General features: G+C 43.9%; 2 protein-coding genes and 1 pseudogene across 4 annotated transcripts; 2 read left to right on the forward strand and 1 right to left on the reverse strand.

Annotated features, from left to right (window-relative positions):
• Positions 1 to 20,509: 20,509 nt before the first annotated feature.
• Positions 20,510 to 34,916, reverse strand: LOC122551168 (nucleoside hydrolase-like). 3 transcript variants are annotated; one of them, XM_087987808.1, is made up of 6 exons: positions 34,856 to 34,916; positions 33,229 to 33,419; positions 32,173 to 32,352; positions 31,085 to 31,196; positions 26,105 to 26,241; positions 20,510 to 22,042 (listed from the first exon to the last, which is right to left on the reverse strand). In XM_087987808.1, the coding sequence occupies exons 2-6, from the start codon at positions 33,409 to 33,411 to the stop codon at positions 21,695 to 21,697; spliced, it is 960 nt and encodes a 319-aa protein (XP_087843934.1). In that variant the 5' UTR covers positions 33,412 to 33,419; positions 34,856 to 34,916; the 3' UTR covers positions 20,510 to 21,694. The 3 variants fall into 3 exon arrangements, with proteins under 3 accessions (XP_087843934.1, XP_087843933.1, XP_043548727.2); XM_087987807.1 differs by having other exon boundaries at positions 33,229 to 33,422; positions 34,856 to 34,909; XM_043692792.2 differs by lacking the exon at positions 34,856 to 34,916 and adding an exon at positions 34,688 to 34,705.
• Positions 34,917 to 37,154: 2,238 nt separating this feature from the next.
• LOC122551169 (inosine-uridine preferring nucleoside hydrolase-like) lies at positions 37,155 to 70,537 on the forward strand. The gene is made up of 6 exons (XM_043692793.2): positions 37,155 to 37,176; positions 42,245 to 42,435; positions 50,267 to 50,446; positions 51,481 to 51,592; positions 57,393 to 57,529; positions 67,562 to 70,537. Exons 2-6 carry the CDS (start codon positions 42,253 to 42,255, stop codon positions 67,907 to 67,909), a joined length of 960 nt encoding a protein of 319 aa, XP_043548728.2. The 5' UTR covers positions 37,155 to 37,176; positions 42,245 to 42,252; the 3' UTR covers positions 67,910 to 70,537.
• A 19,169-nt stretch (positions 70,538 to 89,706) lies between these two features.
• On the forward strand, positions 89,707 to 99,793 carry LOC122551077 (nucleoside hydrolase-like; annotated as a pseudogene).
• The last annotated feature ends 1,878 nt before the right edge of the window (positions 99,794 to 101,671 follow it).

The raw sequence follows: 101,671 nt of genomic DNA on the forward strand, positions 1-101,671 counted from the left end.
CTCCACTGCTGCTGCCTGGGACTCAATTTTGGGGCTGCCTGGGACTTGCCTCGGGGACTCTCCCCAACAGGTCTGCCGCCACCACTGCGTCCAAGGGCCTGCCCAGGACTTGCCAGAGGCCTGCCTCCACTTCTGCTGTTGTCTGAGGCCCGCCTCCACCACCGCTGCCTGGGACTCACCTTGGACCACTCCCCAGGACCTCCACTGCTGCTGCCTGGGACTCAATTTTGGGGCTGCCTGGGACTTGCCTTGGGGACCCTCCCCAAACAGGTCTGCCCCCCTACTGCTGCGACCAAGGGCCTACCTGGGACTTGCCTGAGGCTTGCCTCCACTGCTGCCGCTGCCTGAGACTTTCCCTGGGCTCCTCCACCACTACTGCCTGGGACTCAATTTTGGGGCTGCCTGGGACTTGCCTTGGGGACTCTCCCCAACAGGTCTGCCCCCACACTGCGGCCGAAGACTCCGTAGACTCGCCTGAGGCCTGCCTCCACCGCTGCTGTTGTCAGAGGTCTGCCTCTACCGTCGCTGCTGCTGCCTGGGGCCTAACATTCGGCAGCAGAGTATGGCAAGCCCGAAGATGGCGGGGCCCAGCCACACCTACGCCGGGGTAGCCGCTCCCTTGGGCTCGGCTGTCCCAACCCCGGCTGCGACGTCAACCCCCTTCAGGCACCTCACCAAACGCCTGGGGGTCAAGGCCTATCCCACTCTAATATGTCCATCGAGGCCTGCAGCAAGGCCATGCCTAGTGTGGTCGGCCCACTGGCCATCGTCGCTGCGGCCCGGATGTATGGGAAGGCCGTCTTCTTCCTGAAGACCGAGCAGACGGTCCACCTGGCCGTGGAGAGGGGGCTCGCTGTGGGCGGGACACATCTGCCCGTCGACCCTCTGGAGGTTACGGCCCAGAGGGTCATGATCTCTAACGTCCCGCCCTTCATTGGCAGCGAGCTCCTTCTCCCCCACCTCAACACCCTGGGGGAAATCCGGTCGGGTGTCCAGTCGCTCCTGCTCGGTCTGAAGGACCCTGCCCTCCGACACATTTACTCCTTCCGGCGCCAGGTGTTCATTTGCCTGGCCTGGGAGGAGGTCACCGAGGGCACTTTCACCGTCCTCCATGAGGGCGTGGCCTACCGCGCCTTCTGGACGGCGGACGGCGTGCGGTGCCACCTGTGCCGCGAGGTGGGGCACATAAGGAAAAAACTGCCCCACCCAGAAGGCTGCTCAGCCTGCGCCGTTGGCTGATGGTGGTGCCGCCGCACCCACACCCACTCCCCCTCCCCCGAAGTCAACACCACAGGCCCCGGCACCGGAGGCTAAGCCAGGGGCTTGCAATGTCCCAACCTCTGGCAGGGAGGGGGTGAGCGTCCGGCCAGAAGGCGCGGAAGAAAACACGACGCGTCAGGCCTGCCCACGGGGAGACCACCCTATCCCCTTCCCTGGAACCTAGGCCACGACCTGCCCCGCCCCGGCACGACAATGCCCCTGCGGCCGTGCCAGCGTCGCCCCGGCGCGGGACCCCTGACCCCCACACTCCCGAACCCTTACCTGATCCTAACCCAGCTGACCCCACATCCACCCCCCACCCCGATAGAGAAACCCCTCGGGCTTTAACGCCCGACCTTGGCGCTGTGACACCTGGCCCGGGGGCCCCTGAGCCCTGCCCAACCCAGCCACGCCCTGGCACTAACCTGGGGGAGGCCACCGCTGGTCCGCCTCCTGCAACGGCCGTGTCTCCAGGCCCCGAAGAGGGAACCGGACCCCTGCCCCGCCCGCCCTCACCTGATAAACCCAGGGTGGGGCAGGAAGTGACACGGCTGGCCCTCCCCACCTTGGCCACGCCCCCTGTCTTCCCCCAGCCATTCGTATTCCTGGAAAGGCTGGGGGGAGGGACCCCGGGCCCCATGACCACCGAGGCGGGCAGGGAGGGGAAGGCCCATAAATCCCCCCCGGTCTCTCTGGGGAAGAGGCACCGGCCCTTGGAGAGGAGGGACTCTCCTGCAGCGCGCCGGCGGTGCTGCCTCTCTCCGGGGGATGAACCAATGGTGCCCCTTGACTGTCCCGCACCGCGGCCCGACTCGCCCAAACTCCCAGGGGCTACAGCATAGCCTCCTGCTGCCTCGACTCCTCCGGCCCCTGGGGAGCACCTCAATAACCACGAGGGCCGTGGTGCGGGCGACGACGGAGGACCCTCTGCTGGGTCGTCGAGCGGTGGAGGGGAGGAGGGTGTTATCCTCGCTCCTCCCTCCCAGACTGTTTTTCTGGGGGCCTTGGCCCTGGGGGATGACCTTTTCCTGGGGGATGATCTTTTCCCCGAGGAGCGGGGCCCCGTGCCTCTGCCGCCCGACGACCCGAACTCGGGGTGTTCCGGGAAGGGGTGCGCCGAGGAAGGTACCGCCGGTGACCCTGGGGGTGGGGTCGCCGGGGGTTTGAGGCCGGTTGGCGGTGCCGGACCAGCCCCCATCCTCTCGGTGGGGGAGGGGTCGGTGACCGAGGGCGACCACCCGGAGGAGGGTTCGGGATCGGTGGCGGACACCGGGGTCGACGCGGACTCTGTCTGCAGTGACTTTTTTGAGTCCCAGGTGCCCCCCACCGATCTCCCCCTCATCCCCCTCGAGGAACTCCGGGAATTTGTCGAGGAAACTGAGTCGCCGGGATAGAGCCCAACTGGCGCTCGACCGCTGGAGCTCTTTTGAGAAAGTTTACTGGTCGGCCCACGCTGCCCGCCAGGCGCCTGGGCTCGACATTAACGAGCGAAAGCGAGTCAGGAACTTCCTGGGGGCACTCCTGGTGAGGGCGAGGGACTTCAGTGCCCCTCCCTCGTCCTCCCTGTAAATATATACACGGGCTTGTTAGTTGTACCGGTGGTGGTTGCACAAAGCTTCCGACATGGAGACGACTATAGCCAGCCTCAACATCAACGGCAGCAGGGAGTCGCAGCGCAGATTCCAGACCCTCTCGGTCCTTCGGGACGGGAGGTATGCGGTGTGCTTCCTGCAAGAAACCCACACTACCCCGGGAGATGAAGCCACCTGGCTCCTGGAGTGGCGAGGGGGGGTCTACATGAGTCACCTCACCCGCAGATCTGGCGGGGTGGCTATCCTGTTGGCCCCGCATTTTCAGCCGGAGATCTTGGGGGTCAGGGAGCCAGTGCCAGGCCGTTTGCTTCACCTGACGGTTCGGCTGGGGGGCGCGGTGCTTCACTTGGTGAACGTCTACGCTCCCCTGGCCGGGCCGAGGCAAGCGAGCTTCTTCGAAGAAGTGTCCGCTCATCTCGCTTCCAACGACGAGAACTAGTGCGTCGTCCTCGGGGGAGATTTTAACTGCGTTCTCGAGGGCAGGGACCACGGCGGTGCCCGCACTGGCTGCGCGTCGGGGAAGAGGTTGGGGGACTTGGTCAAGTCCTTCGACCTGGTGGACGTCTGGCGGAATCTCCATCCCGACTCCATCGCCTTCACCTTCGTGAGGCCTGGGGTCGGAGGGTCCAGAATCGACCGCCTGTACGTTTCGCGGGCGTACGCCTCCTGTTTTCCGAAGGCCTCCACGCAGCAGGTGTCGTGCACGGACCACCACCTGGTGTGGGCGGAACTCCTTCCGTTCGGCGCCAGGCTGGGCTCCGCGTACTGGCACTTTAACAACCTGCTGCTGGAGGACGAGCGGTTCCGGGACTCGTTTCGTCGTTTCTGGGCCGGCAGGAGAAGGAAGCGGGGAAGCTTCCCCTCCCTGAGGCTATGGTGGGACGTGGGCAAGGCTCACGTCCGCGTCTTCTGTCAGGAGTACGCGAGGGGGTCGACGAAGAGGCGGAAATCCAGGATCTGGGAGCTGGAGAGGGAGTTGCTCGACCTGGAGTCACGCCTCGGTCAGCCCGACGCGGACCCGGCCCTGCGCGGGGCGTACGAAGAGAAGAAGGCCGCGCTCCGGGACCTGCAGCTCGTCGGGGCTCGGGGCGCGTACGTGAGGTCGCGGATCCAGCTCCTCCAGGACCTGGACCGCGGCTCCCCCTTCTTCTACTCGCTGGAAAAAAGGCGTGGCACCCATCAGCAGCTCCTTGTGCTGCTGGCCGACGACGGGTCCCTCGTCTCGGATCCGGAGGGCGTCAGGGCCCACGTCCGGAACTATTACACGGCCCTGTTCTCTCCGGATCCGTCCAGCGAGGATGCTCGCAGAGTTCTGTGGGAGGACCTGCCGCAGCTCAGCCCGGAGGACGCCGGAAGGCTCGACGCTCCCGTCAACTTAGAGGAGCTGACCGGCGCCCTCGACCGGCTCTCGAGGGGCAAAACCCCGGGGCTGGACGGGCTGACTGTGGAGTTCTTCAGGGCGTTCTGGGACGTCCTGGGGAGCGACTACGCACAGGTCCTGGGGGAGTGCCTAAATGCCGGACTGCTGCCCCTTTCTTGGCGCAGGGCAGTCATCGTCCTGCTGCCAAAGAAGGGGGACCTTCGTTCTTTGAAGAACTGGCGTCCGGTCTCCCTCCTCAGCACGGATTACAAAATCTTCGCCAGGGTGTTGTCTTCTCGCCTGGCCTCCGTGCTGGCCCACATGATTCACCCGAACCAGTCCTACACGGTCCCGGGCCGGAGGATACACGATAACGTCCACCTGGTCCGGGACCTGATCCATTTCTGTCGACGGGCTGGTCTGCCGAGCGCCTTCCTGTCTCTCGACCAGGAGAAGGCGTTCGACAGGGTCGATCACGAGTACCTGCTCGGGACTCTGCGGGCATTCGGGTTCGGGACGCAGTTCGTCGCCCGGATCCGACTTTTGTACGCCGCCGCAGAGTGTCTGGTTAAAGTTAACGGGTCCCTGACGGCGCCCCTTCGCTTCGGGAGAGGAGTGCGTCAAGGCTGCCCCCTGTCCGGCCAGCTGTATTCCCTGTGCGTGGAGCCTTTCCTGCGCCTCTTGCGGAGGAGGTTGTCGGGGCTGGTTCTGCGCGGCGTGGGCACGGGGGTGGTCCTCTCGGCCTACGCCGATGACGTGCTCCTCACTTTCACCGACCCGGCTGACCTGGGGAGGATGCGCGAGTGCCAGGCCGTGTACTCGGTGGCATCTTCCGCCAGGATCAACTGGGCCAAATGTTCCGGACTACTGGCCGGCCCGTGGCGGGTGGACTCTCTGCCGGAGGAGTTACGGGGGTTCAGCTGGAGTACCACCCATCTCCTCTACCTGGGGGTCTACCTCGGCCCGGCTGAGGAATCCTGGCCGGCCAACTGGCAGGAGCTGGAGGCCAAAGTCTCGGCTCGCCTAGGCCGCTGGACAGGACTGCTCCGAGTGCTATCTTACAGGAGTCGAGTGCTGGTCATAAACCAGCTGGTGGCCACCATGCTGTGGTACCAGCTGGTCACTTTGGTCCCTCCTCCTGGCTTTGTCGCTGACATCCAGAGAACGTTGGTCGATTTCTTCTGGGACAAAAAGATGCACTGGGTCGCCGCGCAGGTTCTGAGTCTCCCTATTGAGGAGGGCGGTCAGTCGCTGGTGTGCGTCCGCACCCAGGTCGCGACCTTCCGCCTTCAGACCTTGCGGCGATACCTTTACGTCGAGCCTCCTCCTAGGTGGTGCGCCCTGGCGACGTATTTTTTCCGCCAGGTGCGTAACCTCAACTACGACACGCAGCTCCTGTTCGTCGACCGTGACGGTTTGGAGGTCACCCTCAAGACGCTGCCTGTCTTTTACCAGGACCTGATCACTGTCTGGAACATGGTCGAATCGCGTCGCGCCTACCCTCCGGCTGGAGTAGCGGCTGTCGTCAGGGAGCCGTTGCTCAGGAATCCGCACCTCCGTACTCGCGGGTTCGAGTGGCTGTCGGAGGGGAGGGCCGCGGCGGCGAGGGTGACCAGGGTCGGGGACGTGCTGGGTGCCGGGGGCCAGGGCTGGACGCTGCCGCAGGACATAGCAGGCAGGGCAGCGGTAGACGTCCAGTACGTGGCCACCGCCATCCGACACCTCAAAACGGCGGTGCTCGGACCCGACGTAGTGCACCAGTTGGAGGACGCTCAGGTGTGCGGTGGGATCCCGTCCGCGCTCACCCCAGCCCGGACGGAATTTCACATTGGCCCCAAGGTCCCGTACTTCCCGTGGGAGCCTGTGCCCCACAACCTGAGCCGCCTCCGAAATTTTAATTTTGTTTTGTTTAGGGAGGTGGAGAGAAAGGCCCTGTATCGACTGCTGCTGCACACCGTCCACCTCTTCTCCCTCATCCACCGTCCGGACACGCCTTGGCGTGCCCATTTGCCACCGGGCGGTGGGGATCCCCAGTGGAGGGCTCTCTACGCGGGAGTCCTCCCCCTTTCTCTCGGGGATCTGGGGTGGAGGGTGCTGCACGCAGCAGTCCCCTGCAACCGCAGATTGCGGTGGTTCACGGACTCCCAGCCCAACTGCTTGTTCTGTGGTGCTGTGGAGTCCGTGGACCACGTATATATTGGGTGTGGGCGTTTGCACTCCCTTTTTGATTTCCTGAAAAACCTTCTCCTCTGTTTTTGGCTGCACTTCAGTCCCACGCTCCTGATCTTTGGGCACCCGGTACGGAGGAAGGAGGGCAGGTCTGAAGACCTCCTCGTGGGTCTGCTCCTGGGCCTGGCCAAACTGGCCATCAACAGGTCCAGGCAGCGGGCCGTGGAGGGGGTCGTTAGGGCCGACTGCCTGCCCTCTCTTCCGCGGTTACGTTAGAGCCCGGGTGTCCTTGGAGAAGGAGCACGCGGTGTCCACCAACACCCTGGAGTTGTTCAGGGAGAGGTGGGCGCCGCAGGGAGTGGAGTGCATCATTTCTCCCTCCAACTCTATTTTGAATTAGTCCCTACCCTCCCCTTCACTGTTTTGATCACACAGCACTGCCCTTTGATGTGAAGTGCAGTGTTTGTCACTGGCCACCCGGGTGTTTTCCTAACTTCGTGGTGGTGGAATTTGAATAAAGATTCGTGCACTTTGTGTCTTTCACTGTGTCTCACACCTGCACACACACACCATGGGTGCTGGGGACAAAAATAAGCACTACCGCACTTAGGTGGTAGTGTGGGGGTTAAAAAAAGGAAAAAAAAAAGAAAAATAAAGAGAGAAAAAAAACAGATGTGCTTCACTGTGTCTCACACCTGCACACACACACCATGGGTGCTGGGGGGAAAAAAAAAAGAAAACAGGTAAAAAAAAAAGGTGTGCTTCACTGTGTCTCACACCTGCACATACACACCATGGGTGCTGGGGAAAAAAATAAGCACTACCACACTTAGGTGGTAGTGTGGGGGTTAAAAAAAGAAAAAAGAGAAAAAAAAGAGAAAAAAAATTAAACAGGGGTTGGCACCAACACCCTGGAGTTGTTCAGGGAGAGGTGGTCGCCGCAGGGAGTGGAGTGCATTATTTCTCCCTCCAACTCTATTTTGATTTAGTCCCTACCCTCCCCTTCACTGTTTTTGATCACACAGCACTGCCCTTTGATGTGAAGGGCAGTGTATGTCACTGGCCAGCCGGGTGTTTTCCTAACTTCGTGGTGGTGGAATTTGAATAAAGATTCGTGCACTTTTTGTCTTTCACTGTGTCTCACATCTGCACCCACACACCATGGGTGCTGGGGAAAAAATAAGCACTACCGCACTTAGGTGGTAGTGTGGAGATTAAAAAAAGAAAGAAGAAAATGTAAATAAATAAACAGGGGTTGGTGTTAAAGAAAAAAAAACAGGAGATGCACCATGGGTGCAGGGGGAAAAAATAACCACTACCACAGTTAGGCGGTGGTGTGGGAGAGAAAAAATAAACAGGAGTAAAAAAAATAAAAAAAATAAAATAACATAAACAGGGGTTGGTGTTAGAGACAAAAAAAGGAGATGCACCATGGGTGCGGGGGGAAAAAATAACCACTACCGCAGTTAGGCGGTAGAGTGGGAGAGAAAAAAATAAACAGGAGTAAAAAAAATGAACAAAAAAGAAAAACAAAATAAACAGGGGCTTTCTGAGTCTCCCGATTGAGGAGGGTGGTCAGTCGCTGGTGTGCATCCGGACCCAGGTCGCGACGTTCCGCCTACAGACCTTGCGGCGATACCTTTGCATCGAGCCTCCTCCTAGGTAGTGCGCCCTGGCGACGTATTTTTTCCGCCAGGTGCGTAACCTCAACTACGACACGCAGCTCCTGTTCGTCGACCGTGATGGTTTGGAGGTCACCCTCAAGACACTGCTGTCTTTTACCAGGACCTGATCACTGTCTGGAACGTGGTCGAATCGCGCTGCGCCTACCCTCCGGCTGGAGTAGCGGCTGTCGTCAGGGAGCCATTGCTCAGGAATCCGCACCTCCGTACTCGCGGGTTCGAGTGGCTGTTGGAGGGGAGGGCCGTGGCGGCGAGGGTGACCAGGGTCGGGGATGTGCTGGGTGCCGGGGGCCTGGGCTGGACGCTACCGCAGGACATAGCGAGCAGGGCAGCGGTAGACGTCCGGTACGTGGCCACCGCCATCCGACGCCTTAAAACTGCGGTGCTCGGACCCGACATGGTGCACCAGTTGGAGGACGCTCAGGTGTGCGGTGGGATCCCGTCCGCGCTCACCCCAACCCGGACGGAATTTCACATTGGCCCCAAGGTCCCGTACTTCCCGCGGGAGCCTGTGCCCCACAACCTGAGCCGCCTCTGGAATTTTAATTTTGTTTCTTTCATAGGTTTAAAAAGGGCCCTGTATAGACTGCTGCTGCACACCGTCCACCTCTTCTCCCTCATCCACTGTCCGGGTACGCCTTGGCGTGCCCATTTTCCACCGGGCAGTGGGGATCCCCAGTGGAAGGCTCTCTACGTGGGAGTCCTCCCCCTTTCTCTCGGAGATCTGGGTGGAGGGTGCTGCCCGCAGCAGTCCCCTGCAACCACAGATTGCGGTTGTACACGGACTCCCAGCCCAACTGCTTGTTCTGTGGCGCTGTGGAGTCCGTGGACCACGTATATATTGGGTGTGGGCGTTTGCACTCCCTTTTTGATTTCCTGAAAAACCTCTTCCTCTGCTTTTGGCTGCACTTCAGTCCCACGCTCCTGATCTTCGGGCACCCGGTACGGAGGAAGGAGGGCAGGTCCGAAGACCTCCTCGTGGGTCTGCTCCTGGGCCTGGCCAAACTGGCATCAACAGGTCGAGGTAGCGGGCCGTGGAGGGGGTCGTTGGGGCCGACTGCCTGCCCCTCTTCCGCGGTTACATTCGGGCCCGGGTGTCCTTGGAGAAGGAGCACGCGGTGTCCACCAACACCCTGGAGTTGTTCAGAGAGGTGGGTGCCACGGGGAGTGGAGTGCATTATTTCCCCCTCCAACTCTATTTTGATTTCGTCCCTACCCTCCCCTTCACTGTTTGATCACACAGCACTGCCCTTTGATGTGAAGGGCAGTGTTTGTCACTGGCCACCCGGGTGTTTTCCTATCTTCCTGGTGGTGGAAATTGACTAAAGATTCGTGCACTTTGTGTCTTTTACTGTGTCTCACACGTATACACACACACCATGGGTGCTGGGGAAAAAATAAGCACTACCGCACTTAGGTGGTAGTGTGGGGGTTTATAAAAAAATAAATAAACAGGGGTTGGTGTTAAAGAAAAAAAAACAGGAGATGCACCATGGGTGGAGGGGGAAAAAATAACTACTACCGCAGTTAGGCGGTGGTGTAGGAGAGAAAATAATAGATAGGACTAAAAAAAAATAAAAAAAAAATTAAAAAAATAATCAGGGGTTGGTGTTAAAGAAAAAAAAACAGAAGATGCACCATGGGTGCAGGGGGAAAAAATAACCACTCCCGCAGTTAGGCGGTAGTGTGGGAGAGAAAAAAAATAAACAGGAGTAATAAAAATAAAAAAAATAAAAGAAAGTAAACAGGGGTTGGTGTTAAAGAAAAAAAACAGGAGATGCACCATGGATGCAGGGGGAAAAAATAACCACTACCGCAGTTAGGCGGTAGAGTGGGAGAGAAAAAAATAAACAGGAGTAAAAAAAATGAAAAAAAAAAGAAAAACAAAATAAACAGGGGCTTTCTGAGTCTCCCGATTGAGGAGGGTGGTCAGTCGCTGGTGTGCATCCGGACCCAGGTCGCGACGTTCCGCCTTCAGACCTTGCAGCGATACCTTTACATCGAGCCTCCTCCTAGGTAGTGCGCCCTGGCGACGTATTTTTTCCGCCAGGTGCGTAACCTCAACTACGACACGCAGCTCCTGTTCGTCGACCGTGATGGTTTGGAGGTCACCCTCAAGACGCTGCCTGTCTTTTACCAGGACCTGATTACTGTTTGGTACATGGTCGAATCGCGCTGCGCCTACCCTCCGGCTGGAGTAGCGGCTGTCGTCAGGGAGCCGTTGCTCAGGAATCCGCACCTCCATACTCGCGGGTTTGAGTGGCTGTCGGAGGGGAACGCCGTGGCGGCGAGGCCGGCCAGGGTCGGGGACATGCTGGGTGCCGGGGGCCTGGGCTGGACGCTACCGCAGGACATAGCGAGCAGGGCAGCGGTAGACGTCCGGTACGTGGCCACCGCCATCCGACACCTTAAAACGGCGGTGCTTGGACCTGCTGTAGTGCACCAGTTGGAGGACGCTCAGGTGTGCGGTGGGATCCCGTCTGCACTCACCCCAACCCGGATGGAATTTCACATTGGCCCCAAGGTCCCGTACTTTCCGCAGGAGCCTGTGCCCCACAACCTGAGACGCCTCCGGAATTTTAATGTTGTTCCCTTCCAGGGGGTAAAAAGGAGGGCCTTATATAGACTGCTGCTGCACACCGTCCACCTCTTTTCCCTCATCCACCGTCCGGACACGCCTTGGCGTGCCCATTTGCCACCGGGCAGTGGGGATCCCCAGTGGAGGGCTCTCTACGCGGGAGTCCTCCCCCTTTCTCTCGGGGATCTGGGGTGGAGGCTGCTGCACGCAGCAGTCCCCTGCAACCGCAGATTGCAGTGGTTCACGCACTCCCAGCCCAACTGCTTGTTCTGTGGCGCTGTGGAGTCCGTGGACCACGTGTATATTGGGTGTGGGCGTTTGCACTCCCTTTTTGATTTTCTTAAAAACCTCTTCCTCTGCTTCTGGATGCACTTCAGTCCCACGCTCCTGATCTTCGGGCACCCGGTACGGAGGAGGGAGGGCAGGTCTGAAGACCTCCTCGTGGGTCTGCTCCTGGGCCTGGCCAAACTGGCCATTAACAGGTCCAGGTAGTGGGCCGTGGAGGGGGTCATTAGGGCCGACTGCCGGCCCTCTTCCGCGGTTACGTTAGAGCCCGGGTGTCCTTGGAGAAGGAGCACGCGGTGTCGACCAACACCCTGGAGTTGTTCAGGGAGAGGTGGGCGCCACAGGGAGTGGAGTGCATTATTTCCCCCTCCAACTCTATTTTGATTTAGTCCCTACCCTCCCCTTCACTGTTTTGATCATGCAGCATTGCCCTTTGAAAAAAAAAGGAAAATAAACAGGAGATTTAAAATAAACAAGGGTCTCTTTGTATATGGCAAAAAAACAAAGATTTGTGCACCTTGTCTCTTTCACTGTGTATCACACCTGCACACACACACCATGGGTGCTGGGGAAAAAATAAGCACTACCCGCAGTTAGGCGGTAGTGTGGGGTTTAATAAAAAAAAAGGAGATAAGGGCACAGAACAAAAAAAAAACAGGGGATTACGTTAGAGCCCGGGTGTCAAAAAAAAAATAGAGGAGCTGACCCGCGCCCTCGACCGGCTCTCAAGGGGCAAGTCCCCGGGGCTGGACGGGCTGACTGTGGAGTTCTTCAGAGCGTTCTGGGACATCCTGGGGCGCGACTACGCACAGGTCCTGGTGGACTGTCTAAATGCCGAAGAGCTGCCCCTTTCTTGGCGCAGGGCGGTCATCGTCCTGCTGCCAAAGAAGGGGTCCTTCGTTTTTTGAAGAACTGGTGTCCGGTCTCCCTCCTCAGCACGGACTACAAAATCTTCGTGAGCGTGTTGTCTTCTCGCCTGGCCTCCGTGCTGGCCCACATGATTCACCTAGACCATTCCTACACGGTCCCGGGCTGGAGGATACACGACAATGTCCACCTGGTCCGGGACCCGATCCATTTCTGTTGACGGGCTGGTCTGCCGAGCGCCTTCCTGTCTCTCGACCAGGAGAAGGCGTTCGACAGGGTCGATCACGAGTAACTGCTCGGGACTCTGCGGCATTCGGGTTCGGGACGCAGTTTGTCGCCCGCATCCGACTTTTGTACGCCGCCGCAGAGTGTCTGGTTAAAGTTAACGGGTCCCTGACGGCGTCCCTTCGCTTCGGGAGAGGAGTGCGTCAAGGCTGCCCCCTGTCCGGCCAGCTCTATTCCCTGTGCGTGGAGCCTTTCCTGCGCCTCTTGCAGAGGAGGTTGTCGGGGCTGGTTCTGCGCGGCGCGGGCACGGCGGTGGTCCTCTCGGCCTACGCCGACGACGTGCTCCTCACTTTCACCGACCCGGCTGTCTTGGGGAGGATGCGCGAGTGCCAGGCCGTGTACTCGGCAGCGTCTTCTGCCAGGATCAACTGGGCCAGTTACGACTACTGGTCGGTCCGTGGCGGGTGGACTCTCTGCCGGAGGAGTTCCGGGGCTTCAGCTGGAGTACCACCCATCTCCTCTACCTGGGGGTCTACCTCGGCCCGGCTGAGGAATCCTGGCCGGTGAACTGACAGGAGCTGGAGGCCAAAGTCTCGGCTTGCCTAGGCCACCTCTTTTCCCTCATCCACGCCTTGGCGTGCCCATTTGCCACCGGGCAGTGGGGATCCCCAGTGGTGGGCTCTCTATGCGGGAGTCCTGCCCCTTTCTCTTGGGGATCTGGGGTGGAGGGTGCTGCACGCAGCAGTCCCCTGCAACCGCAGATTGCGGTGGTTCACGGACTCCCAGCCCAACTGCTTGTTCTGTGGCGCTGTGGAGTCTGTGGACCACGTGTATATTGGTGTGGGTGTTTGCACTCCCTTTTTGATTTTCTTAAAAACCTCCTCCCATGCTTTTGGTTGCACTTCAGTCCCACGCTCCTGATCTTCGGGCACCCGGTACACAGGAAGGAGAGCAAGTCTGAAGACCTCCTCGTGGGTCTGCTCCTGGGCCTGGCCAAACTGGCCATCAACAGGTCCAGGCAGCGGGCCGTGGAGGGGGTCGTTAGGGTCGACTGCCTGCCCTTCTTCCGCGGTTACGTTAGAGTCCAGGTGTCCTTGGAGAAGGAGCACGCGGTCTCCACCAACACCCAGGAGTTGTTCAGGGAGAGGTGGGCGCCGCAGGGAGTGGAGTACATTATTTCCCCCTCCAACTCTATTTTGATTTAATCCCTGTCCTCCCCTTCATTGTTTGATGACACAGCATTGCCCTTTGTGGAGGGCACTGCTTGTAACTGGCCACCTGGGTCTTTCCTTTCTTTCTGGTAGTGGAAATTTGAATAAAGATTCATACACCTTGTGTCTCACACTGTGTCTCTCACCTGCACACGCACAACATTGGTGCTGGGGAAAAATAAGCACCACTGCAGTTAGGCGGTAGTGTGGGGGGTAAAAAAAAAGGAGTGTCCAACATCCTAAAAAAAGAAAATAAACAGGGTTTATCACACAAGCACTACCGCATTTAGGTGGTAGTGTGGGGTGAAAGAAAAAAAAGACACATAGGAGTGTCAGAGGTTCTGTTCACTGAGAGCTGACTCTGAGGGAGCTGGATCAATGTCAAGGACTCTCCACATGTAAATAAAAGGCAAGAAGAAAAAATAAACAGGGGTTTTCTCACACTGCATGCACACAACATGAGTGCTGGGGAAAAAATAAGCACTACTGCAGTTAGACGGTAGTGTGGGGGTAAACAAAAAAAAGAAAAAAGTTAAAAAAGAAAATAAAAAAAAGTAAACAGGGGTTTCAGAGAATCTCCTGACTTCAAAGACTGACTTGGAGCAGGCTGGCCACAGCCAGTGTACTGTGCACATGTAAATAAAGGGTGACCTGGTGATAGGATGTTGGCCTCTGTGCAGTTATTTCAGGTGAGATATGAGCCACGCAGGTGAGACGTTTATTTTGGGATTATGGTCAGCATGGATTGGTTTGACCAAAAGGTCTGTTTCCATGCCATGTGACTCTATGTCCCAGGTAATGTTCTTGGGACCTGGTTTTAAATATGACCACAGCAGATGGTGGAATTTGAATTCAATAAAAGTCTGGAATTAAGAGTCTATTGATGACCATGAATCCACTGTCAATTGTCAGAAAAACCCATCTGGTTCACTGAGGACCTTTTAGAGATGCAGTGAATTAAAAAAAAGTATCAGAAGCAGTTCAGACAAGTTTCAGTAGACATTACCTGAAATGGGCAGGATGACTTGTAGGGAAATGTTAGACAGGCTAGATAAACACCTGTAGATGTTTGAAGTGGTTTAAAATCTGCTGGTAATTGATTGAAAATTGCAACTTGATTGAAATATATAAGATTCTGACGGGACTTGACAGGATGCATGTGGAAAGAACCTTTTTTTTGTGACCAATTATAGAATAAGAGGTAATTGTTTGAAAGTAATTCACATACAAAGTTAAAAATAAAACTTATGGTTCATGGTAGAGATGAAGAGAAATCTTTTCTTGCAGAGGTTGGTGAAATGTTGGGACTCTTCCTTGAAAAACTGATTCTTTGAATATAGTTAAGCCAGACATTCTTGATGAGCACTGGGATGAAAAGTTATTGGGAATAGGTGGGAATGTGGAGTTATCAGTTTAATATTATCTTATTGAATGGGTGGGGGGGGCAGGGAGGCTAATGGCAAAGTCCTGCTCTTATTTTTTGCGTTCACATTATTGCCTGGAAGGCAATGTTCTATAACTGTTGTAATTTTCAATTAGTAATTTGTTGGATTCAATGCGTTACTGGAAAATTTGACCTGTGCTCAGGTATAACATTAATATTGTGAATAGAAACATATAAAATAGGAGCAGGAGGAGGCTTCTTAACCCTTCAAGCCTGCTCTGCCATTCATCATGATCCTGGCTGATAGTCCAACTCAATAGCCTAATCTTGCTTTCTCCCTGTAACCTTTGATCCTATTTGCTCCCAAGTGCTATATCCAATATTTTGGCATCAACTATTTCCAGTGATAATGAATTCCACAGGCTCACCACATTTTGGGTGAAGAAATGTATCCTGATTGCCCTCCTAAATGGTCCATCCCAAATCCTGACATTGTGACCCCTGGTTCTGGACACATCCACCATCAGGAGCATTCTCCCTGCACATACCCTGTCTCGTCCTGTTAAGATTTTATAATTCTCTATGAAATGCCCCTTCATTTGTCTGAACTCCAGCAAAATTATCCTAACCTAGTCAATCCCTCTTCATAAGTCAGTCCTGCCAGCCCCCAGAATCAACCTAGTAAACCTTTGCTGCACTCCCTCGAGAGCAAGAGCATCCTTCCTCAGAAAAGGAGACCAAAACTGCAAAGAGTATTCTAGGTGTGGTTTCACCAAAGCCCTGCATAACTGTAACAACACATCCCTGCTCCTGTACTCGAAAACTCTTGCAATGAAGGCCAACATTCTTTACCGCCTGCTGCACCTGCATGCTCACCTTCAGCAATTGGTGCACAAAGACACCCAAATCTCACTGCACACTCTCCTCTCCCAATGTATAGTCATTCGTGTAGCAATCTGTCTTCTTGGTTTTGCTTCCAAAGCGAATAACCTCACATTTATCCAAATTATAGTGCATCTTTCATTGATTTCCCCACTCATCCAACCTGTCCAGATCATGTTGAAGGATCTCTGCATCCTCGTCACAATTCACACTTCTATTCAACTCTGTATCATCTGCAAACTTTGAGATGTTACATTTTGATCCCTCATCCAAATCATTAAAAAATATATTGTGAATAGCTGGGGTCTCAGCACTGAACCCCATGACACCACACTAGTTACAGAAAGGACACATTAATTCCTATTGTTTCCTCTGCCAACTAGTTTTCTATCCATCTCAAATCACTTCCCCCAAACCAATGCACTTTACTCTTGCACAATAATCTCTTATGTGGGACTTTGTCAAATGCTTCATGAAAGTCTAAATATATCACATTGACTGCCCCTCCCCCCAAATTTACTTGTTACGTCTTCATAGAAGATGGCGGCACAGTGGCTCAATGGTTAGCACTGCTGCCTCACAGCACCAGGGTCTCAGGTTCGATTCCAGCCGCTGGAGACTGTCTGTGTGGAGTTTGCACATTCTCCCCGTGTCTGCGTGGGTTTTCTCTGGGTGCTTCGGTTTCCTCCCACAGTCCAAAAATGTGCAGATCAGGTAAATTGGCCATGCTAAATTGCCCATGGGTTAGGTGCGTTAGTCAGAGGGTAATGCGTCTGGGTGGGTTATTCTTCGGTGGGTCGGTGTGGACTTGGGCCAAAGGGCCTGTTTCCACACTGTAGGGAATCTAAATCAAAATCAGAATTCCAACAGATTTGTCAAGCATGATTTCCCCTTCATAAATCCATGCTGACTCTGCCTGATCCTGCCATTGCTTTCTAAATGCTCCACGATAAAGTCTGGTTCGGTTTTAAGACAGTGGTTAATGAGGCAGGTTGCTTTGGTGGTTAGGAAACTGAGCTTTAATGCATTTTGAACATAGGAACAGGAGTAGGCCTTTTATATCCTTGAGTCTGTCTGGCCATTCAGTGAGTTCTTTGCTGATGTAGGCCTAACTCTATATACTTGTTTTTGGCCCAAATACTTTAATTCCTTAGTTTAACAAAAATGCATGAATCTCAGATTTAAAATTAACAACTGATACAGCATCGATTGCCATTTATGAAAATGAGTTCCAAACCTCTATCTCCATTTGTATGTAGAAGTGCTTCTTCACATCTGTCCTGACCTTAATTCTCAGACAATATCCCCTAATTTTAGAAGGTCCAACCAGTGGAAATAGATCATCTTCATCTATCCTGTCCTTTCTTGATAAAAGATGAATACTTCAATCAGATCATCTCTTAACCATCTGAATTCGAGAAAACAGGCCTGATTTGTATAATAACTCCGCGTTACTTAACCACAGAAGTCCAGGTATCAGTCCTGTAAACCTATGTTGTACTCCAAGGCCAATGCATCCTTCGTAAGGTATGGTGCTCAAATCTGCTCACAGTGCTTCAAGTGGGATCCAAACATGGTTTTGTATAACTGCAGCGCAACTGTAGCATAACATCCTTGTACTCCAGTTTTCTCAATATAAAAGCCATAAGACCATAAGACATAGGAGTGGAAGTAAGGCCATTCGGCCCATCGGGTCCACTCCGCCATTCAATCATGGCTGATGGGCATTTCAACTCCACTTACCCGCATTCTCCCCGTAGCCCTTAATTCCTTGTGACATCAAGAATTTAGCAATTTCTGCCTTGAAGACATTTAGCGTTCCAGCCTCCACTGCACTCTGTGGCAATGAATTCCACAGGCCCACCACTCTCTGGCTGAAGAAATGTCTCCGCATTTCTGTTCTGAATTTACCCCCTCTAATTCTAAGGCTGTGTCCACGGGTCCTAGTCTCCTTGCCTAACAGAAACAATTTCCTAGCGTCCACCCTCTCCAAGCCATGTATTATCTTGTAAGTTTCTATTAGATCTCCCCTTAATCTTCTAAACTCCAATGAATACAATCCCAGGATCCTCAGCCGTTCCTCATATGTTAGACCTACCATTCCAGGGATCGTCCGTGTGAATCTCCGCTGGACACGCTCCAGTGCCAGTATGTCCTTCCTGAGGTGTGGGGACCAAAATTGGACACAGTACTCCAAATGGGGCCTAACCAGAGCTTTATAAAGTCTCAGTAGCACAACAGTGCTTTTATATTCCAACTCTCTTGAGATAATTGACAACATTGCATTCGCTTTCTTAATCACGGACTCAACCTGAATGTTTACCTTTAGAGAATCCTCAACTAGCACTCCCAGATCCCTCTGTATTTTGGCTTTACGAATTTTCTCACGTTTAGAAAGTAGTCCATGCTTGTATTCTTTTTTCCAAAGTGCAAGACCCCGCATTTGCTCACATTGAATTCCATCAGCCATTTCCTGGACCACTCTTCCAAACTGTCTAGATCCTTCTGCAGCCTCCCCACTTCCTCAGTACTACCTGCCTGTCCACCTAATTTTGTATCATTGGCAAACTTCACTAGAATGCCCCAGTCCCTTCATCCAGATCATTAATATATAATGTGAACAGCTGTGGCCCCAACACTGAACCCTACGGGACACCGCTTGTCACCAGCTGCCATTCCGAAAAAGAAACTTTTATCCCAACTCTCTGCCTTCTGTCAGACAGCCAATCCTCAATCCATACCAGTAGCTCACCTTGAACACGATGGGCCCTCACCATGCTCAGCAGCCTCCCGTGTGGCACCTTATCAAAGGCCTTTTGGAAGTCTAGGTAGACCACATCCACTGGGTTTCCCCGGTCTAATCGACTTGTCACCTCTTCAAAGAACTCCAACAGGTTTGTCAGGCACAATCTCCCCTTACTAAATCCATGTTGACTTGTTCTAATCCGACCCTGCTCTTCCAAGAATTTAGAAACCTCATCCTTAATGATGGATTCTAGAATTTTACCAACAACTGACGTTAGGCTAATTGGCCTATAATTTTCCATCTTTTGCCTTGAACAAGGGGGTTACAACAGCGATCTTCCAATCATCCGGGACTTTCCCTGACTCCAGTGACTTTTGAAAGATCTCAACCAACGCCTCCGCTATTTCCTTAGCCACATCCCTCAGAACTCTAGGATGTAGCCCATCAGGGCCAGGAGATTTATCAATTTTAAGACCTTTTAGCTTTTCTAGTACTTTCTCTTTTGCAATGGCAACCATACTCAACTCAGCCCCCTGACTCCCTTTAATTGTTGGGATATTACTCATGTCTTCCACTGTGAATACTGATGCAAAGTACTTATTAAGTTCTCCCGCTATTTCCTTATCTCCCATCACTAGGCTTCCAGCATCAGTTTGAAGTGGCCCAATGTCTACTCTTGCCTGTCATTTGTTTCTTATGTATTGAAAGAAACTTTTACTATCATTTCTAATATTACTGGCTAGCCTACCTTCATATTTGATCCTCTCCATCCTTATTTCTCTCTTTGTTATCCTCTGTTTGTTTTTGTAGCCTTCCCAATCTTCTGATTTCCCAGTGCTCTTGGCCACTTTATAGGATCTCTCTTTTTCTTTGATAGATTTCCTGACTTCCTTTGTCAGTCATGGGTGTCTAATCCCTCCCCGGATAATCTTTCTCTTCTTGGGGATGAACCTCTGTACAGTGTCCTCAATTCTACCCACAAACTCCTGCCATCTTTGCTCTACTGTCTTCCCTACTAGGCTCTGCTTCCAATCTATTTTCGTCAGTTCCTCTCTCATGCCCTCATAATTACCTTTATTTAACTGTAACACCATTACATCCGATTTTGCCTTCTCTCTTTCAAACTGCAGACTGAACTCTACCATATTATTCCAGCCAGCATTCCATCAACTTTCTTGATTATTTTCTGCACCTGTTTATGATATTTTAAAAATCTATGCACCTGGAACCCCACGTCTCTTTCGATATGCAGTGTGTTTAACTTGAAGACAAGGTTTGGTCTTTCCAGTACTTAAGTAAAAGAAATTTCTGCTCAAGTTGAACATCGATTCTGTCCTGGAAATATTTCACTATTCTCTCAACTTTGCTGCTTTAAAATCCTCTACCTAACAGCACTATAGATGTACATGCAACACACAGACTGATGGACTTCCAGAAGATAAATTATCATCATCTTCTCGGGCATGATGGGGTGGGCAATAAATTTTGTTTTTAATACCAACACCATATATTTCCTCCAGTGTGGTAAGTAATTGACAGTGGGGGATTTAATGGAGTTGGGACTGAAGTGGATAGGATCCTGTTTTATGGTTAATAGATTAAGGTTAGGATCCTGATGTTGTGATTTCTAATGACACTGTCAAGGAACAGCATGCACATAATAAATAGGAAAGAGCCTAGGACAGATTTTTGCAGAACACCAGAAGTAACGATTTAGGAGTCAGAAGAGAAGCTATTGCAGATGATTCTCTGAATGAGAATAAGTATATTGTTTTTACTATGTTGAAGCCCAAATCATCTACAGACAACCTGCAAACAAACATAGGAAATGTTGGAGGAACTCAGCAGAGATAATACCCTATCACTCTTTCACCATAACTAACAACTCCTTTATTTTTTGCACTGGGTCTTCACACCATCTGTTCTCCTCTCTCTCTCTGCCACTTTTGTTAGAAGCATAAAAAAACACATTTTCAAGCCCTTTCAGTTCTGAAGAAGAATGATACTGGACTTGAACGATATCTGTATTTCTCTCTCCACAGATGGTGTGAGACTTACTGTGTTTTTCCAGCATTTTCTACTTTTGCATTATTTATCCAAGAACAAAAATGGACACAAATGGATCCCTGGGATAAATCACCTAACATTTTGCTTAACAACTTTCTCCTGGTGGAAACTGACTTGCAGTTCCCCTTAGTCCAACTTTCTCAGTTTTCTTACAAGCCTCTGATGGGAAATTTTAAATCAATAATTATAAACATAGAAATGTATAATCACACATTCTCTTTATTGAATTGGTCATTTATCAAAAGAAAACTTTTAAACGTAACTTGCTTTCATAGTATTTTGTTAACTGTTCCCATTAATCAATCAATTTTCAAATGCTATTTAATTTTATCTAAAATCAGGGATTTTAAGAGTTGACGCATACCTGGCATTAATTTAAATGATCCATAGTTATTTATAATTCTGTGCCTTCTTGAATAGTTATACCATCAAATACAGCTGGAACTATATCACAATGCCATTAATTGAGAGTAAGTGCAGCAATATAAGATCACATTCAAATAAAACATAAAACTGTGGATGCTGGAGAACTGAAACAAAAACAGAAATTGCTAATGAAACTCATCAGATTTGGTGGCATTTAAGGGAGAAGTCAGAGTTCACATTTTGAGTCCAGTGACTCTTTATCAGATGAAGAGTCTGTTTTTTTTAATATAATATCATAATCTGCACCTTCTTAAAGTGTAATTTTCATTTGAAATGCAACACATTAATCCTGGAAATTTAGTGCATTTTGAAGATAAGGTGCTCCTTAAACTTATCTCTTTGGCTAAGCTTTTAGTCACCTTTCTTAATTCATCCTTCTTTCACTAAATGTCAGTTTCTTTTGTCTTATGTTTTTGTGAAAGATTGTGACATTTTTCTGCATCAAAGTGCTTTATAAGTACAAGTTATATTGTTGCTGTTATGCTACCTTTTACCTCTACTCACTGAGTCAGTTAGTAAAGGTAGCATGTCACATTTCTTCCCTAGGCTGAAACAGTTTAAGTTGCAGTAAAATTATGATAATTCTCTTTGAGAAGGAAGAGAAATGTAATGGAATTTTCTGATCCTTGTCAGTATCCAGTCACAAAGCTTGGTGGGGCCTATGTGTACAAATTGTGCACACTTAATTTATTTATGTTGCCACTCTGAGCAATAAACATCTGCATTCATACATGTTGAATAAAAAAACTTGGAAGAGAAGTAAGAGGTATATAGTTCGCCTTTAACCTTGCTGAGTTCCTTCAGAAATATTGAAAGGGGCAGGGAAATGAATAAGTAAAAGAAACACGCTAGCAAATTAGTAACAAATAGGAAGGTAGCTTGCGACCAACATTTTATACTTTCTAGAAAGTCTACTGATATCTGTGTTCAACTTTCCTTTTGCTATCACTATTGAACCCACTATTTCAGGGCAGACATCATCAGCTGCTTAACCTTTTCAACATCACATTTTGTCATAATAAAAGCTTGATTTTCTTTTTGCAGTATGTTAAGTGTATCCACAATCATCATCCCTCTGGTTACTGAACCTTGTAACTCCACGCTCACTCCATATCGTATGTATTCAGTAACAATACTCTCATCAATAGCAGCTGCCACTGCAAAAGAATCACAGGACAGAAAGCCAGGTCCGAAATACATCTCTCTATCACCTTGCTTGCCTTTGGAAAATTTTTCAGTGTGCGCAGTTATCTTCTTCATGAAGCAAGCTTTCTCAGTGCCTTGGTTTACCCACTCCTTAAAAAACTCCTGCAAATGGACAAAATGACACGCCATTCATTTTGCATTACTCCCAAGTCATCTCCCATATATTCCATTTAATCAAAATGAAAAAAAAGCTTTCAAAATATTGCTATTACCATCAATTGCCTCATCAGTTATAATAGTGAACATCTTAATATGTTGCCATCTTTCTTCAGTTACTAGATAAATTGTGCACTAGGTTTATAAGTGACCAGCTGTAAAAAAGCAAAACGTCTAATGATGTGGAAAATACAGGTTTATAATAATCTACTGGTAATTATTGCATTAATTTCTCTCATTATATTCAAAATAGTTAATACAAGCCATAAATTTATAGTCCTCTACATTTGTAAAATAATTCCACAACTTGTGACTACCAGTGTAATAGTGGGACAAATACTTGAAGAGTAAAAACTAGGAAGTAAAGGAGAATGAACAAGGATCCAGGATTAATTTGATTCTCTACCAAAGAGTCATGGAGACATGATAGTTGAACATGATAATTGAATGACCTAAGATGGTGGCCGCGGAATAGGCCCTTCCAATTTTCATTTTTTTTCTTCTTTTATTTTCTCCTTTTTCATGTTTCATTTCTCTTGCTTTTCTTCTTCTTTTGGCTTTTTTTGTGAAAGGCGGTATGAAGGCATCTTCCTCGTGATCTGGAGCATGGTGACAGCTGATGGGCCTGGAATGAAACTTGGAAAACAGCGATGAGACGCTGGTGAGTCAGGAGTTTGACCTGGAGAATGATGGTGAGGCTGCTGGTGAGTCAGGAGTGGGACCTGGAGAATGGTGGCAAGGCAGTTGGTGAGCCTGGAGTAGGATTCTGGAGTTAGCAACGAGGAGGCAGCTGGCAGGGGGTAAACATGGGAACCCGGTATCAGCTGCTACATCGGCGGAGGCTGGTGGCATTGAGGTGGTTCCAGCCCAACATCATTTGGTGGCTTTTACAATGTCTTCTTTCTTGGGATCGGCAATAAAATTGGTTCTTGGGCCGGCTTCTGTATTCCAGCAACCCGATGTGGATAGCCTACTTCAGAGGTGACTTCCAGTCTGGTGTTCCTGCAGCCCAGCATGGCAGTCTTGCAGCAATACTGTCTTTTCCAAACGGACTTGGTCTGGGCAGTTTGCTGCGAACAATCGTCTGTTTAAAGTTTGGCAATTGTTTAAATGTGAGGGTCTTGACATGATATCCACTCTCATTGATAATGTGTTGCAGGTTGCGAAGAACATGGCATAGTTTTTCCACTCCCAGGAAATACTGGGTAACGAAGGGTGCCCTATCGGTTGCAACCCATGTCTGTCTCCTGAGGAGGTCATTACAGTTTCTCGCTGTGGCGCACTGGAACTGGCAATTGATGAGTTGAGTATCTCATGTTCTTTTGAGGGCATCCTTGAGCATGATTGTTCGCAGCAAACTGCCCAGCCTTCAGGGCAACATAGACTACAACATCGTACAGCCCTGTCATGTCAACCACGCAAGATGTGTCAGAGTGTCGGCATGGATACCACCATTACCCATGCGACACCACCCACCGTGTATGTGCAGGCACTTACGTGACTCGGCCAACATTGTCTAACTCATACGCTGCAGGCAAGAATGCCCTGAGGCATGGTACATGCGTGAGACCAAGCAGACACTATGACAATGGACACTGCACAACAATCACCAGTCGGGGAACACTTCAGCAGTCAGGGACATTCAGCCTCGGATCTTCAGGTGACCATCCTCCAAAATGGACTTTGGGATAGGCAACAATACAAAGTGACTGATAGCCAAGTTTGGTACCCATGAAGATGGCATCGAGAGTGTGGTGCTGGAAAAGCACAGCAGATCAGACAGCATCCAAGGAGCAGGAGAATCAACATTTTAGGCAAATGTTCTTCATCAGGAATGAGGCTATGAGCTGAAGGGTTGATGAGATAAATGGGAGGGTGTTGGGCTGTGGGGAAGATAGCTGAGACTGCGATAAGTAGATGGATGTGGGGGTAATGGTGATAGGTCAAACAGGAGGGTGGAATGGATAGGTGGGAAGGAAGCGGGACAGGTCAGACTGGTCATGAGGATGGTGCTGAGTTGGAAAGTTGGAAATGGGATGAGGTGAGGGAAGGGGAAATAAGGAAACTAGTGAAATCCACATTGATGCTGTGGGGTTGAGGGTCCCTAGGCAGAAGATGAGGCTTTCTTCCTCCAGGCACGGGGTGGTTAGCGAGTAGAGATGGAGGAGCCCAGGACCTGCATGTCCTTGGCGGATTGGGAGGGGGAGTTGAAGTGGTCAGTTACAGGGTGGTGGGGTTGGTTGGTGCTGGTGTCCTGGAGATGTTCTCTGAAGCACTCTGCAAGTAGGAGTCCTGTCTCCCCAATGTCGAGGAGACCGCATCAGGAACAACAGATACAGTAAATGACATATATGGAAGTGCAGGTAAAACCCTGATGGATGTGGAAGGCTCCTTTGGGGCCTTGGACAGAGGTGAGGGGTGAAGTTTGTGCGCAGGTTTTGCAATTCCTGCAGTGGCAGGGGGAGGTGGTTTGGTGGGAGTGATGGACCTGACAAGGGAGTCGCAGAGGTAATAGTCTTTACAGAAATCGGATAGGGGTGGGGAGGGAAATATATGTCTGGTGATGGGGTCCTGTTGTTGGTGGCGGAAATGGCAGAGGATGATGCAATGTATACAGAGGTTGGTGGGGTGCAAGGTGCACCGGGGGGCGGGGGTTCTGTCCTTGTTGTAGTTGGAGGAGTGGGGTTCGAGGTGTGGGAAGTGGATGAGATGCGCTGCAGGGTATCATCAACCATGTGGGAGGGAAAATTGCAGTCTTTAAAGAAGGAGACCATCTGGTGTGTTCTGTGGTGGAACTGGTTCTCCTGGGAGCAGATGCGGTGGAGGTGGAGGAATTGGGAATAAGGGATAGCATTTTTACCGGAGGTAGGGTGGGAGGAGGTGTAGTCCAGGTAGCTGTGGGAGTCACTGGGTTTGTGGAAGATGCCAGTGTTGAGTCGGTCACCATTGATGGAGATGGAGAGGTCCAGAAAGGGGAGGGAGGTTTCAAGATGGTCCAGGTGAACCTAAGGTCGGGTTGGAATGTGTTGGTGAAGTTAATGAACTGTTCAACCTCCTCATGGGAGCCCGAGGTGGCGCCGAAACAGTCATCAATGTAGCGGAGGAAAAGGTGGGGAATGGTGCCGGTGTAACTGCGGAAGATGGACTCTTCAACGTAACTGACAAAGAGGCAGGCATAGTTGGGGCCCATGCGGGTGCTCATGGCTACCCTTTTGGTCTGGAGGAAGTGGGAGGATTCTGATCGAGTCTGCTCTGCCATTCAATCATGGCTGATAAGTTTCTCAACCCTATTCTCCTGCTTTCTTCCTGTAATCTTGATCCCCTTGATATTCAAGAATCTATCTAACTCAGTCTTAAATATACTCAACGACCTGGCCTCCACAGCCTTCTGTGGCAATGAATTCCATAGATTCACCACTTTCTGGCTGAAGAAATTTCTCCTTATCTCCATTCTAAAAGGTCTTGTTTTACTCTAAGGCTATGCCCTTGGGTCCTAGTTTCTCCTACCAATGGAAACATGTTCCCCCATCCACTCTGTCCAGGCCATTCAGTATTCTTTATGTTTCAATTAATCCCCCCTCATCCTTCTAAACTCCATCAAATATAAAACCAGAGACCTCAAACGTTCCTCATATGTTAAGTTTTTCCTTTCTGGGACCATTCTTGTGAACCTCCTCTGAACACGCTCCAGGGCCAGGACATCTTTCCTGAGATATGGGGCCCAAAACTGCGCACAATACTCCAAATATGGCCTGACTAGATCCTTATAGAGCCTTAGAAGTACATCCCTGCTTTTATATTCAAGGCCTCTCAAAATATATTCAAGGCCATCATCGCATTTGCCTCCCTAACTACTGACTCAACTTGCAATTTACCTTGAAAGAACTGGACTTGAACTCCCAAGTGTCTTTGTACTTCAGACTTCTGGCAAACCCATACCTATGCAAAAGAAGTGTATATCTATTCACAGTTCTCGATTTTCTGACACAGTGTACTTCAACAGCTTACCCAAGGCAGCGCCTGACGAAGACAATATTCCCAAGTTGCAATGTACATGGGGCATGCAAAATGATTTAGGACGATATAAGCTGCTTCAGGATCTGCTGCAAAGTTGAACTCAGAACACATCGTTACATTGCCCCTGCCTGAAAATAATAAAATCTTGAAATGGAATTAATTCCATCACAACTTTAAAAGCCTCTTACTCTTATCAGTTTTAACAGTGGTAAAAATAAATGCTTTGCTTTTAAATTAAAACATTCATATTGCATGGAATTATCAACTATCCACTATAATGAAATATGTGTTGATTTTAGAATCAAATGCATATTTTACCCTTTTTGAAAATGTTGCCACGCGAGACCTTAGTGCAATATTGGTCAAATATTACAATTAAATTCAACTTAACTTTCAAGGATTAAATTTACAGATCATTAGGCCTGAGCCACATAGATTAGGATTTATATGTAACATATTGATTGTTGCTGCAATAAAGAGGTTCTACCCTAGGCAAAAGGACAGAATTTTCTACTGATGAATGTGTTCCTTATTTTGTGTGCTTACAAATATAGCTTTGGTGATTGGATGGTTCTCAAATAAAGCACATACTGATTTGTAACAAACTCCTTTTCACTAACCATATTCTCACTCTACCTTTGGAGATTGAAGTACACGTGAAAGACATAAAAATCTAGTTGGGGTACATTTGCAATATTGGGATCATACTGTTATACAAACAGCTTCAGGGCAACGGGACTCAACTTGGGAAGCCAGTTTGTTTATTAGAGTGCTATCGGTGGTGGGAAAGGAGGGGTATGCACAATATGTTGACAGACTGCCAGAGGCCTGTCTACAGGCTAGGTTTGGAATTCCTCCTGTCTGGGTACATTGTTCCCTGGTGGGCCTCGCCAGCAGTAGGCCATCCCACATGAAAAAGTCCTTTCTTTTTAAACTTACCCTCATGCTTGACCACTTTAGAGCCTGATTTTCTAATCTCAATGAGGCCAGACTCCCTCCAACCTTTGCCAACCTCTGAATGACTGGGGAGTCCCAAAGGACCTGGGTCCTTGAAGGAAGTTGAGGAAGTAAGAATCATATGTGTGGTCATTCAAATCTGTTTACAGTTTTCTAGAGGTCAATGAGTGCAGAAGTAGTATCCCACACTCAACTATCAATCCCTGGGTATAGGCCTGAATTGCACTTCTTTGACCGTTAAACTTCACAACTGCTCTCATTGTTTCTCTCACTCTAAGAACCTCTTCACAACCTCATCTGAACAGGAACAGGAGGCATAATGATGTTACCAGGCCCCTGGAAAAATGTGATTCACATCCCATCATGACAGATACAACTCAGGAATGAGACTGAATACTCTCTGATGGATGAAGCACCAACAACATTCAAGAAGCTTTCTACAATCCAGGACAAAGCAACCTGCGTGATTGGCACTCCATTCACTACCGTCAGCATTTAGTCCCTTTCCTACCAACACAGCAAGTAGTCCATGACCACCTACAAGGTTCATTGCAGCAACTCACTCAAGACTCCTTCATTGTAGCTGGCACAAAATTCTGGAACTCCCTTCCTCCCGAGTGCACCTACAGCACATGAACTGTGGCAGTTTAAGAAGGCAGCTGACCACCACCTTCTCAAGGGCAATTAAGGTTAGGCAATAAATGCTGCTCTAGATACAAATGCCCATATCCTGTGAACAAATAAAAAAGCTCACCATCATCTTATTGACATCCTCTACCTATCCTTCGCAGTCAGCATCTGTATCCATTGCCATGCCCTCCCCCCTTAATACAACACAGCTTACATAAACAGCCCTTCTCTATATGCATGAGAACAACATGGAACTCTAGGGAGAGGCAGAGATCGGGAAGTTGATTCCAGGCAAAGGATATTTTGATGCCTACTGGAAGGTGCACACTCACCAGATCCACTGTGGAGCAAGCATTGATTCAGGAGAGTATCAATGTTAGTAATGAGCTGCTGCAATAGCCTGAACCTGAGAAAGCACTAATTCTCAGGCACGTCGAGAGATCTGATCCTCTGCCCATATAAATGTTGCTAATGTCACTTTGTTCCAACTGGAACACTATGACTACTCTTTCAATGCTGAAGTGACCTGTGCAAGTGGACATGGCAGCTGCTGTTGCTGCTGCTCCTAAGAGGCCAAAGTTTGAGTTGAATGCTGCTTTCATGCTGCAAAATCAGGCTCTCATAGCAAATAACACATACTATTGACGAAGGAACAGGTAATGCTGAGGAAACAGGGAGAACTTGGACTGGGTCGGAGAGTGGGCAAAGATGTGGCAAATAGAATACAATGTGGGGTGTGTATGACTTTGGTATGAAGAATAGAAGCATAGGCTATTTTCTAAATGGGGAAAGGCTTCGGAATTCTGAAGCACAAAGGAACTTAGTAGTCTTCGTTCAGGATTCTCTTAAGGTTCAGTTGGCTGTTAGGAAGGGAAATGCAATATTAGCATTCACTTCAAGAGGGCGAGAATACAAGAGTAGGGACATATTTCTGAGGCTATATAAGGCTCTAGGTAAAAACAATGACTGCAGATGCTGGAAACCAGATTCAGGATTAGAGTGGTGCTGGAAAAGCACAGCAATTCAGACAGCATCCAAGGAGCAGGAAAATCGACGTTTCGGGCAAAAGCCCTTCATCAGGAATACAGGCAGAGTGCCTGAAGGGTGGAGAGATAAATGAGAGGAGGTGGGGGTGGAGAAAGTAGCATAGAGTACAATAGGTGAATGGGGGTGGGGATGAAGGTGATAGGTCATGGAGGAGGGTGGGGGAAGGTAGCAGAGTACAATGGGTGGATGGGGGTGGGGATGAAGGTGATAGGTCAGAGAGGAGTAGATAGGTGGAAAGGAAGATAGGCAGGTAGGACATGTCATGGGGACAGTGCTGAGCTGGAAGTTTGGAGCTGGGGTGAGGTGGGGGGAGGGGAAATGAGGAAACTAGTGAAGTCTACATTGATGCTCTGGGGTTGAAGTATTCCGAGGCGGAAGATGAGGTGTTCTTCCTCCAGGTGTCGGGTGGTGAGGGAGCAGCGGTGAAGGAGGCCCAGGACCTCCATGTCCTCAGCAGAGTGGGAGGGGGAGTTGAAATGTTGGGCCACAGGGCGATGTGGTTGATTGGTGCGGGTGACCCAGAGATGTTCCCTAAAGCGCTCTGCTAGGAGGCGTCCAGTCTCCCCAATGTAGAGGAGACCGCATCGAGAGCAACGGATACAATAAATGATATTGGTGGATGTGCAGGTAAAACTTTGATGGATGTGGAAGGATCCTTTAGGGCCTTGGATGGAGGTGAGGGGAAGGTGCCAGGACGGGAGGGCGGGTTGTTGGTGGACGTGGACCTGACCAGGTAGTCACGGAGGGAACAGTCTGTTCGGAAGGCAGAAAGGGGTGGGGAGTGAAATATATTCCAGGTGATGGGGTCTGTATAAGGCTCTGGTCAGTCCCCATTCGAAATATCATGAGCAGCTTTGGGGCCCATGTTGGCCTTGGAGGTGGGTCAGAGGAGGTTTACAAGAATGATCTTGGGGATGAAGGGCTTATCAGGATGAGGAGTTGAGGATTCTGGATTTGTATGAGATGGAATTTAGAAGTATGATGAAAGATCTTATAGAAAATTATAGAATACTGACAGGCCTGGATACAATAGACGTGGAGAACAGGTTTCCAACAATAGGACAGACTAGGACCCAAGGGCACAGACTCAGAGTGAAGGGATGATCCTTTTGAACTGAAATGAGGAGGAATTTCTTCAGTCACAGGGAATCTGTAGAACTCATTACCTGTGAATGCCAAGTCACTGAGTGTTTTTAAAACAGAGAAAAATAGGTTCTTGATTCATAAGAGGATCAAAGGTTACAGGGAGAAGGCAGAGAATGGGGTTGAGAACCATATCAGCCATTGAATGGTAGCGAAGACTCGACAATACTGCACCTTTATTTATGGTCTACTGCAAATACTGGAGATCAAAGAAGAGTCATATTGGACTCAACACAGTAATTTGGTTTCTCTGTCTACAGATCTTGGCAGGAAACTGTTGGGTTTCTCAAGCACTTCCTGTATTCTTTTCACACTGCGAGTTCTTGTGGATACAAACTTTTCACATAGGTTGGTCAACTTTCTCTATTTAAAGGATTTTCAGCCAGCCAGTTTCACTTATCAATGGCTTGTTACTGTATTCTCACCTCATTGACCATGGTAAATTGTACACTGCTTGAGAAACTTGTGTGCTGGTTTTAAAAGTCAGAACCTTGGGTAAAATCTGCAAAAGGCTGGCTACTTAAATATTTAAATTACATGATCAGTGGATTTGTGTAGTTCCTACACCTAGCTAACTGCATTCCAGCAAAAGTCAAAAGTAGACAGAATCATGCTGCATCCCCAAATGCCAGTCTTTTCAGGACTTTAACATCCATTTGCACCTATTTCCATCACCATCGGCAACACCTACTTCCACTTTCCCACATTCCGAGTCCATCCTTCCCCACTCTAGTTTTAGGAGTTAAAATTCCACTCATGGAATATGTTGTGTACAGTGAGTTAAATTTCTTCTCTAAGAAACAAGTATTTTCAGAGTTTCTCTAATAACTGTAAGGATGATGGGTTGCTAATCTATAAAGACAAGAAAGTGATCATGTTTGATTGATGTTTACTCCTGTCAGCTTGGGGAATATAGGGGAGAAAAACAGTCCACACTACATTTCTATTGTAAGTATAAGGATTTGAATATCAGATGAGAGTCATGTCGAGTTTAGGTACGAAGCCATATCCTCATGCCTGATGAGGGCTTATGCAAGAAACATCAATTCTCCTGTTCCTCACATGCTGCCTGACCAGCTGTACTTTTCCAGCACCACACTCTCAACTCTGATCCCCAGCATCTGCAGTCCTCACTTTCTCCTAGTATGAAGCCAAATGACCTGGACAGAATGATTCAAAAGCTGTACTACATACTTTCCATATTTCCTCCCATGATGTATAGATGTCTCAACTTTGCTGGAAAGGTGGGATCCATTTTAGATGCCAGGGCAACATTTGTCAGGGGACCAACAGCCACAAGTGATACCTGTTGAACAAAGAATAAATTCTTAGCATAGTGACTGATAGTATCGTTATAATTGGCTTGTACAACTGGGAAGCTTAACAGGTACAACAGTAAGTTCATTCCTTTTTCAGTTTTGTGTAGTCCTTGTTCTAAGATTTAGATTTACAATCTGGTTTGTTTTATCAGTAGTTTGAATTCCAACCTGATGTTCAAAAATTCTTATTGGACTATCCTTGTCACCTCATTAGAATCAACTTTGTGCAAAATCAGACATCATCAGCCATGCCCACAAAAAGATGAAAGAACTAAGGATGCTGGAAATCAGAAGCAAAATCATAAATTGATGGAAACACTCAGCACGTCTGGTAGCATTGGTGGAGGGCAAGCAGAGTTAATGTTCTTCAAATCCTGCAGAAGGATCACCTGAACTGAAATATTAGCCTGACTTTCTCTCCACAGATGTTAAATTTTTCTAGCAATTTCTGCTTTCGCAGAAAATATTGACCATAATGGCAGCCAAACTCTAGACAGCTAGATGTGAGTAGTGTTGTTGGCTATCTACTCTACCTAGCTGGCTGTGAGATATTGTTGTTACTGCAGAATGAAAATGCATTTTAAAGTTTCCATCTGAATGAAGTGATAAGGTACAGAAAGAAACTAGTTCTTCTTGAGAAGGAGTATAGTGTAAGATATTAAAATTAAATCTAAGTCAACATTGGTGTTTTCGGAAAGCACATATTCACATAAATTGTCATAGAAATCTATAGACTTTTTTCCTACAAGGCTGTTGAAAGTAGTTAAATTGAAAACTTCATAACTGAGTTAGTAATTTTTTTAATTAGTTAAGTGTTTAAAGGGTTACAGAATCAAGGCATTAGATGTCATTAATATGCCTAATAGCCATGATTTACTTGAACAATGGAACAGCGCTAACTGAGCTAATCTTGTTGTCTGTTTATCCATTAGAACTTTATTTCCTGATGCACATCCACCTCACCTCACCAGCATGTTCAGTGGCTATTCTTATCATGGCATTCACTGCATGTTCAGCTTGTATGAGTTCCAACCCTGGAGCACTAGGATCTGGAACATCACCCAGACCATCCTTTCCATGGTAATGATCTGCATTTAACTGATGTCCAAGGAGAGAGGTTCCTGCACCTCGGAAGACAGGAATCTGTAATTATAAAACAAACAAATTTACTGACTCTTATGGGAAGAATGCAGTTCACTAGATTAGATTACATTACAGTGTGGAAACAGGCCCTTCGGCCCAACAAGTCCACACCGCCCCGCCAAAGCGCAACCCACCCATATCCCTACATTTACCCCTTACCTAACACTATGGGCAATTTAGCATGGCCAATTCACCTGACCTGCACATCTTTACGACTGTGGGAGGAAACCGGAGCACCCGGAGGAAACCCACGCGGACACGGGGAGAACGTGCAAACTCCACACAGTCGCCTGAGGCGGGAAATTAGTTTTCATAATTTGGTAAGATCAGGATTGGAACAGGAGAGCAAAAGAAACAATTGCCTTATGCATCAGAATTTTGACCATTGGAACCTGGTTTAACGTCAAATTCTGACCTATCCGTCTCCTCCCCTTGATATCCATACATCCAGCCTTCCTAAGGCCAGCTGTTTTGATGCCTTATTTCTTTGATTTAATTTAGATTGTTACACGTAACATGTAGAACAATTATTTTTCCTTTGTATTGAATAATTATTTTTAAGCAGCAGATCACACAAAAATATGCACCCAGTGGACAAATATTGTACAAGTACTGAATCGCAGTACAGACTGAACCTGCGATTCTTTTCTAAAGGGAAATTCATGAAGTTGTCAAACATTTGAAATAAACTAGAAGGCTTGTAAATATTTAGAGATAAAAAAAGTGGATAAATTCCCCCATGTGTGAGATTCATATTGAGCTACATAGAGACATCATGGTTGTTAGGATCACCATAAGGTGTATCTATTTCCCTTAGAAGTACTAATAATCTTTCTTAAAAATATTGTGTTTTTATCCATAATCATCATCACATACCTCTGTCCTCTGGCAAACCTTCAGCACTCGAAGTACATTTTTGCACACATTTTCAATTCTTGTGTTTCCGTGAGTACATGTTATACCCAGGATCTGCACATTTGAAGCTGCAAGTGCCATCATCATTGCTTGGGCATCATCCACCCCACAGTCAAGATCTAACAGCAATAGCTTTTTTGCCATTTTAAATTCTGCTAAAAAAAAGGATTGAGTTTAATGCAATTGTTGTTCTGATCTTCATACTTTGGCAGCACTGAATGTTGGCAAATCATAGAATCCACACAATGTGGAAGTAGGCCATTAGACCCATCAAGTCTACACTGATCCTCCACTGGGCATCTCACCTAATCCTTGTAACCCTGCATCAACCATGGCTAATCAACCTAGTGTGCACATTCCTGGACACTATGGGCAATTTAGCATGGTCAGTCCATCTAACCTGCACATCTTTGGACTGTGGGAAGAAACCAGAGTACCTGGAGGAAACCCATACAGACATGGGGAGAAAGTACAAACTCCACACACACAGTTTCCCGAGTGTGGAATTGAACCTGGTCCCTCGTGCTGTGAGACAGCAGTACTAACTACTGAGCTAACATGCCAGCTTTGTCTGTCGACAGTTGTAAGCTTAATGAATAGCAAGCATTGTTTATTTCCAGACTTCAAAATCCGAGCCATGATATGTAGGCAAAGTTGATGCTATAGTTTTATGTGACTCAACTCTATTGCTCCCGATTAGATAAACAACACTGAGGCAGATTATATTGTCTCTTGCAGTTACTCAAGTCCAGTATTTTGTAAATCTCTACTCCCAGTTTTGAAACCGCCCACTCTTAGGCACCATTTATGTACGGAGATTTGGTGATATTTGCATTTCTCCTCTTTGTAAAATCAACATTTATTGCAAAACTTAGCATTCATAAAGAAAGTGGACATGAAATCCAAAACTAAACATCTTAATATAAACCAGTTCAGTCAGGTTTGGAAATGTCCAATTTCCATCTTTTTCTAAACATGTAGTTCCCAGACTAACAATCACCCTAAATGTAACAGTTGGCATATATATTTGCCTAGAGTGGAATTTGAGAACCAGCAAATGTTAATTTGCAGCCTGTTTAAAGTTCTGACAAATTTTCTCTTCTAAACTAGAAGTGACTAAAGCTGCTTGCTTGTGCACCTGGAATTGTGGAAATGGCAGTCATCTATCTTGCATAAACTATTTTTTTGATGGAATTAACCAAACATTAAACATCTAATTTAAATGAACTGTTCTGGGAAGGAACTCTGAATTTAGCTTTGGGACAAGCAAATGCTCAGATCAAGCATATGCTGTCCCACAGATAAATTATTTTGCTTCGTACTTCTACAAAACCCCCTTCCCCGTTCCTTCCACCTACTCCTCCGGCACACCCCAACCTGTCTCAGATGGAATTAGAGCCAAATTAGAGTCTGATTTTACTCTCTCTGGGTGATGAAGTGTTCAGCATCAGTTTGCTTTATTCATCACTATAATTCCATTGTTTTTGGCTGTCAATTTTTTACATCATATTGCACTTTCAAAGCAAGGTAGTTACAACAAAATTATGAGCCATTTAAGAATGAGACACCAACACCATATACTACTTACTTCACAGAGAAGGTTGTAAAGTTTCTGAATCCCAGCACCAGATATCAATAAAAGTGTTCTGTTGTTTTTGTGTCTCCTTAGAGATCTGATTGTTTTAGTGCTGCTCAATTGTTGATCTTGCGCAAATATTTGCAAAAGCTTTTCTTACAAAGTACATGTGAACCCTGTTTTCTATGTATTATATATTGGATAGATTTATCCAGTAATTTTGCTTTAAAAGTATTTTATACGTTGAATGGAGAAAAAGCCAAATTTAATGCATATCTATGATTATTTAAAAAATACATTAAACAGCTCAACAAAGAAGGCTGGTATAATCTTGCAAATTGAATTAGCAATAACTTCCTGAAAGTTTCTCAGAAGTCAACACCAGTCAGATAAGCAACATCTCATGCACATACTGATGAGACTGGATTGCCAAACTAATGCAATATAAGCTGCTGCAGAGCCAACTGTCTTTAAGAAAAAAGACACAATAGAGTTGCAAGTTAAAACTATCTTATAAGAAGACATGTTAATGATTCAGTGCAGTAGAACCCATTGAGTCTGTACTGCCAAAGCTACGTAGATCCATAATTATTAACAGTAAGCCCAAGACAGAGATGTTGACCATTCCCTCCTCACTATCAAAAGCCTCAGTCATACCTTCCAGGTGAAGCAGGGATTTACCTGCACTTCATTCAATCTAGTCTACTGTATTCACTGTTCACAATGTGGTCTCTTCTACATTGAGGAGATGGATCACAGACTGTGCGACCACTTTGCAGAACACCTATGTTCTTTCAGCAATAATGACCCTGAGCTTCTGGCTGCCTGCCATTTCAACACACCACTGTTCTCTGAACAACATCTCTGTCTCAGGTTTGCTGCAGTGGTCCAGTGAAGCTCAGCACAAGCTATTATCCCACTTGTTTTCACGACTCAATATGGAATTCAAATAATTTTTGGACCTGAACCCCTTCTCCCATATCCTTACACAAACCCCCACATACTAGGTTTTGTCATCACATGGGCTGCCACCATTAGCAACCCATTGCCAGCTACTAATGATCCCTATCAGGAGCTATTCATTCTCCCAGACTAGCCTTTACCCATTCCTTTGTCTGCTCAACTGTTTTTCTCTCTCTCTCTGGGCTCCATCTCCACCTATTGTTTACTCTCTCCCCCTTTCCTTCTCTAGCATATTTATCAAGCTTTTCCTAGCTCAAATCAGTTCTGAAAAAGGGTCACTGAACCTGAAATGTTAGCTCTGCTTTCTCTCCACAGATGCTGCCAAACCTGCTGCGTATTCCAGCAATTTCTGATTTTGTTTCTAATTTCCAGCATCCACAGTTCTTTCGCTTTTTGTCCAGTCACATAAACAGCCTTCTACCATCACCCTCTACAACATCTGCTCCCTCATCCTCCACACGCGTTTTCAAGCAACATTTGTCATTGTCTGCAAATGAAATCAAAACTATGTGTCCCTTTCTGTCATTGTCACACAGTGCCTAGGCACGGTGGCTCAGTGGTTAGCACCAGGGTTCCAGGTTTGATTCCAGCCTCAGGTGACTGTGTGGAGTTTGCACATTCTCCCCGTTTCTGTGTGGGTTTCCTCTGGTTGCAGCCCACAGTCCAAAGCAGTGCAGGTCAGGTGAATTGGCTATGCTGAATAGCCCATAGTGTTAGGTGCATTAGTCAGATGGAAATGGGTCTGGGGGGGTTACTTTTCAGAGGGTCCGTGTAGACTGGTTGGGCGGAAGGGCCTGTTTCCACACTGTAGGGAATCCAATCTAATCTCACTTGCAATTAATTTGGAGTGTGAGTTCTTGGTGACGTCCTGACATCTGCAGGAATATCCGATTATACTTTATGTGAAGAAACGCAGTCAAAAAAAATCTCAGGTGACTTGTGACACAACACAAACCCAGGTAAGGAAAATCTAGTCCAATGACTTCAAGTTCACCTGTTTGTTTGGGGTTGAAGACATAGGCACACCTGCCGTTGTGAGGGAAATTGCTGCAAATATTTGCTCAAGATCAATGAGCGAGCAACGTTGAAAGTTGTGCTTTTGATCTCTATGGAGACTAAAGGACCATATAAATACAAACCTCCCATGACGGCGGCCGGCTCACCCACCCTTCCATCCTCTCTGCCAAATAAAGTACTTGTTGAGTGTTTCATAATTACATTTGGCTTTGGATTTGTGGCTTACAACTGTTGGCATTGCGACAACAGAGGGTAAACAAGCAACCATCCAAGGAGGCTGGAAGGAGGCAGTAAAATCAGAGGCAGCGGGGGACGCTGGGCTGGAGGATGTTTGGCGCTGAGGTGTTTTGGCGGTGAGCTGCTAACGGCCGTTAACGGCTGTGCGCGTGAGCGCGCGCCACACACACATGTCCCTCAAGACCAAAACCTCCACCATTCCATGTTTCACTCACTCGTATGGACGCAGTTTGTGTTTCTGATGTAAGGTCGCCAACCTGGATCTTTTCTCTCTATCTCTCTCGAGATGCTCGCCTGGTCCGCTGAGCATTTCCACAGCTTCATTTCTGCCACTTTTAGTTCAGATCTCCATCTTCTCTGCAGTCACCAATGGTCCTGGTCACTCGCTACTAAGGATGGCATTTCACTAGCACACAGCTGAGGGACAGTGTGTGTTTTTAAAAAAATTATGACATTTGCTTCTGTCTCGGCCAAAGGTTGTCAGGTTAAAGCTGTCATGAATTTGCTAGTGATGTTAACGGTGTCTGTACCTCGTGTCAGTATCAAGGATTTTCTTTATGTGCAGGCAAAACTTTCAACATGACATTAGATCATTATCCTGACAAAGATAATTGCAGGGGCTACATATGGGCAAATGGTGGCATTAGCTAAATAGTTCTTAAGAAGAACCCTCTGAATGGTTTCCTTCTGGGACTCCTACCTGGACTTACTAGTCTCCTTGATCGGATATTAATATCCAGTTCCAGGTGCAGCAAATATTACAAGGAAACAAACAGTTCTTTTAGGCTGATTCTCCCAGCTGGTATGTACATCAACAGCACTGGGTTTGATCTCTGCTGAGGTAACTCACCCTGTTCATCCCACCCAGCATTAAAAAAAAGTACAGTTCTGGTTTGGCAATAATTGCCAAGGACTTTTCATTTTTAATTGAGAACTCAAAATGAAATTAGTACCTTACTATACCTTTTTTTTGGAAGTTATGGAGTCATAGAGTCATAGAGATTTACAGCATGGAAACAGACGCTTTGGTCCAACTCATCCATGCCGACCAGATATCCCAACGCAATCTAGCACCCGGCCCATATCCCTCCAAACCCTTCCTATTCATATACCCATCCAAATGCCTCTTAAATGTTGCAATTGTACCAGCCTCCACCACATCCTCTGGCAACTCATTCTATACACGTACCACCCTCTGCGTGAAAATGTTGCCCCTTAGGTCTCTTTTATATCTTACCCCTCTCACCCTAAACCTATGCACTCTAGTTCTGGACTCCCCGACCCCAGGGAAAAGACTTTGTCTATTTATCCTATCCATGCCCCTCATAATTTTGTAAACCTCTGTAAGGTCACCCCTCAGCCTCCAACGCTCCGGGGAAAACAGCCCCAGCTTGTTCAGCCTCTCCCTACAGCTCAAATCCTCCAACCCTGGCAACATTCTTGTAAATCTTTTCTGAACACTTTCAAGTTTCACAACATCTTTCTGATAGGAAGGAGACCAGAATTGCATGCAATATTCCAACAGTGGCCTAACCAATGTCCTGTACAGCTGCAACATGACGTCCCAACTCATGTACTCAATGCTTTGACCAATAAAGGAAAGCATACCAAACGCCTTCTTCACTATCCTATCTACCTGCGACTCCACTTTCAAGGAGCTATGAACCTGTACTCCAAGGTCTCTTTGTTCAGCAACACTCCCTAGGACCTTACCATTAAGAGTATAAGTCCTGCTAAGATTTGCTTTCCCAAAATGCAGCACCTCGCATTTATCTGAATTAAACTCCATCTGCCACTTCTCAGCCCATTGGCCCATCTGGTCAAGATCCTGTTGTAATCTGAGGTAACCTTCTTCGCAGTCCACTACACCTCCAATTTTGGTGTCATCTGCAAACTTACTAACTGTACCTCTTATGCTCACATCTTTGACGGGCCCTATTCTCTCCCTAGTTACCCTTTTGTCCTTAATATATTTGTAAAAACCCTTTGGATTCTCCTTAATTCTATTTGCCAAAGCTATCTCATGTCCCCTTTTTGCCCTCCTGATTTCCCTCTTAAGTATGCTCCTACTTCATTTATACTCTTCTAAGGATTCACTCGATCTATCCTGTCTATACCTTACATATGCTTCCTTCTTTTTCTTAACCAAACCTTCAATTTCTTTAGTCATCCAGCATTCCCTATACCTACCAGCCTTCCCTTTCACCCTGACAGGAATATACTTTCTCTGGATTCTTGTTATCTCATTTCTGAAGGGTTTCCATTTTTCAGCTGTCCCTTTATCTGCGAACATCTGCCTCTAATCAGCTTTCGAAAGTTCTTGCCTAATACCGTCAAAATTGACCTTTCTCCAATTTGGAACGTCAAATTTTAGATCTGATCTATCCTTTTTCATCACTATTTTAAAATGAATAGAGTTATGGTCGCTGGCCCCAAAGTGCTCCCCTACTGACACCTCAGTCACCTGTCTTATTTCCCAAGAGTAGGTCAAGTTGTGCACCTTCTCTAGCAGGTACATCCACATACTGAATCAGAAAATTTCTTGTACACACTTAAGAAATTCCTCTCCATTTAAACCTTTAACACCATGGCAGTCGCAGTCAATGTTTGGAAAGTTAAAATCCCCTACCATAACTACCCTATTATTCTTACAGATAGCTGACATCTCCTTACAAGTTTGTTTCTCAATTTCCCTCTGACTATTAGGTGGTCTATAATACAATCACAATAAGGTGATCATCCCTTTCTTATTTCTCAGTTCCACTCAAATAACTTCCCTGGATGTATTTCCGGGAATATCCTCCCTCAGCCCAGCTGTAATGCTATCCCTTATCAAAAATGTCACTCCCCCTCCTCTCTTGCCTCACTTTCTATCCTTCCTGTAGCATTTGTATCCTGGAACATTAAGCTGCCAGTCCTGCCCATCCCTGAGCCATGTTTCTGTAATTGCTATGATATCCCAGTCCCATGTTCCTAACCATGCCCTGAGTTCATCTGCCTTCCCTGTTAGACTCCTTGCATTGAAATAAGTGCAGTTTAATTTATTAGTCTTACCTTGTCCCTGCCTGCCCTGACTGTTTGACTCACTTCTGTTCTCAACTCTACCAGTCTCAAATTGATTTCTTTCCTCACTATCTCCCTGGGTCTCACCTCCTCCACCTTACTAATTTAAATCCTCCCAAGCAGTTCTAGCAAATTTCCCTGCCAGTATGTTAGTCCCCTTCCAATTTAGGTGCAATCCGTCTTTCTTGTACAGGTCACTTCTACCCAAAAGAGATTCCAATGATCCAAAAATGTGAACCCTTCTCCCATACACCAGCTCCTCAGCCATGCATTCATCTGCTCTATCCTCCTATTCCTGCCCTCTCTAGCTCATAGCGCTGGGCGTAATCCAGATATTACTACCCTTGAGGACCTCCTTTTTAAATTTCTGCCTAACTCTCTGTAATCTCCCTTCAGAATCTCAACTTTTTCCCTTCCTATATGATTGGTTCCAATGTGGACAATGACCCCCTGCTGGCCTCTCTCCCACATGAGAACATTCTGCATCCTCTCTGAGACATCCTTGATCCTGGCACCAGGAAACAAATGGATTATTATGCTTTTTCTCTGCTGGCCACAGAAACATCTGTCTGTACCTCGGACTACAGAATCCCCTAACACAATTGATCTCTTGGAAGCCAACGTACCCCTCATTGAATTAGAGCCAGTCTCAATACCAGAAACTTGGCTGTTCGTGCTACGTTCCCCTGAGAATCCATCCCCCCCTACATTTTCCATCCCCCCCTACCTGTTTGAAATGGGTAGATCCACAAAAGACTCCTGCCCTAGGTGCCTACCTCTCTTACCTTTCCTGGACTTATGTGACTATATCTGAGACTTTCCCCCCTTCCTATAACTGCCATCCATCACATACTGTTGCAAATTCCTCATCGCTTCTATCTGTCTCTCCAATCGATCTACTTGATCTGATCAGATTCACATACAGCAGCATTTATGGCAGATATAATCTGCAGTAACCCTCAAACTCTCTTTAAACTCCCACATCTGACAAGAAGTACATATTATTGCAAAGGCCATTTTTGCTCCTTCACAATCTCCAGACCCAGAAAATAACACCGTCTTATTCCTCCACTGCACCAGGTTAAATTAATAGCTATGGTTTATATTTTAAGTTTAATCAAGAGACTTATCTCCAAAAACATATAATCAAGAAAGAACCAGTGTACTCACTAATACAACCTTTTTCTTGGACAGACTTAAAACAACAATTAACTTATCTGATTCTGTGTTGTGAACTTCACCCAAACCGGTTCCTCCAAGATTAGTTGTGAAATTCGCTGTTTGTTAAAGGGACTCAAACTATATCAGTGGGACCGCTTGAGTTTAATCCATATATTTGTTAAATTCAGGGGGCTTTCCTTGAAATACCTAAAATAAATGCTAATCACCTTAAATATGGAAATAGAAGGCTTAATTTTGAATGGTTCCAGGGTTCTTCAGAATCTTCCCCATGGCTCCCAATTCCAGAAACACATGTTGTTGTTACTTTTGAACAGAAAATTGGGCAAAGCATTAAATGGCAATCAACTATCTACTGCTCATTTGAACTTTCGCCCAAGACAAATGTGTACAATTTGTTACCATCAAGGCCATTGTTATTGGAATTTCAAAAATTCAGGTATTGGTTAAGAGAAAAGGGAGAAGTGACATATTCACCAACATCATCAAATAAGTTAGTAATGAGATATTTGATGCTGAAATCTTTGCTTACTTGCTTCACAAATGATATTTCTTGAATGTAAACAGAAGAAATTTGAACATGTAATTGAAATAATAACTAACAGTGGGGATTAAAAGACTGTAAATACAAGACCGCAAAACAATGGGATGAAGAGCTTCAGCCTTACTGATTCAGTGGCCATAAAGCCTTGTTGTTTTCAGTTAATCTGGTACAAGTGTGAACAAGTAATGTAAAACTACAACATCAGCCTTACATTCATATGCCAGTCAGGATTTTTGTGGTTTATGATGAATTAATGATCATTCATTACACCATCTATTCTCACAACATCACACACACACAGTCAGTAAGGTTACCAAAGTATTATAACAGAACATCAGAGACCTATAGGTATAGATACTGCTTTAAACTCAATCTTACTCCTTTTCTTTGGACCACAGGTTTTAAGATGGTAAAGAAGCTATTGCTCTTAGATGTTGACTGTGGAGTGGATGATGCCCAAGCAATGATGATGGCTTTTGCAGCTCCTAATGTGCACATCCTGGGTATAACATGTACTCATGGAAACACGAACATTGAAAATGTATGCAAAAATGTACTTAGAGTGCTAAAAGTTTGCCGGAAGACAGAGGTACATGATCAAATCAATGTTTTCATATTTTTATACCACATGCAGAACAAATGTTGTACATTTATAAGAATGATAATTGCAGCTTAGTTGTACTGAATTTGAATATTGCTGAAAAAACAGGCATGCTGCCAAAGCTTTTCATTTTGCACCCATCAGGTCAGATACAAAAATGCCAAATTTCAATGCAAGAAATTATTAATACTGCATGAGAAAATAGTATTGACTATTAGGCAAGTTGATTCTGCATAGTTGAGATGTTGCCATAGAGAATACCAGTTAACTAAGATCCCGCATGCTTTTAATTCTAAAAAAGTGCAATGCCTGGACGTGTTCTTTCTGTTTTCAGCAGTCAGATCCCAGCATACGAATATATGTAACTATTAACAAGTCGAAGTAACCCACATTATAAGCCAAACTGATAAGACTGATGATCTTTATTGATTGGCAGAGAAATTTGACTTTCTTACTTCAGTGCTGATGAATTCAAAACATAAAACTTTGATGGCCTGTCTCTTTTCTCAGCAATGATATTTGTTTGTAAAACAGTGCAACAGTAGGCATAATAGTGTTATGAAGTAATTAACCTTTTAGGTGTAAATACATTATTGCAGTTTTTGTTACATTAACAGTGACTTTAGCAGTCTTTATAATTGGCAAAAACCATATGGTGACTATTTAATCATTTAGAATTCCAAATTAGTCTTTATAACATTCACAAGTGAATTGGCCATGCTAAATTGCCTATGGCATTCAGGGATGTGTAGGTTAGGGGAAAATGTAGGGTAATAGGGTAGGAGAATGGTCTGATGGGTTACTCTTTGGAGGGCCAGTGTAGACATGCTGGACCAAGTAATATCCCAACAATTAAGGAGAGTTGGGGGCAGAGTTGAGTATGGTAGCCATCACAAAAGAGAAAGGCTAAAAGGTCTAAAAATTGATAAATCTCCTGGCCCCGATGGGCTACACCCCAGAGTTCTAAGGGAGGTGGCTGAGGAAATAGTAGAGGCATTAGTTGTGATCTTCCAAAAGTCACTGGAGTCAGGGAAAGTCCCTGATGATTGGAAATTTGCTTTTGTAACCCCCTTGTTCAAGAAAGGATCAAGACAAAAGATGGAAAATTATAGGCCGATTAGCCTAATTTTGATCGTTGGTAAAATTCTAGAATCCATCAGTAACAATTAAATTTCTAAATTCTTGAAAGTGGAGGGTTGGATTAGAACAAGTCAGCATTGATTTAGTAAGGGGAGGTCGTGCCTGACAAACCTGTTAGAATTCTTTGAAGAGGTCACAAGTAGGTTAGATCAGGGACACCCAGTTGATGTTATCTATTCAGACTTCCAAAAGACCTTTGATAAGGTATGGTGGTTTTTAGCTCTGAAGAAATGTTGAATAGACTGGGTTTGTTTTCACTGGAATGCTGGATGTTGAGGTGTGACCTGACAGAAGTTTATAAGATTGTGAATGGCATGGATAGGGTGGAAGGTATGAGGCTTTTTTCCAGGTTGGAGGGATCAATTATTAGGGACACAGTTCAAGGTGTGGAAGGGGAAGTTTAAAAGAGATGTGTGAGGCAAGTTTTTCACACAAAGAGTATTGAGTGTCTGGAATGCCCTGCCAGAGGAGGTGGTGGAAGCAGGCACAACAGCAGCATTCAAGAAGCACCTGGATGAATTCATGAATAGGAAGGGAATAGAAAGACACGGATCCTGTTAGTGAAGACAGTTTTAGTATGCAAAGGCAGCATGAGTCGGCACAGATTTGGACAGTCAAAGGGCCTGTTCTTGTGCTATATTTGTCTTTGTCCTATTTTGTAAATGCATACAAAATAAAATGGTTTCAAAATACCCAGGATAGTATCATAGCTGCAGAAAGGGAAATCCTCGAGGAGGGTTTGTCGACAGAGTCAGTGTGTGTAGAAGTCAGAAGCAGGAAAGGAGTCACTCTACTGAGAGTTTTCTACAGGTCCCCCAGTAGCAACAGAGACACGCAGGAGCAGATTGGAAGGCAGATATTGGAAAGTTACAGAAGTAACAGGATAGTTGTCATGGGTGACTTTAATTTCCCTAATATTTATTGGTACCTACTTAGTTCAAATAGTTTGGATGGAGCAGTTTTTGCCAGGCGTGTTCAGGAAGGGTTCCTGATGCAATATGTAGAAAGGCTGAATAGAGGGGAAGCCATATTGGATTTGGTGCTTGGCAACGAACCATGCCAGGTATCAGATCTCTCAGTGGGAGAGCATTTCGGTGGTAATGATCACAACTCACTGAACTTTACTATACTCATGGAGAGGGATAAGAGCAGATGGTATGGAAAAGTATTTAATTGGGGGAGGGGGGATTACAATGCTTTTAGGCAGGAACTGGAGTGCCTAAATTTGGAACAGATGTTCTCAGGGAAATGCACGACAGAAGTGTAGAGGTTGATTAGGAAGCACTTGCTGATAGTGTTGGCCAGGTTTGTCCCGCTGAGGCAAGAAGGGATGGTACGTTGAAAGAACCTTGGGTGACAACGCATGTGGAACATCTAGTCAAGAGGAAGAAGGATGCTTGCTTAAGGTTGAGGAGGCAAGGGTCAGACAGGGCTTTTGAGGGTTATAAGGTAGCCAGGAAGGAATTGAAAAATGGACTTAGGAGAGCTAGAAGTGGCATGAAAAAGCTTTAGTGGGTAGAATTAAGGAAAACCTTAAGGTGTTCTACACTTGTGTGAGGGATAAGAGGAAGACCAGAGTGAGGGTAGGGCTGATCAGGGATAGTGGATGGAACTTGCGCCTGAAATCAAAGGAAGTAAGGGAAGTGCTTAATGAATACTTTGCTTCAGTATTTGCTACTGAGAAGGACTTTGACATTTGTGAACACAGTGTGAAATGGACTGATATGCTAGAACAGGTTGATGTTAGGAAGGAGGATGTGCTGAAAAGTTTGAAAAACTAAGGATATATAAATCCCCTGGGCTAGACAGGATATAACCTAGGCCTTTGGCCATGATCTTTGCAACCTCACTGTCCAACGGAGGAGAACCAGGTGATTGAAGGCTAGTAAATGTTACTCCCTTGTTCAAGAAAGGGAATAGGCATAACCCTGGGAGTTACAGATCATTCAATTTTACGTCAGTGGTGAGCAAAGTATTGGAGAGGATTCGAGAGACAGGATTTATAATTACTTGGAAAACTATAGTTTGATTAGAGACAGCATGGCTTTGTAAGGGGCAGGTCATGCCTCACAAACCTTATTGAATTCTTTGAGGATGTGACAAAACACATAGATGAAGGTAGCGCAGTGGATGTGGTCTACGTGGATTTTAGCAAGACGTTTGATAAGGTTCCGCATGGGAGCTCATTCAGAAAGCAAGGCGATATGGGATACAGAGAAATCTGGCAGTCTGGGTACAGAACTGGCTGACCTATAGAAGACAGAAGGTAGTAGTAGATGGAAAGTACTCAGTCTGGGGCTCGGTGACCAGTGTTGTTCCACAGGGAGCGGTTCTGGGACCTCTGCTCTTTGTGATTTTTATAAATGACTTGGCTGAGGTAGTGGAAGGGTGGGTTAGTAAGTTTGCCAATGATGTGATGGTTGGTGGAGTTGTGGATTGTGGAGGACTGTCATAGGTTGCAACAGGACATTGACAGGATGCAGAACTGGGCTGATAAGCAGCAGATGGAGTTCAACCTGGATTGGTGCGGCATCATTCATTTTTGAAGGTTGAATTTGAATGTAGAATACAGGGTTAAAAGCAAGATTCTTGGATTTTAACAAGAGGTTTGATAAGGTTCTCCATGGTAGTGTTATGGACTAAGCCAGACCACTCAAAACATTCTTAAGCAGGCAGCCCTAGATATAACTTTGTAATTTGTTTCGGTAAGTATACAGTGAAAATTATCCGGAGTAAGATAACTAGCTTGACTTTTAGATTTTAAACCAGACAAAAATTTCTTCACAAAATTACACAATGAAAAGCAAAGAACGGAATAAAGAACCCCTACAGAACTCAACCTATCCAACTAGACTTAATTATGTTGTTCTGAATATACTTTAAAAACCAGTATAAATAAAACACATTCTTACCGTTGAAGTTGAAGGGCAGAAAAGAGAGAAAGTTTCCACACAAGTCCCTGTTGACCTTCCCAGTTCAAGACTGAACTATAACTGCTCAGCTCAGTTAGAGAGCTGCCCACTCCCCTTTCATTGTACAGGTCACTTCTAAAACATGACCACATGGCCTGAAGTCTCATCTGTTTACATATAAATAAATGCCCTCTCAAAATCCTTTTCATCTCTGTACCAAACCAGACTGATCAGACCCCAACTCGGTTAATTGCCCCTCTGAAAAAAAAAATCAAGGACAGAGTCTCCTTGAATCAAGGAGCAGCTTTTAGAAAAAAAAAGGAACTAGCTTTGTGACAGTAGGCTCATTCAGAAAGTAAGGAGGCATGGGAAACAGAAGAATCTGGCAGTCTGGATACAGAATTGGCTGGCCTATAGAAGACAGAGGGTCGTGGTAGATGGAAAGTATTGAGCCTGGAGCTCGGTGACCAGTGTGTTCCACAGGGATCGGTTCTGGGAACTCTGCTGTTTGTGATTTTTATAAATGAATTGAATGAAGCAGTGGAAAGATGGATTAGTAAGTTTGCCATTGACATGAAGATTGGTGGAGTTGCAGATAGTGTGGAGGGCTGTTGTAGATTACAACGGGACATTGGCAGAACTGGGCTGATAAGTGGCAGATGAAGTTCAACCTGGAAAAGTGTAAAGTCATTCACTTTGGAAGGACAAATTTGAATGCAGATTACAGGGTATAAGGCAGGACTTTTGACAGTGTGGAGGAATAGAGGAATCTTGGGGTCCATGTCCATAGATCTTCAAAGTTGTCACCCAAGTTGATAGGGTTGTTAAGAAGGCGTATGGTGTATTGGCTTTCATTAACAGGGGGATTGAGTTTAAGAGCTGCAAGGTTATGCTGCAGCTCTATAGAGCCCTGGTTAGACCACTTTTGGAATATTGTGTTCAGTTCTGGTCACCTCATTATGGGAAAGATTTGGAAGCTTTAGAGAGGTTGCAGAGGAGATTTACCAGGATGCTGCCTGGACTGGAGGGCATGTCTTTTGAAGAAAAGTTGAGGGAGCTAGGACATTTCTCATTGGAGCGAAGAAGGATGAGAGGTGACTTGATCGAGGCATACAAGATGTCAAGAGGCATAGAGTGGATAGCTAGTAACCTTTTCCCATGGCATAAATGTCTATTACAAGGGGTAATAATTTTAAGGTAATTGGAAGAAGGTTTAGGGGAGATGTCAGAGGTAGGTTCTTTACACAGAGAGTAGTGAATGCATGGAATGCACTGTCAGAAGTGGTAGTAGAGTCAGATATATTAGGGACATTTAATCACCTCTTGAATAGGCACATGGAAGATAGTACAATGAAGGGTATGTAGGGTAGTCAGATCTTAGAGTAGGATAAAAGGCCAGCACATCATTGAGGACCGAAGGGCCTGTACTGTGCTGTGTTATTTTATGTTCTATGTTAATGAATGCAGAAGTCAGGCAGATGTCACTTGGGAGAGGATAGGGAAGAACAATGAAGTGGGTGGGTTTAAGTAATCAGAATTGGATGTTATACTAGATTCTAATGGTCAAAATTTCAATGGGTGTAATCAGAGTTTCTTGTGCTTGTCCAATCACATCCTTACCTCACAAAAATATGCAGGATTGGTGGGAGATATTGTCTTTTAGAGTAGGTCAGGAGCAGCACCATGCATACCTAAAATAAGGTATCAACTTCTTGAAGCTACAGCACAGGATTACCTGTATGCAAAACAGCATAAGCAACATGGGTAAGGTTCTACAAACAATGGAACAGATCTAATTTTTGCAGTCCTGCCACATCTAGTCTTAATTGGTGATGGAAATTAAACAGTCATTGAAGGAGGAGGCCACACAAATATCCTTTTCCTCAATGATTGCAGAGCCTATCACATCAGTGCAAAAGATAGGGCTGCAGCATTTACAACAATCTTAAGCCATAAATCCAAATGGATGATCCATGCCAGCCTCCTCTTGTGCCTTCCACTCTTAAGCCAATTTGATTCACTCCATGTGATATCAAGAAACAATTGGAGGCACTAGATCCTCAAAGCTATGGCCCTAACAACATTTGACAATTGTACCGAAGACCTGTGCTCCTGAATTGCATAGTCAACCCGGCCAATTATCACCTCGTTAATTCTTGACCATGATTAAAGTGATCAAAATGTCAAAGTGGTATCGACCTGCTTACTGATCCTTAGTTTGCGTTCTACCAGGACCACTCAAATCTTGACCTCATTACTGTCTTGCTTTATACATTGTGAAAAGAGCTAAACTATAGAGGGAAGGTGAGAATGACTACCCTTGACGTCAAGGCCATACTTGACTGTGCATTTGGAATGGAACATACTGTAAAGGAAGATAGTTGTGGTTGTTGGAAATCAGTCACCTCAGCTCCAGGACATCTCTGTGCTGGAGTTTCTCAAGGTAGCGTTCTAGGCCAACCATCTTCAATTGTTTCAGCAATGGCCATCTCTCCATCATAAGCTCAGGGGTGAGTTAGTTCAGTGATAAGTAGAAAATATTCAGCACAATTTGTAACTCCTTGGTTACTGAAGTAGTTCTTGTCCAAATGTAGCAAGACATAGATGAAACCAAGGCTTGGAGTTGCAAGTAGTAAATAACATTTGTGAGATACAAATCCCAGCAAAAATAATTTCTAATTAGACAGAACCTATGCTGAATGTCCCACTATCAATATTCTGGGGGTTGCAATTGACCAGAAACTGAACTACACTGACCATATAAATACAATGGCTACGAGAGCAGGTCAGAAGCTAGGAATCCTGCAGCAAGTAACTCACCTCCTGACTCTCCAAAGCCTGTCCACTATCCACAAGGCACAAGTTAGGAATGTGATTGAATACTTCCCACGTCTGGATGAGTGCAGCCCCAACAACACTCAAGAAACTTGGCATCATCCGGGACAAAGAAGTTGACTTCATTGGCACCACATCTACAAACATTCACTTCCTCCATGTCAATACACATGTGGCACGGTGGCTCAGTGGTTAGCACTGCTGCCTCACAGCACCAGGGACCTGGGTTCGATTCCCACCTCAGTTTCTGGTGGAGTTTGAACATTCTCCCCGTGTCTGCGTGGGTTTCCTCTGGGTGCTCTGGTTTCCTCCCACAATCCAAAGATGTGCAGGTCAGGTGAATTGGCCATGCTAAATTGTTAAGTACATTAGTCAGGGGTTGGGTAGGGGAATGGGTCTGGGCAGGTTGCTCTTCAGAGGATCGGTGTGGACTTGTTGGGCCGAAGGGCCTGTTTCCATACTGTAGGGAATCTAATCAGTAGCAGCATCTATAAGATGCACCACAGAAATTCATATTGTTTCTTCCAAATCCAAGATCGTTAACATCTTAAAAGGACAAGGGCAGTGGATCCATCAGAATGCCAACACTTGCAAGTTCCCCTTCAAATCATTCACCATTTTGACTTGAAAATATATTATGTTGTAACATATGCTGGATCATAATCCAGAAATTCCCTCTCCAACAGTGCTGTGGGTGTAATTACACCAAATTGACTGCAGCAGTTCAATAAGGCAGCTTACCATCGTCTTTGCAAAGGCAATGAGGTTCAGGGAATAAATGCTGCCCAAGCCAGTGACACCAATGTGCCCTGTATACATAAAAAAAACTCATGGATTCCATAGCCCATATGTTTATGCAATATCATGATAGGTGGCAGCCACTGCATTTCATTCTTCATAAATTTTGTTAAAGATTCCATTTCATTTTGCAGATTCCTGTGTACCGTGGTGCAGGTTCCTCTCTTCTCGGAAACCAACTCAATGCTCATCATTACCACGGAGAAGATGGCCTGGGTAATGTTCCAGACTCTGATGCTCCAGGGTTGGAACATGTAAAAGCTGAATACGCAGTGAATGCCTTGATAAGGATAACCAATGAATATGCTGGTCAGGTGAGATGTATGAGTTGCAGGAAATAACATTCTAGTAAACAGTAGAACACAGGAACATTAGTAGGTTAGTTAGCCCCTCAAAACCATTCCGTCATTCAATTATGTCTGCATAAACCCTACCTTCTGCCTTGATTCTATGACCCTTAGTATTTTTACCTAACAAAAATCTATCAAGCTCAACTTAGAAATGTTACATTTAACCAGTGTTGACTTACTAAGGGGAATTTTCTAGATTTACACTATAATTTCTGACTTTACATTTAGTGAATCTTATCTTTCTGACATATCCATTTTATAGCCCAACTAAAAGTTTGTCAAACTCTACTTACAGTCATTGAGTCATAGAGATGTACAGCACGTCAATGCTGAACAGATATCCTAAACTAATTTTGTCCCATTTGCCAGAACTTGGCCCATATCCCTCTAAACCCTTCCTATTTGGAGGAAGTAGTTTCTATCTATTTATTCTTTATATGGCAACTTTTTAAATGTGTACTCATTCTGACATAACAACCACCTCCCTCAGCCGGCTAGGAGGACCAGGCAGCTGATATTGCTGTTCATATTGTGTTATTTATGAATTGGCTACCAATGTGGTCAGGGCTTTTTGTGGACAAGGTCAGAAGTCAGAAGTGACTTCACCTGATGAAGAATCAGCACTCTGAAAACTTGTGATTTCAAATAAACTGTTGGAATATAATCTGGTGTCGGGTGACTTGTGACCTAGTCCATCCCAGTCCAAAACCTCCACATTGGTGTTTTTTGTGGATATGGTTTTTGATGTCATAGCTGGCATAGAATTAATTCTCGTGAGGTGACAAGGACAATTCCATCTTGTTTCAGAACAAACATGCTTGAACATTTATTTTCAGTTTGATCGAGCTGGATTTGAAACAAATCTGAATATAAAATTAATCTTCATGTGTTAAATGGCAAAGTAATAAAAATAATGCATTTGATATTTTACAATTGTTCAATCTTTAACTTTACCACCTCTCAGTCGCTATGATAACCATTTGTTTGTTACTATACAGGTCTCTCTAGTAGCGACTGGACCCATGACTAATGTTGCTCTGGCATTTAAAATGGATCCCACCTTTCCATCAAAGTTAAAATATCTCTATATCATGGGAGGAAATATGGAAGGTATGCCATATACTTCATTTAGATCAACCAATTCTACTTTGTGGTAGATGGGATGCAGTCTTCATAGTTATGTCTAACCCAGTCTTTTTCTGATTGACATTATATGTATTTTTAATAATAATGTGTGTGGAGAGTTGGGGTTTTATTTTCTCCACTGCCCTAAACAAATTGCTTGACTAACTGATTGATGCTAGAAGGAATAAACATGAATCAAACTCATAGCTTTCTTGTCTTCATGGCTTGGCAGCCCATCATATTTGTTCTTATGATTAATTAGGGAAACTCTCAAACTGATATTTTCTAGAACAGAAATTTAGATTTTCATCACTGTTTGAAACTAAGCTCTTTAGTGTATAGTTTCTCAATATCTAATTAACATACAATATTTCATATTCAGCTTCATCTCCACCACCAATCCCCCAAGAAGTCCTGCCAAAGGTTTAACTCATACGCCACATCAGTCCTGCTCTATCTTGAATGGTGGCAAACAATTAAACAACTCACTGGAGAAGGAGGCTCCATAAATATTCCCATTCTCAATGATGGGAGAATACAGCACATCAGTAAAAAAAGATAAGGTTAAAGTCTTTTAAGCAATCTTCTGTCAGAAGTGCTGAGTGGATGATTGATCTGGCCTCGTCCAGAGGACCACAGTTGCTAGACTTCTGTCAATTCATTTACTTCACGTGATATCAAGAAATGGTGAGGTGTTGGATACTGCAACGCTTGTGCCCTGAATTGTTGCACCCCTAGCCAAGCAGTTCCAGTACAACTACAAAATTGGCATCTATCCAAAAGATACCAGGTATTTCATAGGCACAAAAAACAGGACAAATCAAATCCAGCCAAAACTGCCACTCTGTCTACTCTCGATCATTAATAAAGTGATGGATAGTATCATCAAAAGGGCAATCAAGCAACACCTGCTCAGCAGTAACCTACTTGCTGATGCTTAGTTTTGGTTCCTCCAGAGCAACTCAGTTCCTGATCTCATTACAGTCTTGGTTCAAACATGGACAAAAGAGCTGAATTCCAAAGGTGAGGTGAGAGTGACTTTCCTTGACATCAAAGCCACATTTGACTACATGTTTGGAATTAAAGCTAGCATAAATGAAGATGGTTATGGTTGTTGGAGATCAGTTATCTCAACTCCAGGACATCTCTGTTTTGGGTTTCCCAGATTAGTGTTCCAGGCTCAATTATCTTCAGCTGCTTCATCAACCACCTTTCCTCCATCATAAGGACACTGTGGGAGTGGTCCTCAAAGATTGCACAATGTTCAGCACCATTCATGATTCCTCCACTACTGAACCACTTGATGTCTAAATGCATCAAGACCTGGATAATATCCAGGTTTGGACTGAAAGTAGCAAGCATCATTCATGCCATACAAATACCAGACAATCACCATCTCCAATAAGAGACAATCAAACCATCACATCCCTCAACATTCAATTATATTACCATCATGAAAACCCTCACTATTAACATCCCGGGAGTTACCATTCACCCTGAAGTTGAACTGGACTAGCTATATAGATTTTGTGACTAAAAGAAAAATCAGAAGCTAGGGATATTGTGGCAAGTAACTCATTTCTTAACTCCCCAAAGCCTGTCCACCATCTACAAGGCACAAGTCAGGTGTATGATGGAATACTTCCCAAATACTTAGATAAGGGCAGCTTCAACAACATTCAAGAAGCTTGACACCATCCAGAGAAAAGCAGGCTACTTGATAAGGAACTGCATCCACAGTGACTCTGTCCTCCACCAAGCTTAGTAGCTGTAGTGTGTGCCATCTAAAAGATCCACTCTAGAAATTCACCAAAGATCCTTAGATAGCACCTTGCAAATTGCCAACCAATTGTCATTGCCATCAATTATTTGCTAATGAATACGATCATCCAACTAGGAAATTCCATGTCACAAATCATCTCTTCTGTTGGACCTTGCATGAGTGGTGAGCCAAATCCAAAGCTAGATCTGCTGCAAATTTTCCAGGTGTTTCTGGGAGTTTGAGGTAATCCTTGGCCTAGAAATCATTGGTTTTACTTTTCATGGTTCCTTTGCCACACTTTCTCTTGTAAACTGGTGTTCTCAAAGAATTGCAGCCCTTCATGTAGGAGTTTCTTTCAAGTTAGTTTCTTCTGAATAGGGTCTCCCAAGTGTTGACATCCATGTTGTATTTCTTGAGGGAAGGCTTCAGGGAGTCTTTGAAATTCTTCCTTTGACCTTCTCTTGTTCAAGCACCTTGCTTGAGCTGGGCAAAGAATATTTGCTTTGGCTGACAGAACCCAGGGATCCTTAACACATGGCTGACTGAGCAGAGTTAGTTTTGAATGATCATGGCCTCAATGCTGGTGCTATTAGCTGCTTCAAGGATGCTGATGTTGGTACGTTTGTCCTTCCAGCTGATGTGCAGAATCCATCTTAAACAGTATTGATGCTGCGTCTCAAGGGTTTTGAGGTGATGTCTACACATTGTCCAGGTTTTGAAGCCATTTTGAAGAGCTGGAAAGAAGACTATCTTATATATAAGGATCTTGGTATAAGCACAGCTGTCACTGAGATCCTTAGGCATTGAAAGTGGTGCTAGCAGGTAGGATTTGCTGTTGAATCTCTGCACCAATGTCACCCTTTGATGAGAGGCAGCTTTCCAGACAAGAGGAATGTTCCATATTTGAGAAGATTTCTCCATGGAGAGGTGGATCAGACTTGGTGGCTTGGTAAAGGGTTTGAGTCTTCTTGAGATGAAACTGTGACCAATTCTTTGATATGTTTCTGTGAAGTCATTAAGGGAGGTTTCAAAATTTTCTTCTGAAAGAGCAGAGCTGACATTGTTATTTGTATACTGAAGATCCACAAATGAGATTGGTATTGTTTTCTTCTTGGATTTCAATCAGGTAGAAGAGCTTTCTGCCCATCCTGTAGACATTGTCCACACCACTGGGAAGCTTACTCTTAACATGAGGAAGAATGATGGCCATGAAGCTGAAGTAAAGAATTGGGGTAATGACACATCCCTGCTTGACCTCTTGTCTTGGTCTCAAAGGATTCTGTCACGTCATAGTCAGTGAAGACCATCACCAAAATCTTATTGTGGAGGAGTCAAAAGCCTCAGATGGATGTAGGCCATGTAGAGTGATTGATATTGTTTCTGCCATTTCTCTTGGCTTTGCCACGCAATGCAAATCATGCCCATAGTTTCATGGTTTGATTGGAAGCCACAGTTTCAGGAAGGCTTTTCACAAAGACTGGGAGAAGGCACCAAGGAAGATTTTGGTCAATAGTCCTCCCAGAGATGGAATTAGGGAGATTCCTCATAGTTCCCACAGTCCACTTTGTCTCCTTTCTTGAAGCTGGTGGTAATAGCAGTGTTCCTGAGATCAGCAAGGATTTCCCTTTTGCCCCAGATTTTCAGGAACACTTGGTGGAGATAATGAGTAAGCTCTGCCCTTCTATGTTTGAAAATCTTTGCTAGAATCCCACCTACTGTAATGACTTTTCCACTCTTAATGTGACTTCATCTTTTGCCACACTAGGTGGGAGTCCAAGATGATCTTGGATGGGGAGTTGGGGGATTTCCTCGAGAATGTCTTCATCAACAAATGTATTATAATGTAGGAGTTCTTTGAAGTGTTCTTTCCATTGGAGGCTAATGTTTTCTCTGTCTCAAAAGGGCTCCATCCTTACTCCACAATGCTAAGGATGTCAGGTCCATATATTGTCTCTGTGGCACTAAAGAAACCTGGGTGTCGTGCTTATCAGCAAGGAGTTGCAACTCGGTAGATTTCTCAACTCACCATTGATTCTTGATATACCTCGTTCTTCTTTGTAACTCAGACTTTGCTGTTTGGTGACTTCTTCTCTTTGCCTCACTGGTTATGTTATTCTGCCGAGGATGGAGAGCCTTTCCCATCTTCAATGCAATCTCAGCTGATATGATCATTCTTATTGAACCAATCTTGTTATCGCCTGGTCTTGTAGCTGATGGTTTCTTCACAGCATGAAATAGTGGCTGTCTCCATCTCTTTCCAGATTTGCTCCACTCATTTAAAATGAACTCTTTGTTGGTTTTGGTAAAAACATTGTTAAATGTTTCCGAGCCTGCTTTGCTCTTGAAGCTGCTCAACATGACCTTTCTTCTGTTTCTAGAGAGCATTTGATGGACATTGAGTAATGGATGATTTGATGGATCTATCTGAAGTCTGCAGTGGTAATCATTTTAGTAATAAGGACATCCTTTTGATCGCAGATGAAATGATGATGTAATCAATCATGGGCCAGTTCTTTGATTGTGGATGCCTTCAAAAGTCCTGAATTTGTCTTTTTGGCAGAACAGTGATAACCAGATGACAGTCCGCATATTGGTGAACAGGAAAATCAAATTGGAACTGCAATTCCCAACCTGTCCCTTTCTGATGGTTCCTTTGTCAGAGTTGGGTGTCCTTTCCAACACTGACATTGAAGTCCTTAAGGATGATAGTTTTATTATCCCTGGGATGTTGGTGAGTATGCCATTCATGGTGGTGTAGAAGTCTTCTTTGGATTCATTTATAATGGCATGAATTAGAGCATAGCATTCTTGACACTCACCTGCTGGTTCTTGGCGAGTTGTAGATGGAGAATTGTGAGGTGATTGTAGATGTGAACGATGAGCTCTGAGAGTTGGTTGATGAGTTTGTTCTTGATAGCAAGCCCAATTCCAAGCAGGCTATATTGATCCTTGGGTTTTCTTCTTCAGAAGATGTAAACACCACTTTCTTCCCTCAGCTGCCATTCATCTGCTCTTCAAGTTTTCTGCAAGGCAGCACTATCAATATTAATTCACGAACAACAGGATAGTTCTTCATTCTGGACAATGGTGTTGCTTGTTATCGATGAGAGTTTGCACATTGCAGGTTCTGAGATTGAGTTTGACTTTGGTTTTCAGATCGCAGGCAAATAAGCTGGCTGGATGTGGTTTTCCAACCAGGTTGGCGACAAAACAGACTGTTTTTAGGGCACATTTTCTAGCCCCTTCCTTGTGCAGGATGAGCAGAGTGGATCCTGAAGAGGGCTGCTTACTCATGAAGAAAACTGCTGAAACACTCTACAGTTCCTATTCCAAGAGCGAAATGTCCGATTCAAACTTCACTGGCTGTGTGCCAGTCTGAAGCTAAGGACTTCCAGATGTTACAATCCTGTCTCCATCACCTCTCGCCAGTTGCCACAAGGCTTATGCTGTGTATATGTGGGGTCAGGCAGAATGGAAATATAGGAGTTGAATTCCTCTCGGTAGATGCCTGTGTGCGGGACATCTTTTTACATGGAAATACTGTTGCACGTCAGCAGACACATAGTTTTTGATCCAGTTCCAGTGGCAACGAAACCTCAATGAATGGGGAATCTTCCTACTGCTGCAGCCTTCATCCGCCAGGAAAATATTCGTGTGACATCAATGGTAGAGACAGCAGTTTTTAAAAATTATTTTGTATGCGATATAGACATCACCTGCTAGTCCAGCATTTATTGCCATTCTGCAATTTTAATTGAGAAGGTGGTAGTATGTTGCCTTCTTGAACCTTATTTTCAACTAGTATTGCACTAAGATTTCATGGAAAGATATTCACAATTCCGAAAAAGCATCAATGGCTATAATTGATTGCATAAAGTACACACATTATCAGTTAGCTAATATCTAATATTGATACTTTCATATGAGCATGTATTTTCCCAGATTGGTAAAAGTGATTAGATTATTGAAGCCTTTGGTGTTGTGATAGAATTAATTTCATTTGAAGGTTTTATCTTTTTTCAGGCAGGGGAAACGTGACAATCTGTTCTGAGTTTAACTTTGCAGCAGATCCTGAAGCAGCTTATATTGTCTTGAATCATTTTGAATGCCCAATGTATATTGCAACTTGGGAATATTGTCAACGTTATGCATTACCTTGGGTAAGCTGTTGGAAGTAAATTTTAATAAAAATAAAATCAGCCTCACTGAATGCATGTTCACATGTTTTGCTTTAGAAAATAAGATAAATTGTTCTAAACATGGATTGGATCTCAAGTAAAAGTAGCCTGAGGTCAAAATATTTTTGTTTTGTGAGCTATTTCTGAGATTTTCTCAAGCCTACTTTTGACTTTTGGCTATGCCATTTTTATTCTTCTCAACTTCTTTATTACATGATGCAGTCATGTCATGCATCACTTGCTTTTTTTTAGGAGTTTGTTGTTTAGAAAGATAAGATTCCATCCACGGCACAAATACAACAGATTGTATGCTGACATATATTATTGACAGTAAAGAACTTGAATATTGCTGAAAGAAGACACACACTTTGGTGAATCTTTTCTTAAAATGCATCAGGGTGATTCACAAGAAAGAGAAACATAGAAACTCGGACTAGGATTAGCCCCTTCGGCCCTTAGAACTTGCTCCGCAATTTGATAGGGTCATGGCTGATCCTCTGTCTCAATGCTATTTTCCTGATTTCTCCACATTCTGCTTAAGGCCATTAAATCTAGAAATGTATCCATCTCTTTATTCAATATATTCAGTGACTTTTTCTTCACAAGTTTCTGTGGTAGAGAATTCTATAGGTTCGCTACCCTTTCAGTGGAGAGGTTCTACTTCATCTCAGTCCCAAATGGTCTTCCCAATCACTGAAACTGTGTCCCCTATTCTACATTCTCCAACCAGGGAAAACATCCTCCCTGTATCTGGTGTCCAGCTGGTTAGAATTTTAAACATTTCAATGAGATCCCCACTTATCCTTCTAAACTCTAATGAATGCAGGCCAAATAGCAAAGTAAAGAGAAAACACCAGGTAGTGATTGGAATCAGGTGGATCTTATTTACTATGACCTGATATTCCAAGACCTGGGGGTGAGCTGGAAATGATAGAAGGAACACCAAAATAAGCCAAGTGCTTCATCTAAGCAGACGATGAAGTTTTGTACTGGAATCACAGAAATGGCCCCACATGAATATGAGATGACGTCAATGTGAGATCAGGTCCCACAATATACAAAGTTCAGGGAGGTGAGACAGTCCTAAATAAACATATGAAATACCTGAAAGCTGCAACCTCACAAACAGAACAGGAACAAAACAAACTTGGTCACTCAGAACAGCTAGAAGGTCTTTCATACACCATGGGTTCTCCCCCTCCATCTAACAGCGAGAAAACCTCAGAATTCGAGATGGAAGCAGTTTCAATATCTTAACCACAGGAAGAAGAGGAGGAAATTCTCCTGAGACAGGGTAAAAACAATGACTGCAGATGCTAGAAACCAGATTCTGGATTAGAGTGGTGCTGGAAAAGCACAGCAGTTCAGGCAGCATCCAAGGAGCAGGAAAATTGACGTTTCGGGCAAAAGCCCTTCATCAGGAATACAGGCAGTGTGCCTGAAGGGTGGAGAGATAAATGAAACACTCCTGAGACACTCCACACACAAGAGACAGGCTACAGTCCAGTACACACTGTCTGTGTCCAGATCCTAGTCTGAGGAACTGGACCTGGGGCGAAAGTGTCCCAGGAGAAGCTACCAGAGAAAGGCCAGGCCTACATCTCTGGATTTTGAGGGAGAAAGATGTAGTGATGGGAACCAGGTGGATCTTATTGACTATGAGGTCCTTGATTGGTGTTGTTAAACTGGGCCAAACAGGAAGCCTTGGCTGACAGATATAAACAAGGGATTAAAAATAAGCACTACCACAGTGAGGCGGTGGAGTTTTTAAAAGGAAAAGAACACAAGTGTCAGACATCCTGTTTTAAAAAAAAAGAACAAAAGAAAAAAATCAGATATAAACAAGGGATTCAGAGAGTCTCTTGACTTCAGGGATTGACTCCAAACTTGCTCGTCACAAGCAGTGTACTGTGCACATGTAAATAAAGGGTGACTTGATGACAGATACTAGCCTCTGTGCAGTTATTTCAGTGACGATAACAGTGGATGCAATTAATGGTGTAACCATGCAAAAGAGCCAACTAGTTGAAGCCCAACTGGACTTCAAACAGGCACTACAATTGGCTTTGTCATTAGAAAATGTGGCAAGTGGAGCACGGTATCTGAAAGGCATTCCAAAGGAAGTGGATACTCTCACCTGTCCAACTGAGTTTAGAGAACATCATTTGAGTGAAGGTAATTGCAGAGCCTCAGGCGGGCATATCCTGAGCAAATGTACCCTAGGCCAGCCCACCATAAAGCCCCACAGCAAAACTGAGCCTCACCCAAATAGCTAAAAGGCTCTTTAGGATCTGGGCCAGCAAGCCAATGTAGTTGCTGTCAGTCCTACAAGGCCTGACTTGAGTAACTGAACTCGGTATCCAGGAAAGTAACACCCTGGAAAGTCCACTTGCATGTGGGGTGGAACAGTTAAATTGCTTAGCAACATCCAAACAAGAACCAATTAAAATTAATGTCTGGTTGAATGGTCATCCAGTTCTCATGGGTTGAAGCCAGCGCAGCTGTGTCAATGGTTGCAGAATCTGTCTTTAACACAATTCGCCCTGGACTCTAACCCTGAAATTTGCACAAGACCTTGGCGAGACTGAAAATATACACTGGGCAAACGTTACAGGTTAAGTGTATGACTTTGATTCCGGTCTCCTATGAGAAGCAGTAGTGCAGTTACCTCTGATTGGACCCAAGCCTATTGGGGTGGAATTGGCTGAGAAATATTCACCTTGATTGACTCAACATTTTTTGGTTAGAAAATGGCTGCCTGAGTGAAGTCGTAAGGAAATTCCCAGGAGTTTTTTCAGGAAGGGTTGGGGTCGATCAAAGGGGCCAAAGGCCACTTAACATGTTGACCAGAAAGTCATTCTGCAATTTTGCAAGGCCTACTCAGTGCCATTTGCCTTACAGGCAAAAGTACAGGTAGAAATCAGGAGGCTGGAAAATGAAGATATCATTAAACCAGTGCAGTTTGCAGAATGGGCAGCACCAATCATACCAATTATGAAGCCTGATGACTCAGCTCACCTTTGTGAGGATTTCAAGCAAACAGTAAACTGCTTCTCACAGCTGGATAAATACCCAATCCCTCACATGGAGGACTTATATACACAATTGGTGGGAGGGGGGGCTGTCCTTCATAAAGCTGGACCTGAGCTACACTCATGTGCAATTGTGACTAAATGAGTCCCTAGAGTATGCCATAATTAATACCCATAAAGGTTTATATCAATATACAAGAATGCCGTTTGGGGTATGATCAGCCTGCATTTTTTTCAGCAGATGATGGAGAACATGTTACAATTATCTGGATGATGGGCTAATAACCAGAAAGGCCAATAAAGTGCATTTGGAGAACTTAGACATTGTGCTTAAACGTTTCTCTCAGGCGGCATATACCTTAGAAGGGACAAATGTCTGTTCCAGGTGTCCTAAGTGACCTACTTGGGTTACATAGTTGACAAAACAGGGTTATATCCATTGGAAAATAAAGTGAGGGCAATCAAACGTAGCCCATCTTCCATGTTTGTGCTGAGCTCAGGTTTTCCCTTGGGTTTGTGATTTATTTTGGGAAATTCATATGTAACCTGGCCTGGAAATAGTTGCAGAGCCAAGATGTAGCCTTTAAGGACATGAAAAAGCAGCTATCGTCATCTAAGGTGTAGGCCCACTACAATCCAAAGCGAGAGGTGGTGCTGACATGTGATGCCTTCTCATACGGTATTGGGGTAGTGTTGACTCACCAGTAGCTCAAAGGAGAGGAACACCCAATAGTGTATGCTTCCCAGACTTAGGCTGATGTCCAACGCAAATATGCCCAGGTAGAGAAGAAAGGTTTGGCAGTGAAATCCCACTAATACCTTTAGGAATGTGAATTTGTCATTGTAATAGACCACAAACCCTGGTCAGCGGTTCTTAAAGAAGACAAGGCAGTGCCACTCAGAGCTTCTGGCTGAATTCAGCGGTGAGCCCTTATTCTCAATGTGTACAACTACAAGTTGGAACACTGTCCAGGAGGCCAAGTGTTTAATGTAGATGCCTTGAGCCACCTCCCACTGGGAGATACTCCACTGGTAGTCCCTCCCCTGGAACAGTCCGTCTGGTTTTAAACTTTCTGGACACCTTTCCGTCACTGCTGACAATATCTGACTGTGGACACAAAAAGGTTCTGTCCTGGCAAAACTAAAACAACTGGTGTGTTTGGTGAAACAGAGGGGCCATCACAACCAGGATTGAAACCTTTCTAGACCCTGTGAGACAAGATTACTGTAGAGGACAGCATATTACTGTGGGGAACAAGAGTGATTGTCCTGAGTAAAGATATTACCAGATACTGACAAAACTCTACTAGGGTCATCCATTGGTTGGGAGGACATTATGTCTGGTGGCCAGGATTAGATGCTGACATATCTGTGTTAATGGGGCAGTGTCCAAAATGCCAGTAAAGACAGAAATTGCCATTGGTGACATTTAAAGGAATCGCTGGGTAAACCTTGAACTTGGTTACATTTTGATTGTGCTGGTCCTTTCATGGGTGGAAGTGTTCCTAGTTGTTGTGGACACTCATTGAAAGTGATTGGACATTTGTAGACTTCATTTGGCAAACTCAGGGACAATTGAAAGCTGTGAGTATAGTTTATGATACACAGACTCCCGGGAGTATTGGTCACAGACAATGTTATCAGCAGGGAATTTGAGTATTTCCTAAAGTTGACTGGCATTTGGTATGTAAGGACAGTTCCATACCATCCATTGTCCAGTAGTCTGGCAGAAAGAGCAGTCCAAACATTGAATGCAGGCTTAAGGCAACAGCCTGCAGATTCCCTTGATATCAAATTGTCCCGGTTCCTGTTTGATTATAGGACCACCTCTCGGGCAACTAAAGGGATTGTTCCAGCAGAGTTGCTGACAGGGAGAAGACTGTGCACCCGGTTAAACCTGATATTCCTGGACCTGGAGATTGGAGGGTGAAATGGTAGTGGGTTCGCTAATGCTGGCCACATGTTTCCTCGAAGTGAGAGAGACAGTTTACTTCAGGGAATGAAATTTTGTGCTGGAATCACAGAAAAGGTGGATTGACTATGAGATCCTTGATTGGCTTTGTTAACCTGTGCCAATCAGGAAGCCCTGGCTGACATATAAACAGGGGATTAAAAATAAGCACTATCGCAGTGGAGTGGAGTTTTTAAAAGGAAAAGAACAGGAGTGTCAGACATCCTGTTTCAAAAAAAGAAAGAAAAGAAATAAAAAGGAGTGTAGAAAAGGAAACAGGGGATTCAGAGAGATCTTGAATTCAGGGACTGACAACAAGCTGGCTGGTTATGTACAGAGCCAATGTATTGTACTCTGTAAATAAAGGGTGACTTGGTGATGGGATACCAGGCTCTCTGCAGATATTTTACACCAATTATAGTATAAAAGAGGGGAATGCTTATTGGTTGGCAAATGAACACTTGTGTTGCCATGGAAAATTCACCAGTTACTGATGGCTGACAGTTAACGACCAAGCTTTGTTTAAATTTTAAACAAGGTTGCTGGAATCTAATTAATCAAGAAATTGCACTGAACAATGAATCAGAGAACTGTTGAATAATTAATAATAGTAATTGAGTCTGCAATTGAACCACTTTTGCTATATAATAGTATGTATAGAATTATGCTGACAACTAATTTAGCATTGTCAGTCAAGCTTTCAATAGGGTGCATTTGTCTGTACTGGAAACTACATACATTTATACACCTGGCAATTGTTCTTTGCAGAGAAAAATAACATTTTCAGCACACCATTTGATTCAACCCAACAAACTACATGACAGTTATTGTCTGTTTTGTTCACCAGTTCTGTGTCTTGGCCAATCAGAGTCAACATGCCTAATCTAAAGTCTGAATAAAGCTTGGTAGTTCACATTCAGTCATTACTAATTTCATTCTCCATGAAACACTTTGACCAGTCAGAACGCACTTGTCAACAAATCAGCACTCTCCTTTCATTCAGTATAGAGGTTGTTTTCCTTTTACTTTGGTATTTCTTGTGAATTATCCTGAGAAGTCATCTCAAAATCACTCGTGTCTTTTCTCAGGAATACAGAACAACCTCAGTTATCCGAACATCAATTATCCGAAATTCGGATTATCTGAACAAGATCTCAAGGTCCCTGTAATACAGATCCCATTTAAGAATTTCACTAACTCACAATGAATCAAACATTTCAATGGTGGGCTAACAGTAAAATATTCGGCTGCCCCCACAGGTTTCTGTTGAAGTTTTTTTCTTGATGCCTGAAATCATTTCAATCTCCCTTCCCTCACCCCATGATATCATTTTCAATTAGTTCTGAAGATATTTGGCTTCTTGTTTTTCAGAGCTCTGGTCGCTGGTTAAAACAGGTGGTGCATCGGGAAAAGTGAAGTTTTGCTATTGTCATTTTCACATCCGTTAGAGCTATCTCTCGAATCTTCCAACATACTCCCTCCCCTGTTCCAAAGTTGAGGAAAACAAAAGCTTGTTATTTTTGGTAATGCAATTTCAATGACTCCCTCTCCATGGCTCAATTTCCACTTCGCTCCCTGGTGTTGCAATCGCTGCAAACTGAGTCTAAGTATTTACAGAGCAAATTGTAGTGAGTTAGCACATGTGAAAATAAACAGGACGAAATATTAGGAGGAAACATGAGTAAAACATTACCCCCATAAAAAAAATTGATGAGAGGACGTAAACTGAAGTCAACAAAAAATCTTCCCTCTCTCGTATTCCCCCTGTATTTTGCACCCCTCTCTCTCTTAAGGCTCGAAGGTCACCGAGGAGGGAGGGACAACACTTGGTTAGTCTGGATGGCGGGACAACATCGAACAGAAAGATATCAGCTGCTAAGGAAAACTAAGGAAAATGGCAGCGAAACGTTTCACAGACTTCAGTCACACTCTAGCCAAAAAGTGATTTTATTTGTAAAATATCATGAATTTTTAAGCAATATCCATGTTTGTACACATTTTATCGATTGAATGAAATAAAAACTCTGTAAACATGCTTTTTTTTTACATAATTTTGTTCAGTATGGCTCCCTTCACGATCAGATCAGTTTTCTGAACAATCAGTAATCCAAACAAAATACTCCTCTCCCGTCTCATTCAGATAATCGAGGTTGTTCTGTATTACCAATTCTTTCAACTTGGATGCTTTATGTTAATTCTTGCAAATTGATCTCCCATATTTTGTATTATTTATGAATTCACCAAAATAGATAGTTAAATGAATACCTCACTTAAAAATGATACAACATCAATACTGATTTTTCAGGAATCAGTATTCTTATAACAAGGAAAACCTTCAGTTTTAAATAGATTCCTGAAAACCCCTGTAAAAATTAAATGCACATTAAATCTCATCTCTTTATATTCTTTGCCTCTATACATTATAAATTTTAATGCCTTCCCTTTACAGACATTTCTAGTGAGCTTTATAAGAAGTGTAGTGCTTTCTGCCCTCTTCTGTCAGGATGTTGAATATCATGAGTATCTGTAAATAGAAACTCCAAAAATCTTGGTCAGTAATACTTAAAGTTATGCATCAGAGGCTGTAGGAAGAATTCAATCATTAGTGAATCAACCAACAATCAGATTTGGCTCCTCCTTTACCATGTGACACTTGTGCTCTACACCCCCAGACATCTAACACTGGGTTGCTGTTCTATCCACGCTGCAACACTTGAGCTCTGCTTCAATCTCCTCTCCCCATATATTTTGAGTGTTAAATGGAAATTTGTGCTGAGCCACGGAGACTTAAGACTACTGCAAGTTGGTTTCTCCTGCAGGATTTCATTAAACTAACATTAATTTAGATAAACAATGTAAAGTTGTGACATCTTAATTACAAAAAACAACTGCGCAAGACTGGGGCTAGGATTTTAGAGTTGAATTGCTACTTACATTAATATATCAGGTAGTATTCAACAATTCAAGTGGAAAGTAAAATTTGCAGTTGAAGATGAGTACAAGTATCTCCGTAAGACCATAAGACATATGAGTAGAAATCAGGCCATTCAGCCCATCGAGTCTGCTCCACCATTGGATCATAGATGATAAGTTTCTCAACCCCATTCTCCTGTTCTTTCCTCGCAATCCTTGATTCCTTTGATACTCAAGAACCCATCTATGTCTGTTTTAAATATACTCAATGACCTGGCCTCCACAGCTTTCTATGGCAACGAATTCCACAGATTCACCACACTCTGGCTAAAGAAGTTTCTTCTCATCTCTGTTCTCCCTTTACTCTAATGATGTGCCCTTGGGTCTTTGTTTCTCCTGCCAATGGAAACACCTTCCCAACATCCACTTTGTCCAGACCATTCAGTATTCTGTAAGTTTCAATCAGATTCCCCCCTCATCCTTCTTAACTCAATTGAATACAATGCCAGAGTCCTCAAACATTCCTCATATTTCATTCCTGGCATCATTCTCTGGACCCACTGGACCAGCTGGTCTCAATGCACCACAACTGTTTATCATTAAACTATAACAGATTTAAGGCAAATAAGAAATTCATGCCTTTACACATGACAAAATCAGATTACTAACGAACCTATTGAGATGTGCTTTAATGTATTGACAACTTATTCTGACTTTGTGGTCCTTGTTTAGTTGGTATTATTGGTCCAAGAGGTTTTACTTCTGTGGTTTAATTTGATCTTTAACGTTAAGTGAAATAAAAACAAAGATCTGCAGATGGTGGAAATTTGAAAAGAAAGCAGGAAGTGCTGGAGGTCTGACAGCATCTGTAGAGAGAGAAACAGAGTATTTATTTACACATAAATACCACCTTTTACAGTTCCGCATGGTTTTCTTCCTACAAATGCTGCTAGTTCTGCTGGGTTTCCCCAATACTTTCTATTTTTGTTTAAGGAACAGATATTCCTGGTTACAACCAGGACGTGGTTCTAATCTCTGTCATGAAGGCATCCTGTCATATTTGGTGCTCAATTTGAGTACTTTTTAAAAAATATCTTTCAGTTGGCTTCTCTGGGGAGCAATGTCCGTGTCATTCCCCGCTTTTGCCAACCCTTTCTCCTTTGTCTTCCTTAAACTCCATTTCTTTACCTGTTCTGATAGCACCTTTTTCTAAATGTTTATCTTTTTTCTTAAGCACATGTGAACTGTCTTGGGTATTTTCTGACTGCATTAAAGGCATTTTTAAAACACAATTTGGATCTTTTTGGCAGATTGAGGTTTGAATCACAGAATGCTACTGTGCAAAAGACACTACCTGGGAGGGTATTACACGTGGGAAACCTCAGAATCTTTAAAAAGTACATGGATGAGTATTTGAAATGCCATGACTTTCAAGCCTATTAGCCAACAGTTGGAAAGTAGGATTATTGTAGATAGGTTGGTGCAGACTCCATGAACTGAAGTGCTATATGTCCCCATGACTCATTTTGCTTGCATCATCCTTTGAGCTATTTTTGCCCTGAATCATCTTTCACCACCTTGTCAGGTAGTGTATAGCAGATTATGACCCAAAAATAGTTCTTCAAGTCACCTATGATTGTTTTGCTAATCTCATCGCATTTTTATCCCTGGAATACCAACCCTTCTGCTATAATGAATAAGGTATAGTTCATCCTATTCATAATGTAGAAACCATTTTAAATTTTGAACACCCCAATCAAATTTATAATCTTCCTTCCTTCAAGGAGAACAACTCCAGCTTTGACATGACTTACATTAATTATTGAGTTTTTTAATGAGGAACATAAACCAAATAATTGTCAATTTAATATTGTAGATTAGCATTTTTGAATATACTGTTTTTGCTTTCTCATAGCTGTTTAAAATTTGAATAAAATCCATTTTGTAACCATAAAATGTCGACATATGAATACGTTTGCCCCATATAATGAGGGGTTCCATGTGTAAAGAAGGATTTTAACCGTAGCATCTTATCTTTTGGTTTAAATGTAAATGAACCTGATATGAGATGACTTTGAAATGCGGAAGGTTGATTGCCTTTCATTGTATCCACTGCAGGAATTTTTTAAAGAATGGGTAAATCAAGGCACTGGGAAAGCTTGCTTCATGAAGAAAATAACTGCACATACTGTAAAGTTTGTCAAAAACATGAAAATCAATACAGACGAATATTTAGAAGCTGGCTTTCTATCCTGTGATTCTTTTGCAATGGCAGCTGCCATTGACGAGAGTGTTGTCACAGAATATATACATTATGGAGTGAGTGTGGAGTTACAAGGATCGATGACCAGAGGGATGATGATTGTGGATACACTGAAGCAGCTGGGAAAACGAAATCAAGCTTTTATTATGATCAAATGTAATGTTGAGAAGTTCAAGCAACTCATGATGTCTGCTCTTAAGTAACAGGTTTAATAGTGCTAGCACAAGGAAAATTGAAGGCAAACATCAGTAGACTGTCTAGAGAGCATAATGCTCATTTGGTAGGACGCTTCCTTTTGAGTTCCTTCTTTTACTGATTTTGATTTAGGTCGCTCCTGTTCCTCTTTCTCTCGAAGGAATTGGTTGGGGATTCTGTGGGCCTTTGACTTCTACTTCTAAGCTGTTTTAGTCCATGTCAAAGTGCAGATGTGAATATTGGCAAGTGATTGCTCACGTTGGTATCGCAGCCAATTCTGATTCTACCCTTGAGCAACTTCAACAGACACAAGTGCCACTGAACAGTTAACAGGTGCAGTAAAATTCGTTGAATTTCTTTTCTTTTATAAGGGTTAATTGTAATTGTTCAACTGCAAGATCAACAATTTCTATTCAGAGTAGAACCAACTTTCTTATTGGTTCAGGTAGATTGTAGCAAAACAAACAAAAATGCATTCATGCAAATAAACATGGCAATCCATAGTTACATAATAAAACAAAATAAATTGATTTTGAGCCAAGAAAGGATATTGGCTTTCTTGACAAGAAGCTTGGCTAAAAGAGTAAATTTTACACTGTATCTTAAAATTGAACAAAGTGCTGAACCATGGAGAGTTTTAGGGTTGGACTGTTGCACCCATAATTTAAAACAAAATTTGAAAGGTTTTTTTTCAAAATGTATGGAATATAGTCAACATGAACATGATTCAGGAAATATGGGATTTTATTGAGTTAAAAAGTTTTGAGTTTTGTTCTGAACAAGGGGCCAAATCAATACAGAGTGGTATAAGTTGTCTATTAGGTTTTTGGCAAGGTAATGCATATGAGAACTATATTTAAAAAGACAAATGTTTGGTACAAAATGGCATAAAGCAGCATGGTTATAGAGTTGATTGCTTCAAGAATAGCTTAAATTTAAGAAGAGCTGGAATTGTTAACAGGAATCAGTGCTGGATCCACCTTTGTTCTCGGTATATCAATAGATGATTTGGACTTGGAAATAGGCCAATCAATCTCCTCAGTCATAACTGGAGAATTACTTGCATTGGCTTCTTATTCCATTCTCACAGCATTGTTTCTGGAATCCCCAAGAGTTTTTTTTATCTTTGCCCCTCCCCTCCTGTTTCTCAACTGCATGTATCTCTCAGCAACATCATCTGATAACGCAATGTCAGTATCAATGTGAATGACGGCACTACTAAACTTTACCTCACTACTACATATACCTCCACTGTCCCTAATTTGTCAGATTGATTGTCTTTTATCAGTACTATATGAACTGAAATTCCGTCAAATTAATACTAGGAAGACCCAATACCATTCTCCTCAATTCTCATGACAATCTCTGATCCTGGTATGGACCCAAAACACTTCTCTAGCTACTACCTGAGGCTGAACCAGATCACTTGTAAACTACATTAAAAGCAAATACTGTGGGTGCTTGAGATCTGAAATAAAAACAGAAAGTACTGGAGAAACGCTGAAAGTCTGACAAGATCAGTGGGGAGAGTGACGAGAGTTATGTTTTGAGTTCAATTAATCTTCTTCAAAACCGTTACCTCCATGTTGTGCTTAACACTGATAGAAACTTCTGACAACATATCCCTTTTACCACTTGTTTCAAAGCAATGCCCAAATACACTCTCTCCTGTCAGTTGGTGTTGAAACCATCTTTGTTACCTCGAGATGTAATTAAAGCAATGTTCTTCTGACTAGCCTCTAATCTTCTATTCTACATAGAATTAAATGCATCTGTAATTCTGGGTCCTATTTACCTTTTACTTCTATGTTCATTGATTCACACTGGCTGGTAGTCCAGTAATGTTTCCAATTTTAAAATTCTTAACCTTGTTGTCAAATCCCTCTCTATCCCAACTTATCTCTTCAGCCTTACAACCATCAAAGTCTCTTCCACTTTTGGCATGTCAAGCAGCTCTGATTTTAATTGATCCAAAAGTATTTGTTAAGCAAAGCAGTGCCTAGGATCTATGTTTTGAAATTCTCTCCATAGAATTCTCTGGTTCTCTACTTCTCAGCCTCTTTATCTCTCCTCTTCTCATTTAAGCTGCTTGATAAAATCTAAATTGAATAATTACAAGCTTTGGTTGTGCACTATCAGATTTTATTTGCCAACACTCCTATGAAGCAAGTTGGGAAATATTATTGCGTTAAAGGTCCAAACAAATGCAAGCAGTTATTAATCTTATGGAAATTTGCTGTGAAACCAAAGTAAGAACTCTGCTAGCCAGAGGCTCAAAAAGGAATATACTTGGTTGTAGAAGCAACATGGCAAGAAATGAGATGGGGAGAAAAGACGAAGTAAGTTTATTTCCTCCTACAAATTTAAAGACAGTCTATGAATTATTTTCTGCCTATTGTGAATGATACCTGAGCAGCAATGCATTTGATATCTATGTTATCATTAACTATTGCAATGCAGGCACTTCTGATTGGAAAATAGTTAAAAGATAAAAGAACTTCTGATTGGAAAATAGTTCTCAAAAAGATCAACATGTATATATGATTTTATATTTATGCCTAAATGTTGATATTCCTTGATAAAAGGTTTATTGTCTGTTTCTTCATTTTTGCAATTTTCATCTCAATAAATTACTGAACAAATTTGCCCTCTAGTACTTGTACGTTATTGCCTTCACTTCGAAGTCATTTTTGTTGTTTTCCTTTTCCATGCAACATTTATATGGTCTGATGTTCTTAAGATTCTTAATTTCACTTCTTGTCCTTTAATGCTGTATTCTCCCACTAATTGACTATATGGTAAAGTTAATGAAGGAGAAAGACTCTCGTGTGTACTGTCCTTTGGCATTCATCAATATTATCAATTGAACTCTCTGATGTTATGATGATAATGTCTTGAGAACTGCGCTGTGACTTGACTCAATACAACAGATCCTTATGGTGATGTGCACTATGTCCACACAAGCATTAATGTTCCTCTGAATTGTCTCCAATGTTGAGGAGTAAGAATTCTACTCACCAAAAAAAAAACCTCATGGACAGCAAAAGAGAAAAGATTCAACATAAAACTAAAAGCAAAAGCATATAAAGATTAAAAAGGATCCTTCCTATGTAATTCTATGATCATGAGACATGGAACCAGAAGTACACCTTTCAGTCTGTCTGCCATTTAATGAGATCATAGCTGATAAGATAATCCTCAATTCCATTTTCCTGGCTTCTCCCCTTAGCCCTTGATTCCCTCAATTTCTTTTTTTTCTCTCATTGGATGGGGAAATTGTTGGTAATGACAACATTTATTGCCCAATCTCAATTGTCCAGAGGTTGGTTGAGAGTCAGTTACATTGTTGTAGATGTGGAGTCACCTGTAGGTCAGAACAGGTAAGGACTACAGATTTTCTTTCATAAAGGGCATGAGAGAACCAGATGAGTATTTTCGACAAGTGGAAGTTGTGACAATGCTGCTCCTTTAACACGGTTATGCTGTCTTTGTTCTTTTTTTCAGAGGAGTCATAAATGCATAGATTCCAAAATGTCTGGGTTTATCTACTTGAAGTAGCTTTTAAGTTTTTAAACAAACATTTGTACAAGAAAGGGGAGTGCCCAGTTCACCCAGCTCAGCTTTTCTCTGGTTTGGTTTGGTTTTAGCAAGCAGTCAGTTTTTTTGAAGCTGCTGCTCAAAGAAACAGCTACATATAAGAAAGTGTTCCATGCTAAATCACTCTGCCATCTCTCCCTCCTATACGGCGCTATGTCTGTTTTTCCCTTTTTTGCCAAGGTGTGTTTATCGGGATTGTTGCAGGAATTTGGAACAGCATCATTAAGTTGTGATAGAATTGATTGGGTTTTCAGATAGGTTGAGTTTTGTTCTCTTTGTGTTTCATTCGGTAGTCTGTAAATAAATTCTGTTTTGTTTAAAACCGAGGGGTTTTGACCAGCTGCATCACTCCTGGAATATCCACTGTACACTTGCTGAAAACAACTAGAAAAGTTAGAGTCTGGGCTACCTTCTTGAAATGTTTTGGGGGGATCTGGCCTGGTCCATAACACAGTTACTGGAATTCACTGGAATTATAGTCTGGGATCTGGTGTGAATTCAGGCAGAATTTGGTGTACCCAGAAGGAGCACAGACGGACTCAAATATGAGTTCAAAATTGCCAGTGAATTTTATTACAGAGAAAAATTTAACTTGCCCAATCTGTACAATACTTTGATGAAACTTATGCTCTGTACTATGATATGAAATATAAGAAAACTGGAATGGACACAACATAAATCTTTAACCTTACACAATTTACAGGGTACTTATACTTTAAGAATTACACAACCACCCTCCCTCTATGCCTAATCAACTACTCCAGAGTATGAGTGTCCCAGGCCTGAAAAGGGTTCTTACATTCTCAGAGGGACTTGTTGCTTGTCTGGTGGAGCTCCCTCTCTGCCTCGGGTGTTGTTGCGGACGTTGGAAGTCTATGGTTGCAGACGGGGTTGATATCTTCAACCCCAAAGGGTTGGTGTCCAGAGATGCAGTGAGGAGAGCGAAAACAAAAAGAGCCCTGATAGCTGTCCCTGTAGCCCCCTTTACCCTTGCAATTCCAAAGGGCTGGCTGGCTCCGCCTCTCAGGTAATTCCATTTCACAAAGTATCTGCTGGGGCTGGTTTAATCTCATCATTTGTGGAAACAAAAGAGTCGATACTGTCCCAAATTTACTTAACTGAAATTTTGATGACCTCATGGAGCTTCGCAAACTGTTTTTAGATTTGAGTAAATCATTAACTAGATAGGCTCCATTATTCACCATTTCAGGATTCATTACCATTTCTATGCCTGACCCTTGATACGATGTCTGGCGGGTGCCGTTTTGTTGGTTGAGTTCTCTCATACCTCTGAGGATCTCTGTCCCCATAAATAGCCGTGTCTTTATTTTGACAGGCCTGTTGGGAAATCCTGCCCGCACAGATGCCAGATTGACCAGTTTTTCACAAAAGGCCATTTTCTTTCAGTCTTTCCTTTTAAAACTGGGGATTGCCCTAAAACTGCTACATTGTATGATTAGTTTATAATCACAATGTATAACAATTAATATTTTCTTTCTCATTAGTCCTTCTACAAAAAATGAGTATCATCAGTCAGCATCATCAACTAATTGCTCCATTGTCTCAATATCTTTATTAGTTTATCTCCTTGATTTAAGCCATAAGGGAATATCTCCCCTTTTTATATAAAATATTCAGAACTTCCAGTATTCTGATTGTTCTTGTCAATATTGATGATACTATGCATTTTTGTATGTTCTGCTATTGCATATTTTATAAGAGATTCTAACATTTTCCTAATAACAGATACTAAGCTAACTGGCCTATAAGTATCTGTACCTGTCTCTTTCCTTTTTTGAATAAGCATATCACACTGGCAGCTTTATAGTCCTCTGGGACTTTTCCAGAAGCTAAAGATTCTTGGAAGATTACTACCAGTGCAACCATTATCTCTGTAGCTACTTTCTTTAATATCCGAGGATGCAACCAAACAGGTCCAGGGGATTTACCAGCCCTTGGTCCTAAAAAGGAGGAACGTAAAGGTAATGAGACTCATATGTTCAGTCCATCTTTTTTATGTTAAGTGTTTTAGATATATCCTGATGTAAAAGAACTGCATTGAACAGCATACTCAGAAATTGAATCACAATCTGATTATTATTTATAGATGAAGTGTAACAAGGAAATCAAGACCACACCAAGTACCAGTCCTTTAGAAATAGGCATTCATCCATCAGGTGAAGAAAAGCACAGTAGGTCAGGCAGCATCTGAGGAGCAGGACAATCGATGTTTTAGGCTGATGAAGGGCTTATGCCCACAATGACAATTTTCCTGCTCCTTGGATGCTGCCTAATTTGCTGTGCTTTTCCAGCACGACACTCTTGACTGTGATCTCCAGCACCTGCAGTTCTCACTTTCTCCTAATCCACCAGGTGAAAGTTTATATTATTACTTGGAAACCTGGATTCTAAAATAGAGGTAAATAGGTTCATGGCTTTCTGTTTTGTATATGTGGCTATTTTTTAAGGATCAGAAATTGCAGATGTTTCGTCCCCTATCCCCATCAATAAGCTCATAGATCTAGACCCACTATACCGGCCACTACAACACGTAACCAGAACGGCAACCAAAAGTAGCAGGAACAGAAGCAAATAAATTCCAGAAGACAACGGACAGCTGTGCTTCAGAGGAGGCCCCAATGCAGCGAAGATGACACCTCGGCAGGGGATGAGGCAACAGTAAATTAACTTCCCAGCTCGATGGATACACACACAACAGGGACAGCCAGCACCCGAGCCTCAAATCTTTAAGCAAACTTTGTGCTTATAAGTCATTTCAAAGTTATCTTAAAAAAATAAGCTTTTCCCCTTTTGTACAATAAACTTGTGTTCTTTCATAAAAGTACATTGACAGCCTCATGTCAGTATGTTCATTAACTGAGCACAAGAGTAACAAATTACAAAATGTAAATGAATTGTCTACTGGACCAGGTTTCATTTTGGAATCTGATTTGTCCAATAATCCCAAAGAAGTTGTGGCTTTTTGAGGAATAAAAATCTGTGGGAATGAAGAAAAATCTATGAATTTTTAAAGAAATGGGCTCACCTTCAATGCTGAGTCCGTTGAGTATAGGAGTTGGAAAATAACATTGAGGTTGTACAGGACATTAGTAAGGCCTTTTCTGGAATACTGTGTCCAGTTCTCAACACATAGTTATAGTGAGGATCTAAAATCTGAATACAGGCTGCTGTCAGGAGCAACTATTTAATGCATGCTCTTACTAACAACAAAATGACTTCTTAATGCAAGTAAGATGACAAAATGGCTTCTAAGCTGCAAATTGACAATTCTGCTTAAAATGGCTTTTAACCCTGCTAAAAGCTGTATTCCTGAAATAAATGTAGAGTACTGAATTAAAGATTAGCAGACAATACTTCCTTTACAGCTTGGAAATAACTAGAGTGGATAAGACATTACTAGCCATCCTGGCGGACCTTGCAATTGCAGGTGCAAAGGGAGAAAAAGAAGCTTGAATGTGGAAAATAAAGTTGGTTACCAGAAAATATCATTGGGCTAAGTTGCTGTCTATAATGTCATTTTATTAAATTTGTTTGGTAATGGTCTGAATCTGCTCTGTAACCATGGCTGTACTTCTTTTCAGAAAAAGATATAAAAATGTCTTTGTCTTAAGCCATGTGTGCAGCTTTCTCCTAGGAGCACAGAAATGTTTAACCTCTGTGCCCGGCCACGATAATTAAAGTGTGAAATCTTGCAGAACCAGACTGAATTGCTAGTGCTTTTTGACCAATCATGGAACCATGAGACTCCTCCCGTGGATCGATATCTTCATCTGGTGCCATGATGTGGATTTAGTACGGATGGATTATGGGCAACTGTGTAAGAGCCTTGAGTCCTCCACTATTGAGTTTTGAGGAATCGGCCAGCCAGATATGAGTATTTCATATCCATTTGGTTTTCCTCTCATTCAAGTAGTGGTTGACTTGACTCCTCACTGTCTATCATCTAAGTCCAGCCCGAAGAGGATCGATCTTGGTAAGATTTCACAAAAAACGGAAGTGGGGGACCTCAGGAGTTGGGGACTCCCACTAACAGGTTGGGGACCAGTGAATATGCTTGGGGACCCTAAAAAGAGATCGTGGACCTCAGGGGCTGGGGACCCCAAGGAGTCAGGGACTCCAACTAACAGGTGGGGACCTGAGCACAGAGTCGGGGACTCTTGATTCGGTCAGATTGGCACTGTCTAAATTGATTCCTATATTGTTCTGTGAAAGATGAAACGAAAAGTATTGCGATTTATTATAATGAAACTGTCAGGGTTTTAGAATATCAAGAATATTTTGCAGAATTAATTAGTCTTGTTGCTTGTTATCGGGTTTTTGATTAGTGAAAGTTTTACGTTGAGATTATCTTCTCTGTTGTATCTGTTCGGCTTGGCTTGTCTTGGTTTGCTGCTTTGTCTTGTTTGTTCTGTTTGTTTTGGTGTTTGTTCTTTGTTTATGAAATATAGGGGGTGGTTGCTGCTTTTGTCATGTTAAAAAAAAGAAAGTTGGCCAGTGATACAATTCTCGCACACTTGCATAAGCAGCTATGTGCCAGAGCTAAGATTTATGAGGGTAGAACTCCCTAACTTTGACTTCTGGAGTGTGTGTGTGTGAGAGAGAGAGGTGAAGGGGGTAGAGAGAGAGAGCGAGAGAGAGGGGAGAGAGAGAGAGAGAGAGATAAAATTAGAGCTGATTCCCTGCAGCTTGCAGAAGTTTTAACCCATTCAGATTCGGATTGGATGCATATTTGCTTGTTGGTGATTAAATGTTGTGTTTCGTTGTCTGGAGCTCAAAGTCTGGGACTGTTTTGGATTTGATTTACATTTTGGGAATTTAACATGATTTCTTTTAAGGTTAAGGATCCTTGGTGATTATGAAATGAAATATTAACCCCTGTTCTTCTTACAGACCATGACTGCCCTACTGTCAGTTTCCAACTAATCACTTTTATGCATACATGAAAGCTAATCTTATTCAATTGCAAATCAGTTTAATACGGAGGAAGACAACACTATAATCTTTTTTTTAAAAAAGTCTTCTCCTTTGATTCTGCACCATTGGACATCAGTATAAACTTGCTCTCAAATTCCCCATAATTTCATGCTACTGCCAAAGATCATTTTCACCTCTCTCACCCCTACATGTTGTACAAATGAAAGAATTGACTAAAGGAAGTAAAGCAGTAGCACTAAACCTGGGCCTCAAGTGCAAAATCATTCTGTTCCAGGATGAGAGCAGGTCTCTGCTCAATTTTAGTTATAATCTAAGCCTAACATTAAAGAAACTCACTTCTGACTTTAACATTTGCTCATTGAGTGGCGGAATTACATGAACTTCATTTAATTTAGTTAAATTTTGTAAAACTGGTAGTATAATGATAGATCCAAAATATCCCAAACCAACAGCATTGTTGGCCTTGAAGATGTGTGGCTCACGCTGAGGTTACCGATACAGTTTCCAAAGTAATAGGCAGGTGGATGCAGCTGCCAAGCAGGTAGCCTTACACCCCAAACTTCTGGTCCCATTGAGCCCCCAGCAAAATCCAGATAGAGACAATATGGGGATAGGTATGTCAGACCTGGGTAAGGTACAGAAATCACAAAGAAAGCTCCCTGCTGAAGAGCACAAACTATGGCCTCAAATAGGGTGCTCCCTTGATAGGTCAGGCAGCTCATGCCCTGAAGAAGGGCTCATGCCCGAAACATCGATTCTCCTGTTCCTTGGATGCTGCCTGACCTGCTGCGCTTTTCTAGCAACACATTTTCAGCTCTGATCTCCAGCATCTGCAGTCCTCACTTTCTCCTACTCCCTTGATACTCAAACCAAACTGTGGGTGACCCCTGCTGGACAAGTTTGTGTTCTTTCTTTGCTGCTGCCTATTTTACTTGATTATATGCATTTTGTACACACTTAGGCAAGGAGGCAATGGTTTATACTCTATTACAATGGACACGCCGAGGCCTCCAACCTTGATGGGAGGGGCCCTTCCAGGTTCTCCTCACCACCCCTACTGCTGATAAGGTCGCTGGGCACCTCCGTCATTGCAAGGTCATTGGACAATTTCCTTGCAAGGGGGAGAGACTGTGTACCATTTATGCTGAAAAGAAGACCTTGTGTGCCAAGAGACTGATTCATTCAATGCATGGAACGTTACCAAGAATGACTGTCGTAATGGTCAACTGCATCAAAAAGATTGGACAATTCTTTTACAGAACAAGTTTCAATGGTTTTTACCCTGTCAAGGTGTTGTCTGGCAGTTTGTTTTCAGTTGTGCTATGGGTGGCCCTAGCAAGCCTTGCCCCTAATCCAGTAGGTCACGCTGCAAAAGAGAAAAAGGGGAAATGTTATCTTTCACTAACAATTTGTTTCTTCAAAGTCACAATAAAATATTTAGCTGGAATGAAGTGGTCTGTTACGCCCTTACATCAGCAAAAGACTCTTTGACCCCTTCCCCCCTCCCAAAGCCCAACGAAAGAGTATGGAACTCTTCTAAGGCGTTTACCGGACATAATATTTCTTCTATTACCTATCCCCACCTGCTAGTTGCTTATGGACTTCTTCTAATAAGTCTGGGATAAACTATCCCAGTTGTTGCAATGGTAAGGGATGGGGGTGCACTTACGTGAATGTGACAAAGACTATTCCCTACGCTATGATCAAATGTATCAGTTGCTACTGCTCCCCTATACGACCTTTCATCTCATGCATATGCTTAGAGGAGGGGTGTCTCTGTTATCGCTAGTACTCAGGCCCTTTGTGGAATGGGTAATGGCACCTGCCTTTACTATGAGCCCACTAACGGCACCTCCATCTTCCCAATTGTGGGATGAAGGAACCACTCTGGGACCATAACCGTATCTCTTACCAAAAGACCCACCTCCTTCTATTGAACAGCTTTCACCTCAAGCGCTCAGGACTACTGATATGTTCGGTGAAGTCACAATGACAGACCTGCTTCTTATTGGAAAGCCTCCTCCATGATCTATACTAAACCTGGTTACTATTTTTTCAGCCAAGGCAAAGCAACCAACTTCCTTGTCCTTAATGAAGTACTCCTCGTGCTGTATCTGTAGGAACACTTCTTCCGACTACTGGTCCTTGTCCAATTACCTGGGAATGGGATTGGGGTTTTCTTGTCAAACACTCAGTCTCACCTACGTTCTGCGCACTTTGGAGGGATGCTAAAGCTTTGGGCACCACTAAAGCTCAATCTGTGGGCTACACATTTCTTCGTACTTTTTCCTTAGGAGGGTCTGCAGGAATTATTAGCCACCCAAACCAAAATTATCTCAGTTGTGGCCTCTTCCTCTTGGACAACGAGAAGGCCTTTGCCTTAGCAGGAGTTAAGGACATGTTCTCAGTTTTCCCAACAAAACTGGTACACCCTTGACTACTTACTTGCAAAAGAGGATGGGGTTTGCACCATAGTCAAAGGCAAATGCATGATGGGGGTCACTGACCTTATCGAGAATATTATCCAGCATGTAGATAACATCTGCACTTACATCAGTCAAATGACAGAAGGCACTGGATGGGGAGATTGGGGTTTCGGCTCACGGTACAACTGGCTGATAAATAAATATGCCTATGTATAGTGGTATTGTTTTAGTTTGTTTCTTTGCTGGCATTGCCATTGTTAAATGTGTTATTGCTAAGCTAACTTCTGTTGACAGCATTGGTTCCCCCCAGAAAATGCTTCTTCTCCATCCAAATGAGGATGAGGAGGTGCAATTGCCTATCCCTACTTCCTCGGAGGAGGAGAAGGAAGTATGGTAGTCTCTAGCATTCATTCGATTGGATTGATCTAATCTATGCCCTCCCATCCTATGGTGTGGTCATGGAATGACCAAAGTGGGGAGATGAGGATCTAAAATCTGAATACAGGCTGTTGTCAGGAGCAACCATTTAATACATGCTCTTACTAACAACAAAATGGCTTCTTATTGCAAGTAACATGACAAAATGGCTTTGCGGCTGTAAATTGACAATTCTGCTTAAAATGGCGTTCAACCCTGCTAAAAGCTGCATTCCAGAAATAACCATAGAGTACTGAATCAAAGACTAGCAGGCAATGCTTTCTTTACAGCTTAGAAATAACTAGGTAAAAGCAAATTACTGCGGATGCTGGAATCTGAAACCAAAAGAGAAAATGCTGGAAAATCTCAGCAGGTCTGGTAGCATCTGTAAGGAGAGAAAAGAGCTGACATTTCGAGTTTAACTGACAGTGCATGGAGAGATTATAGGGAGATTAGGAGCTGTGAGTGACCAAGGCTGAAGCCAGTGCTATGTGACAAAATATGTGGGGGATGGGGGGGGATGGGTGAAGCAGAAGCAAAATGGGAAATAGGGGAGAAGGGTAGCAAAGGGGGAAGAGGAGAGGAAAAAGGTGATGAGGGAGTGGGGAGTGAGAGAAAGAGAGACAATCAAGAAACAAGAGGTACAGAATAATGAAAAAAAAAATTAAAAAAATAAATAAAATGAATGAAATAAAATTATGGAGCACAATGAAAACAGAGGGGTCGAGATGGGATAATCATCTGAAGTTGTTGAATTTAATGGTGAGACCGGCAGGCTGTAACGTGCCTAGTCGGAAAATGAGATGCTGTTCCTCCAGCTTGCGTTGAGCTTCACTGGAACATTGCAGCAGGCCAAGGACAGACATGTGGGCATGGGAGCAGGATTGTCTGTTGAAGTGGCAAGCCACGGGAAGGTCCGGGACCTGATTGTGTACAGACCGAAGGTGCTCAGCAAAGCGATCACCCAGTCTGCGTTTTGTCTCTCTGATATAGAGGAGACCACATTGGGAGCAACGAATGCAATAGATCAAATTGAAAGAGGTACAAGTGAAATGCTGCTTTATCTGAAATTAGTGTTTGGGGCCTTGGATGGTGAGCATGGAAGAGATAAAGGGGCAGGTGTTGCACCTTCTGCGATTGCATGGGAAGGTGCCGTGTGTGATGGGAGAGGTGTTAGGTGTGATGGAGGAGTGGACTAGGTTGTCCTGGAGGGAAGGATCTCTGCGGAATGCAGAGGAGGGAGGGAAGGGAAGATGTGTTTAGTGGTGGTGTCGTGTTGGAGTTGGCGAAAATGGCGGCGGATTATTTTTTGCATGTGAAGGCTGGCGGAGTGAAAGGTGAGAACAAGAGGGACCCTATCCTTGTTTTGGGAGGGGAGGGAGGGGGTGAGGGTTGTGGCACGGGAGATGGACCGCATGCTGCCGAGAGCTGTCAACAACTGTAGATGGGAAGCTAGGGTTGGAGAAGAAGGAGCACATATTAAGAGCACCACTTTGGAAAGTGGCCTCATCGGAACAAATGCGGTGGAGGCGAAGGAGCTGAGAGAAAGGGATAGAGTCCTTACAGGACGTAGGGTGAGAAGAGCTGTAGTCCAGATAGCTGTGGGAGTCAGTGGGCTTGTAATGGATATTAGTGGATAGACCATTGCTGGAAATGGAGACAGAAAGGTCAAGGAAAGGAAGGCAAGTGTCAGAGATAGACGAGGTGAAGGTGATGGAGGGATGGAAACTGGAAGTAAAGTTTATGAATTTTTCCAGGTCAGGACGAGAGCATGAAGCCACACCGAAATAGTCATCAACGTACCGATAAAGCAGTTGTGGGAGGGGAGCCGGGTAGGCCTGGAACAAGAAATGTTCCACATACCCCATGAAAAGGCAGGCATAGCTAGGACCCATGGGGGTACCCATTGCTACACCTTTGATTTGGAGAAAATGGGATGAGTTGAAGAAGAAGTTGTTAGAGAGAGAACAAGTTCAGCCAGGCGGAGGAGAGTGGTGGTGGATGGAGATTTTTCGGGCCTCTTTTCGAGAAAGAAGTGAAGAACTTTCAAGCCGTCACAGTGACAGTGACAGTGAGGTCAGTCACAGTGTTGGAGGCAATAGCTTGATGCTCAGTGGTGTAGTCATGCTCCAGGGGAAGGTAGGAGGAGGAATCTAAGAATTGGCGCTCAGCCTCTGTGAGGTAGAGGTCAGTACACCAGACGACAATAGCACCCCCTTTGTCAGCAGGTTTGATGACAAGTTTGGGGTTGGACCTGAGGGAACGAAGGGCAGAAAGTTTGGATGGAGAGAGGTTGGAATGGGTAAGGGGGCAGAGAAATTAAGGCGGCCAATGTCCCGTCGACAATTGTCAATTAAAAGATCGAGGGCAGGGAATTGTCCTGTCTGGGGTGTCCCGTTGCTCCCAATGTGGTCTCCTCTATATCAGAGAGACAAAATGCCAACTGGGTGATCGTTTGCTGAGCACCTTCGGTCTGTACACAATCAGGTCCCAGACCTTCCCGTGGCTTGCCACTTCAACACCCAATCCTGCTCCCATGCCCACATGTCTGTCCTTGGCCTGCTGCAATGTTCCAGTGAAGCTCAACGCAAACTGGAGGAACAGCATCTCATCTTCTGACTAGGCACGTTACAGCCTGCCGGTCTCAACATTGAATTCAACAACTTCAGATGATTATCCCATCTCAACCCCTCTGTTTTCATTCTGCTCCGTAATATTATTTCATTTATTTTTAAAATTTTTAAAATTTTTTTTCACTGTTCTGTACCTCTTATTTCTTGATTGTCTCTCTTTCTCTTGCTCCCACTCTCTCATCACCTTTTTCCTTTTCTCTTCCCCCTTTGCTACCCTTCTCCCCTGTTTCCCATTTTGCCTCTGCTTCACCCATCCCTCCCCCATCCCCCACATATTTTGTCACATAGCACTGGCTTCAGCCTTGGTCATTCACAGCTCCTAATCTCCCTATAATCTCTCTATCCACTGTCATTATCATCTCTTTCCCACTATCCCATGCCTCTTATGCGGAAAGTCAGGAGGCATGGGATAGTGGGAAATTTGGCCAGTTGGATAGAAAACTGGCTAACCGGTCGAAGTCAGAGAGTGGTGGTAGATGGTAAATATTCAGCCTGGAGCCCAGTTACAAGTGGAGTTCCGCAGGGATCAGTTCTGGGTCCTCTGCTGTTTGTAATTTTTATTAATGACTTGGAAGAGGGAGTCGAAGGGTGGGTCAGTAAGTTTGCAGATGATACGAAGATTGGTGGAGTTGTGGATAGTGAGGAGGGCTGTTGTTGGCTGCAAAGGGACTTAGATATGATGCAGAGCTGAGCTGAGGAGTGGCAGATGGAGTTCAACCCTGCCAAGTGTGAGGTTGTCCATTTTGGAAGGACAAATAAGAATGCGGAATACAGGGTTAACTGTAGGGTTCTTAGTAAGGTGGAAGAGCAGAGGGATCTTGGGGTCTATGTTCATAGATCTTTGAAAGTTGCCACTCAGGTGGATAGAGCTTGTAAGAAGGCCTATGGTCTATTAGCGTTCATTAGCAGAGGGATTGAATTCAAGAGTCGTGAAGTGATGTTACAGCTGTACAGGACTTTGGTTAGGCCACATTTGGAGGCGACCAGAACTGTGTGCAGTTCTGGTCGCCTAACTTTAGGAAAGATGTGGAAGCTTTGGAGAGGGTGCAGAGAAGGTTTACCAGGATGTTGCCTGGAATGGAGAATAGGTCGTACGAGGATAGGTTGAGCGTGTTAGGCCTTTTCTCATTGGAACAGAGAAGGATGAGGGGTGACTTGATAGAGGTGTATAAGATGATCAGGAGAATAGATAGAGTAGACAATCAGAAACTTTTTCCCCGGGTACAACAGAGTGTTACAAGGGGACATAAATTGAAGGTGAAGGGTGGAAGGCATAGGGGAGATGTCAGGGGTAGGTTCTTTAGCCAGAGAGTGGTGGGGGCATGGAATGCGCTGCCTGTGGGAGTGGCAGAGTCAGAATCTTTGGCGAACTTTAAGTGGCAATTGGATAGGTACATGGATGGGTGCTTAAGCTAGGACAAATGTTCGGCACAACATCGTGGGCCGAAGGGCCTGTTCTGTGCTGTATTGTTCTATGTTCTATGTTCTTTATTGCTACCTTTGCTTCTGGAGCCATGACTCGCCTTCTCTCAGCCTGGTATAAATACCTCCCTATTTCTCCCTTTTTTTTAGCTTTGACAAAGGGCCAGTTAGACTTGAAACGTCAGCTCTTTTCTCTCCTTACAGATGCTACCAGTTGGTGAGATTTTTCAGCATTTTCTCTTGGTTTTAGAAATAACTCGACTGGATAAGACATTACTAGCCATCCTGACTGACCTTGCAGTTGCAGGTGCAAAGGGAGATAAAGAAGCTTGGGTGTGGAAAGTAAAGTTGGTTACCAGGAAATATCAGAGCTGAAAATGTGTTGCTGGAAAAGCGCAGCAGGTCAGGCAGCATCCAAGGAGCAGGAGAATCGACGTTTCTCCTGCTCCTTGGATGCTGTCTGACCTGCTGCACTTTTCCAGCAACACATTTTCAGCTCTGATCTCCAGCATCTGCAGTCCTCACTTTCTCCTCCCAGGAAATATCATTGGCTAAGTTGTTGTCAATAATGTCATTTTATTAAATTTGATTGGTAAATGTCTGAATCGGCTCTATAACCATGGCTGTACTTCTTTTCAGAAAAAGGTATAAAAATGTCTTTGTCTTAAGCCACTTGTGCAGCTTTCTCTTAGGAACACAGAAGTGTTTAACCTCGGTGTTGTTGGACAACCTGTGCCCAGCCATGATAATTAAAGTGTGAAATCTTGCAGAACCAGACGGAATTGCTAGTGTTTCTTTGATCAATCGTGGAACCGAGAGACCCCTCCCATAGGTTGAACTCTTCAATAAGAAGGATATTATTAAGCTGGAGAGGGTTCAGAAGAGATTTACTAGGATGTTGGCAGGTGTAGAAGGTTTAATTTATAAAGAAAGGCTGGAAAGGCTGGGACATTTTGACTGGAGCATAAGAAGTTGAGAGGTGACCTTACAGAAGTTTATAAAATCATGAAAGGTATATAGGTTTAATGGTAGACGTTCTTTTCCTTAGGACTGGGGATTTCAAAATTAGTGGGCACATTTTTAAGGTGAGAGGAGAGAGACTTAAAAAAGACATGGGGACAATTTTTTTGTAAAGAGGGTGGTTTGTGTGTGGAATGAATATCCTGAGAGTGGGTACAGTTACAACATTTAAAAGACATTTGGAAAAGTACATGAATAGAAAGGTTGGAGGGATATTTGATTTGATTTATTTGATTGATTTATTGTCATGTGTACCAAAGTACAGTGAAAAGCTTTGTTTACGAGCAGTACAGACAGATCACAGTAAGCAAGGATGTACAGAGCGGAAAGACTAAGACAGAGGTTTACAGGTTACATTGCACAGGGTGTACACTAGGCAAGATCAACATTAGCAAGGTCAGCATTATTTGAGGCTGGAGAGTCCACTCATCGGTCTAATAACAGCTGGGAACAAACTGTTCCTAAACCTGCTGGTGTGTGTGTTCAAGCTTCAATGTCTTCTGTGCGATAGGTCCCTGATGATGTTGACTACCTCTCCATGGCAGCAAGCCAAGTAAGTGGAGTCCATGGATGGAAGATTTGTTTCTGTGGTGATCTAGGCTGTGAATACGATCTTCTGTAGTTTTTTATGGTCCTGGCTAGAACAGTTACCACACCAGGCCATTATGCACCTGGGCAGTAGGCTTTCAATGGTGCATCTGTAGACGTTGGTGAGGGTCCTTGTGGACATGCCAAATTTCCTGAGCTGCCTGAGGAAGAGGTGTTGTTGTGCCTTCTTGACCATCACATCTACTTGTCCTGGAAGTCCAGGACAGATTGTTGGTTATCGTCACTCCAAGGAACTTGATGCTCTCCACCTTCTCAATCTCATTTCTGTTGATGTAGATGGGGTGGGGGGGAGCGGGGCGTGCTTTCCTCCTTTCTTTCTGAAGACAATGATCAATTCTTTAGTTTTGCTGATGTTGAGAGAGAGAGGTTATTCTCTTCGCATTCCATCACCAAGGCCTCTATCAACATTCTGTACTTTAACTCGTAGTTGTTAGATATCCTTCCAACTCTGGTGGTATTGTCAGAAAACTTGTAGATGGCATTTGTTTGGAATTTGGCAACACAGTCGTGGGTGTACAGGGAGTACAGTAGGGGGCTGAGGACGCATCCCTGGGGGGATCCAATGTTGAGTGTTATTGTGGAGGAGATGCTGTCGTTTATCTTCACTGATTTGGGTCAGAAAGCTGAGGATCCAGTGGCTGAGGAGAGAACTGAGACAAAGATCACAAAGTTTTGAGATTAGTCTGGGGGTGGATATTGGTGTTGAAGGTCAATGACCAAGAGACTAATGTGGGTATCCTTGTTGTCCAGATTTTCCAGAGATGAGTGCAAGCCCAGGGGTATGGCATCCGCTGTGGACCTTTCATGACAGTAGGCAAATTGTAGGGGATCTAGGCAGGTTGGGAGACTGGAGTTGATGGGCCATGACCAGCCTCTCAAAGCACTTCATGATTATTGAGGTCACAGCCACTGGACAGTAGTCATTAAGGCACAATGCAGGTGCTTTCTTAGGTACAAGGATGACAGTAATCTTGAAGCAGGTGGGAACTTTGGCTTGTAGGAGGGAGAGGTTGAAGATGTTGATGAATACCTCCACCAGTTGGTCCGTGCAGGATCTGAGTGATCAGCTGTGGACAGCGTCCGGGCTGTCGTTTTCCTTGGGTTAACTCCCGGAAAGACCAATCTGATGTCTGCAGCAGTGACTGAGAGAACAGGTCTACCTGGGGCTGTCAGGGCAGATGTTACTGTACTGCTGGCACTCTGCTCAAACCGAGCATAGAAAGTATTGAGCGCATCAGGGAGGGATGTGTCTTTGTCTGTTAAGTTGCTCTGCTTCATTTTGTATCCCATAATGTTGTTTAGGCCTTGCCATCGGCGAGAGTCTATTTCGTAGGTTTGGGCCTCTAACCTGCTCCAGTACTGCCTCTAAGCAGTACTGGAGCAGGAGGTCATGTCTAGATTTCCTGTACTGGTCTGGGTCATCTGACTTGAATGCTGCCCTTGTAGTCTTAAGTAGCGAGTGGATTTCCTGATTTAACCAATGTTTACAGTTGGGAAACACTTGGATTGACTTCTTTGGTACACAGTCATCCACACATTTGCTATTGAAGTTTGTGTCAATGGTGGCATACTCATCTCAGTTTTCTGCTGATTACTTGAACATGGTCCAGTCCACTGATTCCAAGCAGTTCCGGAGACTGTCTTCCACAGCCTCCACCAGCATTGTACTTCCTTTTATGAAGGGTCCTCCTATTTCGATTTCTGCTTGTAAGCTGGGAGGAGATACACAGTGCTGTGATCTGATTTTCCAAAGTGTGGGTGAGGGATGGAACAGTAGGCTTCTTTTATTGTGTAGCAATGGTCCAGGATGTTTGGTCCTCTGGTGGGGCAAGAGATGTGTTGGTGGTACTTTGGCAGCATGCTCTTTAGGTTGGCCTGGCTGAAGTTGCCAGCCACAATGAATAGGGCCTAGGGGAATTTTGTCTCAAGAGTATTTATGGCGATGTAAGACATGTCTAAGGCATTCTTCACATCCGCATGGGGTGGTATATAAACTGCCGTCAGGATGGCGGAGGTGAACTTGCATGGTGGGTAATCGGGACGGCATTTTACTGAAAGGCATTCTAGGTCTGAGAGCAATCGCTTGCCAGGGTCACTGTGTTCAAGCACCAGCAGGTGTTGATCAGGAAGCATACCCCAACGCCCTTTGCCTTGCCTGAGGAACCAGTGGGGCATCTGACAGCTTGTAGGACACTATCAGGAATGACTGGGGTGAGCCAAGTCTCTGTGAAGCATAGCACTCATCAATCTCTCAGTTCTCTCTGGAAGGTATGTCTGGATCTGAGTTCTTCCATTTTGTTTCCTATAGCCTGGATATTTACTTGGACTATGCTGGGGAAGGGGGTCTTAAATCACATTGTTTCAACCTCACCTTCAACATTTTCCCTGCTTCTTTGTCAGTTTCCTTAATCTGGACGGTCCCGGGAGTTGGTGGTGCCGGCCTGCCGCTTCAGAAGGTGAGTGAGTCAGGCCTGGTCGGGCTGATTTCCAGCATCTACAATTCTTTCAGATTTTGATAAGTATCAGTGGAGTTTGCTTCAGGAGAGTGTGTTCTCAGAGTTGCTCTCAGTGTGAGTATTGCTGGAGTATGCTCTTACTGTGAGAATTAATAGAGTGCTCTTTCTGTCTAATAATCAATGGGTGTTTCTATCAGGGTGAAGAGTGTGCTCTTACTAGGGTTAAGTGGAAATGTTTGCAGATTGTGTGTAATGTGGTAAGTTGTTTTGCTCTTTAATATTTTCAGAATTGGTAGACACTCAATTCGGTCAATGTTCTTGGTTGTTGCAGAATCAAATTCTTACAACTATTTCCCACCAGGATAGATTGCACCAAGTTCTGGGTTACAAGCTGCATTTGAACAAGATTATCCATCTGAACAACTTGTGTGGTAGTTTGTGGTTGAGAACAGCTAGCAAGTCAAATGACTCAAAGTTTGGGGAGTTGTCAACTAATCTGAGAAAAATCTTTGTTAAAAAATCTTTCTGCTGCAAGTTGACGGGACATAGCAAGTTCAAGGTAAGTTTTACTGCCAGTGTTTTAAAGGTAACCTACAACAGACTCGTTTTTAACCCAGCTCCTGTTTAATACAGGGTAAATCACCAGACAGTTCAATGCCACAACCACACATTTTGAAAAGAACTTACAGCAGGTAAACTGGTCTCAACTGAAGCTAGACAATGCAAGAAATACACAATAAACTGGCACCTCCAGAGGCCAAATTAATGTTTCAGGTCTACACATGATATTTTTCATGAGAACTTTAGACTGTGGCAATCAGCCTAATTTATTTTTAATCAACCTGTTTCGACATTTTACACTGTGGAACTTGAACTTTCTGGTCCAAAGGTCAGGATCACGAGAGGTCCCTGGCTGCAGCTGTACAATGCGTTTATATTTGCAATCTTCTCACATGCCACTGGTTCGTTGATTTAACTTCGAACACTGGGGTAAGTTTAAGAAACCATGATATAAGTTTAATTGAGTTTTGTTGAGTTTCTCATAAGAGCATTGTGGTTGATGATGGTGTAAATGAACTTCCAAAAAGCATTTGATCAAGTATCACAGAATAGAATTATCTGCAATGTGTTAAAGCCAGTGGAAGAGAAAGAGTAGTAAGGGAAATAAAGCTGTCATAGTCCCCTAGAGAGAGGACTGGTGGTTTAACCTGACGATCACCAGGTGTCAGGCAAAGGAAGAGGTTGAGAAGGAAGGACCTGATAAATAAAGCCGCTATAGTCCCCTAGAGAGACAAATGCCGGGTAGCCTGAAGGTAACCACGCAAAGGTTGAGGTTGAGAAGGAAGGACGTTCACGGTAACCTCAGTTGATGAGGGAATGGAACTCGCACAGTAGCTGCATATGAATTTGGTTGAGTGACAGGAGCAACCTAGTAATCAATGGTGGCTTTTCAGACTGGTAAAAGGTCATCTAATGAGGTGATGCACTTGGAAAAATTAACGAGGCAAGAGAATGCACAAAAATGGTAGAACCCTAGGAAGTACAGAGGATCAGAGGAAACCCTGTCTGCACGTTCCTGAAGGCAAGAGAGCAGGTGGGTGAGCTAGTTAAGGAGGCATATAGGAAATTTGCCTATATTAGTTGAGGCATAGAATACACTGGAGTATATGTTGGAGCTGTATAAGGCTCTAGTTAGGCCATTGTTGGAGTACCTTTGCAATTCCAGTCACAATGCCATAGGAAGCATGTGCTTGTACTTGAGAGGAGGTAGAGGGGATTCACCAGGGTGTTGCCAGGGCTGGAATGTTTCAGTTGTGAACTGAGATTAGATAGGCTGCAGTTGTTTTCCTGAGAGCAGAGAAGGTTGAAGGGGACCTTGATTGAGAACTACGACATTTTGAGGTATATTGATGAGTAGATAAAAAAATATACCATTGAATTTCATCTTGCTAATTTTTAGATTAGATTACTTACTTAGTGTGGAAACAGGCCCTTCGGCCCAACAAGTCCACACCAACCCGCCGAAGCGCAACCCACCCATACCCCTACATTTACCCCTTTAACCTAACACTACGGGCAATTTAGCATGGCCAATTCACCTGACCCACACATCTTTGGACTGTGGGAGGAAACCGGAGCACCCGGAGGAAACCCTCGCAGACACGGGGAGAATGTGCAAACTCCACACAGTCAGTCGCCTGAGTCGGGAACTGAACCCAGGTCTCTGGCGCTGTGAGGCAGCAGTGCTAACCACTGAGCCACCGTGCCGCTCACAGATTCTAAAATGACATTGAAGAAGCTGTTGCTTTTAGATGTTGATTGTGGGTTGGATGATGCCCCAAGCAATACTGATGGCTCTTGCAGCTCCTAATGTGCACATCCTGGAATTTACATGTACTCATGGAAATACAACCCTTGACAATGTATGCAGAAATGTGCTTCAAGTGCTCAGTGTGTGCCAGAGGCCTGAGGTGGGTGATGAAAGTTTATGAATAAAAGAGCAGCATTCCTAAAAAAAAATCCCTTTTAGTTAAATTGATCTTCTTCTTCAGATGGTAAACTTTGTTAAATAAATTTAGCAATTGTTGACAAGACCACATTTATTGCCCATCTCTAAATGCGATTAAAAGATAATTGTGAGCTTTATATCTCTCCCTACGCCTTTCCAACAACTTGGACTCTGCCAATTAATCAGAGACCACTTCTCTCTCCACTTCTATCCTCCCAAATTGTCTGGTCACGCAGAGACCTAGCCATCCTTAGTGATTGAACTGACAACTTGGCTTTGATTAAAAACTGGCACTTCGGTGGTTTCATGTTTCCTCCAAGTGAAGCTTTACCTCTGATTTCCCCGATCAAGCCACTGATTTGACAATCCACTCTTTATAAAAAAAAGCCATGCCATGAACTCTTCTGAAACATTATACTCCTTAGCTCACTAACCTTCATTACATTCCTGTCACATTTCCTTTAGAATTCCTATTGTGTGTCATTCCAGAAACCCTGCACAAAGCTCACCAAGATATCCTACATCTTCTTCCCATGCACTTCCCTTTTAACTCTGAATTCACCTGACTTCCTGTCTTCCTCAAGTCTCTCCCTTCATATTATCTCATGTCTGTTTGTGTGGCCATCCTTTTGCTATTTCCCAGACCGTCTGCTCTCAATCATTGACTTTTAATTTTATTCCTTTATTTCGCAAGTTAATATCAAGAAGGATTTTACTGTTAACCAGTACCTTATTTTACTTTTCTATTTATTCTAAGAAGATCTGCAATGCTTAATTTTTTAGCTTAATTTTTTAACTTAGTTTCTCTTACTCTGTTGTATCGGAGTCTTTTGTACCTAGGTACCTTTGTACCTAAAATGGCATTGAGTGTGGCGACATTTGACACTTTTTCATTTTTCCTGCATTTCTGCACTTGTCACATGGTAATAACATCTCAATCTAAATCTGGCAAGGCCATGCTAACCATTTCCTGGTAAGCAATATTATACAGATGCCCACCCCAACCACTCATGAGACTTTGATTTGGAGCTTTTCACTGCTGGTTAGCGGGGGTGAAGTCTGAGAGAAAAACTGTAACACAGAGTTTTGGTAAATAGTTGGGACAGATTTGGGAGGCAACAAATATGTTAATAAACTTCAATGATAAAGGAGGTTTGCATGGACTGAGAACCCTTTGAGAAGGGAGCGATGATGACCGACTTGAAATGAGAGGTGGCTGATGGTTAGGAGCTTACAAAGCTATATCCCAAGACTGAACTAAACTTCAATTGCTGTTCAAATTGTTTTATTTTAATTAACTTTTTCTGTTGAAAATACTACTAGAATCAAAACATTTCAAGCTTAATTGGGGCTTTAATTCTCAAATTCATAAGTATTTCAGAAAATGAAATGCTTTAGGGAATGCCAGGACATTGTATTGTCAGCAATTGCAGCCACCATTTGCACACAGAAATATCCCACCTTGAACAATAATCAGTTCTTGTATTTTTCGATTATGTTAGTTAAAAGAAGGTTGATAAGCAGAGTGCTTTCTCAACTCACTACTCTTCTATGGTATCCTTGAGGGTCACCTGAAAAAAATAGTTCAAACCTTTAATGCACAGTCAGATCAAAATGGAATTATTTACTGATGTGCCCCGTGTCACAGATCCCTGTATTCCGGGGAGCCTGCTGTTCCCTCCTTGGGGAGAGGTTAAATGCTTCAACGTACCATGGAAAGGATGGCCTGGGGGATGTTCCAGACTCAAACACTCCAGGTTTGGATCAGCTGCAAACAGAACATGCGGTGAATGCCATGATATGGATAGTCACTGAACATACCAGTCAGATGAGGAATTCAGGCTTTTGGGAAACATGATCCTAGTGCCGTGGACGGAAACTTCAGATGAAATCTGATCTCCAAACAAATTCAATCGAAACAAGGTTAGGGTGAACTCTTCGAGGAGAAAGTGAGGGCTGCAGATGCTGGAGATCAGAGCTGAAAATGTGTTGCTGGAAAAGCGCAGCAGGTCAGGCAGCATCCAAGGAACAGGAGAATCGATGTTTCGGGCGTAAGCCCTTCTTCAGGCTTATGCCCGAAACGTCGATTCTCCTGTTCCTTGGATGCTGCCTGACCTGCTGTGCTTTTCCAGCAACACATTTTCAGCTAGGGTGAACTCTTGCCATTATTTTGAAATGCTGGCCATTTAGCTGTAGACGATTAGGATGACTACTGCTTCCTTGGGAAGTTTGCTGAATAAAGGACACTTTGCATTCTATATTTTAGTTAGTTTTATTTTAGTTGTCAACCAAATGCAAGCCTTTGAATGCTGTTAGTTTTTAATCAGACTGTGATATTAGGCTAGTAACCAGCAGTATTGAGGGCCAGTTTGTGTAGGTTGGAGAAAGTGAGGACTGCAGATGCTGGAGGTCAGAGACGAGAGTGTGGTGCTGGAAAAGCACAGCTGGTCAGGCAGCATTCAAGGAGCAAGAGAATCGACGTTTCAGCGTAAGTCCTTCATCGGGAATCTCCTGCTCCTCAAATGCTGCCTGACCTGCTGTGCTTGGGCAACATACTCTCGAGTTTGTGTAGGTTCTAAATCTAAAGACACTTCTATCAATTATGTATTTTGCATGCCTACTTTAACATTTCATTCCTCACTTACAGAGGATGTGTGTATGGATAACAATGTGTGCTCACACAACAGGAAAACTTTGACATTTATCCAATTTACATTTCATTGCATGTTTCAGTGTTACAGTTTGAAACATTAATCTGAACAGAACATGAAACAAAATCTTAGTCCCTCTGTTGATATCAAATTTATATTTATATGACACCCTTTTAAAGTTGTACTAGCATCCCAAAGTGCTTCACATGGGTATTATATGACGTAGGTGGTAGGCAGGTTGTTGGAGGGAATCCTGAGTGACAGGATGTATATGTATTTGGAAAGGCAAGAACTGATTAGGGATAGTCAACATGGCTTTGTGCATGGGAAATGATGTCTCACAAACTTGATTGAGTTTTTTGAAGAAGTAACAAAGAGGATTGATGAGGGCAGAGTGGTAGACGTGATCTACATAGACTTTAGTAAGATGTTCGACAAGTTTCTCCACAGGAGACTGATTACCAAGGTTAGATCTCATGGAATACAGGGAGAACTAGCCATTTGGATACAGAACTGGCTTGAAGATACAAGACAGAGGGAGGTGGTGGAGGGTTATTTTTCAGACTGGAGGCCTGTGACCAGTGGAGTGCCACAAGGATCAGTGCTGGGTCTACTACTTTTCGTCATTTATATAATTGGTTTGAATGTGAGCATAAGAGATATAATTAGTAAGTTTGCAGATGACACCAAAATTGGAGGTGTAGTGGACAGCAAAGAAGGTTACCTCAGATTACAATGGGACCTTGATCAGATGGGCCAATGGACTGAGGAGTGGCAGGTGGAGTTTAATATTGATAAATGCGAGGTGCTGCATTTTGGGAAAGCAAATCTTAGCAGGACTTATACACTTAATGGTAAGGTCCTAGGGAGTGTTACTGAATAAAGAGACTTTGGAGTGCGGGTTCATAGCTCCTTGAAAGTAAAGTTGCAGTAGATAGGATAATGAAGAAGGCATTATTGGCCAGAGTGATAAGTACAGGAGTTGGGAGGCCATGTTGCGGCTGTACAGGACATTGGTTAGGCCACTTTCAGATAAATGCGTGCAATTCTGATCTTCCTATCGGAAGGACATTGTGAAACTTGAAAGGGTTCAGAAAAGATTTACAAGAATGTTGCCAGGGTTGGAGGATTTGATCTATAGGGAGAGTCTGAACAGGCTGGGGCTGTTTTCCCTGGAGTGTCGGAGGCTGAGGGGTAACCTTATTGAAGTTTATAAAATCATGAGGGACATGGATAGCATAAATAGACAAAGTTTTTTCCCTCGGGTGGGAGAGTTCAGAACTAGAGGGCGTAGGTTTAGGGTGAGAGGAGAAAGATATAAAAGAGACCTTAGGGGCAACCATTTCACGAAGAGGGTGGTATGTGTATGGAATGAGCTGGATGGCATCTGGATGGGTGTATGAATCAGAAGGGTATAGACGGATATGGGCCAGGTGCTGGCAAGTGGGACTAGATTAGATTGGGATATCTGGCCAGCACAGATGAGTTGGACTGAAGGGTCTGTTTCCGTGTTGTACATCTCTATTTCTCTGTAATCTATATAGACCCATTTTAACCAGGCCCCACAGCCATACGTCTCCCTGTTTGGATGTACAAGTTGGTCCAAGCCGTGGTTTTCACATTTAATAGAAGTATCGTTGGCAGCAAATTTTATGTGGGTCATATGATATCAGGTTCCATCTAGGAAAGTTAAGTTTCCTGGATAGTTGAGGAAGAATGACCTCTGCATTATCTCGGAAGTTAATGGAGAAGAGCTGGTTGAGCTCTTTCAATGAAAGTGAACAATTTAGATTTCAGGACCAATTCTAAGCTTGTGACAATATTGTGATTGAAAACAAAATTGAATATTTGCAAATTGACTGCATGATTATAAACTGCATATTTACTTTTCGCATGAATACATATCATTATTACTACATAAAATGATTTTGCTGTTTTGCAGGTTTCTCTTATCGCAGTTGGTCCCCTAACTAATGTAGCCTTAGCAATTAAAATGGATCCTACATTCTCTACAAAGCAGAAGCATTTGTATATCCTGGGAGGAAACATGGAAGGTACAAGAGAAAGTCTAGTTCTTTATTCAGCATGCCATTTAATTCAGCAATACATATTACAAAGGCTTGTTATTATATTGAATACATTATCATGAATCTTAATATGATTTAGTAGATCAGAAATGCTGCTATGCATTAACAAGTTGCAGTTTTGGAAGATTTACTGTAAAACTGATCTTTTAATTGTGGCCTGCACATATGAAAGAAATATAAATATTTTCCCTGATATGACATTTATTGCTCATCACTGTTTTGATTCAACATCTTTCTAAAAGTTTTTTATAATATATATATTATAACCATAATCCAATGTCAAGTGGGGGGTGGGGCCAGTGTAGTTGCGGAAGATGGACTGTTCCACATATCCTACGAAGAGGCAGGCATAGCTGGGGCCCATGCGGGTGCCCATGGCTACTCCTTTGGACTGCAATTTCCCCCCCAACGTGGTCGACGATGCCCTCCACCGTATCTCTTCCACTTCCCGCTCCTCCACCCTTGAGCCCCGCCCCCCACCAGGACAGAACCCCACTGGTCCTCACCTACCACCCCACCAATCTCCATGTACAGCGTATCATCCGCCGTCATTTCCGCCACCTCCAAACGGACCCCACCACCAAGGATATATTTCCCTCCCCTCCCCTATCAGCATTCCGTAAAGACCACTCCCTCCGTGACTCTCTCGTCAGATCCACACCCCCCACCAACCCAACCTCCACTCCCGGCACCTTCCCCTGCAACCGCAGGAGGTGCAAGACTTGCGCCCACACCTCCCCCCTCACCTCCCTTCAAGGCCCCAAAGGAAACTTCCATATCCGCCACAAATTCATCTGCACCTCCACACACATCATCTATTGCATCCTCTGCACCCGATGTGGCCTCCTCTATATTGGGGAGACAGGCCGCCTACTTGCGGAGCTTTTCAGAGAACACCTCTGGGACACCCGGACCAACCAACCCAACCACCCTGTGGCTCAACACTTCAACTCCCCCTCCCACTCCACCAAGGATATGCAGGTCTTTGGACTCCTCCATCGCCAGACCACAACACGACTGTTGGAGGAAGAGCGCCTCATCTTCAGCCTGGGAACCCTCCAACCACAAGGGATGAACTCGGATTTTACCAGTTTCCTCATTTACCCTCGCCCCACCTTGTCTCAGTCAAATCCATCGAACTCAGCACCGCCTTCCTAACCTGCAATCTTCTTCCTGACCTCTCCGCCCCCACCCCAGTCTGACCTATCACCCTCACCTTGACCTCTTTCCACCTATCGCATTTCCAACGCCCCTCCCCCAAGTCCCTCCTCCCTACCTTTTATCTTAGCCTGCTGGACACACTTTCCTCATTCCTGAAGAAGGGCTTATGCCCGAAACGTCGATTTTCCTGTTCCCTGGATGCTGCCTGACCTGCTACGCTGTTCCAGCAACACATTTTCAGGTTGGACTGAAGGGTCTGTTTCCATGCTGTACACCTCTATGACTATGACTCTTTGACTATAACCCCCACTAGCTTCTAGGTGCTAAAGATTTTCCTCATGTCCTCTCTAATCCTTCTACTAATCATCTTAATTCTCTGCTCCCTCATAATTGACCACGCTATTAGGGGAAACACCACTGGAAATCATTCTCAAAAACATCTATTCACCATTAGGTTTTGTTTCCTGCCACCAAATCAGCTTTGGATCCAATTTGCCACATTCCACTGTATCCCTTGGGTTTAATTTGTTTTTGACCAGTCTGCCTGTGTGACCTTGTCAAATGTCTTCCTAAAATCCATATAGAAATCATGCACTACACTACCCTCATCAATTCACCTTGTTGCTTTCTTTAAAAAATCAATTAAGTCAGGAAAACATGACCTTTCCTTGACAAAGCCATGTTGACTATCCCTGATTAATCCATGCCTTTTCAATGTTGATTCTAGTGATTTTCCTCCAACTGTGGTCAGGCTGATTGATTTATCTTTGTTTGGTCTATATATTATAATTATTTATGCTAAATCCTATCCTTTATGCTGCTGGATAACCAGGGGACCATAGATTTGATTTATCAATGATTTCCTTTGTGAGGACATGTCTATACTGTGCTCATAGAATTTTGCTTTTAAATGCTTCCCATTGTTTTACCATTAACTTTCCTTCAATTAATTGTAACCAGTCCACTTTTGCCAGATTATCTCGCAGTCTTGTAAAATTTAACTTCTCCCAATTTAGAACTTTTATTCCTATTGTATCTTTGACCCCTAATATAATTCTGTGACATCCAACTGTATTAGGTTTAGGTTTTATTGTCACATATTATGATCACTATCTATAAAATGATCACTGACCACCACTTCATCCACCTGTCCAGTTTACTTTCCTAAGACTACATCTGGAATTGTACCCTCCCTCACTGGGCTTCATGTGTGCTGGCTACAATTGTCTCTTGAATGCAGTTCAAATAATTTTATGCCCTCTAAACCTGTCACACATTATATCCCAACTATTATCGTGTCGCTTGAATCCCCATATATTATTGTTTTTGCACTCTCCATTTCAAGAGATGACCACTGTACACTAAAAAAATGTGGGGGCAATGGGAACTAAATAAAAGATTTATTTTTAAAACAACATTTGCTGAATAACTGTATTTCTGTTTAGACTGTATTTTTTATATACTGCTTGGAATTCAGAAAGGTACACTGAACTAAGTTCATGAAAATGTTGCTTTCATTTCAGGGAGAGGGAACACAGTTTATAGAGAGTTTATATCAGACTTTATATCAGACCCAGAAGCAGCTTCCAATGTTCTGAATCAGTTTGTACGTTCAATTTATATAGTCACGTGGGAATATTGTTTACATCACTCTCTGCCTTGGGTAAGATATTCAAGGTGTATAATAATTACAAAATCAAGAATCCACCATTTTATGCTTTCAATTCTAACATTTCAAATCATTAAATATTCTTTCATGAAGTGTGCTTCAGTGGCAATGTTAATTTATTATGCATTCCTGGCTGGCTTGTGGGAATTCTTGTGGGTGGATTTTCTTGAACTTATCTTGAAGGATCCCCCCCATTCTCCGCTTCCCCCCCCCCCCCCCCCACGCTTAATGTTCACCAACTTTCAACAATATGGGAATAATGGTTTATGTTCAACTCAGGATGCTGTAACTTTTGTAAACTCTGCATATTTATATCTTTCTAAATGTTTGAAATGATCTGTTTTTAAAACTAAGAATTGTGGAAAGATTATTGCACTTCTTAAAAGCAGGTTACTAATACTCAGTGTAAGTAATGTTTACACTGCTGCTTGTTTAAACAGTCAGGGAGGGACTACAGAAAGGATAGAGTCAGTGTGATGTGTTCAAAATTAGATGCAGCTGGCAACAAGCAGTTGGTCTGTCTTCAATGATAAAGGACTTCTGCCTGCCAGAAACTGAGTTGTTGGCCCTGAAGGTACTGAACAGCTTGTGGGTGTGAATATTTGACCTGAATCAGGGTTGGTAACCTGGATCTTCTTTAGTGTTATATATATATATATATATATATTACCAGTTGGTAATGGTGAGGTAAAATCCAGTGATCCATTTTTCAGTTTCTATAGGGTCATTTCATAACTGTGTTTTAAAGCTGAAAAATAAGCTGTATTTTTGAGGACCAATTCTCTATTACCCACAATGCATTTCAATTCACTCCACTAGCAAAAGGAAGGCTTTCTTCTTCCAGTTCATGTCAATGTTGTGTTGAGTAATTTACCATTATTATCTTAATTAATTATTTCTTATTGTCAAAATGTGAGGAAATCTAGTTGAAAGTTATTGAAATGATATGAGTTGTTTGAGGTTGTGCCTTATATCATCAGTGACAACGTCCACCATGAGAAGTCTCTGTGTTCTGTTTGGTGGTGCTTTTGCTCTTTACAATGTCTACAACTCAGTAGTAACGACGATAATTGATTCTTTTGAAGTGTGGAGCTGGTGATTCTGTTGTGTCCATCGCATCAGGAGTGTTTTCATGAATGGATAAATCAAGGCACGGAGAAGGCCAGTTTCATGAAGAAGATAACAGAACATGTTGGAAAATACTCTAAAGTCAAGCAGGGTGATAAAGAAGTGCATACTCAAACAGCGTTTGTGTCCTGCGATTCTTTTGCAGTGGCTGTGGCTATTGATGAGAGTGTTGTTACTGAATACATGCAGTGCAATGTAAATGTGGAGTTACAGGGAGCACTGACCAGAGGAACATGGTCCTGGATACACTCGGCCTTCAGAAAAAAACAAAATCGAGCCTTTGTTATGATGAAACGTGATATTGACAAATTCAAACAATATTTAATGTCTATTCTGAAATAGATAGCAGGAAGCTTTCATCGTGGTCTCAGGGAATTAAGGACCAGCATGTAGATTTTATAGATTGTGAATGTAATCATTAAGGTTTAGCAGGAATAACTTGTTAAAAAGTTTAAAACAAAGATAATTTAAATTTGTCCTGACAGTGTAAATATTGACTTCAGTCAGCCATGGTCAAAGAGTTCTAACAGCTTTACAGCTATTGATCCATTGGCGACATCTCTTAGTAGAACATATAGATGTACAGTAGGATTAGCCATTCACCCCTTCCAGAACCTTCCTCTGGGTCTTCCTCAGACCTTTCATTTTGTTTTCTCCGATCACATCTCTCTGATCAATTTCAGTTTTTAAAGAATTGTCTCTGATCTTCCAGTCTCCAATCCGATCCCCTTATGATGATTCTGTTATCTAATTAGGGCTCCTGTTCACCCTTTAAACATTTTGTTATTTCTACCTTCTACTCTGTAGTTGCTTAAAACCCATTAAAGCTGGAGCATTTCCCAGTTGTGTTGAAAGGATATCAAACTGAAACCTTAACTCTCTTTTTCTCTCTGCAAATGCTGACCACTTCTAGCATTCTTTGTTTCAGTTACTTATCTGAGTTGGGTGAGGAGAAAGGAAAAAAGATTGAGGAATAATCTGCATTATTTTTAAAAAAAACCCATATCAAATTACCTCAAACTAGTTTTGGAGGTTTGAAGATGATGTTTGAAAGAGGAATAATGATCAGAAAGCAGGGGGATTTCCATGTTGTTCATATCATGACAGGAAATCTTCACAACCGGTTCCAAAACCAGACAAAACCACAACTTAATCACTTGTGCAAAAAGATGGAATCTCATATGATAGAGTAAATCTCTCATTTTGAGGCGCAAGGGCTGTCTTGTTGGACAAAAGCAGTCCATATTACATGGAACACAATGAACTGAGTCTATTTTTAAGAACCTAAGAAAGATAAGGGAAGTGAAATAGGAATAAAGCTTTTCAAATTTTACAGCATTTAAACAGTGAGTTTGATAGGGCAACGGCCTTTTTGTTGTTCCATCATTTTACAGTGGAATGTGGACCCAGGAATTGTGCTCCATCGATCAAGTTCAAATTTAAGGGAACATTTGTCTTTTAAATTTTTATTTGTGAAGACTTCCACCATTCAATGAGATGGTTGATAATGTTACATATTAACACTTTCAATGCCCTGCATTTATTAAGTAAAATCAATAAATAGCATAATGAGCACAAAAGCAATACCGTTGCCAACTATAATAGCAACTTGTTTTGGCCATTCGTATGTATGTTTATACCAGAATAAACTGATTAGTTTGATGTTCAGTCTTTAGGTGCTGCCTGGGGATTTAAGTCTATCCAGGAATGATATTACACCTTCTACATCTCAGCTTTAGTATTCTGTATCAGTATCATTAAAAAACCCCTTGGTTATACATTCATGTCCTGACATCATAATAAATGGGACAGTATTCAGTTCTTCTCAGAAACTGTATAACTCGATATTTAGCAGATCTCTTTAGAAAGAAACTTTTGGTAAATTCCTAAGAACATTCTATCCATCAGTCACTGAGGCAAATTTGTCTTTCCCTTTCTTATTCAACTTTGTGTAATATATTAATATTAACATTTGAAAAGAGAAAAGTACAGTACAAAACAGGCCCTTCAGTCCATGAGTTTGTGCTGAGAATTAATCCTAATCTAAAATAAAATAATCTCATCTACGCACCCCTCAATTCACTACTGTCCATGTGCATGTCCAGCAGTTGCTTAAATATCCCTAATGACTCTGCTTCCACCACCACTGCAGGCAACGCATTCCACGCGTTCACAACTCTCTGTGTAAAGAACCTATCTCTGACATCTCTCTAGACCTTTCTCCTAATATCTTAAAATTATGACCCCTCATGGCAGTCAATCCCACTCTGGGGAAAAGTGTCTGGCTATTGACTCTATCCATGCCTCTCATTACCTTGTACACCTCGATCAGGTCACCTCTCTTCCTCCTCCTCTCCAGAGAGAAAAGTTGGAGCTTAGTCAACCTCTCTTCATAAGGTAAGTCCTCCTATCAAGGCAGCATCCTGGTAAACCTTCTTTGCACCCTCTCCAAAGCCTCTGCATCTTTCCTTTAAGAGGGCGACCAGAGCTGGACACAATATTCCACGTGTGGTCTCACCATGGTTTTTTAGAGCTGCAGCAAAATCTTATGGCTCTTAAACTCAATTCCCCTGTTAATAAAAGCCAAAACACCATATGCTTTCTTAACAACCCTATCCACTTGGGTGGCAAATTTGAGGGGTCTATGCACTTGAATAGCAAGATCCCGCTGTTCCTCCACACTGCCAAGAATCCTGCTGTTAATTCTATATTCAGCATTCAAGTTTGACCTTCCAAAATGCATCAGTTTGCATTTATCCAGGTTGAACTCCATCTGCCTAGCTCTACATCCTGTCTATGTTGCGCAACATCCCTGCAATAGCCCTCGATACTATCAACAGCACCTCCAACCTCTGTGTCATTGCCAAATTTACTAATCCACCCATCAACCTCCTCATCCAAGTCATTTATAAAAACTACAAAGAGCAGAGGCCCAAGAAGAGGACTGCCGGACACCACTCACCTCCAGGCAGAATATTTTCCATCTACAACCACTTTCTGCCTTCTGTCAGCCAACTAATTCTGAATCC

Source organism: Chiloscyllium plagiosum, unplaced genomic scaffold (assembly GCF_037043375.1).
Source record: "Chiloscyllium plagiosum isolate Xiang-an unplaced genomic scaffold, Cpla_swu_hap1 HiC_scaffold_6, whole genome shotgun sequence".
Taxonomy (NCBI): domain Eukaryota; kingdom Metazoa; phylum Chordata; class Chondrichthyes; order Orectolobiformes; family Hemiscylliidae; genus Chiloscyllium; species Chiloscyllium plagiosum.

Coding starts and splice junctions, on each gene's coding strand:
- LOC122551169 (XM_043692793.2), top strand. CDS start 42,253: ATGGTAAAGAAGCTATTGCTCTTAGATGTTGACTGTGGAGTGGATGAT. Junction 50,447..51,480: donor CCAATGAATATGCTGGTCAG/GTGAGATGTATG, acceptor GTTACTATACAG/GTCTCTCTAGTAGCGACTGG. Junction 57,530..67,561: donor AACGTTATGCATTACCTTGG/GTAAGCTGTTGG, acceptor TATCCACTGCAG/GAATTTTTTAAAGAATGGGT.
- LOC122551168 (XM_087987808.1), bottom strand. CDS start 33,411: ATGGCAAAAAAGCTATTGCTGTTAGATCTTGACTGTGGGGTGGATGAT. Junction 32,353..33,228: donor AGGTTTGCCAGAGGACAGAG/GTATGTGATGAT, acceptor TTATAATTACAG/ATTCCTGTCTTCCGAGGTGC. Junction 31,197..32,172: donor CCACTGAACATGCTGGTGAG/GTGAGGTGGATG, acceptor TTTGTTCAACAG/GTATCACTTGTGGCTGTTGG.